The sequence below is a fragment of the Myxocyprinus asiaticus genome, chromosome 34 (genome assembly GCF_019703515.2).
Source record: "Myxocyprinus asiaticus isolate MX2 ecotype Aquarium Trade chromosome 34, UBuf_Myxa_2, whole genome shotgun sequence".
NCBI classification, from domain to species: domain Eukaryota; kingdom Metazoa; phylum Chordata; class Actinopteri; order Cypriniformes; family Catostomidae; genus Myxocyprinus; species Myxocyprinus asiaticus.
In genome coordinates, this window is record NC_059377.1 from 9530870 (window position 1) to 9675048 (window position 144179).

Genomic DNA, 144179 nt, shown 5'->3' on the forward strand with positions numbered 1-144179 from the left:
AACCACCTCACTGTACTAGTTTTGAAGAACTGTTGTGGAAGAAAGTGGTGCTGATTCATGGCCATGTTATCTTCACAGTCAGTGGTATTTGGAGAGTGTCAGATGTGTCAACTTGACATTAAACCCATTTTTTTTTTTTTTTAAATAACAAACCCCAAACACACCTTGTTCCAGAAATACCTCACCTGGGAACATTTCAAACACAATAACAAGCAAGTCTGTTTGTTGGAATGCATTATAATATGTTTTATATTCATGTTTAATGCTTATGTTGGTTAATATTTGCCTATAAAAGAACTGCTCTCATAAACAGTTGAGATTACTTTGAGATTAGTTGGGTTTTTGGTTACAACAGGTTATTCTTTGTGTAATTAGAAAAGCCTCTATAAAAATTACAGGTCTATTCATCTGAAAGTTTTAAAGGGAAAGCATGATGTATACATTTAAAAAAGGGTTTCAATGTGACGCTTGGCACAAACAATTTTTTAGTTCAACTTTAAAACACTGTTCCGATTTGCTCGGATTTGCTGTAAGCTACACCCCTATTACTGGACATCACAATACATCTGAACAAAATGTTCATAAGGGAGGATTTGAATCAAATAATGAGAGTACCTCTGTGTCTCTATCAGGTTTCAGTGGTGTTTATACACGAGAGCCACAGATCTCAGTCCGACTAATGACACGCCCCCCTGGCAGAACACCACTGTTCATTGATTCGTTTTAGCGAATCGGTTCGTGTGACCGAACAAGTCGTATAAATGAACCGATTCGTTTGAGTCACTTTTTTTTTTCTTTTGCAACTGAAGTAATATTTGACATTACGAATGTCATCCTCCTGTATGTAGGCCTGTTAGTTGTATTTAGTACCAACTTGTTTATATAGGCCTATCACTCGAATTGAGACCCTTTGTATATTTTTGTCAGATACATTTTCTTACCTTTCTATCTGCTTGGAAAAAACAATCATGAAACGTGCAGAACAAATGTGTGTCTAAATGTATTCTTACGTGTCCCAACTAAAGGAGACAATTTACGCAAGAATAAATTTACTAACGATTACACACAAATTTGTTCCTCTCGTGTTTCATAAATGAGGCCCTTTTTGTCAGATTTTGTTTTTTATTTTATTTATTTATTTATGGTTCCAACATATCACCTACTTCACAGTTTCACTCTAAAAACAGTTCTTCTCCCTTGGAGGAGGCCATAATTCACAAAAGCTTTGCGAATCGACTCGACCGAACCGACTCAAAAGAACGATTCTCTAGCGATTCGGACAACACAACATTGAAACCGCACTAAAGTACACTTCAGTCCGTCTTGAAGCGGCGATGAAAGGGACTTATGTATAACAAATCTTTCAAAACCGATAAAACGCGGAGAAGTCTGGAAGAATTGACAGAAAGAATGGAGGTACAGCGATATTAACTGTGTCATAATATCTAGCGGGAGGTTGTCGATATAACAATAACTTAAACGTTGATAGATTAGTCTCGCGCCGGGCATCTGTGCCACGGGGATCTTTAACGCCCAGGTCTTGTGTAAACGCCCGAAACTAGCGGTCCGGACGGGTTTCGATTTCAGTTATTGGTCCGTGGACTGAATCAGACACATGGGTGGGAATCTCGGGTGCCACCGGTCCATTCCCAAGGACCCCACGGACATCTGCCAGGGCAAGCGCAAGTTCAGCGCGGCGTGCAACTTCAGCCACATCCTGGTGAACCAGGAGCGGCTGAACATCAACACGGCCACCGAGGAAGAGCTCATGACTCTACCGGGCGTGAACCGCGGGGTGGCTCAAAACATCGTGGAGTACCGGGAATGCATCGGGGGATTCAAGAAAGTTGAAGACCTGGCGTTGGTTAGCGGGGTCGGTGCCACTAAATTAGAGGCTATTAAATTAGAAATTTGCGTTTCGAGCAAAAACGGCTCGTCTAATCACTCGCCATCGTCTTTGCGCAAAGAGCACGAGCACCTGCCGTGCACCGGCGTGAACATAAACACGGCCACGCCGCCGCAGCTCATGAGCGTCCGCGGCATCACCCAGAAAATCGCCAAGAACATCGTGGAATTCCGTTCCGTCCACGGCACCTTCAAGAGCATCGAAGATCTGGTCAAAGTGCCGAGCATCAATTCATCCTTGTTGGACAGGATCCGTTTCCAGGTGTTCGTGGAGAGCTCCAGAACACCGTCATCGAACACGAACGGAGGATTCACGCACCCGAGCCCCACGTCCTTCAGTGTCCGCAGTGATGAGCTGGATCTTCCTCCAGGAGGACCGGCGCTCATCGCCTCTGACCGGCCATGCGTGGAGCCTCCTGCGGGCACGCGTGACGGGAAGCCCGTGGTGCGAGTGGGCACCTGGAACCTGCAGCGCTGCTCCAGTGAGAAAGCCAACAACCCCGGGGTCAAAGAGGTCGTCTGTATGACCTTACTAGAAAACGAGTAAGTAAAGTCTGTTACTAACAAAACAGTACCAAAGTACTGCTACGTTTTTCTGGAAATGGTAACATGGTAATACCATGCTTTTTGAACTTGTAGCATGTTAATACCATGTTTTTGGACATGTATCATGGTAGCACCAGGTTATTCTTTGAAGTACCTTATAAATACCATGGTACATGAATATGGTAACCATTTATCATCTGATAGCTTCACTGTACGATTTTTGTAAGGAAATGCTTTCCTGGATGTGTTTGTCCAGCAGTGCAGCTTTAAAGGGCTAGTTCACCAAAAAATACAAATTCTCTCATGATTTACTCACCCTCATGCCATCCCAGATGTGTATGATTTTCTTTCTTCTGCTGAACACAAATGAAGATTTTTAGAAGAATATTTCAGCTCTGTAGGTCCGCACAGTGCAAGTGAATGGTGACCAAAACTTTGAAGCTCCAAAAATGAGAGAGAGTAATTCAATAGACTCCAGTGGTTTAATAAATGTCTTCTGAAGTGATCCAGTTAGTTTTGGTTGAGAACAGACCAAAATGTAACTCCTTTTTCACTGTACATCTTACCATTGCAGTCTCTTGGCACGATCATGATTTCAAGCTTGATTACACTTACTAGTGCTTGACGCATCCACATAAGAAGGGAATCTACCGAGAATTAAATATATATTTATATTTTTTCAGAATTTGTTTATCCAGTAAGAATTTATTTTATTCCTAGAGGATTCCTGTTGATCCAATTTGATCCCTGAATTAGGGACATAATCCTAATTTAGGACTTTATTTTCCAAGGATGTCATTGTAAGGGTGGTTGCCACACTTGAAGTGTTTATAGCAAATAATGTAGGGTTCCATCCTGAAAATCAGGGCATTTTAGAATTGTGATTTCCAGGCCTGGAAATTAACAAAATACTAAAAGTCATGGAAAGTACAGTGAAATGTAGATTTATCTTGTTATGCTCAACTCTAAAGTATTTCATTTCCTAGAAATCTTTGTGAATCCAGTCTCTGTTTTTTTATTTTTTATGTTCTCCCCTTTTCTCCCCAATTTGGAATGCCCAATTCCCAATGCACTCTAAGTCCTCGTGGTGGCATAGTGACTCGCCTCAATCGGGGTGGTGGAGGACGAATCTCAGTTGCCTCCGCGTCTGAGACCGTCAATCCATGCATCTTATCACGTGGCTTGTTGAGTGCGTTAATGTGGAGACATAGCGCGTGTGGAGGCTTCATGCTATTCTCAGCGGCATCCACGCACAACTCACCACGTGCCCCACTGAGAGCGAGAACCACATTATAGCGGCCACGAGGAGGTTACCCCATGTGACTCTACCCTCCCTAGCAGCCAGGCCAATTTGGTTGCTTAGGAGACCTGACTGGAGTCACTCAGCACACCCTGGATTCGAACTCACGACTCCAGGTGTGGTAGTCAGCATCTTTACTCGCTGAACTACCCAGGCCCCCTGTGAATCCAATCTCTTGAAAATTATAATTTTTTTGGAAATCCAATAGACTTGTGTTGAAGTGATGGATCATAGTTTTGAGGTGTGGTCAGCGGTTTTTATTGGAGGTTAAATTTTACAGCCCCATCTGACCCCCTGTTATTATCAGACTTTAGCAGAATCCCTGCTGTCATTTTACTGAGTGTGTGGATTGATTGAAGAAGATAATAAAAGATAATTGTTTGTACTGGTGGTGGTTTTATGGTCCCAAGGGCTCTCTCTCTCTCTCTCTCACACACACACACACACACACACACACACACACACACACACACACAGAGGTTTATATAACACACCTCCCTGAGTCATGACAGGAATGAGGGCACATAGTTAAGCAACACACTCTGTATGAATTACTGTGTGTGCATTAAAGGGTGCTGAAACATAAGTAATATGGATCTCCTTATTGACATTGACTGTAACCACCATTGGCAGGGGGATGTATTCCCTCTAATATTTAGATTAGTGGTTGATTAGTATGGGTTTTTCAATTACTGATTCTTCACCTTTTACCTTTGGCCCACCAATCTTGAATACCTACTAACATGTTTGGTAGATAATGTTGTGAATTGCTTGCATCAGAGTTGAAAGCTGCACGCATCTGTATGTAACAGCTATGTACTGCATATAACTGTCCCTATAAAATATCTGATCCTGCACAAGGTCATTTGCAAATATATAGCCACACTATTGCTGTGTTGATGTCACAAAAATAATTGAATGGTCCTGAAAATATTATATTTTCTTGATGCAAAATATATTTTGTCATTTTTTTTCTTCTTCTTTTGCTGTAAATATGACCTAGACTGGTGCATGACAAGCCTCGAGAAACTCAAGAGAACCAAGAAGACATCTCTTATGCTTTGACCTTTTGATTAGATAACCATTAAAAAACCCTACTTTAGTGATCGATTGCATTCAAAGCAGGGATTTCTAAAGAGGCAAGTGAGATCTTAAGGTCTACAGGGATCTCAGTGGTTTCCTTGCTGTTCATGCAAATTGGTGTTACAAATATTATCATTTTCTACAATGTGATCTACAATTGTCAAATGTTCTTGACATTGATATGCTAATACATCAGCATTGCGGTAATTATATAGTCCAAAGCAGTCCTTGTCATAACAAAGGTTATTTCGAAACAGGACACTAAGAAAAAACATGTTTTTTTGGACATGTACCATGGTTATATACCATGGCATTCTTTCAAGAACCTTGGAATACCATGTAAATTAGGGATGAGCATTTTGAATAATTTTGTACTTGAGTAGTCGAACACATAAAAGAAACGAGTTATCGATTACTTGAAACTTAGAATTTAAGTTTAATCTTCAACTTTTAAACCTGTTTTTCTTATAAAAAATTTAGCACTATGCTTAACATGATCTAGATTCTAAACTTAAAACAAACAATCATTTGCACTCTCACATAGAAAGTCTTCTGAAGCGATACAATCACTTTTAATAATGGCAGAATTTTCGTAAGAACAAAGTGCGAATAAAGCCGCATTTCCATCTCATGTGTTCAAAAGAACAAAACCGTCACATTCAGGAAAATTTTACTCTTTTTACTAAAATACTCACGTTTTATAGCACATAGACAAAACACTGTAAAGAGCTTTGTCTCATGTCTGGGAGCAACAGCACGTCACAGTTTTGGGAGCGCAATGTGCGTGCATTTCTCCTCGGCGTGGCTTATGTCTTTACCTTGTGAATCTATAATATATTTTTCAAAAGTGTCAATAAACCTGCTCTGTGGCACAGTTCAAGTTTGTATTCAGCTTATTTTTCTCTGGAAACTCTATACAGGCTTTGGATTTTCAAGACATTGTTATTTCAGGATGACCAGAGCAACATGCGATGATTGGTCCTCTGGTTAGTCGAGTTATGACGGAATATTCAGTCACATGACTTTTTTGATGCACATCTTGTAATCCTTATCAATTATATAGGAGTTTATTCGGTGTGTTTGCATCACAGTTTATGCACATTTTGTCTTATCGAATAAAATGTTTATCCACCTCAAGTGAGCATATGCGTTTTTGATGCGCATTTTGGAGATTTTATCCGCATCTTGGTGTTTCCATCCAGCAGTTTTTAATGCGATATCCCAAAATGCGCTTAAAAATACGTGGATGGAAACCCAGCTAAACAGTACAAGATTTATTATGAGGGCTTGTCTAAGGACGTGTCAATGTACACCTGCGCCAGACGGACACTTTTGGAGCATCTCACTTTGGTTGCGTCGTGTCATAAACCATTTTTAGGTCGCTGTGTCAAGTTAAATATAGTTAAAACATGTCTTTAGTTCACTACGTTCGGATTTGCACTCTATCAAGCTGTGTTTTTAACACAAGAACATGTCCTCGTGTTGTGCTGTCTGCTCTTGGTTAGTGTGGTTTGTTCTGTATAGCTTCCGTTGCCTATATAGCTGAAGTTTCGCTTACTGCCCCCTGGAGAAAACAGGTGGTACTTCAAGCTTGAATTGCTCAGTATTGCTTACTTCCTTATTATGGTCCGGGAACATGATTGATTGCTTTAATTTTTTTAACTCGTAATTTTTTATATAATTAATCACACTCAATTAACGTGTTAAATCGACAGCCCTATTTGGAAAATATCAATACATTAATTAAAAGGTAAAACACCTTAACTCTATTAAAATTACTGTAACACACAGCCTTGAATAGCCGGAGCAGTAATATAAGAGACACCAATGTTCTATAAACAGTTAAATATGTTAATATTGATAAGTGAAATACGAAGAAACAAATATTCTACCAACTAGTATTGGCTAGTTAATTATCTCATAGTTTATTAAATCTAATATCTATATCATGGTTCATTATCTTATTATTTCTTATTGCATCTTACAGTATATCTTAATATAGTTTATAATATTTTAAAGCTGACGAGTGTAATTTCTGCGCCACCGAATTGAATTGCATAAATAAACCGTTTTTAAACATCTTTCTGAATACGCCCCCTGTCTGCTGTTGATTGAACAAACAGATAGTCCCGCCTACTTGAGTCAGTGTTGTTGATTCGGGCTGGACGGGTCGCTCAAAACAAACACAGCAATTTCTATAGTGCCAAAGAGACACAGTGTTTACAGTTTTAACCTGATAGGAGAAAGTATTTTTACTTCAATAAAAGTTACACACTTCAGCTTTAACTATTGGCAAGGAACATAGTAATGTGGCACATTAATATAGAATGTGCTATTTTACAACAAGTCAGAAATATCTGTCTTTTAAATCAAAGTACTATAGTAGTACCAATTCACTTTCAGTTCTTATCTTCATATCTGTACCATGTTATGATCATATTACTTTTCAGTAAGATTACTAGTATAGTATACTCTCATGTATTCCAGCTCTCTGGCTTTCCTCCAGTCGTGCTGTCTGGGAGTCACTCTAGGTCATTCAAATCCTGTAGTATCCCGTCATCACAACTGAGTCAGCTGCCAGCATGGTTACCGCTGCTGCGTTACACAACACAGCCATTTAGCTACTGATTTCAACTCAGTCTTGGGGATTTCCTCAAAGTAAGCAATATCTGGGAGACCTCTGAACTGTTATCAGTGTAAAGTACACATGATAATCCACAGTGCACGAGATGATTGGTGAAAGTGGAAGTGAATCTCGTCTTATAAAAGTGCAAGGTGGAGGAAGTCGCCAAACGGCCTGATCAGAGGTTACTGTAGTTCACTCAGGAGAAAAGCAGAAACATACACACATATGACCTGTAGTTACCTCACTGAGCACTCACACACCAAGTCAAACAGTGGGAGTCATTTCTATATCTTTTAACTCCTGTGTACAACTGTTCGACTAAGACGACTCATGTCCAAAAAGACAAGTTTCAGATCTCTCATACTTGTGTCGTCCTTTTTTTGTTTTGTCTGTAATATCATTTCAGATTAAAGTGTATAATGTTTTGTTGTTAAAATACTCTTCTGACCCAGTTTAATATGCATAAGTAAACCATTCGAAGGTTGATTTCTCTAAAGGAGTGAACAGTGGCTCTGTGCTATCAAAACATTGCTGTATTTGTTTGAGCATCCCGACCAGCCCAACACAGCAACATTGACTCAGCCAATGGTGTGAGTTAAGGGTGGGACTATCTGTTTGCCCGACCAATGCAAGACAGCGGGTGTGTCTGGGAAACCTGTTTGAAAACAATAATTATTTTGCAATTTTATTTGGAGAGGCTAGATGGCCCAAAATTACACAACTCTCCTTTAAAATTTCAAAACAAAAAATGAGTAGTGTTTGCCCATGCAAAAGTCACCACTGATGCTAGAGTGTTGTGGGTGGGTGGTTGTCAAGCTGTTGCGATGCGATTGCAAAGGTGTTCTAAGTGTATTTTTAGCATGTTGTTACACGGTTGCGAGGGTGTTGTGTTGCTAGGGTGTTTTTAGTTGTTTTTAGGGGTGTTCTGGGTGGTTACTGTGGTGTTTTGTGTGGTAGAGAGATAATAGGGGTGTTGCAATGGCAAATGTTTACTACAGCAGTGTTTAAAGGCCATCCACTTTGTGCAAATTGCGTTTTTATTGTGGATCAAACTTTAAGTGCGTCATTGAACATGGAATAGAAATTAAACCTTTTGTAAAATATCACAAACTACCATAAGTACCATAATACAAAAAACGTAAATTTTTTTGCATTGGCTTTAAAATGTCTGTCTGTTATTGCACCAATAGCCTATCTTATACGACGACGGTAACATGTAAATGTCAATAGCTAATGATATTCCAGAATGTTAAAATCTGTTAATATAACTAAACTCAAATATTCAAGAAGATTTAAAATTAGTAAACAGATTTTTGCAATGTCTTATAAGTTTACGTGCACCTCACTGCCGATGGCACTTCACCACTGCAGTGGGGCAGTTGTCAAGGTGATCCTAGTAGTTAAGGTGTTCTGGGTGGTTACTAGGGCATTACTATGCAGTTGCTAGGGTGTTCTAGGTGGTTACTAGGGCATTGCTATGTGGTTACAAGAGTGTTCTAGGTGGTTACCTTGGGTGTTGCTATGTAGTTGCGAAAGATTTCTAGGTGATTGCTAGGGCTTTGCTATGTGGTTGCAAAGATGTTCTTGGTGGTTACTAGTAGGGATAGGTAAAAATATTGATTTTCCGATGCATCGTGATCTTTGGTTGAACAATCTCGAAATTGATTCTGAAATACCAAGATCGATCTTTTTCTCTATGCGCAGTCCTCCACTACAATGAGAGGAAATCACTTGCATTTGCAACCAAATTTCATGCTATGCGACAGATTTCACCAGCGATTCTGTAGTATAGTGGTGGAGTTTTCAGCAGCGAGATCCTTTCAAGGCATGTTGAGAGTAAAAGTTGTCCAAAGACGAGATCCACGCAACCCGTTTGTCACTGAATAATGTCTCTATTAATTCGCTTTCTGTTCTTTACAGTCAGTTGTTCATCAAAAATTTACATTTCATTCAAATCACACGTAGCACAGATGAAAAAGCCAGTTGAGTTTCTCTCGTTATCATGCGCTCAATTACAAATGCTGTTTACAGAACTGCCGATTTTCTTAAAGAAACAGTACCAGTTTTTAGCCAGTGTTCAACAAATTAATGTAAATACTTGTGAATAGGGGTCTAACGATTCACACATTATCTTGATGCATCGATTACTTATGCTACTGATCTATATGCATCAATCTTGAAATATGATTTTTGAATCGAGAATCGTTAGTGTTGGTCAATAATTGATTTAAAATGCTAAAACAATGTACAATATTTTAAAACATAAATATTTAATACATTTCTAATGTCTTTTAATGGAGACGTGCAGCGCCCTCATTGCTCTCCCCTCACAGGCACGTGCTGCACGCTTCCGTCCGTAACTCTCATTGAAACTTTTTCTGAGCAGCTTTCAAGCACCTTGTGTCTGATCTCTCCTCGGGATGGTCACTGACTAACACATGAGCAACTGACAGCTCGCGATCTTGTCTCAAGTGAAACAAGCTCAAAGCATTGTGTCTGAAAACTGGAAAATGCTGCCTACGTTGGCTGTATATGGAGGTAGATAGAAAATAAGGTGCTTTTCAAACTGTAATGAGACCAGTTTCATTCATTCAGAATGCTGTCGGTTAAGCGGTTTCTGATTAGCAGCAAGTCAGCTAAGTTTTAAAGTGCAGCCTTTGTGTGGCCACTATTGATATAAAATGCTGTCATTGCTGTGAAACATTTTTCTATAAGATAAAAGGTGCCACTTTACTGGTATTAGTGTTTAGTTGGGGACTTTGCGTGCAGAAAACATAAGTTGAAGTCATCGTCGATATTGCTTTTCTCTTTCCCTATTTGTATATGTGGCCTTGAGGATAACTGAATGTCGTCATATGATGTTACTTTAATGCTGTAATATTTGGATTGTTTTACTGATTCAGGGTTCCCACGGTCATGGAAAACTTGGAAATATCAGGGAATTTTAAAATTGTGTTTTCCAGGCCTGTGTAAGTCATGCAAATGAATAATCTTTTAAAAAATCATGGAATTTTTGTAGTAAAATATGGAATACTTTTGTAGTTATGCTTGGCTCTAAAATATTTAAGAGGCACATTGCACTCTGTTGTATTCCAAAAAGTCGGTATGTACTTGTATTTAATGTGTTTTCTTTCAAGCTGCTTTTGGTTCTGTAAACTATGTTATGTGTTTTGTCTTTCTTTTTCTTGCCTAAGACACATTAGGGGGATCATTTTAAGAATCCTGTAAATGCATTAAAAAATTGTTTTAATCGAATAAAAAAGTATGAACCATGAATCGAATCGATTTGCTTTCAACCCAAAGATTTGCACCCCTACTTTTAAATAGTACAAATTACACAATTTAACAACAAACATATAACAAATTCTAATATTTGTAATTTAATATCATATTTATCGATAGAATACATTGATTTGTTCATTTTAAAAGCTAAAATGTGAGCAAAATGATGAAAAAAATATATATATAATTAGTAAATGTGGCAGGGCGGAGGGCGGGGCCGGATCGTGATTCCGCACACCTGGCCCCTAATTAGGCTGATTAATCCCGAGAGGGATAAAGGTGACCGGAGACGGCAGTGCGACAGAGAGAGAGAGTTATGGGCAGCTGTCCGACACCTGTGTGTGTCTTGTTGGTTCAGTTCTTGATTAAAATATTATTTATATTGTCAAGCCTCCTCCTTTTCATTGAACTGTGTTACACTGGTGCCGCAACCCGGGAAGGAGGAGGGATGCGCCGTAGTAGAGTCCTCACCACTACAATCCACCCCAACAGAGCAGCCGCGGCCATCCGCCGGAGGACGGAGGAGCCTGGCCGCCTGAGAGCGGAGGAACAACTGCCAACCGCGAGGGGAGGAGGGGCTACTAACCAACTGCCTGGAGCGGTCAGGGCCACTGCCAGAGGTGGAGGAGACTCCTACCAGCTGCTGAAATGCGGCGGGGTCTGAGACCGCCGACCGCGAGTGGGGAGGGGCTCCTGGCTGACCGCCTGGAGCGGGAGGACCGCTGCCAGGGGCGGGGGGAGACCCCTTCCGTCCACCGGAATGCAGTGGGGCGTTCCGTCCGCCAGGGGCCAGAGGACTGCCTCTGATTCGCCCGGGGAGACACGGCTGTCGTCCGCTAGAGGGTGGAGGAGTGGCCGAGGACCAGGCTATGGCGTATTGGAGAACCGGCGAGTAAATAATTTTTTTCTCTCTCCTCTCTCTCTCTCTCCCACTGCTGCTCCGCGTTGGCCTTTGTTTTTTAATTGGTACGGTCACTGTTACAGTGTGTAGGTACCACATTTTTTGTTATTATTGTTTCCCTCCCCTTGTCCCCTCCCTGATCCTGGTAGATGGGGATGACCTGCCGGCAGACATGGCGGAAGGTACGCCCCCCCCCCAGGGAAAGGGGGGGGGTGCGGGGGCTCCCCGGCCTGAGAGAACGAGGGAGGAATGTGGCAGGGCGGAGGGCGGGACCAGGTCGTGATTCCGCACACCCGGCCCCTAATTAGGCTGATTAAGCCCGAGAGGGATAAAGGTGACTGGAGACGGCAGTGCGACAGAGAGAGAGTTATGGGCAGCTGCCCGACACCTGTGTGTGTCTTGTTGGTTCAGTTTTTGATTAAAATATTATTTATATTGTCAAGCCGGTTCTCGCCGCCTCCTTTTCATTGAACTGTGATACAGTAAAATATATATTTTCATAAAGTACCTAGTTAAAAGGTCCCCTGTATAGCATTAGCTGTGTCATCTGTAAGTGAAAAGGATATTATAACTAAAATATAACCATATAAATAGATTTCAATCAAAATCAGAATAGATTCGAGAGCTTATGATACAAGATGGTGCTGCGGATGGCAGCCTCGGTGTGGAGCTCTCCAATTCTTTTATTGTTTTTGTTTGTTTATCCTGAGTTTACCAGTTTTACCAGAGACAAACTGCTGAATGTTTGGCAGCACATACCAGACAATCTTTTCCCGGTTTTTAACTATTCAGACATTTTGCTGGACATTTTAGTCAGAGGCGAAGCTGTGTTGTTCAAGTGCGCTATGAGACGCAAGTGAGGGAAGCGTGCCAACGTGCTTATCAAGCTCCGGCAGCGTGGCTTTCGAACAGCGTTGCCGAGTATTCATCTAACGAATCTCTGCTCTCTTCCTAACAAAATGGACGAACTACATCTCACCCGTACAAACAAGGACTTTTCAAACTCTGCTGCCTTGTGCTTCACAGAAACCTGGCTGAGTGAAGCCATTCCGGACAGTGCGTTACATCTACCGGGCTTTTAGCTGTTTAGAGCGGATAGCATTGCGGAGTTAATAGGGAAAACGAGGTGGTGGAACGTGCTTTTACATTAATGCAAGTTGGTGTACAGATGTAACTACGTTAAATAAGATGTGCTATCCTTATATGGAAGTGCTCTTTATCAACTGTAAGCCTTTCTACTCACCACGGGAGTTTTCCTAGTTTATTCTGGTGAGTGTTGATATTCCTCCACAAGCGTGTGTGAGCGCAGTGCTGCAACAGCTGGCTGATCAGATCACTGACACGGAACAACAATACCCGGACTCACTTATTATTATTCTCTGCAATTTTAACAGAGCCAACCTCACTGTGAACTGCCAAAATACAGACAGCACATTACATGCCCCACCAGAGACCGAAATATACTGGATCACCGCTATACAACATTAAAGGATGCATATCGCTCTGTCCCTAGAGCAGCTTTGGGACTCTCTGATCACTGTCTGGTTCATCTTCTTCCGACCTACAAGCAGAAACTTAAATAAGCTAAACCTGTAGTAAAGACTGTAAAAAGATGGACCAATGAAGCAGAGCTGGAACTACAAGCCTGCTATGACTGCACTGATTGGAGTATTTTTGAAGCTACAGACACCAATCTGGACGAGCTCACAGATACAGTGACATCATACATCAGTTTCTGTGAGGATATGTGCATTCCTACTAGGACTTATTTAACGTTAAACAATGATAAACCATTGTTTACAGCAAAACTCAGGCAGCTTCATCAGGCCAAAGAGGATGCCTACAGAAGTGGGGATAAAATCTTGTACAATCAGGCCAGAAACACACTGAAAAAGAGATTAGAGTGGCTAAAAGAAGCTACTCTGAGAAGCTTAAAAGCAAGTTTTCAGCTAACGACCCTGCATCAGTTTGGAGAGGACTGAAAGACATTACTAACTACAAGACACAATCCCCCAACACTGTAGGGAATCAACAACTGGCTGACGACCTGAATGTGTTTTACTGTAGTTTTGAAAAGCCCAGTCTCACACAGTACACACCTGGTCTGACCTCCTCCCCCCTCCTGCTGCTCAACCTGCACTTAAGATCTCTGAAGAGGATGTGTTCCAGGTCTTCCGTAAAAAGAAGACAAGGAAAGCACAGGACCCAGATGGTGTTTCACCCACTTGTCTAAAATCCTGTGCTGACCAACTGGCCCCCATCCTCATACAAATCTACAACAGATCACTTGAGCAATGTGAAGTTCCCTGCTGCTTAAAATGCTCCACCATCATCCCTGTCCCAAATTAACCCAAAATCACAGGACTTAATGACTACAGACCTGTCGCTCTGACGTCTGTGGTCATGTAGTCATTTGAGAGACTGATGTTGGCCCACCTGAAGGACATCACTGGACCCTTTCTAGATCCCCTTCAATTTGCTTATCGAGCAAACAGGTCTGTGGATGATGCAGTCAACATGGGATTGCATCATATCCTGCAACATCTGGACAGACCAGGGACATATGCAAGGATCCTTTTTGTGGAATTCAGTTCGGCTTTCAACACCATCATCCCAGCTATTCTCTGAACTAAATTAAACCAATGCTCTGCTTCCACCTCTATCTGTCAGTGGATCACCAGCTTTCTGACAGATAGGCAGCAGTTAGTGACATTGGGGAAATTCACTTCCAGCACCTGTACGATCAGCACTGGTGCTCCCCAGGGATGTGTACTCTCCCCACTATTCTTCTCCCTGTACACAAATGACTGCACCGCTAAGGACCACTCTGTCAAGCTCTTGAAGTTTGCAGACGACACTACCATCATGTGCCTCATCCAGGATGACGATGAGTCTGCATATGGAAGGGAGGTTGAACAGCTGGCTGTCTGGTGCAGTCAAAACAACCTGGAACTGAACACAGTTAAAACAGTGGAGAGGATAGTGGACTTTAGGAGGAACACCCCAACATTGACCCCGCTCACCATTCTGAACCTCACTGTGGCAGAAGTGGAGTCATTCAGGTTCCTGGGCTCTACCATCTCACAGGACCTGAAGTGGGAGACCCATATTGACTCCATTGAGAAAAAGGCCCAGCAGAGGTTGTTCTTCCTTCGCTAGCTGAGGAAGTTCAACCTGCCACAGGCGCTGCTGATACAATTCTACTCCGCAGTCTTTGAGTCTGTCCTCTGCACTTCAGTAACTGTCTGGTTTGGTTCAGCTATGAAATTGGACATCAAAAGACTAAAAAGGACAGTTCGGACTGCTGAGCGGATTATTGGTTGCCTCCTGCCCTCCCTTTAAGAACTGTACACTTCCAGAGTGAGGAAATGGGCTGGAAAAATCACTTTGGACCCCACTCACCCTGCCCACTACCTTTTTGAACTGTTGCCTTCTGGCTGGCACTACAGAGCACTGAGCACCAGAACCGTCAGGCACAAGAGAATTTTTTCCCCCTCAGGCTGTCTATCACATGAACAGTTAAAACTGCCCCATTGAGCAATAATTATGTGCAATACACAGCTTAGTCTATTTATATTTACCCAACATATCCTATCTCTTCTGCCATTACATTCCCTTGCACTCTTTGTATATAACAGATTTGTATTTGTACATACGTTGTGTGTGTGTGTGTGTGTGTGTGTGTATACATACACACACACATATATATATATATATATATATATATATATATATATATATATATATATATATATATATATATATGTGTCTTATTGTGTATTTCTATATATACGTATATTTTCTATTTGCTTTTTATTTTTATTCTATTTTTTATTATCTCTGTCTTGTTTGTAACAGATAAAGGATGGCAAGGAGGCGGCAGGAACCGGCTGAACAGACAACATAAACTTTATTGATATAAATGAGCTTAAAACAAACAAACACAGACATGCATGCAACGCTGCCGTGTGCGTCTCTCTCTCTCGAACCGGCTTCTCCAGCTGCCCCTTATCTCACTCTCCTGCTGATCAGCTGATTCAGCGCCAGCCGTGCTCCATCATGGCCCAGCCATGCCCTCCTCCTAGTAACACTGTTGTATTTTTTGTGTACTGGAAGCATCTGTCACCAAGACAAATTCCTAGTGTGTGTAAGCATACTTGGCAATAAAGCTCATTCTGATTCTGATTGTGAATTGGAATCTAAACTAATCAGGAAATCTGTATTAGTACCCAGCCCTAGTTTCTAGGGCGCTGCTATGTGGTTGCAAGGGTGTTCTATGTGGTTACTAAGGCATTGCTATGTGGTCACAAATGTTTTCTAGGTGGTTAATAGGGTGTTGCTATCTGGTCACAAATGTTTTCTTGGTGGTTACCAGGGCTTTGCTATGAGGTTGCTAAGGTTTTATAAGTGATTGCTAGGGCATTGATTTGTGGTTGTATAGGTGTTCTGTGTGGTTGCTAGGGTATTCTGTGTGATTGAGCATTGCTTTGTAGTTGCAAAGGTGCTCTAGGTGGTTAATAGGGCATTCCGGGTGGATGCTTATTCAATGCTTAGGGTTAGGGGGATGCTTGACTTTGCAAACACTCTTTTAAAAAAGCCAAAATCAATGTTACAGTGAGACATTACAATGGAAGTGAGCTTGGCCAATTTTTGGAGGGTTTAAACAGAAAGGTGAATTTTATAAAAGCACTTACATAAATTTTTCTGTTAAAACTTGTGAATTATTTGAGCTGTAAAGTTGTTTAAATCGTCATTTTTACAGCCATTTTAGGGTTTTAGGGTTTGTTGACATTACATCGTCATGGCAACGAAGTTGTAAAATTGGCTATAACTTTACTCAGAAAAGGTTTGTAAGTGATTTTATCATTCTAAAATCATGTTAACACACATTCCCTTATGTCTTGTGTTATACCTTTGAAAAAGTGAGTATTTAAATGTAAAACAATTGGCCCCATTCACTTCCATTGTAAGTGCCTCACTGGAACCTCGATTTTTGCTTTTTTAAAAGAAAAGGAGGAACCATTTGAAATAAATGTTTGTGGTAATTAACATTATGCCACAAATGCTGTCGATTGAGCTTAACTTGTATTGAACATGGAACATTCCTTTAAAGAAACAAGTACTGAAGGTGACAGAATGTGTGTTTTGTTGTTGTTTGTTTGTGTCTGTATAGGAATTGCTTGACAGTTTTCCATCCTTTTGTGGTGTAATGAACTCTCAAACACAATAAGGACTGCAGACTCACTGGTTACATTTTAACAGAGACAGACCACAGCTGTGCGATTAGAATACTAGTCTGTTGCTTACTGGTTACATTAATACTAATAAAAAAAGTTATTTTGCATTTTAATCCAATTTGTGTTAAAATATCTTAACTTTTGGTAGCCCAAGTAAACAATAAGCCAAGAAAGGGATGTTAAAAATCATGTTTGATATTTCCAGTTGATCCATTGCACTTGAAATTGAAAGACAACTGGAGTGCATAGGATTGTAGGATACAGTAAAACAAATTATGCATACAGAAAATTTGCATACTGTGCACAGTATACATTGTGCATGCTGCAGAAATAGATTGAGTAGTATGGTAGTAGCTATCCTTATATGATATTCCGAACACAGCTTGTTTGCCTTCTTCGTGAGTCTTGCTCTTATTGATTGAACTGTCAGCACAACTGTATTAGAACTGCGCTGGTTTTTGCTTGCTGTCTTTTTCAGCATTTGACCATATTTGCAAACGTTTGTATTTGAAAATTAGGTGTCAGCTCAAGACTTTTCATCTCAGCAACTCTGACTTTCCATCTAGGTAGTTCGCAAAAACACAACACATAATGATGACAATGACGTCTTGCAAGGTTGCCTTTGAAAAAAAGAAAAATGTAAATTACATTAGCACTCTTGTTTGTGTAGACATAACCCTCCAAATCTGAAAAATTCAGGCTTGAAGTCTTAAACATGCACACAAGTTTAGATGTAAGATGATTTTTTGTTCTTTGAGTTTTGGTTTGTGATTAGCTCTTGCATTCAAGGGTTACTGTATGTTCTACAGCGTTTGCATATGTACATAAAGATATCATTGTCTATTTTAATTAGGACATGTTTGTTGGCTGACAACACATGGTCATTTTTGCTGTATACTGCACAACTGTGGTTAACCTTTGACCCTGTCTGTGACATGGCAAACATTTGAGGAACATAGCTGTTGCATTATCTCCAAAAGGAGAATAATGCAATAGTACGTGCATGCAGTGGTTTAAAATGCTACTTTGATACAGCTATCTACCATGAATGTTGCATATGCTCTACATATGTCTGTTCAAATGTATTTATTCCAAATAGCATAACAGAGTCTGAGAGTAAGGGAGCAGAGTCTTTTCATTTTTATTTAAATAATGAAATACTTTAGTCAAAGATAAAATCAGTCATTCACATTTGAGTAGTTTTATTTTATAGACACAATAAGCTAGATTGAAGGACAATGTGCTTGATTGCAAAGACACTTGAGATGATAATGCAAAATTGTAAGAATGATTTTGAGTGAATTTGACTAATTACATCAGTGTAATCTCTTCACATCACTCTGTAATCTCATTCAATTTAATGAAATTTTTGTGAGTGAAGTGAAGGGAATGCAACCAGATATTGGAGTATATGGGGTTGCTGAGCATTTGACATATGTCAAACAAATAGTTAGCTCTGCCCCAAAGTCACGCCATTGGTTGTGCCAATGTTGCTCTGTCAGGCTGGTCAGGATGCTCAAACAGAGCCACAGTGTTACACTTTCCCTACAAATGGCTTACTTATAGTTTTCTGTGCTCATTCTTTGGGCATCCGTGTTGTAGTGTGGTGGAAAAATCCACTGGCACAGCAGAACGGGGGCGGACAGAGACAGTGTGAACGGAATACCCAGATGACCTCTCTTCAGCTACAAGACTAGGTCATGTGACCTCTACAGCTAATGTTTTCTTTAAAGGGGTCATACCATGAAAAGTCGACTTTTCTTGTTTTTACTGTCTAAACATGGAAAGCTAAGAACTGATAACACCACCCCCCCATTCCCCCCCCAAACCCCCCCGTCCAAATAGTTGTACATTTATGGAAAGGCCCCATTTACACCTTGCATTAACATGCATTTTTGCACTTGACCACATTAAATGCCCCCAAATGCAGTTGTGAGCAGATCTTGATCGGTTAATGTTTATTTATAAATGTACAGTTGTTCATTGTTAGTTCATGTTAACTAATGTTAACAAGTACAGCCTTATTGTGAAGTGTTACCAATGTGGCCTTACTCAATAAACGAATGCAGGTTAATTTTCAGAATTTGGGCAGAAATTAAAGTTGTTAATTTCTAAATAAACCAGTAAAACCAGTAACAAGCAGTTGATTGATGTGTTCCCTTGCTCAGCCTGTTAGAGTTTGTTTTTGCCTGGTCACATGAGGAGTCATTGCCATCCAGTCCTTTTTTGGCTTGTTTTTTATATTCAGAGTAACCATATTTTGTATTGATGAGGTCAAATATATTGATCTGAGATCAGTGTTCAGGTTGGCTGTTCAAATTGTATTGAAGAATTGGGTCTCACTTTAAAAAGGTTTGTATTGCATGAGTCAACATATTGGTTATGGGCTATCAAGTATAGTCAAGTCTTCTGAGTTGGGCCAATACCACAAAACAACCCATTAAAAACACTCAGAATACCTTACCAACTGCATAGATAAAAATCTAGTTTATAATACTGTTTACCTTGTAGATTGCACACATTTTCGGAGAGTCATGCACAGTGTTATTATTTTTAGTTATTAATTTCCTGCATGCAATGTTGACCATTGGTTGTGCAATCGTTTTAGTGTGTGCTTAATATTTACTGTGTAATGTTTATCTTGATTTTTAATGCCTTGTGAGCGAGCTGTTTTCATTGTTAAAGTTTATTGATCCGTTGAGTTCTGATAACTGCTCAAGGTTTGAAAAGATCAGAGAGTTTCTGTCTCTGTTAATCACATATAAATACATCCATTAAAACACACACACACACACACACACACACAAACAGTGTGTTCACCTGGAGGGAACGGTGTAGTCTTGGACTGTGTTGGTCTGACTGACTGCCTGTTTGTTCTCAAAACAGGATTTGTGTAATCGGCAACAGCACTGGATGGAAAAGTGAAGAGACAGAGGGATTCTTCTCATCCTGCACATTGCTTTCTGTCTTCCTTCATTTCTCTTGAAACAACAATCACACTGAACTGTACTAGTGAGCCCAGACCTGCATATTCATTAGCAGTGGGTAGAGCTGTTAGAGTGAAGGTTGTGGGTCTCACTGCTGGGAATGGTAGTTCAGCAGATCTTTCTTTTATAATTTTATTTCTCAGCTTTTCGCCTTTATTTATAGGATAGTATAGTGCAGACAGGAAAGTAGGGGTGAGAGAGAAGTAATGGGATCTAGATATTTCACAGGCTTTACCTGTGTGCATGTGGTACAACAGCTCTGACATCCCTGTGCTTTGAGCATTCAAACACCCAACTCTTGAAAGCCACTTTCTGATTCTGATTAGTGCAGAGAGAGTCTCTTTGTCCTGACCTCCAGAGTGAATGTAGATTTCCTTTGTTGATAGATTGGCTCCATCTTGGTTTCTCTCTGTACCTCGGTTTATTGTATTGATCTCCTCTGGATCTCATCCCAGCACCACATGACTACCAGCCTGTGTGTAGTGCCGGTGGGGCAAAATGGGTGGCGGATGCCACAAATGTACCAAAATGTATGATGGCCATGTGGTGTTGGCATCCTAAAATGAGCATAATCTGCATAATCACCCATCAGCACCAGTAAGGAATGTTGGTCTTCCACTCCACCTCCCGAGGCCTCCACGTTCATTGCATGACCAGCCCAACTCACCGTGGCCCACCTCTAAGCCTCCAAACATCCTTCCAGATTGTCACTGCTGATCAGGTGGGGTGGGGTAACATAGTAGTCAGCGCTCTAGAGGTTGTATGTTTGATACCCTCAATATTGTCAAAACTAAATGATACTCTTGGCACCATTTGGGGTTCCTCCATTAGCCTACCTCAGCAGGAACCCTCTTGTGATCCTCTGAACACCCTTTAAAGGAGCCTCAAATATCCTATTTTTGTACTCGGAGGTACATTTCACATGCCTCAAAGCCTTGTGATGGGGTTACTAAAGAAACCATTGATAATCCTTAAAGTTCTTTTAGAGTTCTATAGAGTTCTTGCAGGAACTACAGATAAGTTCCTCAGAGAACTGAAAGAGTGTCTGGAGGATCTCCAGAGAGTTTTGCCGGTGTGGCAGCTGAGGAACCCCAAATGGTGCCAAGAATATCTTTCAGTTTTGACAGTGTTGAGTGTATCAAACCTACAACCTTTTAGAGCTTTGACTACTATGCTATACCCCACCTGATCAACAGTGACAATTTGAGAGGATGGTTGGAGGCTTAGAGATGGGCTACGGTGAGGTGGACTGATCATGCAATCGAGGTGGAAGCCACGGGAGGTGGAGCGGAAGACCAGAGGTCCTTACAGGTACTGATGGGTGATTATGCTGATTATGCTCATCTAAGTATCCCAGCACCACATGGCTACCAGCCTGTGTGTTGTTAGTGATGGTTCTCACCCACTTCACAAATTGGTTATCTGTGTGTTACTAAAGATTACACTGCAGCTTATCCCAGTAGCATTTGATCAGGTTCCAGAGATCCCTTATAGTGTACCTCTACTTCTCCGGTAGTTCTTCATGTCTTCTTATTACCTGAAGGTGCTTTTTGTTTCTCGGCAGGTCTTTCATGTTTTTTTGTTATCATAGTTTGTTGTAAGCAGTATAGAGCAGCGGCAGCCAACCTTGTTCCCAGAGGGCTACCTTCCTGCAGAGTTTAGTTCCAACCCTAACCAAACACACCTGCCTGTAATTTCTATTGGTATTCCTGAACACCTTGATGAGCTGTAGTGTTTGACTGATATATATTGCAAGGTTGATAAATTGGATGAAGTTTGGACTTTCTAAATTATTGGCATCAGCCGATACATTTTCCTATTTGGCCGATCGGTTTCTCAAGCCGTGAAGGCACCGAGAATTGACTGCTTACGTGTAAAGCAGCTATCTGAGACATGTAAACGTCCAGTCACGGTTCATTTTGTTGTTACGTGCCATTACAACTGTCTTCCTCTGACTCGTGAAAGTTGCATGATGGTCAGACCCTGACACTCAAAGCATTATTGGCATTATATTGGCCACTTTGTTCTCTGGATATCGGCCATTAAAAAAACCCATATTGGTCAATCACTAATAAGCTGCTTCAAGTAGATCTCCAGGAGTTGATTTGGTTACCCCTGGTAAAGAGAGAGAACTGTGCTAAAAAGACCAGCTTAGCCAGCATGCAATTCCCATGGTGGTCTATGCTGGTTAGTGCTGGTCTAGCTGGTGGACCAGCATAGCCATGCTTTTCATCAGCAAAAAATAGCATGTAAACCTTGGTAACCAGCATGGTCTTTATAATGAGGCTGGTTAAGCTAGAGGCTGGTAAAGCCTGGTGGAGACACCAACACACCAGCATCCCATGAAACACCCAAAACACAACATTAGCTGGTGACCAGCAATGCTGGTCTTTTCAGCAGGGGAAGAAAAAAAATGACAGAAAAGAACACAGTATTAAAATTTTTTCTTCTGTTTTATGTTTGAGTAATTTCTTGAATTGTAAGGCTAATACTCACTGAACTATCTGCAGTTTGCTATATTATAATATGCAATACTAACCTGGAAAATTACTTCCCAAAACAAACAGCTAAGTGGTTATTAAGGCTGTAAACATCAGCTCCCTCCTGTCACTGTTTGCTTGCAGTGTTGTCATTACCATCGTTGTCATCACCTTTATGCTTTGTTTGCAAGTTATATAATTTATAATAAGGGCACCACAGTGCTGTAGGTTGTAAATAGCAGGCTGTCGAATTTAAAGGCATCAGTGAATGTGTTATTGATCTGTTTGTAGAGTACGCACCAAACCTTGAATATCTCCCATATTTTCACAATGTTATTTTTACTTATTTTATGTCCAATTACAGCTGAACCCCAAACAAAAAGTAGTGTGATCATGTGATGAATTAAAAGTAATATCACTTATCGCTCTCTCTCTCTCTCTCTCTCTCTCTCTCTCTCTCTCTCTCTCTCTCCAGCATTAAGCTGCTAGCGGTTCAAGACTTGGCTGATCGGGACGCTCTAGACAAGGTAGGGTTTCAGTTCTACAGATCACATCTTATGGCTATACACCGTCTCTTTCTCTTTCTATTTCTTTACAAGACTTTTCACACCATACTTAACCCTGGATTAACAACAGCGTTTTTAACCATTAATTTTGTGGCACTAACAACTCTCACTGTGTTTAGCTTTAGCTAATGATAGCCCGATATCTCGACCAGGCCGATAACCGTGTTCACTTGGCCGATTAACAGAAGTGTTAACTTTCCATTGTGTCAGTTCCAAAATCTACCAATAGATTTGTCAATGGATGGTCAAAACTTCATGTTTTAAAGGTTTTTTATTTTCTAGATTATGCAAATTTGAGTAAATGTTGCAGAAAATAAGTGTTTGTTTCACTTTAGAAATTTTGTGTACGTCTGATTTGCTGTTGTTAAATGTTTATCGCATTTATGTCGCCCATTTCCAATCCTGCTCTTTAGATATCGGTATCGGCCATTGAAAAACCCATATCGGTCGACAGGTAAAATTGTTGAACAGTGATATCCAACACATTACCTGTAGGCTTGGGATCAATGCCGTTTTCACGTATCGATAATAGGAAGATTTTCCAGATAATTATCGATATACAGTATATCAGGATTTTTTCCCCAGATATAAATAGGGCTACTTGTTACACAATAGTCTTTGTCTTTCAACTATCTTTCTTAACACAACTTAAAGTGTAGGGTTCCTGTGGATCCTTAAAAAGTCTTAATGTCTTTAATTCAGTTTGACAAAATTGAAGGTCATAAAAAGTCATAAATATCTTAAAAGTCTTAATAATCATTTAAAGAGGTCTTAAATTTGGAGGTGGAAAGACATGAATCGTGATATGACCTAATGTGATTATCAAACTTCAAAAGAACACAATTATTATATAAGTGCATGTGCTGCGTCCTTCAGAGTGAAAACGCAGCACTGGTGTATTTTCTCCAAGCATGCGAGGGCTTGTGAGTGTTTTCAGCTGTTGCAGAGCAGTTCGAAATCATTAAGCTATATCAGAAATTTATGACGAGCGATCACTAAAGATCAACTGTTGATGATGATATATAACAATGTTTACATTTAATTGTTTATATTGTAATACATTGTACATTATTGTAGGAGTGCTCATTTTATTTCCTTTATCTGTTTGAATGAGCAGCTGGAAACAGTGAATCACAAATATTGCAAAATAAAGAGTCCCCAGTGTATTTCAGCCTTTAAAGTTAAAAGTTCTGGGCTATGAATCAAATGTTTTTTTTCCTTTTTTTTTCCTGGTTATTGGAATATATTAATTCAGTTTGGACTCTTGTAGCCTCTGTCTGCCCCATATCACAGGAAGGAAAGATGAATAACATTTAATATAGGCTACCAATTGTAAAAACTATTGGCAGATTAATTTTCTTTCTTTTAACTCATTATCTTATCAGCAAAATCCAGTATCGGTTGACCTCTTATTTGTATTTACTTATATAGTGCATATTACATAAACTAATTTTAATGTGATATATATGGAAATCATGTCTTAAGTATTTTAAACGTGAATATATCCTACCCTGTTTTACTGATAAGCGATGTTAAGGCCATGTTGAATGTGTGCCCCTGCCTGTTTAAGTAAGATAATATCTGTGATATATGATTTATTTTGAGATTGTGTGGGTTTGTTTTGGTATGGGGATACGGTGTGAATGTTATTTGTTGAAGTCTTGAAAAAGGTCTTAAAAAGTCTGAAATTTGATTTTAAAAACTCTGCAGCAAACCTGAAGTGTGAGCGGCAAGGTTAATTAAAGTGGGTCGCACACCAGACGCATCTGCCAGACAATAGGCGGTTTCTAAAATTCAAAACAGTTATTTTCTATGAAGGTACGTACACACACACTCTCCATCTCCATAGGCTGTTAAAAATTCTGGCGCGCCACGGAGCTCAACTCCATAGTTGAGTAAAGCATAGTTTTCCATTCAATTCTACCCAAATCATTATCAAAGGACATAGATTATTTACTCTAGTCATTATTGGATGAAATATGATATGTGTATAAGTATCTTTCATATAGCTTACACAATGTATTTTTAGTTACAAGTATGTCTTTTTGTGTTTTGACAGCTTAAATGAAAGACCTCTTCAAGGCTACATACAGAGAAATTGCATAATAAACGTCGTCATTTCTAATCGTTCAGTTTGCGCAGTTACACCAGTTTCATACACTAACCTGCAAACTCATCAGCTCGTAATGTGTGTGTGATGCCTTGTTCATGTCGCGACCAGCTTTAGTAAACGTTATGTCGCACCCTTGTGGTCTCCCAAAGCTATTACGTCAGATTACATTGAAAGGAATGCAACTCAAAAATAATATGACGATCAATAATCAATATATCTGTATTTTATGACATCCCTAATTACCTGGAGTGATGACATTTCACATGCTGTATTTGTCCAAGGGATCCCCCCCCCCGGCACTCCATGTTGTTACATCACTGATAAGAATGTTATCCCAGGTTTATGGTTGCACATGTGGGAAATCACGATTTCAGGATCACTCACAATGCCAATTTAAAGTATTAACAGTGTGAAACATAGAACAAGATAACACAGGACTAAAAATTTAAGATTCTGTCATTCTAAAGCCAATATACGGATCGACAACTATTCTGAATATTGTGGAGGATGTGTCCCCCTCAATGTCTGTGGTGGTTAAGGCCTTGATTTCAAGTACGAAAAGCCCGTATCTCTCTATCTCTCTCTTTCTTTAAATTTTCCTCTACCTCTTTCCCTCCCTTTTTCCCTTTTTCTGATCTAACCCCACCAAAGTGTGATTCTCTGCTATTTTAAGATGTTATTTGTGTCTGACGTTTGCTCCTCATGACCATGTATTGTACCGTGTTTCTATGTGTGTTTGAGGTCTCCCTCGGTGCATTCTGATTCTTGGAATAGACAAGTAAAGTAGGTTAACGGAGCAGCAGTATGTCAATGAGCGGACTAGAGCAGAACCAACCCATATTTCTCCCTTCTCCTCTTCCACTCTCGCTCTTTAGACGCACACAGTAGGTTCTGAAAAAACATATTATTTACAAATATAAAATATGTGAATGGATTGCTTTGAATTTTATTTGTTATAGGCTATATTTAATAGCTTCTCCAGTATCATCTGAGATTGAAGATGTTATTGACATGATGTGTGATGTTATTGATGTGGTTAAAGCTCAGGGATGAAAATCGGAAGGTTTCTCGTTTAAAATCACCTGCCTAATATTGTGTAGGTACCCCTCATGCCACCAACCCACAAAACAGCGCCTACCCGCATCTCAGAATAGCATTCTGAGATGATATTCTTCTCACCACAATTGTACAGAGCGGTTATCTGAGTTACCGTAGACTTTGTCATTTCAAACCAGTCTGGCCATTCTCTGTTGATCTCTCTCATCAACAAGGCATTTCCGTTCACAGAACTGCCTCTCACTGGATGTTTTTTGTTTTTGGCACCATTCTGAGGAAATTCTAGAGACTGTTGTGTGTGAAAATCCCAGAAGATCAGCAGTTACAGAAATACTCAAACCAGCCCATCTGGCACCAACAATCATGCCACAGTCAAAATCACTGAGATCACATTTTTTCCCTATTCTGATGGTTGATGTGAACATTTAGTGAAGCTCCTGACCCGTATCTGAATGATTTTATGCGCTGCTGTCACACGATTGACTGATTAGATAATCGCAAGGATGATTGTTGCCGCTGTTTTTTGCAGCACGAGAGGGACCTACACAATATTAGGCAGGTGGTTTTAATGCTGTGGCTGATTGGTATATGAGCAATGAACCTGATCACCACTGAGCCCTTGACCTCCATGGATATTGTCCCTTTAATTAGTGTGCTTTAATCTGCTTTGGTTAAAAATGTCTGCTTATTGATACTTTCTGTTCTCTATTTGCATTCTGTCGTGCATCCCTGTGCTCTTTCACTGTTTCTTCTTGACTCCATATGGGGCATGAAGGAGTGATTTTAACACTGCTGTCCACTCTCAATGTTCTGCCGCTGTGAACCCGTAATGCCATTCTTTCCTCTAGACTGCTTTCACAAGTGCTGACTGGACAGACGGAGATGGAATGGCAAGCTGCTTTGACTTTTGGCCCAGAATTAAAGAGCATGTCTCTCTGGACTCTTGCTAAAGTCTGTCAGTGGGGCAGTTTAGACATTTCAGGCCAATCATTCTCCATTGTCCAGCATTTCATGGAAATATGGCACCAGTTGATGCTATGAGATCAATTACAGGAAATAAACTTGAATTCCATAGTTGTAAATGATTTGAGTCAGTCCTTTAAGACATCTGAGCTGAAAGATGCAAGTTAAAACCATCAAAGGAATAGTACACCATGTCATTATTTACTCACCCTTATGCTTTACAAACCCGTATGCTGTTATTTTGTCTGTGGAACATGGCAGAATTTTTGAGAAATCTTCACGCAACTCTTTTCCTAACAATGACAGTTCTTTGTGACCAAATGTGTCAAGCTCCAAAAAAGAAGAAAAAAACACCATGAAAGCACCATAAACATAGTCCTTATGGCTTGTGTGCTATATTATAAATCTTCAAAGCATTGTTTTGGTGTCATATTGATGCCATCAATATGTGGAAAAAATGTGAATTTTAAATATGCTATCAGTTGATTGTCACCTTTTAGAAGTGCACTAGCATACTGCCCTGCAAAGGCAAAACACAGTAACTACACATTTTGCCAAAAGTGAGTTATGATAATCTGTCCTGTGACAGATGGGTTTGGATTAGCTATGCTCAAAAGCAGAGAAAACAAAGTGAGACTCTTTTATTATCCTCAGTTGCCTGGACAATCAAAAAACATTAAAGCCATTTATTATTTATTTATTGGTCAGTTTGTGTTTGCGTAGTTACAATGACGTTACATTTAGAATTTTATAATATTTTTTTACTTTTTTTTTTATTGTGGTGTAATGTGGTGTAAATGTATTAAAATCATTTTTCTTTGGACTTTGGATACATGAGTGTACACAAAATAATCATTCATTTCAAAATATTTTCAAACATTTTGCAAGAAAAAAAAGAAAAAATGAATAATTTTATATATATGTATGTATGTGTGTGTGTGTATATACGTATATATGTATGTATGTGTGTATATATATATATATGTGTGTGTGTGTGTGTGTGTGTATGTGTATATATATATATATATATATATATATATATATATATATATATATATATGCACTGGCAGCCAAAAGTTTGAAATAATGTATAGATTTTGCTGTTTCAGAAGGAAATTGGTACTTTAATTCACCAAAGTGGCGTTCAACTGATCACAGTATAGTCAGGACATTACTGATGTAAATAACAGCTCCATCACTATTTGAAAAAAAAAGTCATTTTTGATCAAATCTAGACAGGCCCCATTTCCAGCAGCCATCACTCCAACACCTTATCCTTGAGTAATCATGCTAAATTGATAATTTGGTACTAGAAAATCACTTGCCATTATATCAAACACAGCTGAAAGCTATTTGGTTCGTTAAATGAAGCTTCACATTGTATTTGTGTTTGTTTTTGAGTTGCCACAGTATGCAATAGACTGGCATGTCTTAAGGTCAATATTAGGTCAAAAATGGCAAAAAAGAAAAGTCTTTCTCTAGAAACTTGTCAGTCAATCATTGTTTTGAGGAATGAAGGCTATACAATGCTTGAAATTGCCAAAAAACTGGAGATTTCATACAAAGGTGTACACTACAGTCTTCAAAGACAAAGGACAACTGGCTCTAACAAGGACAGAAAGAGATGTGGAAGGCCAGATGTACAACTAAACAAGAGGATAAGTACATCAGAGTCTCTAGTTTGAGAAATAGACACCTCACATGTCCTCAGCTGACAGCTTCATTGAATTCTACCCGCTCAACACCAGTTTCATGTACAACAGTAAAGAGAAGACTCAGGGGTGCAGGCCTTATGGGAAGAATTGCAAAGAAAAAGCCACTTTTGAAACAAAAACAAAAAGAAAAGGTCAGAGTGGGCAAAGAAACAGACATTGGACAACAGATAACTGGAAAAGAGTGTTATGGATCTTAACCCCATTGAGATTTTGTGGGATCAGCTAGACTGTAAGGTGCGTGAGAAGTGCCCGACAAGACAGCCACATCTATGGCAAGTGCTACAGGAAGTGTGGGGTGAAATGTCACCTGAGTATCTGGACAAACTGACAGCTAGAATGCCAAGGATCTGCAAAGCTGTCATTGCTGCACGTGGAGGATTTTTTGACTCTTTGAAGTAGTTTAAGAAGTTCTGAACATCTTTTTCAAATTGTAATAGTAATTTTTCATGTTATTAATGTCCTGACTATACATTGTGATCAGTTGAATGCCAATATGGTGAATAAAAGTACCAATTTCCATAAGAGCAAAATCTGTACATTATTCCAAACTTTTGGCCACCAGTGCATATATATATATATATTTATAACTATTCAAATATTATGAATTTTTGAGTCAAGAATATAATTTTTTTTTATCATGCTTTAAAGAAATGATAATAAAATATTATTTTGTACTACTCATGCCAACATTTCTTTTTTTTTTTGCAGTTATTTTTTCAGACTGTTTTACTTTTTCGGGACAGTTACACCACATGACATTTTTATTTAAGCCCCAGAAAAAATATCAACATTTTTTTGAACTCAGTAATTGAAAACATGTTCATTATGGAAGAGGTTTATTCGAGTCATTGTTGTGTATTGTGTGAATTGCATTTTTTATGTATTTTTGAATAACTTGATTGATCCGGACAAAAAAATAAAAGAGCATCACGTCATTGACCCTACTGCATTTTGACTTTGTAGAGCAGTATACATGTAGGGCACAGACATGGAAAGAGCCGCAAAACTCTTGATTTCATGGGCTCTTTAAGAACGCAGAGTCATTGTTAGCTTATTTTGTTTATAGTTTTTGTCTTGGTTTCCATGGACTCCAGTTGTGGTGAAACTCTCGCTCTACTATAATGAATATTTCCGCTGCTCCTCATGACCAAAGCGACTTCCCTCAAACATTAGAGCTGTGCGTCATCTTTGAGTTTATTAGTGGGTAAAATGGTCCTCATCAAATATGCTATGATGTTTCCTTTAAAGGCATGAACAGATGCCTTTAAAAAGCACTTCTTTTTCTCCTTTCTGTATGTCTTTTCCTCAATCTTTCAATTTATATCTCTCAGTTTGACCACAATTTTGCATCACATGCTCTTCTGCAAACTGTCCTTCACTCGATTCTGCGTATTTGACGTGTTTAAGTTTAGCTGCATATTTTTGGGTGCAAACTTTTCTCAGTATCTAAACCACAAAAACATCATTCTTACAGGAAACACTTCCTTGGAACCATCATTGTTGTTTTGGGTGAAAGGGTTTGATTCGCAAAACTCTTATGGGTGTTGTGGGTGGTTGCCATGACATTGCAATGCTGTTATGGATGTGTATGGATGCAAACATTACTAATAAATGTGAATGAATAGCTGAAGATCTGTATATCAGTGATGGTCAGGCCTGTCATGATTATTAAGTAATTGTTTGATAGCCATTATTTGATCTAACTGCAATTTATTTGAGATAAATGCAATTTATATTGCACTTAGAAAACAGGAATTTTAAATTAATATAATGCCTTGATCGGGTATATGTCTTAATTTTTTTGGTGTTATTGCATTATGCGAGCACTTTTCAATTAACTCAGGTCATGTTACTGACTGCATTTACATGCACTTAAACGGTTTATTCCAGGATTTTTGCAGAAAGGGGCATTCTGAAACGTCATGTAAACACACCCATGTTCCCCCCAGAGAACACGGCTAATGTGGTCATGTAAACACACAAGAGCCGTTATATCAAGATTTTTGAAGAGTGTGCATGTGCGTAAACAGACTGGATGACAAATGTCATAGGATGGAGCCCAACAACAAGTCAACACAGTGGAAAGAATTCAACATTTCAGAGTAAAGTGGGAAAAGCACATACACGATAAACTATACCCATTTATACACACCGATGTAAAATATTGACTACAGTGCCTCATGTTTGCATGTTTGTGCTCGTACATTGGGGGAATCCAGAAGTTTTACGTAAGAGGGAATCCCCACTATTACAGTGCAGTTCCGCTGCATATCGCGATGGAAAGTTAAGGAAACAAACACAGCAACAACACGGGAATATCTGGAAATAAAGCAAAGCAACAGAGAATAAAATAATGAAGTCTTCCTCGGATGCCATGTTTGTTATTTACACAAGCGTTGCTGTGGTAAAAGCTGCTAACTGACCGAGCCGCATGTATATGGGAGTAAAGAGTATGCCGCTTATACAGTGCATGTAAATGTGAACGTCACTTTCTCGCAATAAACCGCTTTCTTGCACTAAGCCTCTTTCTGTTGTCCATGTAAACATAGTCAATGTGCATGTTTACATGGTCAGGTACTGCAGGTTGCGGTACAGCATCGGAGAGTGGGCTTGTCCAGTCGGACGCAGAAGCCTCAGCTGGGCTCCCCCCCTCGGGGACGATTGCCCAGTCACAGGCTGATGCCGAAATGACCATGGCTCTCCTGCAGGTCCACCAAGCCAAGGCATTGAAAGAACTGCACAAGGGTAGTGCCGCCCCAGATTTGATGCAGGAACTGCGCTCGGTGACTGACCTCGCTCTCTGAGTGACGAAGGTCATGGTGCGGTCTCTCGGGCGGACGATGGCCACACTAGTGGTCCAGGAGCGCCACCTTTGGCTCAACCTGGTCGAGATGGGTGAGGCCAACAAGACACTGTTTCTTGCTGCCCCCATTTCCCAGGCTGGCCTGTTCGGCGACACCATCGAGGACTTTGCCCAGCAATTCTTGGCGGTGAAGCAGCAGACGGAGGTGATCCGGCACATCCTGCCCCGGTGCGGCTCGAAATTCCGCACCCCGTCTGCTCAACGCCAAGGGTTTCTCCCTGCGGTGACTGCACCGGCTCCACCGCAGCCCGCCCCTTCGGCACGGCGTGGAGCCCACCGCATGAAGCAGACGCCACTCGTCTCACAGTCGGCGCCTAGGAACCCATGGAGGTCGTCAAAGCGCCCCTGAGACGGATGACCCAGGGACGAAGGAACCCACTCACCTGGAGCTGGTAAGAGGACCACTCCATCCCCCAGTGGATGGCCGGGCGGAAAACAGTTCAGCAAAAGAGCGGTTTCCTTCCTCCCTGGGTCACATACCCGGTGTGCACGGTCGTCATCACGACTACCATCCACGGGTTTTTTCTTGCAGGATTGGTGCTCCAGCGGTGGTCTTTCCGCCCCTGAGCGCCCAGCTGTGGCACTCAGCCGCCCCCGATGTGACAGTCTCCACGGGTTACGAGGACAGGCCTCTTCCTCCCCCATCTCAGGCTGTTCCAGGGGTGGTCACAAGGAGCCAGGTAAGTGCTTCGATGTCCCTAGACTCAGCACGGCCACGACGTGGTGTGGCACCTTGAACTCCGCCCCGCCGTGAGGCCCCACCTGCTGGTACGTCCGAAGTTGTCCCCTTGGAACTTGGACGCGTGGCTTGCGCTTTCCAATCCGTCGCGATGGCTGATCCGGACTGTCCGACTCGTCTACGCGATTCAGTTTGCCAGGCGCCCGCCCAGGTTTAGCAGTATTCACTTCACCTTGGTCAAGAGCGAAAACGCTGCTATCTTTGCGCGCGGAGATCGCAAAAACGCATTCTGGCGAGCGTCCGGCATCAAGATTGGTTCGCGGCGGTAGACCTGAAGGATGCATACTTCGATGTCTCGATCCTTCCTCGACACAGACCCTTCCTGCAGTTTGCATTCGAGGGTCAGGTGTATCAGTACAAAGTCCTCCCTTTCGGCCTGTCCCCTCGCTTCTTCACGAAGGTCGCAGAGGCTGCCCTTGCCCCGTTAAGGGAGGTGTGCATTCGCATTCTCAACTATCTCGACGACTGGCTAATCCTAGCTCACTCTCGAGACATGTTGTGCGCACACAGGGACTTGGTGCTCTCACACCTCAGCCGATTAGGACTTTGGGTTAACTGGGAAAAGAGCAAGCTCTTCCCGGTTCAGAGCATCTCTGAAACGTTTTCAGAGGCTCCTGGGGCATATGGCATCCTCGGCGGTGGCCACCCCGCTCGGGTTGATGCATATGAGGCCGCTTCAGCACTGGCTCCAGACTCGAGCCCCGAGATGGGCATGCCTGGAGTTCGGTCCGGGTTACTCTCACGTGATCCTGTGACCCCGACCAGGCTATGTGCCCAAGGTTCCCACCACCCCTTTTAGGGACCAGGTGGTGAACCTGCAAGCGCTGCCCCAGGAGGAGGCAGACCCAGCCCTGTCGTTTCTGTGTCTGGTGCGTGCTTTACGCATCTATTTGGATCGCACGCAGAGCTTTAGGATCTGTGAGCAGCTCTTTGTCTGTTTGGTGCACAGCGGAAAGGAAGCGCTGTCTCCAAGCAGAGGATCGCCCACTGGCTCATTGACGCCATAACTATGGCATATCACGCCCAGGACATGCCACCCCCGGTAGGGCTACGAGCCCATTCTACCAGGGGTGTAGCGGCCTCCTGGGCCCTGGCCAGGGGTGCCTCCTATAACAGACATTTGCAGAGCAGCAGGCTGGGCAACACCCAACACCTTTGCAAGGTTCTACAACCTCCGGGTGGAACTGGTTTCATCCCAGGTAGTGGCATGCAATACAAGCGGATAAGCCCAGGATAGCCGGCCGGGTGTATCACTTGCACATAGCGCCTTCCACCTCCCTTGGAGCTGAAGACATGTGCCATTAATTCCCAGTAGTGTTCACAAACTTTGTTCCCTGGTTGACTTCCTCCGAGCCCTGTGTCAGTCGAGTTTTCGGAGAGACTCGCTGCCGGTCCAGTACACGTGCTAACTAAGAGTCCTGTTCTGGGGTAGGTGCTCCGCATGTGGCGGTTCCCTGTAAGGCTAACCCCATGCGATATATATCTTCCGCTAATTCGTTTCCCTGTTGGCAAACTGTGTCTTCCTTGGGCAGAGCCCCTCTGCCCCAGTCTCCATGTTTGTTGTAACTCCTCCCCCATTAGGTAGGATCTACCTTGAAGACTCTCCACATGGTTGGAAAGACCATGTGACGTATTCTTCACTTAAATATCCTCCCTCCCCTCTCTTTGGGCGAAGTGTGGTCTCCGCGGTGTCTTCCCCTTGGGAGGGACACCCCCCGACTAGACCTAGTGGCCCAGTCGGATAATCCCCCTTCTTTTTTAGGGAGTGGAAAAAAGAGAAGGGGAAAAGAGGCAACGACTGGGTTAAGTCTGTCTCTATCTCTTGGGTAGTCGACTTGTCCCCAAAGGGCCGTTTGACACTCATAACTATGTTGGGGGAGGTTACATGTCGACCTGGTGTGCTGGCTATGAGGCACACAGTAGTCTGCCTACCACACACAGCCAGTTCATGTAACGCAGTTCAGCCAATTGTGGCGTTTCGTATAGGGACCCCTAGTGTCACTACATCGGCACAACGTCAAGTGAGTGACAGATAGGGAACGTCATGGTTACTTGTGTGACCTCCATTCCCTGATGGAGGGAACGAGACGTTGTGTCCCTCCTGCCACAACGCTGAACTACCCGCAGAAATGGCTGGACCTTATATCGGCTCCTCAGCATAAAACCTGAATGAGTGGTTGCATACCAGCTCCTTTTATACCCGTATGTCCGGGGGAGTGGCATGCAAATACCACTCGCCAATTTTCATTTGGCCTTTTATCAAAGACCAGAGGTGTCTCGGGCTCCCAAGAGTGACCCCTAGTGTCACTACATCGACACAACATCTCGTTCCCTCCATCAGGGAACGGAGGTTACACAAGTAACCATGACGTTTTCAGACCTGTTTTGAGTGCTTAATACGGTTGCGTTCACACACAAGGCGGTTATTTACGAGTGTGATAACCGCATTCTATAACCGAACTGACACCTGTAAATTTTCAAGCCTCACAACAGCATTCTCGGCAAACCTGTGCTGTGTGAACGGCACCGTACTGGACAACTAGCTGTCTGTCACGTCATATAATGTGAAAGCCACGATGCACTGTACATGAGCATGTCTCGTGTTAATCATAAGGGGTTTCGTTAACTCACTGAGATGGCTATATGAGCTGCATGTCATCCAAAGATCCAGCCGCTCTTTCACCGAAGCTGCTCGTCACTACGAGCCGCGCGACAATTGCTTCGCTCTTAACTCAGATAAAAAGCATTCAAATCCGCAGTCGGTTAATTATAATCTGATGAATAAACTCACACCTAATTTGGACTTTTTTTTTAATAACGCGGCATCAGTTGCGATAAGACATGCCGGTGTTATAGACGTCGCCATCTTTGATATTTACACTAGTCACTGTCACTATGGTTACAGGGGTTAGAATACAGGCTCAACTTCAGTTGTTCGTTCATACAGACAATTTTCAAGCCGCTACTGTAAACTGCTGTTTGAACAGCATATTTAAAGACTCACACCTTTAAGTAAATGTGGTTGTCAATCCCAAACACTGACTGTGTGAATGTAGCCAGAGTTTGCAGTGCATAGACCTACTATTGTAGAATGATGGTTTACTTGCATTGTCCACTGAGGCTGTAGATTGTAATATAAAAATAGTGTGTCTTCAGTTGGACTCATATCAGCCATTTTTCACCTCTTAATATGATATTTGTAGTACAATACAAACATTGTGTATTCTGTAGTGGATAAAACGCTTTAATAATTATATTAATATATAATTAAGAATGTTGTTTCTCTTCCTCAAAGTAAGCAATATATTGGTTATATATTAAGCAAATAACATAATATCAACATATAAATAGCTCGTCATGACTCCGCTCTGCAGGTAATCTCCGAGTCCTGAACCATGAGATTCATCTGCCAGAAGAGCAGTGGTGAATCACAACAGACGTGAAGTGTTCCTCCGCAAGTAACTTGCAGTTTTATGCTTTAACCGCTAAAGGACCAAAAGTTACATAGTGTAGCTTTAACAAAGAAAAAGTGAGAGTTGTGTTTCTCAGTAGAGTTGCAACAATTTTCTTAAGTATTAGTTTGCACTATTATCAATCTTCAGGTATTTTCTGGCCCAATCTTGGTGCCTTAGCTTGCGATTCTTATTAATTTGAGGATGTCTTTCAGCCTTCCTATTATTAAAAAAGTATTTAATTGTCTTGTGGTCACACCCCAATAGGATGAAAATTTTAGAAGTTTTGCATCCTTCTCATCATTTTTGACTTTTTTGTGTCAGATCTATTTTTGTCCCATTTTACCTGTAGTAAGAAAGCTGCCAAGTAACTATGTACATCTGCATACAGGGTGTTAGTCACTTTAAGCCACACCCTCCTTCATCAAGAATTAAGTAGCAGTTGAAAATAATTCTGCTTGGTAACTATTCAAGTTAAAATGGTTTGGAATTGTAAAAACATGCTTAAAAACAATCTATTAGAAAACTGACTTGCCTAATTATTATGCACACACTGTACATTCAGGTATGATATGAGTGTTACTATGGCAGACAGATAATAGAATTAGTCAATGGGCAAAATAATAATAATTAGTGTGAATGGCTTACAGACTGCTAATCAGTCCAAAAAATGTTTAGTGTTTGCCATGTGTCCCTGCATTTCAAGTGGCATAAATCAGCCTCAAAGGGCACTTCTAATGGAGAACAATTACAATAGCCATGCTGTAAGATCACTTCAAACTGAATTTCCCCAAAAAAAATTAATTAAAAGATGAGTTCCAAATATTTTTGAGCCCCCCACCTTTCAGCCTTCCAAAGCTCTCACAGTGGATGGTAAAGCCTTCGAAGGGAATAGAGCATAGAAATGATCTCTTCTGAATGAAACGCACACATGTTGATGTTGTTGTTTTTGCTGCTCTTCTTCTCTGGTAATTAAATACAAGTTGTGTGGCACCTCTGTTTTTCGGAGCATGCACACAACACAGAGGCCTATTGTGGACCGATTGTCATGTTTACATACTGGACAGAACCGACCTACAATCACATCATCTAAGTCTGTTAGCTCAATTTTGAAAAATCCGGACTGGTGCGATTAATTATTGCTTTAGTCCGACTGAAATCAGACTTTTAAAGTGCATGTAAACACGCTTATTGACTCGCACCGCAGACCGCACTCAGAACAACTCCTGAAGAGCATGTGAAAATTAACTGCTTCTGACACGTGTCCTAACCAGTTGCGAGACGCAATAAAAGGTGTCTTGTCCAGGTTAATCAGAGTTTAGCCAAACCAAATATTTTAATATTGCATATTATATTATATTATATTATATTTAGGGCTGTTGATTTAACGTGTTAATTCGGTGCAATTAATTATATAAAAATAACGCATTAAAAAAATTAAGGAATATTCCTTATATCTGTGCAATTCAAGCGTGGAGTACCACCTGTTTTCTCTAGGGGGCAGTAAGCGAAACTTCAGTTGTATAGGCAACGTGCAGCTTATGCAGAGAACAAACCACACTTACCGACAGCAGACAACACAAGATGAGAACACGATCTTGCGTACAAACACAGTTTGATGGTGAACAAATCAGTATTTGGAAATATTTAAAAAATGGAAAATATTATTTTCATTTCATTCAAGTTTTTCAAGGCTTAAAGAAAATCATCTATACCACTTTTATTATACGGTTCCAAGTTAAATACAAATAAATGACTTCTTAATATGTATGAAGCACACATTCACCTTAAGAAGCATGACAATTTGTATGACAATTAAACCTTTTATTCCCAATTTTTTCCCAGCTAAGTGGACACATGTATTTTACTTTTTGGATAGCCCAATGAAATCAACTGTATGCCTTTTCTATTTTGTGTTTATTTATTACAGTTAGTAAAAGTATGCAACACTCTCTGCATAGATTTGTGTCCAGATCACCCATTTAAGGTTTATTTTGCAATAATTAAAAGCTCTTCACTGCCTTTATGTGTGTGGGAATCCATTATGGTCAGCTCTGGTTATAAATTAGATTGTGTTTGTCAGTTGATTCTCTTAGGCAAGTACAATGGCAAAACTCCCTTGGCATCATCACTTGTATTTAATTGCAGTAAAATACTCTGCCTGCGTCATGGAAACTACTGGCCGACTGTCCATTTTCAGATTTACTAGAAGAAATGTTTCCAGAAGTATCCGGTAATAGTTCATCCGAAAATGAAAATCCTGTCATCATTTACTCACACTCATATTCTTCCAAACCTGTATGACTTACTCTTTTCTGTGGAGCAAAAATTGAGAAATTTTGAAGAATGTCCTGGTGCAACATTTCAATACAGTGACAGTGGATACTTACTCCACTTTCAAGCTTCAAAAAGGATGCAAAAGTATCAAAAAAAGTAGTCCATTCTACTCATGCAACATATTCCAAATCTTCTCAAGGCATACAATAGGTTTTGGTAAGATTGTTCAGTTGTTGTTCAGTGAAAATCATTACATCAGTTGCACGTACATGAGTGCATGAGAGAATTTTGTTCACAGTGGCTCGCACTTATACCTCACGTTTACATGTACTTATAATTCTATATGACTAATTTTATATATGACTCTATATGACGTTATATTTCATTGTGATTTTAATTCATAACAACATAAATTCCACATGGTGGATGAAAGTTGTGATGCACCAAGTACCTCTGGAATATTTTTCCATTATCTTTTAATACAGTGGACAGATGTGTGACTCCCTCAAAATGCAGCGTTTTGAGACGATATACAGTAGATTATGATTTAATGTTTTAAAAAAGAAAAAGAAACATTAAGATTTAATCTAAAGTAATTTGGTAACACTTTAACGCTCCCTTTGTTAAGGGTTTATAAAAGGGTTAATTATTGACTAAAGTCATTTAGAAATGTATAATAAATCATTTACATGCAGTTATAGCAACAAGCATAAAAATGGTTTCCATCCAATACTTGCAAAAAAAAAAAAAGAGCATTTTAACTTACATGTTATAAATGCTTTATAAATGCACTTATTCATACTTATTTTAAGAATATGCATTTCAAAAATATTGATTTATGTCGTGATGCAGGAAAATAGGCTATTATATACATCATTTTGCTACAGTCTGCTTTGTGTTTATATTCATTACTGTAATGTGTTGACTCACTTGTGTTGTCACTTTCCTTGTCAAAAGAATAGTTTTACCTAGTCCTTGTCACCTAAAGTCCTCTGCAAAAACACTTCACAGGTCATAATGCTCATTCACATCATATATTATCTCCTTTGGAAACTCACTAGGTTTTGGAGCAGAGCATTTAAATGTCTGTGTTGATCGCAGAAACGGAGCCCTGCCCACATTCTTCAAGCGCTCTTTAAAGATCAGCTGATTATAGCGATCGGTCTGTTGAACTCAGTGTAGGGGTGGCTTCTGCCTCTGACTCCTGGTTCCACTGCAGGAAACTCTCCCCCTCTTGTTGTCGGTTAATTTTAGAAGCTAACTGGGGGGGGGTGTCTCTGAGGTAATGGGAATGTCAGATGTAGTTATCAGATTTCCCAGCTCCTGTGAGCATGCTCAGCACGTAATGTGTTGCTGGAACATTCAGGGATCTATATACAAACAGAATTCTGGTTTCTCTGATGATCTAGTTGATGGTATTATATCATGTATTTACAGGTCACATAAAATAATCACCTACGACTCTATTTTGATTAATGGTTAGGGTTAGGGATTTGAACAACCCTGAGTATTTGTCCTACACCGTTTGTGCTATGGACATGAATCAAATTGTGTGGCTTGTTGAGCAGAGGTGTGCTATAAGTGATCTGATTCTAAAAATCCTATAGACTTACATTAAAGGAGGGACACGAGGCATATTTATGTATCAGAATATCATAGAGACTAGGGGCTGGGCTCTTTTGACTTGGGCAAGCAAACAACCACCTACAGTAGAACACCCTAGCAACCACTTTGCAATGCACTGGTAACCACTCAGATCACCCTAGTTACCTCAGAGCAATGGGCTAACAACCACTCAGAAGATCTAAGCAACCACATTACAGCACCCTGGCAACCATCCAGAACACCCTAACATTGTGGTGGCAAGTTGTACACCACTCAAATTTCTTTTTTTTTTTTTTTTTTTTTTCCAGAAAAAGTTAAAATATACTTCATGTATACAGTCTGTGCATGGCAATGTGAAATCAGGAGATAAACAAGTACATTTTAAAGCACAATACTGAACTTGGTGTCAGGACAGTGACCTGAAATGCTTCAAAAAACACCAGGAATGGTTGGAAACAAAACAATGGACTGTTCTAAAGTGGCCATCAATGAGTCTAGTTCTACCGTATATCTTATTGAATATCCATAGTAGAATGGGCGATGCTACTTATTTTCTTTTCAGTCTAATACCAGGTACTATCAAGGCCTATGTCACAGATACCAATACTCTATTAAATGAAATTTTGAGATAAAATTGGTCATTTTAAATCTATATTTTTTGTTTGTTTTTTTAGCTTCTGCTGTAGCCCATCCACCTCAATGTTCAACGAGTTGTGTTTTCAGAAATGTTTTTCTGCATAGCACTGTTTTAACGTGTTTATTTGGGTTACTGTCACCTTCCTGTCAGCTCGAACCAGTCTGGCCATTTTTTTTTTTTACCCATTCTGGTGGTTGATGTGAACATTAACTGAAGCTCCTGACCCATATCTACATGATTTTATACATTACACTGCTGCCACACTATAGGCTGATTAGATAATCACATGAATAAGTAGATGTACAGGTGTAGATGTAATAAAGTAGCTGGTGAGTGTATAGGCACATTGTACAGTATGTTTCACAGCAGGGGCATTTGGAGGCTTTCATCATTACTGGGGAGTCTGGGACCCATCAAGTACACAATCTGTTGTACCATGATGTTGTAGGGAGGTCTGGGGGCATGCTCCCCTGGGAGGTTTTTATTTATTTATTTGCAAAAACAGCACCAAAGCATTCATTTCTGGTGATTTTAGGTCGTGTTTGACCAATATATCGCCGTGGCCGATACATCAGCCGATATTCCTGTTTGGCTGATTTTTTTTCTTAAGAGTGCCGAAAATCGCCTGCTTGCATGTGAAGCGACTGAGACATGTAAATGACCAGTCACGGTTCGTTTTGTTGTTACATGCATCATATTACTACAGTAATAGACCGGTGTGCAACACGGTGTCATTTAAACGGTCCGCATGTCAGACGCGTTTGAGCTCATAAAGTTAAAGTGCTCGCCTGTTTCATTCTCCCTCTCTCTCCTCAGCAGTTCCCTTTAACTTTTAACTCTCTTTTCTAATGACAAAAAGGCAAATATCAATAAAACTAATATCATATACCGTCTGCTAATATGTGCATATCTTGTTTAAACAGATGTAATAAACAAACCTCACAAAACTTAAGCAGATCCAGCATCCTGTGGAACACTCATTTATTTACCCCTGAAGCACATATTCTAACAGTCTATCCTCAATAGTTCCCTGTAACTTTTAACTTTCTTTTCTAATGATAAAAGGCAAATATAAATAAAACTTCTGTTATGTACCGTTTGCAAATATGCAGATATCTCATTTAAACAGATTCACAAACCTCACGAAAATCCAGCGTTTTCTTCCCGTCACACGCTCATCTAATATCTTCCTCTGAAGCATGTATTCATGATGGTCAGTGGTCACAATCCAAGCAGGTGATCTAGGCTGTTTAAACTGTCAGGAGATTGCTGCTGCTCGCTGGATCCGCACGAGTGCGTGAGTGCATCCAAAGTCTTTCTAGCAAGTCAGTCTACTGTTGGCCATGTTTGGAACGCTCTCGGGAGGCTATTTCCAGTCATGACAGTGCAGCTCCTATCTACTTGAATGGGGAAAGACTGAAATCTCCAAAATGGTTTTACTCCAAGATTACATTCAAAGAACATATTTCAAATCAGCAGTAAAATATGACAATAATTGTATCATAAATGGTTCTTCTTTACCTCAGATTATGTAAAAAAAAAAAAAAAAGCATTTTTCCCAGCTTTTATAGCTAATGCGCAGGCGGGACTTCCTATCTACTTCCGTTGACTGCAGTTGGGCGTTCTAATTTCTCCCATTCGTTTTAATAGAAGTGGCCCATCTCTGGTGCAACTTCAAAGTAAAAGCACTTCACGTGTGCTATAAGTAAATGTCTTATTCCGTATGCTCTATATGTACAATTGGTTTGATTCTGTATTTTTTGAGTGAATGCAATTACTAACGTGGACATGCCATCCATGGTCTTCAATCCATGGAAGAGTGCCAGGGGCTTGTGGAAATGTGCTGTTTCAGAGAAACCCACTGGACAGTGTGTACTGTTATTTCCTTCTTCCTAATATAATAACAATTTTTTCATGTGCAAATAAATTACTAAAATTTGATGACTAAACAGAAATCAGAAGAAACTGCTATCTACCATCTAAAATACAATATAATTTTTTAGATTGTTTTTACAAAGTTAAAATTTTGTGTGAAATTGAGTAAATATAGTGCTAAATAAGAGTTTATTATTATTATTTTATTGTATCAGCCTATCGTCCAACCTGCTCTCTGGATATTGGCATCGGCCATTAAAATACCCATATTGGTCGACCACTAAATTTAGGAGCATCATTTGAACATTTTCTTTAGTAGCCTACATAAAGTATCAGCTAAATTTGACCCTTAATATGGTCAACATGCATCCCTATTATGAATATCAGTGATGGCTATAAGAAGCACTTAATTACCGTGATCTTGTCCAAAAGCTGTGCTAACAATTATTAGATCCAAAGTGCCAATAATGTTGTCTAGGTCTTTGAAGGTTTTCTGTTTGTAACATGATTCAGTATTTGGTCCACTGCAAACCAAAGAAATACATAGATGGATAGCAAAAGATGCTTTAATTTCAAAAAGTCCAGGAAAACATGTTGCATTATGTGCAAAATGGAAGAAATGTTGCATTATATGAAAAAACAAAGGTGCCACTTATTCACTGCTGATTAGCTTTACTTTGTGTTTGTGTCAGTTCTGTGCAGAGCTGAATCAGCCCACCCTCTCCAGTGTACGCAAATGGAAGAGTGCCAGAGGCTTGTGGAAATGTGCTGTTTCAGAGAAACCCACTGGACAGTCCAGTAATGTGAGTTTGATTTATATTTTATATTTTAGATCTAGTAACACACACACACACACACACAGTAGTCATTCTCTTATGCATTCATAGATATTTGGGGGCCAGCATTGGAGGATGCTGCCAACAGATTGGGTTATTCAATGGCCAATTCCTAAACTATTACCCCCGATTCTAAATATGTGGTTCCAGCTTTGCAAAGTATCATTAGTTATCATTACTAACCATAAGTCTGAAGCACTACCTTATTTAAACCCTGTCACAGTAAGTTTGAAATTCAGATCATTTGAATGGGTAACTGAGTGAATTCTAGAATTATAACTCCTTCTTGATGTGCCATGTAACAAATCACACATTAGAACTGAAATAACTCATGATGACATTTCTCAAAACATGTTTTGTATCAACCATGTTAAATTCTAAATGTTTTAGGGTTGAATGTTACAGTGTTAAAGGTCAGCCCAAAAATGGCTAATAATGTCCTTAGCTAACAAATATGTGAGAACGGAGCATATGTTCTGTCCAAACCAGTCTTTAAAGGGTCAGAAAAACATGTACACAATGGTCAAAGATGTTTTACCGTGTCTAGAGGTAAATAAGATCTCTGGATCCACAGTGACTGTGCTGTCATGTAAGATAAAGGCATGAGATTATAAAGGAAAACATACATTTTCGACTTACACTCATAATTGCAGAGGTCTACTCTTCATCATGGAGCATTACTGTTAATTCTGTACACTGAAAAAAACAGGTACACAAACAGCATGCTGTTTACTCAAGGAACAATTACTACTTAGCATTAAGCATGCTAATGTATGATATTTCTAGCTAAAAGTTAGCTAACCAGCATAACCTTACAGCATAAATCAGTGACACAAATATATTACGTAAAACTGATTAAATGAATCATGTTAGGGAAATATAAAAACATTTTGAGGCTACTTAATTGGGTCATTAAAAACAACTTTATTCCATTATTTTGAAATTATGTGAACAAATTGTTAACTGACAAAGAATTAATGAGCTAAACCAAGAGGAAAAAATATGTTGATGTAACTTAATTGACCCCTTAAACTCTGGTGCATTTTTAGGCTGCTGCCAGCAATTTTTCACTCTCAAATTTAAAAGCACACCATTCACACATTTTTTCAGAACTCCCCCCAAATAAAAAAATAAAAAAAACTCCAATTATTCATACAAAATATTGTATGTTTACAATCTTATGATGAACAGAAATAAAAAATTAAAATTTAAAATTAAAAAAAAACTTTTTTTGTTGTTGTTGTCCTAACTTTGCAAGCATGTAATTCTGGTTCTGTTCACTTAATCTCCCTTTATTCCACTAGACGGCAGCAAACAGTAGAAATTTTTTTTTTCCCTCTATCACATTGTCACAAAATGCCGATCTGAAATGTAGGTGGCACTTTAACGCATTTTAGCCCTCACAGATGTGCTCGTCCATAGACATTCAGTCTAATTTTCAGTTCACGCACCACTTATTTCCATCATTTCATCGAATATCTCGGCCTCTGAGTGGACTAGAAGCTCAATCTAGGTATCATTAGAAATCTGAGATACTCCACGTTATGGTTGCATAAAACATTTTATCATTAATAGTCGAAAACATATTTTTCCAATTATTTGTTTAGCATGCTTTTCCTGCTGGACTGCATATTTTGTTTTGGACATCTAAGATATAACATTGGATTATTCAGCCAAGCAAGCTCACAAGTAAAAAACTGCCTCATCTTGTAGAAAAATGCCTAAGTGCAGATATAAAGTTTTTGGCTACTTGGTGCTTACAGTTGCATTGATCGGTGCATAAAGACATTTGTATATGATGTCTTACAGAAATCATATTACACTTTGTGATTCTTTTGAAAATCTTTCAAACTGTGGTATTAGTGCAACAAAATAAACTATATAATCACATTCTTGAGATTGAGAGCTTTCATTTGATTTAATACTTGTCCATTTAGGTGCTATGTGAAAGACTTTTATATTCATATTAATATTTCTATCCCATTACCTTTAGGTGTCGCTAATTTGCGACTTGAATATTTTCAGCCTTTATTTTGTTATTTTATGTAATATAAATGCAAAATTGATGGTATTCTATAAAAAGTTCAGATTCCTAAACTTATGTATCTGGTGACTTTAACGTCTTAAGCATAAACTTATTTTGTGATATAGCGCCCCCCTGTGGACCCGCCAGTGCATCATTTAAGGGTTGATTCATGTGGAACCGATGTTCATGATTAAATAAGATATTTTTCTGTATTCAAGCTATGAATGAAAAAAAGTATGCATGTTTTTCCTGAGAAACAGATATTGGTGAATCTCACGAAACCCTGCCAAGAACACATCCAGGTCTCATTGCAAGCCTAATCAAATAAAATAAATAAGAAATTGTATTTTGGATTAAGAAAATTCTATTGGGTATTTTAAGATTTTTTTGTGTTATTATTTTCATTACATTATTTTCAGGGCAATTAAGCAACATTTTTCCCCTCTAATTTTTTATCATCCTTAATGTAACATACAACCTGAATAATATTATTTAATGTATTATGTATAAATACTTAATTTATGTAGTATTTACACTTTTATGCATTAGTTGTATTTATTGTATTGTCGATGAAAATAATGTTGTCACAATGCAAAAATGCTCCTAAAGTATTCTATATTTCCTTTCTTTAGATTATAATTTCTTATTTTTTATCTTTTTTATTTTAGGGTGGAATGTGACCTGAACATTTCACCCATATGTGCCCATGTGCTTATGTTGTGTATTAATATGTGTGAACATTGTTTAGTATGTAGTATTGTGTGCATTTACTGTCAGCCTTACTCATCACTATATTTACTGTATTCATTTTTTAGGCTTGTACTGTATGTAGACTGAATCCCCATTGACACCTCAGTAAATGCAGTCATCCTATATTTTCAATACAAATGCTGCAGTGCATCCGGAAAGTATTCACAGCGCTTCACTTTTTCCACATTTTGTTATGTTACAGCCTTATTCCAAAATGGATTAAATTAATTATTTAATTCTACAAACAATACCCCATAATGACAACGTGAAAGAAGTTTGTTTGAAATCTTTGCAAATGTATTAAAAAAAATAAAATAAAATAAAAATCACATGTACATAAGTATTCACAGCCTTTGCCATGACACTCAAAATTGAGCTCAGGTGCATCCTGTTTCCACTGATCATCCTTGAGATGTTTCTACAACTTGATTGGAGTCCACCTGTGGTAAATTCAGTTGATTGGACATGATTTGGAAAGGCACACACCTGTCTATATAAGGTCCCACAGTTAACAGTGCATGTCAGAACACAAACCAAGCCATGAAGTCCAAGAAATTGCCTGTAGACCTCCGAGACAGGATTGTATCGAGGCACAGATCTGGGGAAGGGTACAGAAAAATTTCTGCAGCATTGAAGGTCCCAATGAGCACAGTGGCCTCCATCTGTAAATGGAAGAAGTTTGGAACCACCAGGACTCTTCCTAGAGCTGGCCGCCCGGCCAAACTGAGCAATCGGGGAGAAGGGCCTTAGTCAGGGAGGTGACCAAGAACCCGATGGTCACTCTGACAGAGCTCCAGTGTTTCTCTGTGGAGAGAGGAGAACCTTCCAGAAGAACAACCATCTCTGCAGCACTCCACCAATCAGGCCTGTATGGTAGAGTGGCCAGACGGAAGCCACTCCTCAGTAAAAGGCACATGACAGCCCACCTGGAGTTTGCCAAAAGGCACCTGAAGGACTCTCAGACCATGAGAAACAAAGATTGAACTCTTTGGCCTGAATGGCAAGCGTCATGTCTGGAGGAAACCAGGCACCACTCATCACCTGGCCAATACCATCCCTACAGTGAAACATGGTGGTGGCAGCATCATGCTGTGGGGATGTTTTTCAGCAGCAGGAACTGGGAGACTAGTCAGGATCGAGGGAAAGATGAATGCAGCAATGTACAGAGACATCCTTGATGAAAACCTGCCCCAGAGCGCTCTGGACCTCAGACTGGGGTGAAGGTTCATCTTCCAACAGGACAGCGACCCTAAGCACACAGCCAAGATAACAAAGGAGTGGCTCCGGGACAACTCTGTGAATGTCCTTGAGTGGCCCGGCCAGAGCCCAGACTTGAACCCGATTGAACATCTCTGGAGAGATCTGAAAATGGCTGTGTACCGACGCTCCCCATCCAACCTGATGGAGCTTGAGAGGTCCTGCAAAGAAGAATGGGAGAAACTGCCCAAAAATAGGTGTGCCAAGCTTGTAGCATCGTACTCAAAAAGACTTGAGGCTGTAATTGGTGCCAAATGTTCTTCAACAAAGTATTGAGCAAAGGCTGTGAATACTTATGTACATGTGATGATTTTGTTTTGTTTTTTTCGTTTTTTATTTTTAATAAATTTGCAAAGATTTCAAACAAACTTCTTTCACGTTGTCATTATGGGGTATTGTTTGTAGAATTTTGAGGAAAATAATGAATTTAATCCATTTTGGAATAAGGCTGTAACATAACAAAATGTGGAAAAAGTGAAGCGCTGTGAATACTTTCCGGATGCACTGTGTTTACATCACACATGATGATGACACTTTCAATAGATAAGGGATTTGATACAGATTATCAGTGTGTACTTTTCCCCTCTAGCCTCTCTTATCTGTGCTTTCATTGTGCATCTAAATGGGGTATCATCAGGCACAAATGCTTTTCATGCAACATGTGAAACTCTCACCCACACTACACGTAGTACACGCAAACAGTCCACAGTTAATGCACTCTCTATCTATGTAAATATGGACTTAGTGTTGTTGTGCTGCAGTCCCTGGAACACACTTATCCTATGATATCTGGCTGCCACTTTTATGATGGGTATTATAAGCAGGCAGTCCAAATAATTAAAAGGATAGGTCACCCAAAATGAAAATTGTCATTATTTACCAAACATTATTATGTTCAAAACCTGTATGATTTTATTTATTCTGTACAACACAAAAGGAGATATTTAGCTGAATGTTCTGGTTGTGCTTTTCCATACAATGAATGTAAAAGGGGACAGACACTCTCAAGCTCCAAAAATGACTGAAAAGCACCATAAAAGTCAAATAAAAGTGGTCCATAACATTTCTGAAGCCATACAATACTTTATGTGAGAACAGACTGAAATGTAGGTAATTATTTGCTGAAAATTCACTCAGACTTCAACAGTGTATATATTTAGAGAGAGAAGAGATCCAAATATATAATTGTAAATCTGAATACTTATTAATCATTAATATATTGTTATAAGTCTGAATATATAGTTGTAAAACTGAATATGTAGTTATAAATCCTAAATAACAATTTATAACTATATATTCTGAATTATAACTATATTTTCCCCATTTACAATAATATATTCAGATTTATTGCTTTATATTCTGATTTACAAATATATATTTGAATGTACAACTATATATTCATATTTACAGTTTACTGTTTTCAGCCATCTTGGTACTGGCAGTATTCTTCCCATTCTGTTTAATATAGGGATTTTATCAAATCCTTCATGAAATCGTTCTAAGCCATGATCCAAAACAACCAGCTCAGAGGTGAAACACAATATTGCGAACCGATTTGAAGCAAGAAATTATTTGAAAATCTGACAAAACATAGAGATAAAAAATTGTGTACTTAACGTCTTTCATGAGGGAATGCGGTAATGATATAATGATGAAATTATCTAATTTAATTGAAAAATATAAAACTAATTACTTCAAGTTATTGATTATAAGTATATAATCGCCACAGAGCTTCTTCTCTGCACTTTGTTTTCTGCAGTTCTCTGATTGGTGGTTCTCTTAGGATTATGGATAGTGTAGTTCTTCATCAGGAATTCTGCTATTTAACACAATTTTTTTTTTTTTTATTAAATTGAAATAACAGACTGATGGCTTCAGCAGAAGCATATACCACCGATTAACATCCTCAGAGCTCACAGTAGGTGTGTCTTTAAATGTTTATAATTTATTGTTAAAAATCAGTTAGCCTAAGGAGAAAGTGAATGGGATTTTTACTTCTGGAACCCGACTGTTGCACTCTATTCAGAGGATTCAAACACATTGTTCAGTCACATGACACCAGTAATGTTTGTCAAAGCTGGCACAACATGTCTTGGCCCAGCAAATTTGAATATACACAACAAATGCATATCCAGAGTTGCAGAGGAGGGTCAGATTTTCAGTAAATAATGATATAACGAAAGTAATTATAATATAATAAAGAATAACGTAAAATTTCGGGCTGTTTTTCACATTTAAAATATAACACATGAGTTGTATGTAAGTGCTTTTATGGTGCTTTTTGTGTAAAAACAGAAGGTTTGATTTATTGGGTTAGGAATATGTTATTCTGGTCATTATTGTAATTTGACTTTAATTCTGCAGGAGTACTCAGGCTTCATGTGGGACAGCTCTTCAGGAATTGAAATGAAGGATGCAACCATCTTGAAAAATTCTGTTACAAATGGTAACAGTAAACATCCCCATCCTCAGCCATACCTGGGCCGTTTTTATGTAAGTATGCCTAGAATGAATAGTTAACAACTCAGTTTACAGCCATCAAAACTTAACCTAATTGAATAACAGATAATAGAGTTATCTAGGTTCATATTCAATATTTTGCATGGAAAGATGACTAAATCTCACCCATGGGTTTTTATAACTAGATTGGATCATCAGATCTCACACTGGTGAATTTGCACCTGACAGCAGCACCATCACCTGGAGAACAAAAAGGGACAAATAGCTTGTCTAATGAGCTCAAAGCCCACAGACTGAGCACTGGTATCCAGGAGACTCTCAAAGGTCTGTTCCAACATCATACTTTGTGCATTATTGCAGAAGTTTATCTTACAGGTTACGGAGAAGCATCTTATCAGTTCAGTGTCAGTCTCGGCAAGTACCTTGGTGCTATCATTGTGAAACGTTCTCTTTATGGTGATGTGTTTGTGCTGTATATTAGCTGATATTTTGTACACAATGCAGTAGGGCTGAAATGATTAGCCAACGTTATCGACAACGTCGACAATAAAAAATTGTAGACAATTTTCATTGTCAAATAGTTGTTTGATCTCATTTAACATAACATGAGATCACATTAAACTCTAATGATGATGCGTGAGAGCAGCACTGCAGTTCGCAGCTGACGCCGGGTTCACACATCCTCCGTGAGCGGGGCGTGAGCGTTGGACATTCACATTGCCCACGTCTCTTCCGCAAGAGAGAGCAGTGCCTCTGCGCAGGAAATAAAGTTATCTTTGGGGTCCTTCACCAAATGTTTTCTTTAATAAGGTCATAATAAGCTGAGGTTATTGCTGCTTCAAGGACAACAGCGGGCAGTACGTGCACTTCATCTTTATCAGCACACTTGGTTGTGATTGGTTAATGTTGTGTCTAAACTGTACACCTATATACACAGAATGGCAAAAGGTCCAGCAGTTTATTAATTCTTTATTTATTTTATTGAGTTTACTTGATTGAGTTATAGCTTTATTAAAGTTCAAATAATACGGAAGCAGATCATGTAAATAAATACAAACTCTGAAACTGGCATTTCTCTGTGCGGTCAGCGCCTCTTCTATGAGTTGTGTGAATGTCCCAATCTAAGGGGGAGATTGAAACTGCACCCGGCTGATACACACACTGTCACGGGGACGCTCATCCCTCGAGTGCACGTGCTTGCTGCAGCCAGATTATAACGTGATGACTCGAGACTTCTTGAATCATAATATATGTGTCACTGTGTGTTTCTTATCATGAAGAAAATTGGCAATACGCAGCTTTATTAATAAGAGAGAGTTTGTTTTTTGTGAGTTACAGATGGATTGAAGTGAACAGAAAGGTGAGAGAGGGTAGTCTTCACCCCATTATACATGTCAGCAAAATACGTTTTTGATTTGTTTTTGTTTTGGCTTTTTTTCCAATATACATATCTAAAACTCCTTTAAAACAACGTACGTTTACTTTAGCAGCTATACTGCAGAAGAAAAAATTGTTACCTGAGAATGTGGAATATAATATTAAAAATACAAATATTTAAAAATATCAACAACAAAAAAAAAAACAAAAAAAAAGATGCATTCACCTGAGCAGCAGCATATAAGATATTTAGAATTGCTTTTAGAGGATAGACCTTGAATAAGTATATTTTATCTTTACTGCACTCGCAGAAGTATAACCAAGTGAAAAAATACACTTATACAAGATACACTATAAGATACATTCTCTTAAAGCAAGTCTAAATATCTTATGTTGCTTGTTTTAAGAATTTTTAGACTATTTTAAATGGAAAACAAGACAAAAACACTTGATAACAATAGGATTTTTTGCAGAGAATTTCTTTACTGAATTAAACAAACTATTTTTATTCCATTAATTCAGTGAATGTCATTTAGAGGTATTTTTAAAAGATGATTTTGTTCTCTATTGTTAGTAAGCATGTTTAATACAACCTTTTAAGTTGGGGCACAAGTTGAATAATCGTTTAAGAGCTAATGATTAATCGCTGCAATAATCGCAGAATAGTCGAATAATCGTTAGATTGATCGATCATAAAAATAATTGTTAGTTGCAGCTCTAAAGTGCAGGATCAGAAAGTGACAAAAATACTGCAGATATGTAATGTGGGGTATAGCTACTTGTTATCTAGTTTTATATTACATAATATTCAAATCTAACCTAGATATGGGATTAGTGTCTCTGCAGATACTTTACTGACATCAAGCTGTCAGATATCTGTATATATGATATCTCTGTCACAGAGGCAAGTGTTGTTCACCTGTAGCTAATATATGAATGATTTTTCAAATTAAAAGAAAAGTTAACTCTAAAAACTGTTGCAACAGATCCATAACTTATAACATCAATTTCATCCAAATCTACTGTGACAGTAGCAGTGTTGGGTAAATTACTTAAAGTAATCCACTACAAATTACCAGTTATTTCTCAGATTACTTCAAAAAGTTATCACATTACTAATGACTTTACTGATAAGTTACTTTTTAAAACAATTTTAACAGAAACATTTGTCTAACTGCTCAACGAATTCAAAATAATGTATTTTTTCTCATTGCTCATTGTCACACCCTTCAGCTGTCACAGAAACCCAAACAAATGTACATATGAACATATGAATTCATATTTTACATTTATTATACATAAATAATATCATTTTAGAAATATGTGTAACCCAAGTAATGTACTAAACACAGTTAATCACAAGAATTTAAAACGCAATGTCACACTGCTTTTGACTTTAAAAAAGTAATTAGATTACACTAATTAATTACTTTTTAATCAGATTACACTCCACACTAGACAGGAGAGAGTTTTATAGTCTAACATGGGGATCGGCCAATTTTTTAAATGTATCTTAGCAGTGTTTACTGCATTATTATGATATCTTGTGTATTTACAGCTAATTTTGTATTTGATGTTGACTTGATTTTATATATAACAGCCATAATTGTTCAGATGAAAAATGTATTTAAATGAATTGTTTCAACCGAAGGGGTGAATCCCACAAAACTGAAATGTCCAGATCACATTTCACCCCCAAATCAAAAGGAATACAGTGTGTGTGTGTGTGTGTGTGTGTGTGTGTGTGTATATATATATATATATATATATAATAAAAACATATTTTAAACATATATTTTCCCTAAAGAATACAAAGCCTGTGTTTTGCCTTGCAACATTATTTCCATGACAGTTAAATAAATTTAGTACATATTCCACCCAAACTATCTTTACCATAATGCATCCAGACATTTTATGCTTGAGATATTTTATTCTCATTATTCTCAGCTGTGATTTTCATTAGATTCATTGCTGCAATATAGTCATTTTTCAATGTTTTAGAGTAAAAATTACTGTAAAATGTTCATTTTTATTTTCAATCTGTGTTTTTACTGAAAGGGATAGTTCATCCAAAAATGACAATTCTCTCATCATTTACTCACCCTCATGCCTTCCCAGATGTGTATGACTTTCTTTCTTCTGCTGAACACAAATGAAGATTTTTAGAAGAATATTTCAGCTCTGTAGGTTCATACAATGCAAGTGAATGGTGCCAAAACTTTGAAGGTCCAAAAAGCACATGAAGGCAGCATAAAAGTAATCCATAAGACTCTAGTGGTTAAATCTGTTTCTTTAGAAGCGATATATTAAGTGTGGGTGAGAAACAGATCAAAATGTAAGTCCTTTTTACTATTTTACTTGTGGTTGACAGGAATCCCCTGTTCCCCTGTGTATAGCACTTTGATTGTAGTGTCAGAAATGTGCTATATAAATTAGGGGTGTAACGGTTCACTCATCTCACGGTTCGGTTCGTTTCACAATTCTTTAAACTATGCCTGAATAAAGTAAAGTTAAGATTTAGATAAGATTAAAGTTTTTATTATTATTATTATTATTATTATTATTATTATTATTATTATCTTAGACATATGCAAAACAGTTTGTTTCCTTAAAAATGTAGCTAAAAGTACTGTTCTTGAAAGTGTTAAATGATCCATAAGAGACATTTACATTTATGCATTTGGCAGACACTTTTATCCAAAGCAACTTCAGTGCACTTATTACAGGGACAATCCCCCTGGAGCAACCTGGAGTTAAGTGCCTTGCTCAAGGACACAATGGTGGTGGCTGTGGGGATCGAACCAGCAACCTTCTGATTACCAGTTATGTGCTTTAGCCCACTCCACCACCACCATTGTGTACTGGGACCATAAACAGCCCAGAACAGGGCAATGGTGACACCAAATGGAAATATTAGCTAATAATTCTGCTTACTGAAAATACAGAATTATGTTAGATACATATGCTGCTGTCACACTGTCATGGATTACAAACATTTAAAATATTTTAAATTAAAATTTTATTTTTCTAAATAATATCTAAATATTCTTTCCAAAAATACATACTTAATGGAAGTGCATGCATATCCAGTTAAATAATAATTTACTAATGAAATCAAATTAGACATGACATTTGACATTAGGATAGCATTATTATACATAATATTCAGCATTATATATAGAAGATTAATATGGCACTCTCATTAAACCTGTGTAAACTTAAATTTTCTCTCACACTGTCAGCAGATCCGTCTTGTGCTTCAAACAGACATTCAATCCCTTGCGCTGAAAAGGCTCATCTCTCTCTCCCACTCCTGGTTTCACTTTCAGCCGAACTCATCGTACAACACCTGTGGCTGCTAGCGTGCAATCGTATTTTAGAGCTCCTTGTGCCAATGAAGCGATTTCCATATGTATGCCTGCGTTACGTAGGCGTAGGATGTCACGTGTATCAGATAGAACAGATGCTAAAATAATATACACATTTTTTTTTAAAACCATCCCATCTCCACGATGCGCATCATCACATTTTTGAACCGAGATGCATTGTGCCACGATAAACCGTTACACCCCTAATATAAATGTATCATTCATACATTCATTCATAAATCTACACTTTCACAAGCCCTTCCTATGCACGTTCACAAGAGGACAGAGTTCTTCTGTTTTTTGCAGATTCACATTCTTCTTGCATATTGCCATCTACTTGGGATGGGAGGAGAAAGAAAAAAACAGAAGAACTCTCTTGAAAGTGCATAGGAGGGTGGTTTGAAAGTATATTTATAGTTAAAAAGGACTTAAATATTGATCTGTTTCTCACCCACATCTATCATATCACTTCTGAAGACATGGATTTAACCACTGAAGTCTTATGGATTACGTTTATGCTGATTTATGTACTTTCTGGACCTTCAAAATTTTGGCCACCATTCACTTGCATTGTATGGACCAACAGAGCTGAAATATTCTTCTAAAAATCTTCATTTGAGTTCAGCAGAAGAAAGACACATCTGAAATGGCATGAGGGTGAGTAAATGATGAGAGAATTTCCATTTTTGGGTGAACTATCCCTGGAAGTACTGCTGTAGAACATATGTATAAATATTTTATAATTTAAATAATCTCATTTTTGCAAGGTAATTAGAATTGGGAGGAAAATGTGCTTGTCATGAAAATGTCAAATTGCAAAAAAACAAACAAACATAAAAATATACTGGTCCTAAAATACGGTTTTCTTTAAGCAAAATATAATTTCTTATTTCTTTCTTTTGATTTTCAAGTTAAATGCGACCTGGACATGTTCTTGACCGGTTTCGTGAGATTCACCCTTCTGTTTCTCTTCTTGATTTTAGGGACATGTGATTGCATGTGGTTGCCTCCTAAACTTTCATTTTGAATGTGTGCAATCATAATTTTTTTAGATGCATTTAATGAGATCAGCTCTTGGTTCTCTGTTGGTGGTGTTGATGTAGGTGAGAGAGAGTTGCTGGTGCTCGGGCACTTTGGCATGGCTCCTGACAGCCCTGAGATGGAGTGCCTCAGGAAAGAAAAACTGACTGCCCTCCTCTCACCATCTGTCTTTACAAACATCAGCACCCGAACCCCGCAAGGTTCCTGCTGTCTGGACAACATCTGGGCCAGCCGCTCCCTCAAAAAGATCTACACGGGTGGGTTTGTGTGGGACTTAAGGGAATAGTTCACTCAAGAATTTAAATTCTGTCATTATTTACTCACCCTCATGTTGTTCCAAACCTGTATGCTGTTAGAAAGGACAAAAAAACCCCACTATAGACGTATAATTAAAGTAGTACCAATGACTCATGCACTATATTCCAAGTCTTCTAAAACCATACAATAGCTCTGTGCGAGGAACAGCCTTAAATTTATGTTGTTATTCACTAAAAATATTCCCTTCCTTTATAGCTCTCAAAGTTCGCCGTAGATGTATCATGCCAGGTTTGACATTTGATCACAAGACATGTGAAAAACATGAGTAAATAATGGCACGACTTTTCCTTTAATATTCCTTTAATATAGGGCTTTTTAGACAGGACAGATTAGGTTATAGCTTCTAAACATAGTATTTGTGTTTGTGCTGCCCCCTTCAGGTCATTGCTCAGTGGTGCGGGAGGGATTAACTAATCCCTGGATTCCTGATAACTGGTCGTGGGGTGGCGTGGCATCCGAGCACTGCCCTATAGTGGCTGAATTCTTCGTAGACATCATCCTGAAGAAGTGTCTGTACAATGGGAATGGAGTGGCGGTGGTGGAGAGAGAAGACATCATGCCCAAACATGAGCGGTGACCATTTGCATGGTCATTATAGAGCGGGTCAATATGAATGAATAATGGCTGGACTAATATAATGACTGACTGAACGTATGGAAGTGCACCATGATTGCCTTTTATTTTGTCTTTTATTTTGTTAAATGTACAGTAGAGTTTCTATAGCAACAAAAATTGGATTTTAATGTAGAGTGATGAAAAAGAGAGATATTTAATCAGATTTATTAAAGATGAACATAAAACAAAAAGAAAGAAATGAAAAGGTGTGCCAAAGCTCTTTAAGTGCATACAATAAATTAAAATTTACAACCTGAGTTTGCATTACATGAATTTACATGCTGTTCTTTAAGCAAAGTACCATTACAGTATACAAGTTTTCCTTATGCATGGTATATACCTGGATAACCATGTATTTTTACTACATTATGACATTATCAGTCACACCCTACCCGTCTTTAGACCGTATCTCAATACTTAATATAGATTAAATTATAGGGGAGACTGTTGATAGTTGTCCCATGGGCAAGTTGTCATGAGAGCTGTTGTATTATTATTATTATTATAAGGTTTTTATTACAAGGCATATGCTTGTTTTCTCTAGTAGTGGTTTTATATGTTGCTTTCAAGCACAAAGCTCAAAACACCTTTTTTCATTATTAATTTTATCTTCTAAACTAATATTTCTATGTCATCATAAAGAGAAACGAGTCAACACAGTAAAACCACTCTGACATACATTTACGGCAAGGGTCATTTAGAAATTGAAAGTATATCTTTCCATTTATGTCATTTCGGGGCAAGTTGATGCTTTTGGAGCATCTTGGTTTGGTTGCGTCGCATCTCACTAGTTTTCAGCATCTCTAGTCATAAGCGCTGTAGTACATTGTGACTGCCCCCTACTGCTGCAGATTTGCAAAAACATTAAGGTAGTACATCTAGGCCAGGGCTGGGCAACTATAATGGTAAAGGGTCCACATTGTACTCCATTTGAGATACAATGTTCCGCATTGATTTGGTTCTCGTATCTTTTAAGCCCAGAAATAGTTGTGTACTCAGCTTTCTGAAGAATATCGCACTAGAGATCACTTATTAGTTTGTTCAAAGGAGAAAGCAAGAGATAGAGAGTGTGCACTCCCATGCATGGTTGCCAGATTGCACAAAATAAGTATAATATTAGGAGGAATATTTCCAATTTGCGGGGGTTTGCATCTCTTATCGGGCAACCCTGAACATGTTAAACGCCTGTGGAGGCACGTTAGGTCCCAGTGCAAGATAACTGAAATATCCAATGAAAAAAAAAAAAAAAACACTTTTAAGATAAATGAGCCCCGGGCCAGATTGAACCATGTGGAGGGCCGGATCCGGCCCATGCGCCACGAGTTGCCCATGTCTGATCTAGGCTAAATAAAGCGCAACAGCGCCCGGCCACTTTTTTAGCCTTCTGGGTTCCTGAAGTGTTTTTCCAATTCATTTTTTCATAGGCTATTTATAAAATCCTTCATAAAAAAAAGTTCTAAGCCATGAACCAAACCAACCAGCTCTGAGGTAAATTACTACATTACAAACTTTGATTTGAGGCAACAACAAAAAATTGTTTTATTGAAAATCGGACAAAAAGGCAAATGTATAAGTCTGTGTACTTACCGTCTTTAACCAGGGCACAAACTGCAGTCCCATTAAGCGCTGCGAATTATGTCATTGAATAAAAAACAATGCCAATATATAAAACTATTGATTTTAGGTTGTTGATTATGAGTATAGAGATGATATATTTCAAGTTTTCTACAAAATTTTCCAATATATAGAAAAAGAGTAATAGTTTAAAACAACTCGGTTGCGTCACTTCTGGGCTTGTTTTGCTGGTGTTGTTGGCTGCGGTTCTCTGATTGGTGGATCTTTCTCTGATGGACCATGGGTAATGTAGTTGTTTACCATGAATCCCACTATGACAATTATGGCTTTAAGTGTTTGTATTTGAAACCAACATATAAAACCATTGCTAGAGGAAACAACCATTTGTCCAATTGTACTTTTGACTCAAAACATTATTAATTGAGATATAGCCCTTGTGTTTACCTCCCTGTGTGACTAGCCCTGGTCTCCCCATATCTTTTTGTTGACTCTTTTAGGTCTCTCCAAATAGTTCAAATGGATTTTATGTTTCTAATAATATCAGTTCTTAAAGTAAAATAGAGGTGATTCTATCTCCATTATTCCTGGCCTTTAATGAAAGTGATTATCACAGTGGCTTTTGGGGAAGTGCATTTCCTCTTACATCCACATGAGGGTGGCAGACATCTTTTAATATCTGTTCGATTTACCACGTTATAATTATTATATAAAATTGTTTATTCATTCTGGAGTCTTCTATAGAGATTTTGCCTGTTCCACCATGAATAGCAGCATGTCAGACCATAAGTGCCAGTCAGCAGGTGAGCACCAGCAGCATTAGTTACAAAGACATGTGAGGATGTACCTGCAGCTCCCGTGTATCTGTGTAAAGAAAGAGTATGACAAGAGATCACTTACAGTGTGTTTGAGAGTGTATTGTGGGGATGTACATTGATCATTGCTCACATGTAAGGTGTGTTCATACTTTGTTTGAAGCCAGGGCAAATTAGAGCATGTAATTAAAGATCTAGTGTCTCGTGGTTACATGTGTACGGTGTCACATTCTGAGAGATGATTCATAAGTAATGACTGAGTGAAAACAAAGTAGCAAGAAAACAATAAAGCCACTTCCTTGGAACAATGCCCAACACACTTTAGGAGATGTAGGCAAAGTGCAAGAAAATTACTAAATATATATTTTAAATATATTTAATTGGAGTTTCACATGCTTTCCATGGGCATTCAAACAAGACACCTCAATATATGACAAAACAATTTTTTAAATAAAAATTATATCACTTGACAAATAGTAAAGTCAGATGAAAAGGAAGTTGTCAAAAGGGAAGAGTGGCCAATGGGCCATCTAGAATAGCTTATACATTTTATATAGAGACTGCCATATTCAGCTTCTAAGAGAGAGAAAAAAAATTCTTCTCTGTTGTTACATGCTTACATTACTAGAGTATTATGTAGGCAAAATTAGAGTTACAGGAATAAAGTTTCATTTTTGTGTTCCATATATATATAAATCCAAGAAAAACAAAACAAACAAACAATAAAAAAAAAACTTATTAAACAGCTTAAGGAACTTGCAGTATGTAAGAACATTTAGCAATAAGTGATGATTAATTTGGCCCCTCAGTTTCATATGCCCTCAAAGGAAAAGCCACAAGTTATATTTTATCTTCGGTTTAAGGTGAAGACAGTGATCAGAGACACTTGTCCGATCATGGGGCCTGAGAAGGGACTTTGTACTCATGAAAATGACTGTGGCGATATTTTTGCAAAATGACATTAACCTATGTAGTTCAATTCATGTATCGCGGCAGTTCCGAGGTGAAATGTCCACTGTGTGGCGCAAAAAGCGAGTTACATTTTCTCCCAAAGAGATGATGTTTTTAAGGTGAATGCTTTATCGAGTTTAAAATCAACAAAACCTACTTTCCAACCCTTAACATTAAACCTAAACCTAACTGATAGTGTCATTAGAGCAAATGCGAGATGAAAAACACAATTGCTGAAGCAACCACGTCATTTTTTGGTGCTTCTATGACACTTTCAGCTCACGTGTCGACTTGCGTGCTCTTCAGGACTCATACCACGGCCCTTTGCATCACACAAGTGTAGTGCTCCATCAGTTTGTAAATGTAGTTGGTTATAAAATGCAAACGCCTTACAAGTTATGCGTAATAGTAAAAGTGTTTAGATGTCATAAGATAGCATTGTAATTCCCATTATTCTCATCTTATTTAAATCAGCATTAAAGGAATAGTTCACCCAAAACAATTCTCTCATCATTTACTCTCCCTCATGTCATCCCAGATGTGTGATTTTCTTTCTTCTGCAGAACACAAATGAAGATTTTTAGAAGAATATTTCAGCTCTGTAGGTCCATACAATGCAATTGAATGTCGGCAAAACTTTGAAGCTTCAAAATGCACATAAACACAGCTTAAAAACAATCCATAAGACTCCAGTGGTTAAATCCATGTTTTCAGAAGAGATATAATAGGTGCAGGTGAGAAATAGATAAATATTTAAGTCCTTTTTAACTATAAATTCTCCTTCATGCCCAGCAGGTGGCGATATACACATAGAATGTGAATCGGTAATTACAAATGAAGAAGAATGTGAAAGTGAAAGTGGAGATTTATGGTAAAAAAGGACTTAAATATTGATCTATTTCTTACCCACACCTTATCATATCGCTTCTGAAGACATGGATTTAACCACTGGAGTCTTATGGATTACTTTTATGCTGCCTTTATGTGCTTTTCTGGCCACCATTCACTTGCATTGTATGGACCTACAGAGCTGAAATATTCTTCTAAAAATCTTTGTTTGTGTTCTGCTGAAGAAATAAAGTCATACACATTTGGGATGGCATGAGGAAAGAATTGTCATTTTTGGGTGAACTATCCCTTTATGTCAATGCAATTAAACTAACATGATGTCTAAATACAGTGCAATGTAAATAACATATATACTGTATAATTAAATAATAATATACTGTTTTGTATTTCAGTAATGGGAATTTTGGGGGAAGGGGGTTCTTAATTGTCATGGAAATAACGTCACAATGCAACAACAACAACAGAAATAAATATGTGGTCCCAAAAATATGACCTGGAAATATTTTTGACAGGTTTCAAGAGATTCACCCCAACTTTTTATATCTAACACAACATAAACTGTACACAAGTTACTGAAGGCTTTTGTTTTTGGGCAGGTAACTAGTAGAAAGAAATACACTTAGGTTTTTACACTTTAACGTGCAATTTGGTTTAAAACATGGAAGTGCACATATATATGATTGAGACTCAGTGGAGGGAAAGAATGAATGCAGGGTTATTGATGAGATATGGAGGGCTTTTGTCACAGTATGTTAGTGAGGTCAGTAACATCACTCAAAGTCATGCTGGAGGTCAGATAAGCATGCACAGCTCCTCATCGGTTAGCTGGTTGACCTCCATGATTTTCTGCAGCTGCTCTGTGTAGTGCGCTCGGTCCTGCAGGAAGTGAGGAATGCGCACACGCTCCATCAGAGCCAGACCTTTCAGACGCTCCACATCCTCAAATGACACCTACACAACACACACACAGTTAAGCATACATCACCATGGCAACCCCAATGCTGTGTTCAAAAGGTATGAGGCAAACTGAAATAAATGTAAGCAAACAATGTCATTTACGTTTCTTAATTTAGCAGACACTTTTATCCAGAGTAACTTACAAATGAAAATTGTACATATAGGCTTTGTTCACAATGCAGGGGAAATCATTTTTTTCTTAAATCTGGAATTTATCTTTTATAGACTGACTGTTCAAACTGCAAGTTGAATTGGCTGGATCAAATTCATTTTTGTTCAGACTGCAGTTGCTTTTGCTAGATGTCCACATTAGTTGTCATAGTAATGATGCAAACTTGTGTAGGTTCACCATGCATGAAAGTTTAGCAATGGATGTTTTGCCATTGATTATGTTTTTCATGATCACATTTGTCATAGACAACTGCATAAAAAAACAGGAAAGGAGGCATACGCAATGTTTGTTGCTGCTGTTATGGTGCAGCAGTTAAGCAAGATACATTCACTACCTTATAGCGCTGTGATAGCTCACAACCAGTTTTTGTTACCGCACCTTAGCACATCATTTTAGGTGAATAAAACCAATGTTTGTATTACTGTAAGAGGTTTGCACTGCTTAGGCTGCCTTGTGGCATCTATATGAAATACGGGTGCATTCCATTCAGAAGTGATCATCTCTACACTGTGACAGTTTCAGAGGGCTGAAAGGTATAGGGCCCAAAAATAACTGTCATTATGTATTCACTTTTTAATTAATTTTTATTAAACCTTTAAGCTCTGAGGGTGTTCTTAAAGATTTTCTGTTTCAGTGGCATACCCAAAATTAAAGGCTTAAAAAAAAACAAAACAAAACAGGGGGTCAAGTGTTTGGTATCATTTTAAAGAAAACTTTTAATTTTTTTTAATTATATAGATTATGACAAATTCTGAAACTCTCATCTTAAGAAACTGCTGAAAAATCACAAAAAAACTTGAGCCAAAAATGTACTTTTTTTTCTTACTTTTCTGATTTGACATTATATATCTCAGGATGTAAATAAGGTGGCTCCGAAAAACTGCTCTTGTTTTGTTCCCAATCATGTCAGCTGTACCGGAGTAAAATTTTGTGTCGATACTACAAGCAACCAAATCAGTTATTGCATTAAAAAAATAATTTATCCTAGTGTCCAAAAACATCTCCAAACAAATAAAACATAAAAATTGTACATAACTAATTACACATGCAAACACAACAATGACTTAAGGTTTGCATAGCATACAGACATGATTTTAATAATGAGATTTCACAGAATGAGTTTCATTCTGTGCCATTTGAGTCATCGAGTCTGTGTCATGTACTTAGTGCCATCTTCTGGTGGCCATATGTAATTACAGTGATTGACCTCATGACTCTCTGCCCAAATATGGATGACTTTCACCACTGGTTGGAGCAATCTGAACCCAATCTGATTGGTTTAGCGTTCCAAGACGCTACATCATTTCTGATGACTTCATCTGATCCAGGAAAGCTAACATGTTTTCAGCCAGATTGCAAGATGCCAGATAGCCAGACGCTGTGTGCACATTTTGCACATTGTGCTTTGTGTGGATTATCTAATGATCTATGCATCTGATTTCTATGTGTGTGGGCTCGTTTAAAAAATAATCGCCTAATTTAAGTAATGGTATGTGATATTTTATGTTCCGTTTATTTGTCGTGAAGGTATAAGGGACAACGCGGCATATGAGTAACACCTGTTCACATGAAACATAATTGTCAAATACATATACTTAGCTATTACTTGCTATAAAATTGTCTGTCTTTCCAACAACATATGACACATGGCTATGAGATTAATGGCTATGAGTTTGATGTTTTTACCGATTACAATATGTACAGAGCAAACTTTTCATGAATTATCAAAACGGAACACTTCTGATTTTTTCTGCAAATTTCAAAGCACTAGTTCAGTTTTGGTCATAATGCCTGCATGAATTGGAAAGTAGAGCTAAGCTTTCAAACAATACCTATTTTGTATTGGTCAAGACTGTAGTTATTAACATTTTTATCTTTTTTTTTTCTAGGGCACACAGTGTGGGCATCATTAGGATTTTCCTTTCAATGTGCCCCGTGAAGACATAATTTATTCTGTTTGGAACGCAGTATATGTCTTCTTGTTGCAACTACTGACATAACAACCTGTTGCACAATGAATGATGAAATAAATAATATGACTGTCCAGACAGAGACTCATTAACAGAAATCTGATTTTAAATGGATTTCAAACCACCTACGTATGTGGTTTGGATTGGGCTTGTAAAAATCGTATTTCATATGTGTTTCTCCTGTTCAAACTACAAACGGATTTGAGTCGGATAGGCCAAAAAAAATCAGGGGTTTTTTCTGCCTGTATGAACATAGCCATAGAAGAACTAATAAGGAATAGTTCACCCAAAAAATTTACATACTGTCATCATTTACTCACCTCTACGTCGTTCCAAACCTGTATACATTTCTTTATTCTGCAAAGCACAAAATTAGGCATTTTGAAGGATATTCCATTAGCTGATTTCAATGCAAATGCAGTTGGCTTACTTTAAAGCTAAAAAATGACCCAAAAGTGTTAAGGTATTCCATGCAACTTGTGCATCATATTCCAAGTCTTCTGAAGGCATACGATTTTTTTCCCCACTGATATTTAAGTTATTTTACATTGAAAATCTTGACTTCATCCATACTGTAGCTCTTCTTTGTATGCTGATGAGGGCATAAGAGAAGCTTGTTCGCAACGGCTCGTGCTTAAATCTCATGAACGAGTTTGTCTCATACACTCATGAGCACACAAAGGAGATGCGGCTGTGTTCTGTAGAACAAAGAAATTCATACAGGTTTGGAACAACATTAGTGTGAGTAAATGATGACAATTTAAATTTTTTGGTAAACTATTCCTTTAAGCATGAAGTAATTGTGGAAGTAATTTCTAACACTTACATTTGACTATTTCAAAAAACTGGTTTGAAAAAATTATTTACACTAACTGACCTTTCCCAGAGCCATGAGCAGCTGGAAATCAATCTTGTCTCTGTGTCTGAGGATCTTCAGGATGCCATCAAGATACACCTGATCCTTACTGAAACAACCTGAATAACAAATATCACTTATGATTCACACTTATCAATACAATGCCAGTTCTGTGTGACACTATTAAGTTCCACATTTACACATGAAGCAGTGTTACCTGGCTGTGTTGTGTCGGTCTGTCCACGTTTGGCTCTGACGCAGTAGTCCCATCGTGTGTTGGGGTCGTGGACAAATCGGCCCAGGTTGTGAAAAAGCTGTGAGAAGGACATGCGGCTGGCCTGGTAGACGGTGTAGTAGAGCATGGCAGCACGCCACAGTGTGGGATCCTTGCGGAAGAGCACGCTGTGAATGCTGGCCAGCCCCTCTTCAGTGGGGTTCATGGGCCGCAGGCCGTGTTTCTTCCTTCTCCCACTATTGCTCCAGGGCTGGTGACTGTTGTTGATGCCGCGGAAGTAGTGTGTACCTGAGAGAGGGATGCAGAGGGGTTGCATTGCATCTAGTAGGCATAACTAAATGGATTTAAGTTTGTTCAACAAGACTCAAACAAATACGTTATTTATTTATTTATTTGAAAAATCGTAATTTTATTGGGATAACTGATTTTTATGGGCAAGTAACTCCAAGATGCTACAGGTGGATTGTCCAACATCAGGTGAAAGTCCCTCAACAAATCCTCACAAAGCCCTCATTGTTTGGCAACAAACAGACAATTTCCTTCAAATTAAAGGAATATTCCGGGTTCAATACAAGTTAAGCTCAATCAACAGCATTTGCATCATAATGTTGATTACAACACAAAAAGTAATTTCGACTCGTCCCTCCTTTTCTTAAAAAAAAAAAAAAAAGAAAGGCAAAAATCTGGGTTCCAGTGTGGCACTTACAATGGAAGTGAATGGGGCCAATCTGTAAATGTTAAAGGAATATTCCGGGTTCAATACAAGTTAAGCTCAATTGACAGCATTTGTGGTATAATGTTGATTACCACAAAAATGTATTTTCTTTAAAAAAAAAGCAAAAATCGAGGTTACAGTGAGGCACTTATAATGGAAGTGAATGGGGCCAATTTTTGGAGGTTTAAAGGCAGAAATGTGAAGCTTATAATTTTATAAAAGCACTTACATTAATTCTTCTGTTAAAACTCATGTGTTATTTGAACTGTAAAGTTGTTTAAAATGTCATTTTAAAAGTCGTTTTAGGGTTTGTTGACATTACATCGTCATGGTAACAAAGTTGTAAAATTGGTTATAACTTTACACAGAAAAGTGATTTTATCTCACTAAAATCATGTTTACACACATATCCTTTATGTCTTGTGGTTATACTTTTGAAAAAGTGAGTATTTTAACGTTCCCCATTCACTTCCATTGAAAGTGCCTCACTGGAACCTCGATTTTTGCTTTTTTTAAAGAAAAGGAGGGGCGAAATTAATTAATTTTTGTGGTAATCAATATTGTGCCACAAATGCTGCCGACTGAGCTTAACTTGCATTGAACCCGAAATATTCCTTTAAAGTAATCACTGTTTCAAAAGTATAGCCACAATGTAAACAATGTGCCTGTAAACATTAAAATGTGACATACAGTTGACATATAGTAAAAGTAAAATTTATGTAAAATTAAAATAAAAAATGCAATAAATTTAACATGGATACAGCATGGATAAAATCTAGTCCTGATAATTTATTCATTAGAAGTGTGCACACTTAAGAAATGTTTATATTGAAATCACTGACTTTTCAAAGGAGTTTTCAAATTTGAGCAGAGTTTGAGACATTGTTGAAATCTCTTCTGAAACTATAGAAGAGACGTGTGAGATTACTAAAGAAGCCAGAGACTGTCTATTTGATCTCCATTTCATTTCATTGCTGTTTAGGAGAAATCATTGGAAATATTAAAAAGATTTGACTTGTTATTATTCTTTCGATCAGAGTCTTGCTAAATATCATTTGATAACACATACTGGCCATCTCATCCCTTTAGAAGAGCATTGTATTATCGTGTAGCCAGCCTCTGTTTGTTATGTTGGCCGGACAACAAAATATAAGGTGAAGGTGAATGACAGGAAGAGAGAGAGGAAGTGTGGGAGGAAAATTGCAATGTTTCAGAGTACAGAACACAAGTGCCTGGAGTTGTTGGACCCACAAGACTTCATGACCTAAGTCCTTATGGACAGACTCAACTCTACTATTAGACAACAAACACATACCGATTTCATGCCTTAGCATCCCCTCCAGCCACTGTTCTCTAGCAGTAGAGATGTTAATGGTGAGTGTAGGTCTGCTGTTCACCACAGTCATTGAAGCTCTGGACAGGAGGTCATCAGTAAGTTGAACAACAATCTGTGGAGAAAGACTAATTTTACAGTATGCTGGCTATGTTGAGTGACAGCATCGCAGAAGCTTGTGATCATGTGTTAACATGCAATAAATTAAACTCTTCATTGATGTCTATTGATTCTGTGGCTCCAAAAAATATTTAGACACATGAAGCACACTTAAATGTATAAATGTCACTACATTAGATAACAAAATGTCAAACAAACTGGCATCTGCAAATCAAGAAACTTTTCAGAACTAACTTTTCTGAGCCATTTCTGTAGTTACTTTTTACCAGCTGTGTCTATTTACATTGGCGGCCAAACGTTTGGAATAATGTACAGATTTTGCTTTTTCAGAAGGAAACTGGTACTTTTATTCAACAAAGTGGCATTCAGCTGATCACAATGTGTAGTCAGGACATTACTGATGTAAAAAACAGCACCATCACTATTTGAAAAAATCTAGACAGGCACCATTTCCAGCAGCCATCACTCCAACACCTTATCCTTGAGTAATCATGCTAAATTGCTAATTTGGTACTAGAAAATCACTTGCCATTATATCAAACACAGCTGAAAGCTATTTGATTCATTAAATGAAGCTTAACATTGTCTTTGTGTTAAGTACATCAGAGAGGATAAGTACATCAGAGTCTCTAGTTTGACAAATAGACACCTCACATGTCCTCAGCTGACAGCTTCATTGAATTCTACCCGCTCAACACCAGTTTCATGTACAACAGTAAAGAGAAGACTCAGGGGTGCAGGCCTTATGGGAAGAATTGCAAAGAAAAAGACACTTCTGAAACAAAAACAAAAAGAAAAGGTTAGAGTGGGCAAAGAAACAGATATTGGACAACAGATAATTGGAAAAGAGTGTTATGGATCAGCGATGGGTGATACCACTTATTTTCTTTTCGATCCGATACCAATTACTTTTAGGCCAGTATTGCCGATATTGATACCAATACCTCTAATAAATTACGTTTTTATGAATTCTTTGGATAAAATTAGTAACTTAAATTATTACTTAATTTTTTTATATATTTATAGGCCTAAGCAGAAAATTATTAGGCTGCTTTGTTTAACCTTTTTAAATTAGTAAGTATAAGCAACATATAAAACCACAAGATTAACCACAGATATTATTATATGGCTACTATTACTAAAACCAAGTTACAATATGGTATTACAGTAATGCTGTAGCAAAACCATGGTTAATTTTATCAAAACCTTGGTTACTGCCCAAAAAAAACAAAAAAACATGGTTACTACAGTCGTGGTTACTAGTCATGGTTAATAAAATATTACTACAGTAAATCCATGGGTAGTTTTCATAAGGGTATCATTTATTAATGAGGATTAAAGATCATTATCAATGTTTTAACAACAATGAATTTAAATAAGTCCGTACAAATGGTCACAAATGCCCATTATAATACATGTCACGTCTAAGTTTGTCATTACTTGGTGTGAATAACTCCAGATGCTCATTACCTCAGGAAACACTGCTCCCTCTTTGAACGAGCACTATGACTGAAAGGGTGAGCATTGTCTGCTGGTGTATTTTAGCATTTCTACACGTCAAGATGAGCGGAAGTTAAAATTGTTCTGGTGCCATGCAACAATTCGCTAATATAATTATTTTTTTCCACTTCGAAGCTTATGAGATGCATTACTATTCATGTTATCTAAATAATAAGATCATTAGTTAAAAAAACTTCAGAATCAATATTTTTATGTGAGGATCGATATTCTTGATACCACATCAGTATCGGAAGTATCAATAATTTAGTATCGATCCGCCCATCCCTATTACGGATCTCAACCCCACTGAGCTTTTGTGGGATCAGCTAGACTGTAAGGTGTGTGAGAAGTGCCCGACAAGACAGCCACATCTATGGCAAGTGCTACAGGAAGTGTGGGGTGAAATGTCACCTGAGAATCTGGACAAACTGACAGCTAGAATGCCAAGGATCTGCAAAGCTGTCATTGCTGCACGTGGAGGATTATATGATGAGAACTCTTTGAAGTAGTTTAAGAAGTACTAAACATTTTCTTCAAATTGTAGTAATTTTTCATGTTATTAATGTCCTGACAATACATTGTGATCAGCTGAATGCTACTTTGCTGAATAAAAGTACCATCTGTACATTATTCCAAACTTTTGGCCACTAGTGTAAGTGGATGTCTGAAGTCAGTTCCCCTCAAATTCACACAGGTGTCCTAACAGAATAACCACAGGTATAGTTCAGCACATTATCTATGGACATGTTCCACAAATGCTTGCCATCCAGAATGTGTAAAAATAGTTTTTGTCTTAATTATAAACAGTATAACCATTGTTTTATCATTTCACCAAACCTGAAAATGTCTTGCTTGAAGTGTGTGCTTGTGCTATATTTCCTTTAAACAAATGCTACTTGGTTTGATATTTTGCTGTCTAATGCAATGACTTTTTTAATCGTATTTATGCCTGATTATGTGTTTTTTTTTTTTTTTTTTTTTGGTGAAATAACTCCCAGATGAAAAACTCTCAAAAGTCTAAAATATAAAAAAAACCTCAACTGCCGTGTTTCCACTACCCTGTAAGCCAGGGCTATCGACTGGTCAGCCAGGGCCAATAGCCTCGGACCTCGAGCCGTGAGACCAAAATCTATATGCATTCCCTCCATCGGGCCAGTAGCCTCGCAGCGTTGCCCTAAAATCCACCCTTAATATGCTGCCCTGGTGCCAAAGTCACACACCCCACCCATTTCACAAGCAAGAGGGAAGCTCAAGCTGAGGTATTAGACTCTGGAGACTAGCTAGCCCTCGTAATGAATATGGTGAAGACTGAAGCTGCTGTTTGTTTGCTTATTTTGGTCTTCGCTTGGTGGAAAGCAAAACCTGACTCAGTGAAACTCTGCCTTTGACATTGACCCCACATCAATACTTAGTTGGCCTTCTTTGGCCCAAAGGTAATCGGTGGGCCAAAGGCACTTGACAGTTGGCCACGAGGAAGACCCAAGGAGGCACGACGAAGCCCCAGAAGTGAAAGTGGGAACGCAAATGGCCCTGGCACGCACTAGCACGCCCTCATTTGGCCCGATAGTGGAATTGTGACTAATGATTTTTATTCCTTTTTGGCAGTACCTCAAGTTTCTGAGATATTCAAAGGGCAGTTAGATAACAGGATCTGGTACACACTGTGAATATGGAGGTACTTGTTTCTTTCTATCTGCATCTCTCTCCCGCTCTCACCTCTCCCGTGCATCCCTCCTTTTCCATGTACTTTTTGACATTGTACCAGATGCAGCTCTTGGTGAGGAGGTTTCCTCCTGTAGCCTGTTCAAACTTCTCATAGGAGCCGTATTTTTGCAGGGCCAACTCCATGATCCGTACAGCCTGAGACGAAAACAAACACACAAACATAAGCTTCAGTTGTTTTGATGCAACTTATAGAATAATTTAGTCAATATAAATTAACCCACCCTCAATGTTTAAATGTTTCTCTTTCTGTCCCAGAGGTCCTTCTATGAAACCTGTGCCATTTCCATTTAGAAAAGGTGATTTTACAGCAAAGTTTGTATACATTTTTACTGTTACATCAGACAGTGTAACAATTATCCAATTTTTTATAATCACTTGTCTGCTATAGAAAATCATGGTAAAAAACATAACATAAAGTGATCAAATAAGAGGAGAGATTTAAATGTCCTGGGTTGAATTTCTGAAAGGATGATTATGTCATTTTGACAGATTGATTTATAGAATAGTGCATTATTTTAATGCATCAAGTTAGTATTTGCACTAGGTGTAAATAGCACCTGCCACACAGCGCTGCTATTTGCGCTCCAATAGTCTGGTAGAAACACAGAAATTGTAGACAAATTGCACCACCCGATGTTGCTGCAGTGGTGTTGGGCGTAATGATGGTACTATTATTTTTCTACAAAATACTGTGGTGATACTATGGTTACTGTAGTAAAACCATGGTTAATTTTTGAACGGGAAGGTTAGGGTTAGGTTTAGGGGTTGGTGTAGGGTGTCTGTGGGACTCTAAATAAACACAATAATCACACTGCAGTGATGCCACTAGACTGTATATTAGTATTTAATTAGGGGTACAAATAGTATCTGCCACTATTTGCACTTAGTGCAAAGAAGATGCTTTTTGTTGCCATTTGCACATAGTAAAAACAGTATTTATCGCTATTTGCACTTATTGCTCTTTACACTATTAGTGCATATATCATCTATGGCTAGTGCTAATAGCCTGCCATATTTTAATAAGGGGGATTATGTTAGTTAAAGGTTTGATGCAGAATCTGGTGAAAAACTCAATAATAGGTGAAACTCAATGATATTCAGACCCTCAATTGTTATGTGATGAATGCATAGACGTCAGTGAGTCATTAGGACAGGGGCTCCATGCAGAGTCTTGATTCATGAGGCTTGGTTTGTGGTGCATTAGAAAAAGCCTTAAGGCAATCCACAGCGCGGTCAGTCTGAAATAATCAATTTAATGGTCTGCAATCATTGTATTCTTCCTCTACTTCAAAACACACAACCCTAACACAGCCAATATCAGAGGTGTATAGTAATAAAGTACAATTAATTGAGCTGTTTAAGTAGTTTGAGCAGCTTTTGAAAACAATTATCTTTTCTTCATCACTTTGAAAAAGCACCAGCCGCTACTGATCTCAAGGTGATTTTAAGTAGATTAAAATAGAGTATGAAGTCAGTTCCCCTATCAGAGTAACCACAGATGTAGTTCATCAATTGGCAATGCATTGGCCAAGCTTTCATTTGTGCTTGTTTCTGGCCTAAGAATACAAATTGAGATGGAGCCTGGGTTTCCAACTTTGGCAGCAGAGTAGATGTCATATATGGTTGAATATGCTTGTGTCTAAGTAACAACGGATGCTGTATTTGTGGGTTACAGAAAACAAAAAAGTCCTCATCAATAGAAGAAGGGCCCTTTAAATTATGTGAGAGTATGGGCACCTACCTGCGTGAGGAAGCGATCTGAAGCTTTGCTGTGCTTTGCCAGCACTTGTGGAGGGACAGGATTGCTGTACTCAAACTGAGGGTTGTAGTTAAAGTACGATTTGAAAAATCTGTCCCTCTCCTTCTCCACATTAGACGGCTTTATGGCAGTGAGGATGCACAACTTTTTGATTGAGTTCTCACCATCACGACCAGCGAGACATGCTCTGGACAGCTGGGGCAGTTTTGTGCCTGGGGAACCAGCTGGGAAGCTGTTTTTGGGTCTGGGGCAGGGGGAAAGACGAATGCTGCCCAGCACACTGATGCTGTTCATTTGCCTGGAACTGCTGGTGGAGAAGCAGGAAAAGACTGATTGATCGTGCCTGGTGTCTCTGCAACTAACGGTCAGCTCACTCAACGTGAGAGGTGCAAGGGTTGGCTGGGGTCTGGTGCGATGTGTTGCTGTCGAGACTCTTTGCGCTCTTTTGGTGCACCTGTGAAGGGAGTACTTAGGGTTCTTCTGTTCATCTGCTTCTTTCTGAAGCAGAATGTTATAGCTTCTGATGCCCGTGTTAAACAGATCCTTCAGAACGCCAGAGGACACGCGCTCCAGCCGCACCTGACTGAGGCTCACAGGTTTCTCCATTGGGCTTAATACACACCTCTTAGATGTTTCCAGTTCCGGCCAATAGAGCTGTTCTGAAAAAAATTACACATACGAAGGGATGCTTCAATGGTCTACTCAGGTCTTTCGATGAATCTCTGGTATTTTTCATTGCATAAAGGAGATGAAGCCTATTCTTAGGACTATTGATATTTTAAAGCATTGTTTTCAAGACAATGTGTCCAGATGTTTTACTTTTGAGTTTGTTTTTAATTCTCATTGATCTCAATTATTCTATTTAAAGGCATGTTCCAGGTTCAACAGAAGTTAAAGGTGGTGTAAGCGATTTTAGCCATTCTGGAACTTCCACGAGACAGAGTTGTTGATTTTCTAAAACACCGCACTCCAAAGATAGCGTTGAGACCGTCACCTTCTCATTGTTTTCAAACACAACTGTAGCAAAATAGTGCTCTCAGCTGACAACTGTTATGAATCTGAAGATGGCATTAAACCTGAATGATCAGCTTCAACTACTACACTAAGAACATGCAAAATGATTGACAGGCAGAAAGTACATCAAAGTCTTCAGATTCGCTTATCAAAGAATGTGTCTGTGGCCCACAACCACATTTTAGTTTGCTAGTTTACACAGTCTAGTTCTGTCACAGTGACCAGTGAGATATCTCAGGACACTTATTTCATTAACATTTTCTGCACTATTTCATAAAAAATAAAAATAAAATAGCTTATAGCACCTTTAATCTCAATCGTACAGAGACCCTTCGAGAGTTAGAGGACAGGGCGGCATCAGAATTTTTTCTGAAATAATTTTGCTTGCCCTGACAATAAGTTTGGTGTTCCTTCGTAATAAATGTACTATTGTTTTACTACAGTAACCATATTTTAATCATGATAATCGTAATGAAACCATAGTGATAATACAGGAAAATGAAAACTATTGCAAAAAATTTAAATAAAATTTTTTTAAAAAATCATAATGTTGTGGTTATTATGGTTTTACTTTACAAATACCATAGTTTAACTATGTTTTAGTAATATTGTAGAATGTAGTAACCATAGTTCAGGAAATCATGATTTTACTACAGATTAAGCATAATTAATCTTGTGGTTACTATGGTTTTACTACATATTTGTAGTAAAACCATAACAGCCTCAAAATCATGATTATTACTATGGTTTCACTACAAATATCAATGTTAAAATATGGTTACTGTAATACCATGGTAAATTTATTGTGAGGAAATGCAAAACTATTCAAGAAAAGAAATTCCTGCCCTGTCCTCTGAGACACTCGAAAGCATTTGCGGTATAATGTTGATTACAGCAAAAAAATAATTTCTACTTATTTTTACTTAATAAAAAAATAAAAAAAAATAAATAAAATCTTGGTTACAGTGAGGCACTTACAATGGAAGTGAATGGGGCCAATCTGAAATGTGTAAAATACTCACTTTGAGTACAATTTTATCCAGTATTACAACTTTGTTGCTATGATGACTTAACACCATTAAAGCCTGTGATTCTGTGGTCATCAACATTATGCCACAAATACTGTTGACTGAGCTTAACTTGTACTGAACCTGAAACTTTCCTTTAAATCAGCATAAATTAAAGGCAGTACAACAACAACTTAAACACATCTTTACTTTTTTGCATTAAAGTAATGGGAATTGGGGGGAAATGTGCTTAATTTTCATGAAAATAACGTCACAATGACAAAAAATGATAATAATAAAAAATAAATATATATATATATATATATATATATATATATATATATATATATATATATATATATAAGACAGTGCTTGTCCTTAAAATAGCTTTAATTTTCTTAAATAATTTGTAAGAAATGTTTTTCTTAATTTTATTGTATTTTTATTTATTTTTGTATTATATAAAATAAATATGGCATGTTTTTAAAGACTTCACAAGATTCCCATGTAGTGTTTTGTGCTGTTTGCCAATGAGGTACTATAGAACTATAGCTGGAATGGGTTAACATATGTCCAAATTTCTTGTGATGAAAAAATGAAATTAGCTACAATTACAAGTAGTGTCTGAAAGCTAAGTACAGTGATTCCAACCCTTGACAAAACAGGTATTCCTCAAATTTAGAACAGCTTATAATTATGCTTATTGCACCACTAATGGAATATATTATGGAAGGTATGGCAAATATCTCCCTTTTTTAGGTAAAATATATTAGGATGGGTTATGATAGCGCAGGTACACCAGGTGGTATTTCAAGACAAGGAAATACAGCTTGTCTTAAACTTGAGACTCAGCCCTGATGTTGTCAGTTGTTGTGTCCTCATTTCCCAGGAAACAAAATCTCCTTAGCCCATTTAACCCAGACTCCTGCAAAAGACAAGAAATAGATCTGGACAGCAGTGAAATGAAGCTTGTTTTAAGCTTGTAGCTCTTTCACTGTCTAGTGAGCTGACTTCACAGGCCAGGATATTCCTATTAGAAAGCAAAACAAAACGACTCAGAACAAAGCATGACACCTCAGACTCATTGCTTGTAATTAGCATTCATCCTGCTGGCTTTTGTAATTGCTATTTATTTGTTCCTACATCATTTCAGGAGGATGGACCAAGGACGCATGTAAGTATTAATGTTAGGTCATGCAGCTCTCCAGTTCTCCATCACGTGGCACACAACAGCAGTATCAGTCCATGTGCCTCTGCTAAATGAGTCCATGCCTCATAGCAGAACAGCTCTGACAGGTGCAGTGAACTAGAAGGACCTCAGCATCAGAGAGCTGAACTATAGTCTAGAAGCACATAAAACTGTCTGTGCATGTTTAGATCTTTAAGAGTGCACTGACAGTAATGCATTATAATGTAAAATACAGCGGGCTCAAATGTATTTGGAAGATTAAGCTGCACTCAAAATGTATCAGAGTGCCATCGGCAAACAAATGATGCATTTACTTGTACCTAATAGGTGGATGTTCTAGCTGAGTAACTGCTAATGTTTGACAACCACAAAGTGTCCAAATACTTTTGTCATAATTTTTAACAGTTCATCTATTGTTTTAGCCTTTATTGTATACATTAAAACCTAACAAACGTCTTCATGTGAAATATTTAGGTTGAAAAGTGTGCTTGTGCTATTTTCCTTTAAAATAAATGGCACGAGTTGATTTTGTTATATTATGCAAAAACATTAAGACATTTTTAAGTGTGACTTAAGTGTCTGTATACTTTGTGAGGGACACTGTATTGTTTTAATGCATTCACAAGCAGGCTTTCACAAAAAAGTATTACCATGTTCTTTGGTATTCATGTGAATACCATAGTGCATAAATATGGTGATCTTTCAGTACCATGGTATCACCATCTGATGCCATCACATATACTGCCACAGTATTGTTTGTAATAGTATTAATAATGACAGATCAATTTAATGAACTGTGCACTTTCTTATAGCTCCCTAAAACTGTTTGGCATTATTTTTCGCAATCCAAGATACAGATAACATCAGGATAGGTTGACACAGACTCACCTGTAACTTGAATAGATTCAAGCATCGTCTCCCTCGCGCTGTGGAGCCTCAACTTTTCACCCGAAACCAATAAAGCGAACAAACAAAACACAGCAAATATCTAGTCATGCAGTTATAATATCTGGCACACAGGACGAGCAGTGCAGATCAATGCTGTTATTTGCAAATCTCCTCATGTGTGAGTCTACCGCGCGCTGTCTCTGAACGAGCCGCTGCTTCGGTCTGGAAGCTGGAGCAAGCGCTCAGCGCGTTGCCATGGTGCAATGTTAACGTCAACGTCACCTCGAAAAATACGTCAGTTCCGTTTCACATACAAGCCGAACTGTTTCCCTCCTGGACGAACAAGAGAACCCAATTCGAAGGAAGCGACGTCGTTTTAAAATGAGTGCGTTGAGGGTGACGTCACGGAAGGCTGTCAATCTCTGGCGGACGTCACATCTTGTTAGCTGTCTCTGTTGTAATATGTTTATAATATGGAAACCACACCCACGATTCGTTTTAACCAATCATCAACGTTCTTCGCCCAGCCGAGTTCTCATCGGTTAAGAATTTCAGAGATGTGCGCGAGAAGGAGAAATGTCACCAAACGAACACCTTGGCAGAACAAAAACATTACTTTAGGCGAACTAAAAGAATAAATGAGCCTTTACTTGTCTTATTTTATAAAAATGTAAATAATCTTTTGATTGATATACACCTTTTGTATTTATGTAATAATTATATTCGATATATTTAATATATTATAAATAGTATTATTGTTATTTATTGTAACTATACAACAAAAATATTATTTTTAATTGTAAATGTATAAGAACACATTTCTATTTTTTTCTTTATTAAAATTCTTCTCTTATTTTGATATTAGGCTTTTTAATAACGTGTACAGTCTCTTAAACAAGCAGTAATGCAAATAATAACAAACTTTAAAGGCATTATGGCCTATTTATCTTCTGACCAAGAATTAATTTATTTTTTTCTGTAACACCTGAAATGTTCGTAATTCGTCATTTTGTTGTAGTTGATGTCATATGTTATTACAAGGTATATCCACCTGTGTATTTTCTCTCTCTCTCTCTCTGTGTCTCTCTGTCTCTCTCTCTCTCTCTCTGTCTCTCTCTGTCTCTCTCTCTCTGTGTCTCTCTGTCTCTCTCTCTGTCTCTCTCTCTCTCTCTCTCTCTCTGTCTCTCTCTCTCTCTGTCTCTCTCTCTCTGTCTCTCTCTGTCTGTCTCTCTCTCTCTCTCGCTCTCTCTCTCTCTGTCTCTCTCTGTGTATTTCTGGATGCACGTACTGTTTCTTAACGTAATAATAAAAGGAGTACTGCAGTGGAATCTTCCATACTGATTATGACAATGGCATAGCTCCATATTATCCAAAGGACAAGGTCAAGGAATTGTGTATGCCTGTGTCTGTGGCAAGTACAACAGATTTCTGGTCATTTTACTTTTCTTAAAGGTGCACTCAATAATTTTTTCCTCATTAAAAAAGTTTGACTGCTACAGGCATGAATTGTAATTTTGCAATATATGTCCTGTTATTTGACACTTTCACTCATTGAATAAAGTAATCATGACGGACTGTGAATACTAAATGTCTACAATTACATCTGAAACTGAAAACTAATTATTTTAAATGATGCTGCAACCAAGCCGCTAGGTGTCAGTGTAAGTCCAAGATGACACAAAGACAAAAGTTACTGACTGCACCTTTCAAATTAACCAAATAATCTACATTGATTATATAAATAGCGTATCTTCCGTGATAGAAGATGACTGCTGAGAAACAGGAATAGGCTGCTAATAGACCATCTGCTCATCATCATATCTGTTAAATAGCACATCTTCAAACAGACCTCACACCACAATAATTATTCCAGCTCAAACACACTATATACTCTCATGAAGCATGCATTTACCACTATGCTCTGATTTCCATTAAAACCTCACACAGGTCTCTCAGCACTTTACACCCCTCTAGTGGAGATATTGGACAGAGCATTTAAAGAGATAGTCCACCCAAAAATAAAAATTCTCTCACCCTCTCATTCTACTCTCCCTCATCCCATCCCAGATACGACTTTCTTCTGCAAACACAAAAGAAGATTTTTTATCCATACGACTCCATCGGTTTAATGTCTTCAGAAGTGATAAAATAGGAGTGGATGACAAACAGATCAATATTTAAGTCCTTTTCTTACAATAAATCTCCACTTTTACTTTCCACACCTATTTTATCTAAGTGTTACTGGAGTCTTATGGATTACTTTTATGCTGCCTTTGTGCTTTTTGAAGATTCAAAGGCCTGGTCACCGTTCACTTGCACTGAATGGACCTACAGAGCTGAAATATTCTTCTAAAAATCTTCATTTGTGTTAAGTAGAAGAAAGTCATACACATCTGGGATGGCATGAGGGTGAGTAAATGATATCAGGATTTTCATTTTTTAACTATCCCTTTAAAGCTTGGTAAGACACACCAATGAAGGGTTGAATTATGTTCACCTTTTGCTGCAAACAATTCTTGTGCATGTTAATTGTCTTGTAATGTTAGATTTGAGATGACCCATTTACATTTATTCACTTGGCAGATGCTTTAATCCAAAGTGACATACTGTGCATTAGAGGTAGATATGTTGTGTTTTCCCCAAGAATATGCTAAATGCATTGCATATGCAAGGGGAAAAGTCATTATCAAATATTATTAATCCTTTTGTTAGAATGCCGACTGTAGACAGAGCTCTGTTGATACAGGTGTGTGAACCTTGAGTGATTAGTAGAAACACTGACTTTAACATGTTTTAAGCATACATTCACACTATACCACCAGAGATAGCGTCGAAATGACATTTATCTGTTAGGGTTGTTCATGCAAAAAAAGGAACATATTAGTGGAACTAGACAAGAGTAAATATGATTTTTGGAAGGTCATGTATATGGTGTTTTTCTTTTCCAAATTCAAGTACTACTTCTGGTAGTCCACAAAAAAAGCTTTAGCTTTTACATAGTTTACACCAGGAAAGCACTGTAAACACGTGGTCTTAAGGCCAAAATTGTATTTTAATATTAATAGAAAAAGAAGTTATTACAATATTTTTTCAAATATCTTTCAAGACATTCATGTGACCACCCCCCCCCCCCCAAAAAAAAACAATTACATGGTGCGAAGTAACGTCAGTTTGCTCAATAAAAATTCTAAAACATAATAAAAATACAATTAAAAGTAATGACATTTATCGAACATTAAAGTCAGGAACAAGTTGTCAACATAAAACATTTTAACACCATCTGATCAAATGTCCTTGGGTTACAGTTCACGGTTCTTTGAGTTCAGCTAGATGTTGGATCAATTTCAGTCTCTTTTTTTTTTCCTCCCAAAGATTAACAGCAAGTACTAGGTTTGTCATTAAAAATACGAGCCAAAAAAACAAAACAAAAAACAGTACATAATGTACAATCTCTTCAGCAGAACATAAACACATTATGATAGTTTACAATGGTCTATTCACTTCCACTGATCAAAACTGTTGCATGTTCGAAGTGAACCAGGCTATTTTTGTCATAAATTCTAGCGAGGCTTTATTTTGGTATGATATCAAGGTTTTTCAGATGCAAACATACATGGGATGGATATACGAATTTGAAGTGTAAATGCCTTGAGGGGTTGATGTCTGAATGTTCAAGAGAAAACCGGGTACATTGTATTGTATTGTCTGTGTAACTTGTCAATCAATCTATGATCTGCAGATCTTTGGGGATCCTGTTCTCCTCATTAGCTCAGCTGTGGTTACTCCATACTCTCAGGGTCTGCTTGGGCCATATATGCATCCAGCTCAGCATCCAGATGGCCTTTTGTCTTGGACATGTAAGCATCAAGCTGGTTGTCCAACTGTTCACGTGTGACAACAGGACGACCTGCTCCTCTGCCTCTACCGCGTCCCCGACCCCTTCCAGCAAACCCTCCACGACCTCTCAGACCTCCACGACCTAGGAGAGATAATATATTTTCAGTCATTTTAGAGACGAACAAAGCAAGAAAATTTGTATTCAGATTTGATTATTTCAATGTAAATGCAGATCAGCAGTAGTAAGTTGTAGTGCTGGGCGATTAATAAAATGTTATTTTCAATTACGATTTTGGCTTCCAACAATTATGAAAACAAGATAATCGAGATGAAACGATTATTGTGCCGCATTCCGTTTCGCAATGAAAACACCCCGGCATTATATCTTTAAAGCATCCTTTATTAAAGTTCAAATAATAAGGAAAAAGATGAGTTAAAGATGGATCGAAGTGAAACTACTCTAAAGAGAGAGTAGTTTTAACCCATTATACACTGCAACAAAATACATTTTTGATTAGTCTTTTTTGGCTTGTTTTCTAAAATAATATCTAAAACTCTTTTAAAACAACGTACATTTACTTTAGGAGCTATACTGCAGAAGAAAACGGCTGGGTAGCTCAGTGGTAAAGACGCTGGCTACCACCCCTGGAGTTCACTAGTTCGAATCCCAGGGTGTGCTGAGTGACTCCAGCCAGGTCTCCTAAGCAACCAAATTGGCCCGGTTGCTAGGGAGAGGTGCGTGGGGAGTTGAGCGTGGTTGCCGCGGTGGATGGCGTGAATCCTCCACACGCGCTATGTCTCCGTGGCAATGTGCTCAACAAGCCACGTGATAAGATGCGCGGGTTGATGGTCTCAGGAGGCAACTGGGATTCATCCTCCGCCAACCGGATTGAGGCGAATCACCACGCTACCAAGAGGACTTAAAAGCGCACTGGGAATTGGGCATTCCAAATTGGGTGAAAAAAATTAAAATAAAAAATGGTACGTGTTCAGAGTTAAAACTTTCAAATTTTCATAATGGGACTGTACTGGTCAGGCTGTGGTTTATAATTGTTTTTTTTTACCTCTACCTCTTCCTCCAAGTGCTGCGCGTGCTGCTCCCCGGCCAATCATAGCAGCTCCTCGTCCTGGGCCTCCTCCGCGCTGACGCATACCTCGACGGAGTCCTACACGCCCAGGACCACCCCTACCCCGCATCTGACCAGCACCTAACAAAAAAATAAATACTTGTTTTCACAAACATCTCTGTTGAATGATGTAATCTAGTACTGTCCAGTGTTTCCTCTATATGCATTTTGCAGCGGCGCTGCGCCACTGCTGAATTATGAGCGCAGCTGTTGGGATTTCACATGGTTGATATAATATTCTTGATGCAACATAATGCTTGCCAGCCTTAGTCAGTTGTGTGCTTTGTACAATGTGAAAGAGACCCAACCACACACACACGCACTCACAGTGATGTCACCGCATAACACACGTGTCAAACTTGCTTCATTTCAAGTGGATGCTAGCTAATTTCTGAAGCGTAGGATGGCAGGGGATAGCACTTTCCTTGTGAATACAAATGAGCCTTCCCCTGTCATCTGTATGTTTTGGAGCATATTTTGCTCGCTTCAAAAGCAGAATGAAACAGCGCTACACGGGTCAATTATCAACACGGATTAATCATAGCAGCACGAAGGCAGAGCAAGTGTGGGAATTCACGGACTAGTCTCAACCGAACAGACTACTTTAAATGTGCTTGTGAACCAGTGAGATTTGCAGTGGAGATTGTGAAACCCATTTGAATGTGGTACAGGATTGTCTGTTGCAAATCTCCAAATCTCTCGGTGAAGAAACTAGCTTAAAACAAACAGCCCCCACATTCTAAACGGCACTGACAAAGAAAACAGGAGAAAACAAATTAGAAGGCTGTTCAATTCACAGATCACAACGCTTACAAAAATGTACCATAGATTTACTGTAGTAACACTAACTGTACTGTATTACCTATAGTAGTTGTGCCAGAAAAACCTTCTAAATGTATTTAGACTGCTGTTTTTTCATTACAAAAATGCCATAGTTCTTTATATAGAAGCCATAGTTACTAATCATGTTAGTGAGGAGCCATGCATGGTTTTACCTATAGTTACCATGAACTATTACAAATATCATTGTTAAAACTAGGAATTCTATGGAAGGACTATGGTGCATTTTCATAATTATGGACCAAGCTATCAGTTTCCCATCTGTGTAAAATCTGTTATCTTGTAATGCCTCTGATTGTAGGAAAATGTAAGTTGTTTTGTTTGCCTTCATAAATTCCAAGAGTTGACTGTAGTTTAATTAGTAGGAGCCTGATGAAAGGAATCGTTAAAGAAGACCCAACTTAGTCACACTCTCAGAATATTTCAATTTTAGCCATATAAAAATTAGGTGTTAATTTTTTTCCACAGATGTTAATTTCATAATTTTCATCTGCATCCCAACCTCAAAAGCAGTGCTGTACTGTCAAATGTGCATTTCAATGCACATTACATGTTATATTATTTGCATGGGTGCTACCAAAAACAGGTGCTGGTGCCACATTTTCAAAGGGCCCTTTGAGGGCACAAATAAACCCTGATGTGGCCCAGGCTGAAATTGAGTTTGACACCCCTATTTTAAACTATTCTTTGACCAACATTCTTTGGTCCAGCGTTGCGGTCTTGTGGATGCGCACATAACAGCACCACTGCTGAAAAAAATCCTAGGGGAAACACTGCTGTCTACTTTCTATTGAAATAAAATTCTAGGTTCAAACCAAGTTAAGCTCGATCAAAAACCTCGGTAGAATATATAGCAGATTTTTATATATCAAATGTAGAAATGTACTAATATAGAACAGCCTGGGCTTTGTGTGTGACTCAGGAGAGGGCATATGAGGTTACTAGAAGTGTGGACTTTATGTGACCCAGAAGAAGGCATCTGAGGACACTGAATGTGCTGATGCTGCAAGAATCGCTCCGTGTCCTTGGCTGAAGCAGAGAATAATGGTACCAAGACATGAGAAAACTCTGGGAGAGCACAGCAATGCATACTTTCATGATAAAATAATTTAACTAAAAACCAGGTTCCCACCATTGAAAAGAGGTCAAAGGTTCTGTGAAATAATGGTGGGAAACAGAATCCATTTAATAAAAATATAAATGCTAGATATCAAACTGCATAAAACAGGAGGGTTTTGACCGAGACAGTCAGATCTCAGCTGACATCTCGGGTTTGCTGGTATGTTCAATAAACTCTAACATTTGACACCTGGAACTCCTGACTTCGAGAGTTCTCTTATAGAGAGGGGAGAAAAATCTTCCACGCTCCACAAGACATGCTGTCAATCACAACAGAAAATTGACTCATACCAGATTTAAAAAATAAAATAAAAATGGTAGAAACAAGAATGCACTTACAAAGGAATTAGTTAGCAAGAGAGCATAGGGCAGCAGTGGAGTTTTCTGATGGGGAAAAAATAAATAAAAAAATAAAACAATTCCCTGACCACTTTGAGTACATTATTTGCAATGTTTCACAGGGAGGAGTAATTCATTCAATACCACAGTCTTACATCTTAGTCTCTCCTTTTGATTCTCAAATATGTTTTTGCGTTTAATCAAATGCTTTGATTTATCTCAGAGCTCGTTGGTTGGGTTCAATGCTTCAAATGTAAAAAACAAAAATACTTCCAGAATCCAGGGCGCTGAAAAGGGGGTGGTCACGGAGTGATAACTATTAAGGTAGGGGAGCATCAATCGAAATCGTCCGATTTTCGTCTTAAATCCGTGATCGGCGATCGTGCCTAGATTTAGGGCCAATCTTTTTTGCAGCACATAGGAATCACACATACAATGCTACTCTAATGAATGAGCGCTTGCTCAGCCCTTGAAATATGGCCTTTGGAGGGTGAATTGTTGGCAATTCTAAGTATTAACGAATTTAAACTTTCAGACATTATATAATTCACATGAATATGCCGTTTTGTTTTTTTATGTGTAAGAATTACACATGTATGAATATTAAATTACCCATTTTCTAGAGTTAATACGGTAGTAAATCTGACTTGCTGCACAGTGAGCAGGAAGAGGATAAAGAGACTGCAAATGGGTATAAAAACAAATTAAACAAACATGCATATACAAATCTGAGTATATGTGATGTAATGGGAGTCGTGACAATCAGACATTGTGTGGAGCGATAGACTGTTTGTGTGATCATGAGCACTTTCAGCTTCACTCCCTTTAAATGCTCACTCATGGTATCAATCAAACATGCTTGCTCTCAATATCTCATCAGTCACTCATCTGAGTGCTATTCTGTGAGGATCCCAATTTAAATCAGATTAATGTCGGTCATATTACCACTAATCACAGCAATTATATTTTAACCATAACGGCACCGTGTCTTCACGCATTTGCTTAATTAGTGATTTGTGTGGCAGCAAAACACCAAAAACAGTAAACAAATCATAGATATGATTTCTCACTGGAGCAGTTTTAGAGCTTGTAGTGGATATATTTTTCTTATTTTTGAATGCATTTCTGCTTTGTGTGATGCTCTCATGGTTTTTGGTTGCCAGTATGTCACAATGACCTTTTGATATTGACAACAGAACTATACATAACTGTTTTCAATACAAATAAATTTTAGCAATTCACAATTAATGTAATTTTGGTAACAATTAAAAGGTTTCATTTTTTATAACATTAATTAATGCATTAGGTATCATGAACAAACAATGAACAATTTTTTTACAGCATTTATTAATCATAATGTTAGTTAATAAAAATACAGTTGTTCATTGTTAGTTCATAGTTTATTAACTAATACAACTTTTGATTTTAAAAATGTATTAGTTTATGTTGTAACTAACAGCAAGTTCATTAGTTCATGTTATCTACAGTAATGTTGTTAAATAATGTTAACAAATGAAACCTTTTTGTAAAGTGTTACCGTAATTTTACTGTGTGGAGCATAAACATAACTTGCAAAAGTGTGGCATAAGGCACTTTAAGAAAAAAAATCGGTATCGGCTGATCTTAGTGTTAAAAAAAAAAAAAAAGAGATCGGTATCAACCTCAAATTTCCTGATCAGTGCACCACTAACTATTAAGATAACTTAATGCCACGACTTTAAATTTACAGCATAAAAGTCAAGAATAAAAGATTTATACCTTCATCTTACTAAATAGAATGATGAAACTTCTACTACTGAAAATAAAGTGTATATCATTACGTTTTTAATAGAGCTGTCAGAATTAACGTGTTAATGCATGCGATTAATTAAAAAAGTTTAACGCGTTACATTTTCTTAATCGCGATTAACACACTTATCATTATGACAGCATGAACACTGGTGTGAAGGTCATTACAGCGGCCATGAGGAGGATACCCCCGTGACTCTACCCTCCCTAGCAACTGGGCCAATTTGGTTGCTTAGGAGGCCTAGCTGGAGTCACTCAGCACGCCCTGGATTCGATCTCGCGAATCCAGGGGTGGTTGTCAGCGTCGATACTCGCTGAGCTACCCAGGCCCCCATTGCTACATATTGTTTTGTTTTCTTCCTAAGATGGGAATAAAAAAAAAAAGTATATAGTGTCAAATTTCAGCACTTTCAAAATCTGCTAAATCTTTTAATCATGATTGAAAAATTTAATTAACTGGCAGCACTAGTTTAAGCATTAAGTTCTGAAACGGCAGGACTGAAAGGACAAAAAAACAAAAACAAGTACAAGCCTCAATGCTCAATTTCATTTCAGCTCTAAAAATACTATCCCCTAATCATCTCAGCCCTTTTGGGGAAACAGTAAGAGCTCAGCTGTCTCTCTCCGTTGCCACCCAGAGGCTGCAAAACAGGTGCAGCAATTGAAAGTCTAGTAGCACACGACATGGCTACCAAAAGTCTCACTCTAATGCCATACACTGCTGATTTTGTAAAATGTTAGAAGGTGCTAAACTGAAGGACATTAACACTGTAAAGCATCAGTTGTACTGTAATGACTGACAACTCCACCTGAAGCTGAGATTCCTTTAAACATATGCTAATGAAATTTAAAGGTAGTTCACAAAAAAATTATAAAAGCATCCTAATTTACTCACCCTCATATTGTTCCAAACCCATATATAGGTTTGGAATAATGTGAAGGTTAAGGCCCAGATATACTTCGTATGAAATCGAAGAACGAACGGTATGACGTCATTTAGAACAAAATATGGCCAAATTTTGCATTCGAAACGTTAGTTCGTAACAGCTTGGGCGAACTTTTAGGAAAACTTCTAACCGGCTGCTAAACACTTTCTTACTGCCATTGGTCCATGTCATCAGTAGGTGTAACCTGAAGCTCCACCTACAACTCTGTTTACGTTTTCCAGACAGCATTCAAGATGCACAACTGCGTGCAGAGTTATTAGCGAGCTTGTGCAAATTTACCTACATCTGTATGATCGTTCACATAGAGACATTTTCCAAGACTATGTCATGCAATTTTCTTGTTTGTTTTCACTTTCACACTGCATCTGTTTCAGGTGACTCCTTTGATACAAGTCATTGGGAATTTATTTTTATTTTTTTGCCCAATGCATGTTTTGTGGTATTTGAGATGTCCTTGGCACAAACATTGTGGGACAAGTCACACACCAAAGTCTAAATTTAGGGGTTGGTTCAGAATACAAGTAATAGTATAAGCTATAGTAATACTGACGCTTGAAGAACCATTAGCAAGCAACAAAAGTAGTACTGTTGTAAAAAGACTATTAAGTCACCTCTAAGAGAAAGTCCTCCTCTCATAGCTCCACCTCTTGCTCTACCCCGGAATCCTCGTCCAGCTCCTCGCATTCCTCCGACAAAACCCCGCCCTCCGGCGCCACCACGCATCAACGAGCCGATGGGCCGACCCAATCTGGCCTGGATGTTGCTTTTCCCAAGTCGCTGCTTCAGGCTCTAGAGATGGATGATATATCAAGTCAGCTTACAGGAACAATCCTTTATTAAAGATATATCAAGAGTAACCAATTAAATTTTAGCTAACAAAATTTAGTTTCAGTAAATTGCAGAGCTGAACAGTGCACCCAAAATGAAACATTGTCAATTTGCACTTCTGCATATTCAAACTTTGTGTCACGATCAGTCGCAAAAACAAATAGTGTCTGGTGTCACCGATATCAAACCTGCCGTGTCTAAATGGAATGCTGTAATTGACATTTTTTATGATTATATAATTGCGACAGCTGTAATTGTAATCTCAGCCCTACCGCAGTACATTTTAAAAGTATCCCAAAAAAACTCAACCTGCAACTGTCATTTCAACTCGTGTCTGCATTTTCACACTAGCCCATCTGGGCATGAAAACCGCAAACCTGACAACATTGTATCTGGTTTGTGTACAGTGCTCTGTGCATGCCTCAAGCACGAGGAAGTATGCGAGCGAGCTTCTCTCATGAACGCACAAATGAGACTGCAGATGTGAAGCTTTATAGTGAATAAGAACCAAAATTTTGGTCTGTTTCTCACCCAAAGTGATCTTATCACTTTAGAAGAAATGGATTAAACCAGTGGTTCTCAACCAGGGGGTCGGGACCCACTGGGGGCCTCAGCAAAATTCTGGGGGGGCCTCATGATCTCTTAATATTATTTTAAATATGATAAATTATAATATTTTCTAATTATTATAATTCAATTTTCTGAAAATGCTAAAAACTTAACTCCCTTCAACAACTTGCTTTTTATGAAGAATATACAGTTCTAGACATTTCTGGAATCACAAGTTTTAAAGAAATATCTTATATAACAGCCTACATGGGGGGCCTTTGAATATTTTCTACATGGGGGGGGTATTGGAGTCAAAAAGGTTGAGAACCACAGGATTAAACCACTCGAGTCGTATAGATTACCTTTATTCTGCCTTCAAGGAGCTTGAAAGTTTTTTTATCCCATTGATTTACACTGAATGGACAAAATACACTTCAAAAAACATCCTTCAAAAAAATCGTTGCATTCCACAGAAGAAAGTCATACGAGTTGAGACAGCATTACACATCATCACAAGCGGTTCACTTCACTTCGCGTTCATATCAGCAGCGAATTGTAGTAGAGTTCACATGACCCGTACCCCAGACCACCTTTTCAAGTGGACTGCGGTTCGTGGGTGCACACCAGAGTTCAGAAAACAGTGTTCACATCATCTAAACTAACTGAACTTTGATGTCATTCAAACCCGGGTGCACACCAAAAGTGCTAGTGTTCTTAGTGGGCACCCTTCCTGGCAGGGCCCAGTACAACTTTCCTTTCTCACTGGGTTCCAGGGAAGTGCAAAGCAGGTAAACACACTGTCATTGTTACATTACCCAACACTTTAAGGAGCAGATTCTTGAGTCCTATCAAACTCCCTACCTGGCACAAATGTTTTAATCTTCAGTCCTAAACCCATCATTGCATATTTTATAACATAGGCTATACACCCATTTACTTGGTGTTTGGATATTCTGCAAATCATACATGCCATTTTTCATTTTGGGTTGAAACACCAAACATCTCATTATCTATTGTGATGTAGCCCTCAGTTGTTGTGCAATTTAACCATATACCTCACCTGAATGAGGTATCACCTCTGTGCACTTCCTTCTCTCTCTTACCTGTTTGTGTTGCAGGGCAGCCTGCACAGAGGGCCTGTTCTCCATCTGTTGAGCGAGGCGGCGGTTCCGTGCGCTGGCCATGTGCTGCTGCTGCATGCTAGCCCGGATGCTAGTCACAGTCGGCTGCTTGTTCTTCAGCATATTTGTGAAGCTTTTGGGACAGAACAGGAGGAGGAGGGAAGAAAGAAAGAGAGAGCAAAAGGGAGAGAGAGGGAGACAGAAGGAAAGGGGATACGAGGAAAGGAGGGTTCCAAATCAAATCATTTCACACAGCATGGACGCAGCTACAGCAGAACCTGTAGCAATTCAGTGAAAGCCCTTTTTTAGACCTCACATTCTTTTATATACTCTCTCTCGCTGTCCAGAGATATCCCAGCATATCAGCAGTTTTGTTTTAACTGAACCGAAGCCTTTAATGTGGGTTCAAGAATAGAGTGAGGAGAAAGACAGAGTGAAGAATTCAGAAGAAAGAAAATGACCAAGACTGAAGAGATAGGAAGACTTCTTTCAGAGTGATTGCCACTTACAGGCCACCATCAACCAGATGTGATGTCATCAGCCCGAGACAACACAAGGTGAGTTGGCCCTGGGCTAGAGGGGTATCCGGCTACCCAGCCACTTACAACCAAGACCGTGACCTGGTGTGTTGCTTCTGACAAGAAGGGAAGGGGGTTAGGGGACAGGTCACGTCTAGGTACAGACTGGGCACCTTATTTCATAGACAGCCAGAGAGAAATTCAGAAATGCAGAGGAGGAACAGAAAAAAGGTCTTCTAAGAGAGAGAGTGTGTTTGTGTGAGAGAGGGCAAGAAATATGGATGGCATTGTTGGTATACACACACACCATCCTGTATATGTCTACTCATTCCCATGACTGAGGAGGCTCTTCTGCAGCAAATTCAAGTGCAGTCAGCTTACCTCACCATCATTACCCTCTCACATTTTGGGTGTGCACTGCTTACACAAGATGTCTGCCACAACTTGCCAAAACTTGGCATACACGATTCTTATACTATAAGATCTTTCATGTAGACTCAGCAGTAAGATCAAGTAACCGCCACCATGTTGGGTAAGCGGAGCACACCAAGTGGGCAGTCTAGCGTCCATGTCAGGTCTGGTGTCTCCCCCTCATTGACCTTCATAGTACACGTGTCTTGAGGCTTGCCGCCTTAGTTATCTCTGTATGCTTTCTCCCCCCATTGGCCTTGAGATAATGCTGTCAGGATGCGTAGCGCCTCACCGCTCATTCAGGGACACCTTGGTGGTGCTTTTTAGCACGACTTTTTGAGAAGAAGGGGCACTCATGTTTCTTCAGACTTGTCGGGATCTCTCCTGTCGAGATAATAAAAAGGAGAAAATAAAATGGAAACAGACAATAGATAGAGAATGGCTTTATACAGAAGATATGACGTCACTAAAATTCGAACACCACAATGACTGTGTTTCAAAAGCTAGCAAGCTAGACAGCATTTTTGGGTAGGATCTCACTAGGTGTTGAAACACAACCATGTTGACACCTACATCAGGGTCAGACATGTACTTTTTATTTATTATAGGGCATTTATCTCACCCAGGATCAGGTTTTTGGGGCTTTTTTACCTTTGAGGGCATTTAAAAAAAAAAAAACTGTGTCTTCTGTTTATTTAAAAACTATAAATTTGGGGGGTCTGGGTAGCTCAGCCAGAAAAGACGCTGGCTACCACACCTGGAGTTGCAAGATCGAATCCAGGGTATGCTGAATGACTCCAGCCAGGTCTCCCAAGCAACCAAATTGGCCCGGTTGCTAGGGAGGGTAGAGTCACATGGGGTAACCTCCTCGTTGTCGCTATAATGTGGTTCGCTCTCAGTGGAGTGCATGGTGAGTTGTGCGTGGATGCCGCGGAGATTAGCATGAAGCCTCCACACGCGCTATGTCTCCGCAGCAACGCGCTCAAGCCACGTGATAAGATGTGCGGATTGATGGTCTCAGATGCAGAGGCAACTGAGGTTCGTCCTTCACCCCCTGGATTGAGGTGAGTCACTACGCCACCAGGAGGACTTATAGCACATTGTGAATTGGGCATGTCAAATCGGAAAAAAAAATTAATAATAATTATATATATATATATAAAATCAAGTTATTAAAATACATATCTAATCAACTGAGTAAGGCTGTTACCCATGAATTTAAATCAGCACCAACTCATATTTTGTGATATGTATTAGACCTAGAATAAAGTACTAGTAAATATATCAAAGTAAACAAGGTAATTCATTACAGAGGTTTTTTGTTTTGTTTTTGCCCCTACATTTTGAATTTCAGTGGCATTTTTGTCCCAAGCCCCCATTCATTTCTGAACATGGCCTACATTGTATTTGCTATAAACAGCATGTTTGTCCGGTTTTAATTTAACAAATATATTTAAGCAACAAGAAACCCCACATTAAACAACGACTAGGCTTTCGTATAACTCTTCACCACCTTTAATAAATCGGTAAGCTTTTATTTCACAGCAATTTACCGAAAAATATACTTCCAGTTTATATATTTACATGTATTACTTTTATTCAAAGCCACTATTTAACGACTATAGCATCATATTAATGTAAAAATAATCAAATATGAGTAATTCTTACCTGTATTTTCTCTGAATGACTGAGTCAGGGCAGATCTGTTTTCTGTGTAGCTATTACCAACTCAAAACTTCTCTATCTGACGCTCGGAAAATGTTACAACTATCACCCCTCTTCTATATATTTTCTGAAGTACTAAAACAAGACAAGATCCCCAATCTACTTAAATCCGCAGCTCCCTACCGTCCCATTCATCACAAAATGGTGCTAAGAGTTGTGCGAACTGGGAAAATGGAGCGCTGAAGTCCTGACGTCAAGTATCGCGAGATTTACGCGTGAACGGCTGTGAGTCAGTATCTACTCCCATTCTACTTGTAATTCGGTATTTATATACAACATTTCCATAGGGTTTTAATGAACTACTGCCAGGCCATTAACCAAACCAACCAGCTTCTAGGTGAATTACAAACTTTGAAATCATTAGTTGCATCAGTTTTCACGTGTTTACGTTATGTGATTAATCTGGCAGAGTGCACACTCTTTTAAAGTACTTTTTTACACTCTTGCTCTCACGCTTTCCAGCCTGGTCACTCAGGGCTGTTTCTGAGGCTCCTGTTGGTAACCCCACCCCCATCCCCAGATTTAATTTCTCCTATTGCGTTCAGAATCTGCATACACCTTTTGCATTCATGCACTGTAAAACATTTCAAGTTGGGTAAACTTAGAAACAAAAGTTCACCTGCTGCCTTAAAAACGTGAGTAAACTCAACTTGAAGATAACCTTTGTTTCAACTCAAATAGTTACGTTTTACAAGTTGTTTAGTTAATGATCATTTGTTGTTTCAACATGATACTCTGAGTTATAACAACTTACTGTTACATTATCAATTCAAGAAAACTCACTTTATCTTGTCAAATAAACATACAATTCCTCACTATTTCAACTCACACTTTCAAGTTAAGATAACTTAAACTATATTCATATCAACTGCCATTTTAAGTTAAGAGCACTAATGTTTTTAAATGGTTTCTTATATTTATTTCTCATCTTGACTAATAACAGCAAGTTTACCAGTTTCCTTGTTTGCACTGAGTGAACTTACAACTTATCTGCTCAAATATATATATATATATATATATATATATATATATATATATATATATATATATATATATATATATTTAACAAGAACAATGTTACACAAGCTTTAACACTGGCTTGCAATTCATTAGTAGGATGACAGGTTCTAATAAAGAATGGTTGTAAAAACATCCATTTCATCAAAATAATATCCAGGTTTCTCCAATGTTTAACAGAATTGGTGCAGTCACATTCACAGAGCACAGTTAATGTGCTGAAATTTTCAACACGCAAGAAAGTGGCAACTTTATTACATTTTATCAACACAAATTAGAAAACACAAACTCACCTCCTACCTTTGTGTTACTCAGCAGAAATTCAGCTACTCCAGCTCACTCAAAAAGGCGACAACTTCTCTGTATTTTCCACTCAGTATCACCCCTCCTCCTCCCCCATCCCCTTTTTCAACGTATAACTTACAGACATGAGTTAAATGAACATTGAAAACCCAGAAAAAACTCACAAGTAAACTTGAGTTAATTTTCTAAAATCATGACCATTGGAGTTCAAGATAAGAAACAAGTTAATAACTTAATGGGGCTATCATGTTTTACAGTGTGGGTCAGTTTTGACCTGGTGGAGTTTTAAGATTATAAAGCATTCATAATCCAATTGTTTTCATCAAAAACCATATTGTAGCTCATTGTTAACTTCTTATCTGTCCATACTTGTAAAAGGATCTATATTTTTGGCATGTTTACTGAAAAATATAAATGTTATTATGTAAGATGCCAGTTTTTTTTTTTTTTTTTTTTACAAATTCTTTAACATTTCAAAATATTCATTAACTACAGCTAAACCAGAGTGATGCTTGTGAAGATATATTTTTTTATCAAGGTGTGTATGAAATTTAATTTAAATATAACATTGCATTAAATTGATATCAATATTTCAAATGAGAATTTCAAGTAATTCTCCATTTAACCTCCATATTAATTAATTACTAATTACTGCTGAAAAACAACTCAGTAGTCAAACCTACGCAAACAAATATTTTTTTTCCAACCAAACAACATCAAAACAACTATACAACACAACTTCACAGCAATGTTTTCAAAATGTATTCTTTTTATTGCATTGATTGCTGAATGTGTGATTATGCTGCCAGCTGGTTCATTATCAGATCAGTCTGTAGAGGGTGGCAGAGTAAAATGTGGACTTTTCTTCCTTCAACCCTTATTCAGACTACACCTCTCTTTACGCAGTTTTCCCTTTGATGTAGTTTATTTGTTATGTTTATTATATCTGTTTTGTCATTTCTGTGTGTGAGTGTGCGTGAGACTGTATGTGTATGTGTGTCCATGTCTGTAAACAAGATGCAGTCCCATTTTGAGACAAAAATAGTTTGTGTGAGTGTATGGGAAAGAGGATTAATGTAAGTAAAGTATTTTTAGGAAAAATCTAATTCATAAATGTGTGAAAATATCTACATAATGTCATCCACAGTTATTGCGAACGTAAAATATTTTTATAAAATTGGTTATATCTCTTAAATAATATAATCTAAAAAAAGAAAAAAAAAAAAAGAAAAAAAAAAGATTGTTAATTTTGGTAGTCTTGACAATGTCACAAAGTTTGGTTCCTGTACAAATAACAATGTGGTATTTAAAAATTATGATTTAACGCAATAGGAGGGTTAAGATTAGGAGGGTTTTCGCTCCTGTCCGTTACATATATATATATATATATATATATATATATATATATATATATATATATATATATATATATATATATATATATATAATGTCAGAGAATCTGTAATGTGCGCAGTGAGTGAGTTGCGCTAGTCAAATAAAAGCTCAAACTAAGCAAAGATGGCAGCGCTGGCAGTTGCGGAAACCCCATCAGGAAAAGATGCTCTCGCCGAGGGTTTGCTGGACCTCTTGAGACCAGCTGTACAGCAGATTGATTTACATGTGCATTCAGTCAGGTAGCATATTTTGGGAATAGTAACCTATGTGTATAACCCGTAAATGTTTAATTAGAAATAAGCGGTTCTGTGTGTTTGCTAGCATGCTACTGAATGTCAACATGACAGCAGTCTCGTGACTCCTCAATGCTTTGACTTACTAACAAATACCACGACAGTTGTCGCAATTCGTTTATTTGTATTCTTTTGCAGTTGCACGATTTATACTTTTGAGATATGAATCACAGTCGTGGCTTTAAAGACAACAACATCGTTTATTATATAATGTTATCATTTTTTCACAGAGAAAGCCAAGTGGAACTGAGAGAACACATAGACAATTTAGCATCTGGTAAGTTGGCAATGAATGTAGGCTAGAAGTGTAGAAGTAGAAGCTTAGTGTCATTTGTATTTACCATAACAGACAAAGAGATTAAGTTTTTAAAAATACTTTATAAAGATCATCTGTTCATTATAATGCGTTCAGATCCCATAAACTGTTATCTTAATTTCCACATTTAATTAAATGCTGTACTGCTCTAATGTCTGTCATTGTTGTCTATCCATAACCTCTTTGCAACTTTAATGAAAAATAATGAAATATATGTTAATGAAAAATATAATCTAAGAATAACCACTAGAGAACGTTCGGATAAGTTGTCACACTAAAACCTCCCTGCAATCTTCTGGAAACTTTAGTTTATGGTTATAAAAAATTAACCATAAAAATAACCATTAAAGAACGTTCTGTATAAGTTCATATTAGTTTGTTGTCACACTAAAGCCTCGCTGCAATGTTCTGGAAACATTAGTTCCCTTACGACTCAGTACACTCGACATTGCGTAGTAGAAACGCATATGGGGAGTGCCTTCTTACATGACCTATTTGAAACCTGGTGTGGTGTTTGAGCCCCGCCTGTTTTGGCGCCAAACTGTCCGCTATAAAAACATGTGCACAAACACCATTTCCTTTAAGACAGTGATCATCTATTGTCTAGAAGCCCTCTACCTTTGCCGTCGATATACACAAGTCAGCGGGCAGAATCTTTGCAGGAAGACTTTCCGCTCCCCTGCAGTACTCCGGCGAACATCACACCACCTCGCCGATTGACGCTTCGCTGGTGAACGGGCCTCAGCATCCTGATTCCCCAGAGTGCTTCGGCAGGGATTGTGTATCCTTACAAAGCAACTGTATATTGTGTGATATATTTATATTAATTTATATATTTATATATCTAAGAGTCACTTGCATGTTCGCATCTTTTTAAAGATGTCGTTCCATAAGTGTTCCTTGTGCGAGAGGCACATCCCTCCGTCAGATCAACATTAGAGGTGCATTTACTATCTGGGCCGCACCCATGCAGAGACAGCTTACTGCTTCAGCCATTCTAAAGTGTCTGTCTCAGTTCAAACTGGGGAGAACACTTCCACTGAAGCTGTTTCAGAAAGCATTGGGATTTATGGCTGCGGCATCCTCTTCAGTGCTGTCTGAAGCGCCGTGTGCCACGACGTGCTTGGCGCCAAGGGTGCATGTGCATCACTATATCCCACTGCTGTATAGCTGCTTTAGCACCATGGACAGCTCCTGCGTTTTACCAGCGACGTGTCGTGCTGGGGCAAGTTGTCATGCGGCGCCTAGAGCCTATCGGCCGTATTTCTAGCCTTAAAGGCTTTTCAGTCAAAAATAGCAAACTGGCATGTCCTGGTTCGCTCAGACAATAGACAGTTGTGGCATATATAAACCACCAAGGCGGAATTCAGGACAAGTTGTCAGGCGGAAAGTGGTGACCACGGATGCTTCCAACACAGGTTGGGGGCAGTGTGCAATGGACGCCCAACTTTTGGCACCTGTACAGGTGCGAGGAGGGCGTGGCACATCAGTCGCCTAGAGCTATCAGCTGTATTTCTAGCCTTAAAGGCTTTTCAGTCAGAAATAGCAAGCTGTCATGTCTGAGAAAACCAGGACAACATGACAGTTGTGGCATATATAAACTGCCAAGGCAGAATTCTCCTCTCCCTGAGAGCGACATATGTCCTAGGCCACCTGATTTACGGCGCGGACCTACTGTCATGCCAAGGGGTGATGCCAGGCGAATGGAGAATTCATCCTCAAACTGTACTGAGGATTTGAAAAATATTCGGCAAAGCCGTTTGCCTCAGTGGAGAATGCCCACTGTCCCCTCTGGTTCTCGAAGTCCCTTGCCATGCTGGGAACGGACGCATTGGCATGCAAATGGCAAGCAAAATGCAAATATGCATTTCCCCCGGTATGCCTGATTCACTCTGTCATATGCAAAGTCAGAGAGGACAAGGAAACTGTTCTATAAGTTGCGCCGAAATGGCCAAACCAGCCATGGTTTCCGGAAATGATGGAGATGCTGTGCAACTCGCATGGGAAATACAGCTGAGGAGGGATCTCCTCTCTCAGGCGCAAGGCACAATCTGGCATCCTCAGCCCCAGCTGTGGAACCTGCACACACCAGAACTGACGCGTTCAGTCATGAACTTCATTTTACAGGCCAGAGCACCGTCCACGAGACGCCTCTACTCGCTAAAATGGAAGGTGTTCACTGATTGGTGATCTTACATGGTAAGGACCCAGTAAACTGCCCCATACATAAAAATTATAATATTTCTTCAAGAGCGATTAGACGCAGGACTCACCCCTTCAGCGCTCAAAGTGTGTGTGGCAACTATATCAGCGTATCACGCACATGAAGCCAGCGCCTCTATAGGCAAGCATGATTTAATCATAAAGTTCCTTAAGGGAGCAAGGCGATTAAACCCACCTCGGCTGGCTACAGTCCCGACTTGGGACATAACTTTAGTCCTAAAAGCTCTCGCAGGGCCCCACTTCGAGCCTTTGGACTCTGTTGATTTGCGCATGCTCTCCATTAAGACCGCACTATTTCTGGCTCTGACCTCAGTAAAACAGGTAGGTGACCTGCATGCACAATTCATGTCTGGAGTTTGGCCACGTTCTTTCAAGAGCCACTGACAAACCCAGGAAAGGCTATGTACCCAAGGTCCTAACCACGTCCTTCAAAGCGCTGGTGGTTCACCTTCAGGCCTTCTTCCCTGCATTTAATTCAGATGAGGAACAATCATTGCATATGTTATGACCTGTGCGGGCACTACACACATACGTTGAGCATACACGCCAGTTCAGACTGTCTGATCAGCTCTTTATATGCTATGGAGGACACACAAAAGGAATGTCCATCTTCAAGCAAAGGCTTTCTCACTAGATTGTTGATGCAATTGCCCCGGCTAATGAGTCGCAGGGTAAGACTTGCCCAATTGGTGTTAAAGCACACTCAACTAGAGGCATGGCCTCCTCATGGTCATGGACAAATGGTGTGTCCTTACAAGACATGTTTTGCAGCAGGATGGTCCTCTCAAAACACATTTGCAAGGTTTTACAACCTAGACATAATGTCTCTTTCTTCACAAGTCCTCTCTGTTAGAGCACTTACTATTCATTGCCAAATATATATATAATATATATATATATACTTTATGCCCTTCCTTTTAAGTACGGGCTGCCCATCATTTACACAACCGCCTACATTCAGGCCGTTATAATTTACCATAAAGTCACAAGCACTTTCATGATAAATAAACTCCCTTCCCGACTGGGTTCATAAGGAGTTAATTCATACTATATGACTTTAGCTCATATATTCTTTATGAGTGCTCTCCTCCTGACCAACACGAGGATCACTCACTGCGGCATACTCGTGTCGGTCGCTGTCCCACAAGACGGTGGCGCCATGTTCCCTCTCTGGGAAGTTATGTCATGTAGTGCGGCGTGATGGGATTCTGTTCCCCATATGCGTTACTACGCAATGTCGAGTGTACTGAGTCGTAAGGGAACGTCTCGGTTACGCATGTAACCTTGGTTCCCTGAGACAAAGGGAACGAGACATTGCGAATGCTAGCCGCACTACAAGACTCAGAGTTCTTGAGGCATGAGCGATGTGCTCCTTGTTCTCAGTCAGAAATTCTGAGGAAATGGTGTTTGTGCACCTGTTTTTATAGTGGACAGTTTCACGCCAAAACAGGTGGGGCTCAAACACCATAGCCAATATTAGAATATTGGCGTTATTGTAGAGAAGTTTCAACTAGGTCGTGTAAGAAGGCACTCCCCATATGCGTTACTACGCAATGTCTCGTTCCCTTCGTCTCAGGGAACTGAGGTTACGTACGTAACTGATACGTTTATGGTTATAAAAATAAACCATAGAAATAACCATTAAAGAATGTTCTGTATAAGTTCATATTAGTTTGTTGTCACACTAAAACCTCCCTGCAATGTTCTGGGAACATTAGTTTATGGTTATAAAAAATAAACCATAGAAATAACCATTAAAGAACGTATTTTTTTAAATTCAGGGATACTGTATCATCATCATCTCTACCTTTTGCACATTTCTTTTTCAGAGTTGTGTAGGATTAATGAGCACCAGAAGGTGGCACTAGATTTAGACCCATATGTTAAAAAACTTCTTAATGCAAGGCGAAGAGTGGTGCTTGTCAACAACATACTCCAGAATGCACAGGTAAAGAATCTCAGTTGCACATAAACCAATGCTTGGATAAAAAAAATTTTTTTGCTCACTGACCTTTTTCCTTTTTGTGACGTCTTTTCCTTAAGGAACGTTTGCGAAGGTTAAACCATAATGTTGCTAAGGAGACGGCACGCAGGAAGACCATGCTTGAGGCATCTGGAGCATTTCCCCCGCGATCTCCCAGCAAACCGTGATGTTCTGAATCTCAGATAATGGGAATGCTCAATGCTATGGACCAATGCTGTAAATTAGCAGAATCTTCCAAGATTATTAAAGGGCACTAGGCTATGCAAAGCACTGGCTACAGCAGCACACTGCAACATTGTTAGCCTGTTCATTTAAGAGTATTCGGGGGACAGCAGTGTAAATATGCACTCATTTATTCGCGGCATACAGACATTTTTATAAAGAAACGATTGACCTAACCAAATGAATTTAACTGAAATGTGCACTGTTATAGCAGTGCTGTGGACTTGGAAATTGAAGGTTACATTTTTGGTTAATTATAAGTACTGTCAGGTATAATATTCAGACCTAACACATATGTAATTCTCCTACTGGCATCCTTGATCTAATAAGAAACAAAATGTTGCTGACAGTTTGAAAATATTCACAGTTAGCAGTACAGTTTATTATTTTCCTTTACATATCTATCTGTACCATCTTCTAATCAATTTCTGTTGCAAATGTGCTTTGTTTTTCAGTATTGTTTTCCATTGTTTACATGGAATATTAATAAAGCTTAACAAGTTTTTTTTTTTTACTTGTATTATTTGTTTTTAAACGATGCCCCAAAGAATGCATACTATTTTTATATACTTTTTTTTTATTTTTATTTTTTTTTATTTCTTAAATATGAGTTTCATTTATTCATAGATTATGGTTGCAAGTGATAGATCAGGCCAATAGAAGTATGTAAATCTGTAATTTGATGGGGAAATGAACTTCCCCAGGCATCCACAGCATTGCATTGCATTATAATCAAATCAGCAGCAAAATCTTAGGTATGCACATCTCTTATGTAAATAGGGAATGCCTTGTAACTGGAGAGGATAAGGGCAGTTGCTTTAGCTGAAAGTGAAAAGATTTTAGGACAGGTCAAGGGAGGGAATCTATCAAGGAGGAAGTTGGAATCATGTGAGGGGCCTCCTAAAAGTCACACTGCTGGTAAGAGATTAAAAACAGATTGCTGAAAATCAAACTGAAACTCACTTGACATAGAAGTTTAATGAAAGAGTTAAAGCTTTGGCTTTGTTTATGTTTGTACCACATATGAAGTGTGGATGGTACAATTGTGCTAATAGTAAACTTTTTTTTTGACCCCATTTGAAATACAGAAAAGATCATAAGCCTCTTTTGATTATAAATATGCATGCTATATGGTTCCTCTATTAGATTTCTTGCGATGTAAGGAAGGAATTCCATCTGAAAATCGGATGCATTTCATTTTGATGGGTGTGTAACTCTCAAAATACCGCTATATTTTAAAATTAACATTAAGATATTTTCATTTGTCTTTTAATAATTCATGCATCAGTGTAAATGAAACAAAGAAGAAATATGCATTTTCTTTTCATCCACAATTTCCGATTACTTTACAGTAAGGTTCCATTCATTAACATCAGTTAATGCATCAGGTATCATGAACAAACAATTAACAATATATTGTTTACAGCATTTATTTTGTTCATGTTAGTTAATAAAAATTAAAAAAAAAAAAACAGTTGTTCAACGTTAGTTCATAGTGCATTAACTAATGTTAACAAACAACTTTTAATGTTTTTTTGTTTTGTTTTTTTACTATGTTGAAATTAACTAAGATCAAGGCTGTAAAAGTATTGTTCAATGTTAGTTCATGCACTCAGAAATAGTTCTTTGGCTGAACTTGATTCAGTTGTGGACAGTGGTTCCATGTGTTTGAAATGGATTTTCCTTACTTAAATATACTATATAATCTCAACACAAACACTTTGTGAAGAAAAAACCTAGTTGAAACCCAAGAAAATTACATCTGTCAGTGTAACTCTAATAAATCTTTTTGGTTTCTTTATGTACTAACTAGTGAATGTTAGCATGCTAAATACATGCTGGTTGGAAGCGCTACAGAGTGTAGTTTAGTAACTATGTTACAGTTAGCACAGCAATTGCTCAACGAAGCAAACCACTTATTCCATAAGCAACATTTACCTGTCCTCATCATTAGCTTAAGCTCCACTCTTCAACATAATGGAAACCCCCAAAACTCCAACATAACAGAAACTCTTCTAAATCTCAACATAACAAAACATTACACACTAACACATATGTGTTATATCCTTTATATTCATCTTGCACAAAAACACATAAAATTACACTTAATTTTAACATTTACTCTCTATCGAGTCCCATGCAAAGCATGCTGTGAAATGGAAATCCCCTACACAGTTTCATCAATGCTGCATTGCCACCACAAAAACTATTCATGTTGTCCCAACTCAAATGGATTGAGTAAACTTCCATTTTAACAATTTTTCAAGTTGTGGCAAAATGTTCAAGAATTGTGTTACTTTAGTTCATTGTAATTAAGTACATTGAACAAGCAGCAAAAATCCCTTTCTTGATTGTGTTAACTAATGTTGTTAATGAATGTTAACAAATGGAACCTTGTTGTAAAGTGTTAGCATAAAAAAGTTCAGTTTCCCACCAGGGCCATAGCTAGTGGGGTGAAAGGTGGAAATGATTCTAGGGGCCCACAGGTCCATAAGGGCCCCACAACAAATTCTAAACTGTATTTTTTAATAGGAAAGGGGCCCAGAGCAGTATACAGTCAGGGGGCCCAGAATACCTAGCTAAGGCCCTGTTTCCCACTAAGAATAAAGCACATACTTTTTCACGTGGTCTCATTGTTTTGTTGGCCTATCCAATGGAATGGGTTTAGACTGGTGATAATTTCTCAAATACTTGATGAGAATAATATAAATATAAAATACTTTAGAAAATGATTTTTCTAAAGCCCAAGACATGCGGCACTAGTGTACTAGTCTAAAAGTAGCCGTCACTGGCTGTTGTAAATTTCAATCATCGCTAGAAACTGAGCAGAGATGAACGGGGCGGGGTGAGCGAGTTGAGTGGGCTGATTTGGGGCGGAGTCATCTCGGCGGCGCCACCTTAAAAAAACAGTCGCGCCGATATGTCAATCCAGACGCGACCCAGACAGACCTCGGCCCGGGGGCCCAGCCGTGAGAGCTGCATCCTCATTGGCTGAGCGCCGCAGTTCTTTTGAGACTCGAGCCCTGATTGGTTGGAGCCCGACGAGACGCTCACGCGCACAATGTCTACCCGCTTTTGTTGTTGTGCCGAGCGCGAGGAGAGAGGCTTCGGGGAGCGGGCAGGATGCGCGGACGGAGACAGCGAGCCTGATAGTCCCGTATCGACTCCGATAGGCTCATATTAGATGCTGGAGGGGGAAGGGGACACGGATTTCTACCACTCCGTCCTTGTCCAGAAGCCCGTCTTTTGATATTGTCTAATAATCCGACAGATGTGTGAGTATTTTACATTTTTAATGACATTTTTAACGCATGGTGCACTATTCGAGACCACACGAGACACTGAGCAGGATTCAGCTTCAGGTCTGGCAGATATGGATTATTATCTCGCAAATTAAGTCAAAAGGTGTGTCTGTCTGTGTCGTAATAACACTCATCTTTGCCCTTGTCCGAGCTTATTTCGTAAATGTCTAGCATGTGAATACTGTCTCGAGACACTGGCATGTTGCAGCCCCAACACACCAAGCTTAATATGTTATTCACTGAACCGTTTACCTTGATGTTATTGAACGCAAACATGTTTTGCATGTCATCTCAACTATGCTCAAATTATCCAGCGGGAGCTCGTGCAATGTTTAGACGGCGGACACGATGACGTCATGTGACCAAATATGGCATCGTCACCGTTGCGTTTGTTTCCCCGCAGAGCTCTAACTTTGTATGACATTATACCATTTTATATATACCGACGGGAGTATATGTGATATGTCTTGGATAGGCTTCAGTTTAGGCCTCTGTTTCTTTATTTAGGCCCAGTCCTGTTGAATCGGGCCTGTACTTCCATTAATTGTTATTACATGAAACATGTATTCAGTGATGGTTCAAACAAATCAGCATTACAGTCATGGCTGGGCCTAAGGGGGGTAGGGCATTGGCCCCCTAAATGTTCCTTGTGCCCCCCCTGTTGGAGTGCAAGATGACTAAAGCAAGACCCCCCCAGCCAGGTCATATGAAGAGAGAACCTACTGCCCACCCTAAAGGTCAAAATGCCTCCCCTAAAGATCACATATCCTAGTACCGGCCAGATTATAGTCATTCTAACATGTTAAATCTGCTCTCTGTCAATATATGATGGTTGATTACACCATAGACTCTACAGTTTAGTCATAATTGGATATTTTTAGCTGATTTTGGGTCTGTATGTTCTCTTGGCTTAGACAGCCGTGCTTTACTCCAGTGCACCATACTAAATGATGTAATAAGAGAGTAATACACCCAGTCTGCTTCTGTATCTTAGCAGGGGGAAAAAATGCTAAATGCAAAAAATAAGATGCAACAAAAGGTATAACCATGTATAGTTAGGATAGCAAAATAAATAGGCACGCCAACTTTTAAAAGGGACGATAAAACATTTCCCATATCGTTTGTTGGCTCTATCTGCCCATATCTTTATTAAAGGCCATGCGTCCAAGCAAAATTTACAGTATTAGGCCGCAAATTCATCTGTCACTTGACACAAGCTAGTCAAATTAGGCAGATCCTGACATGGACAGATTGTGTGACCCAGCCTCATCTTGGAAAACTGTAATATTAATAGACTCTAGTGTTTGATATTTTTGTTTACTTTTGTGCAATAAGCAATTCTGGTACTGTGTTGTGTCGCCACATAATGTCCAGTATAAAATCTGAGAAACAAAACCAGTTGAGAATCATCGAAACCATGTTTTTGGATGTAAGCCTTCTATACTTTTCAAATATTACAGTATAGAAAAATCAACATAAAGGATTGTTTTTCTGCTGGCTCCATTGGGCCAACATTTTCACTGGGCTCACCACAAAAAAAAAAAAAAAAAAATAATAATAATAAAAAAATATATATATAGTGTATATATTGCCTATTTTTTTCGCAGTGTATATGTGCCAGGATTAATATTTATTTTTCATTACACGTTACATTTTCTTTACAATAAACTTTACCATAAAACGATGGTATACGAGGCAAAACATTACTGATTGATTGATTGATTTTTAATTGTCAACCCAATCTTACTGATGCCTCCAAGACTATCACAAATCATTCTTACAATTTTGCCAAAACCTAATCTGTGTTAGCCAGCTGGATATTGTTACCTTGGTCATAAATTCAGCAGAATGTGCAACAACAATGTTCAATACATCAAAGAAATCCAAATGTTTAATTAAAGGGACAGTTCACCTAAAAATGTAGATTCTCTCATAATTTACTCACCCTCATGTCATACCATATGTGTATGATTTTCTTCTGCTGAACACAAATGAAGATTTTTAGAAGAATATCTGAATATCTATTTGGTTCATACAATGCAAGTGAATGGTGACCAGAACTTTCAAGCTCCAAAAAGCACAGAAAAGCACCATAAAAATCTTCTTGTGTTCTGCAGAAGAAAGAAAGTCATACACATCTGTAATGGCATGATGGTGAGTAAATGATGAGAATTTTCATTTTTGGGTGAACTATCCATTTAAGTTTGCAAGGCATAACAAAACATTTACAAGATCAACAAATGTAACATTTAGCGACAACACGGCTCTGACCCAATAGGGCAAGTGGCAGTTCTGTCAGCTGGCCCGAAACTCTCTCATACTAGCCCCGGGCCAGCGGGCCATCCTTAATGTTGAGCCCTGATCGGTCCTGGCCTGCAATAGTTTTTTTTACTTCATCTAATACTAATAGCTTTGTATTTTTCATCATCTTAATGTAAAGTTGTTCCTTTGGTGCTCTGCGTACTGAAGGTGGATGAAAGGCAGAGGGACACATGCGCAGACATGGAGAGCGTCTCTGAGTCTGATAATAAGGCTCTGAAAGAGGTTCCCCCATATTAGAGCTGATGATGCTCAGAGATCTGAAGTGTCAGGGTCCGTCAGTGCTCCACCAGCTCTCAATTGCCGCTGAACTCCAGAATGTGCAACATCTCATACTCTCACAGTGGCTCTTGCATCACATGCACTGTGAAGTTTGTCCATCTTATCTGCAAATTCTTACATGTATGTAGCTGCTATGTCACCATAAGTGTGTTCTTTTTTCTGTTAAATATGTTATCCTATCTGAATTTAATGTGCAGCAGAGACAACTATACATAATCCATTCGGAGGTTGATTTCCCCGAAAAGTGTAAACACTACGGCTCTGTGGCACTATCAACATTGTTTAGTTTGTTGATTATCACAAAAAAACATTTTGACGATCCCTTGTTTAAAAAAAAAAAAAGAAAAGCAAAAAACATAGTAATGGTGAGGCACTTTCAATGGAAGTAGATTGGGCAAATTCATAAATATTAAAAAATACACTCTGTTTCAAAAGTATAGCTACAAGACGTAAACATTATACATGTTAACATGATTTTAGTGTGATTAAATCAGGGATTTACCTGTGTTATGTCAGTTACCAGATTACAGGGTTACCAGCATTACGTTGTCATGACAACAAAGTTGTAATATTGGACATAACTTTTACACAGATAGGGTTAGTAAGTGATTTTATCAAAAAAAAATGATAACACATTTAGGGCCCTATATTAAGAGTGTTATGCCTTAAGTGCAGTTCAATGCATATGTGCAAAGTCAGTAGGCTTGGCAATGAGGTTTTGATATTTTCATGCAAGCATGCACTAACTCTAGGTGCAATTGGGTTGGCAAAATCATGTGCGCAAAGCGCTAATGGGCTGGGTCAAGTGCAATGTAATTCCGCGTCCTATTATATATGTCAAGCAAGATTGATGTTAATGAAGACAGCCCATTTATAAGAATTTGGTAGTGTAAATGGGCTGTATGCACTGCATCCCCTGCTCTGTGACTGTATTGTCACCTGTGCTGCTCCGGACCGCAATGTATGTGTTGTATGTATTGGCCTCTCTGGGATTGTTAGCTTTCGTCCTGCTCGCCCGTGTCTCACCTGCTTAAAATATGCTTTGCTTCTCTCTCCCATTGTTCATTGTTTTGTAATGTACAAGTATATTTGTTATGTGTTTCTTTGTTTAATGTTTTATGTTTAATTTCTGTGCATTTTTGTGCTTTGGAAAGGCATTATACAAAATCAACTTCTTATTATTAACAATCATATTGATCTACTGACACACAAATCATGGCTAGTATTAAAAGTGATCAATAGCTCTTTGATATCATCTGTTGGTGGAATCCCTAAACTGCAAATGCAGGAACCAAATGTAGACTTTGAGCTTCTCAGGCGTCTTATTGTAATGACCTTTTTCTCAGGAAAATAGTAAATTGCAAGTGCAATCTCATTTGCACTTTGCGCTGGAATGAAAATTGCGTTTAGAATTACTGCTCTCACGAAAATGTGATAAGACTTAGTGCATGTTCATTGCGCTGCACCTAGCGCTGTCACGAAAAGAGAGCCTTGAGTGTCTTGTGGCTATACTTTTGAAATGATGTGTATTTTCGTGTTTATGAACTGGCCCTATTCACTTCCATTGCAAGGGACTCACTGTAACCAGAACTTAGCTTTTTTTTTTTATTAAACGAGGGATGAAATTATTATTATTTTTTTTTTTTTTTTTGTGGTTATCAACATTATTCCACAAATGCTGTAAATTGAGCATAACTTGTATTAAACCTGGAACATTCCTCTAAGGTTCACTAGATAGGAAGCTGAGCTTAATTAAAAGATTGTATCAATGTTCAACTATGATTTGGAAAGGGATTCTGCCACAAATTTACATGAAGCATTAGTATAGTACCGTACTGTGTGTTAGCATACAAGATACAGTGTGAAAGCAGCGTGACTAAGATGTGTGTTGATGCTGCTTTTGTGTTTTCCCATCTGTCATAGCAGCAGGATGTCGGTGAATCCTCCCAACAGTAATGACGCCTGCCTCAGTATCGTGCACAGTCTCATGTGCCACAGGCAGGGTGGCGAGAACGAGGGCTTCGCAAAGCGTGCCATTGAGAGCCTGGTGAAGAAACTCAAGGAGAAGAAGGACGAGCTGGACTCTCTCATCACTGCCATCACCACCAATGGAGTGCACCCTAGCAAGTGCGTGACCATCCAGAGGACACTGGACGGACGCCTACAGGTGAACCAAGCAGTGATTGAAACTGAGGGATTAAAGGAATAGTTCACCCAAGAATGTAAATTCTGTCATTATTTACTCACCCTTATGTCGTCTCAAACATGTATGCTGTTATTTTTTTGTGTGGAACATAAAAGGAGAATTTCTTCATTGCTCTATTACACACAGTGACAGACCATGTGTGTCAGTTAGGGCTGGGCGATAAAACGTTATATATATTTATCAGGAAAAAACATTCCTCGATATTGATGATAAACTTTTGAGTAATTTTCTATATTTAGCCTTTATTCTACATCAAAGATGGGACGATATGGTTATCTCACAATTTGGTTCGATATACGGTATGAAGTTCAGGATTCAGTATAATCTCGATTCGATATAATAACACTTAAATCACAAAATATTACAGAAATTTTTGTATTTTCTGAAAAATGTTTTGAGCAAAAAAGCATATTATAATTTCTCATCAAAATAAAGTTCTTTAATACACAATATAAATGCTCAAAGTTTAAATAATAAGAGTTGATCATATACCATATACAAGCAAATAAGCTTTCAAAAATAGTGGGCTACATTCAGGCTGATCATGTGCAGAACAAGCAACTGAACTAAACAGAACCTGCCCTGAAAAAATTGTGTGAAAATGTATATTTATATTTTAATAATTTGTTTGTCATCATCATTATTATAATCAAAATTGAACTTTGTAAAAATAAAAACATTCTTCATTGTATTAATTAATATTATGTTATGAAATTGTATATTTAATAATGATATGAGCTATCACTGTTTGAAATAATGTGTACAATGTACAAGTAATAACATTAAGTTTACGATCATTTGTATAAGAAACGCTAAAAAGGTTACTGTCACTTTAAGGGTTCATCGAGCGGCTCACAGAACGAGAATCTCTCTGTTTCTTTAGTGCATCTATGCTGCGTGAGATTAAAATGTATATTTCTTTTTACTTTTATCTGACTGTAAAGGAACAGAAAGGATATTAAGACACATTATTCAATAAAAGCGGAGTGCACCTCATCTTTGATGGACACACATTACACGGAGGAAACGATCTGTTTTAATCTCAAGCACTTTTCATCAAAACAAGGCAATTTTCCAGGAATTCCAGTTCTTAAAGTTCTAAAAGCTAAATTAGAGCATTTTAAGCACTTCATGGGCCTTGTGTGAACCTTGTAAACTGTGTAGAAAAAAGTGATATCAAGTGATAGAGAGATTGTGATGTTTGACGGGTTATTTAATTTATGATCACACTGACAGAAAACAGTGTTGCAAATTTCAAAATATCGAGTTTTGCCATGATATGGATTGTATAATTTTGGTTAGCGTTATATCAAAATTCGATATATCGTCCCATCCCCATTCTACATAGATGATCAGATCAGGTGTGTGTTGCTAAAAACGCAAGCAGTTCGTCAACTAACTGAATCGCAGTCATTAAATCAGCCGGTTAAGAAGTATACTCTTACTTGCTGCAAATTCGCCACTCATTCTTTTCACATGTAAATGAGCTTTGCGGCAAACTCTTCATTGTTGCCAAAAGTTTGCAGCAGGTTCACCACTACCGATGAAGAGCTGCGAATTTCTGGCAAACATTTGTGAAAAATCGCAAGCTCATTTGCCTGTGAAAATAATGAGTGGGAAACTTGCATCAAGTTTGTCAAAACTCTAGATTTTTTGAAAGGGTTAGCAGGCTAGCGGCTGCATAGCCCTGCTGTCAAATAAACCAGTAATGAGGCTAGTAGTGATGGGTCGTTCATGAACGAGTCGTTCATTTTGAATGAATCTTTTATGTGACCCAGAAGAACGAGTAGTCTCAGAGAGTGATCAGTTCATTTTGTGTTGGCCGCGCATGTGCATTGCGCAACCTCCGTTCATTTGTTATGTGAAAACCACACACAGGTACAGGAAACAGAAATTATTAGTTCACCTTTCAACTCTTTTGGTCCGAGTCGTTCGTTCTTTTGTCATGTGACAGCCGTATACGCTATGCATTGCTCACACAGGAAACAGAAATGATTAGTTCACCTCTCGAGTCTTCTGGTCCTTCTGTGACAGCCGTATGTGCATAGCGTATACGGCTGTCACGTGACAAAAGAACGAACGACTCGGACAAGAAGATACCAAAGGTGAACTAATTTCTGTTTCTCATAATTTGTCCTTGGCTGCATTACAAATTTTTCCTTATTGGGACTATAATCAAAGTTTGCGTAAGTAGACGTGTTTGGGGGCATTTGGCTATTGAAAATGTAACATTTTCATTAATTCTGCTCAAATGAACGAAATGACTTGGATAAAGATTCGTTCATTTTGCTGAACGAGATTCAAAGATTCAAGTCAGTAAAATTATCTGATTTTCCCATCACTAGAGGCTAGGTAGCTGGTAACTACTTTTGCTATTTTTGCTGTTTATTGGTGTTTGGCAATTCAGCTTATGGCGCATTGCCGCCACCTACTGAGCTTGAGTGTGGAGCGTCACAAGAAAGTCTTTCAGTGGAGTCAATCCTATGCTGAAGAGGATGAAATTGGCGAAATTTCATTGAAATGAGGTCACACACCTTATTTAGGATTAAATCCTAAACTGAGTATTCTTGAACTTCAAATTAAAAGGTAGCTTTCCTGTGGAGTTTACTTGTAAACAATCAAGTCATATGTTTACATTTATTCTTGAGGTCTAACAAACACGTGGAATGCATTTCCTTCCCCATTAATGGTGTAAAATGTATATTGTGATAAATAGCGATATTGAACGATATGAAAATAAAATTTTTATAATATGTTTGGCCATAGAACCCAGCCCTATAAGCATCAATAAAATATCATAAAACGTTGTCCATATGACTCATACATAATATTTCAAGTCTTCTGAAGCTATTCGATAGCTTTGTGTGAGGAACAAACTGAAATATATGTGATAATTGATGACAGAATTTGTATTTTTGGATGAACTATTTCTTTAACATTTGTTTTTATGTTTATAGCAGTGAATTGCAAGAGAAAATGTTGCGTACAGATTCACTCTTCCAAATGTTAGTGCTGAATGGATGACTCATTTCTTCGATTAAATCTAGACTTATTTAGACTAAATCTTAAATAGTTTGTTTTTGTAGACAGGGACTGAATAGCTAGAGCAAGTATTTTCAGTTCTCATTCTGTCAGGTTTGATTGGACATGACACAGGGGTGGGTAGATTTGAAGGTAGTGGGTTGACCCCTGATGTTCACAAGAAACCTATACCCAGTGCTTGAAGTGAGCCTGTACGCACTGGTACACCGAACTGGCAATGCTGCAAAAATGATGTCACCGTACTGTTTCCCCATATTTTGTGACAACATGCCACACTGTTGGTTCAATCTGTGTTCAATAAACTGTATGAACTGTATCTTTTTATCCTGGGCACTAACGGCAAAAATGTTCAATAGCGTTTTTATAACCAAAAGTTAAGGGTATGTGGCTATACATAAATCGACTACCCTAATAAATATTCACTGGAGTAAAAGTTTGACAACTAGCCCCGGTCTCCCCTATATATATTTATCTGTTTTATATTGGCCATTGGACACCCTGCTGTCTAGCGGTATTAGCAATGGGTATTTAAAAACCCATATACATGTAGATCAACACCTAAAAAAACTCCCTTTCCCCTCTCAAGACAAACGTCCTTTAGAAAGTGTATTTTCCTACATTGTTCACACAATTGTCTTCCCTAAATCTATTTTTGAATTCTGCGATAAATCAAGTCGGGCAATGTAAATAAATCCAGGCATTGTCCATTGAATAGCAGCATAAACTGAACATTGGGTGGATGTTGCTAATCATATCAACACTGCACACATCTGAACATACAGATTTTATGTGGCAGAACGGGATGCAGTTGCAGCTTCAGCCCATATAAATAACTTCCTGCCCTTAGCATTGGTTCCCATGGAGACTAGATGATTGACAGCCGCTACAAAGAGAGACATTCATAACAAGGCTCAATAACCTCAAAGTAAAAGTCATGGTTTATATGGAGTAGGAGGGTGTCTGCACCATTTCTCCACCCTTTCGTATGGGTAGATTGTGAGGGAGGGAGAGGCTGTGAAGTTTGTTTTGTCTAAAACACAGGAAAGGGGCCGGGTTAACTTAAGGCCGTGTGTTTTTTCCTCTGTGTGTAGAATGGCTGCTAGATTGTACACTCTATTCTTTACACATAAGATCTAATGATATTCTGGCTCAAATGAAAGAAAAGCTATCTGTGGGCAGAAATAGAGAATGTGTTTTAATAGAACTGAACTGTTGTGTGAATACATACTGTCTCACCTATTTTAACCTTATCAAAGACAGTGAGAGCATGTAAAGAAACGAGTTTTCTAGATTTTTACATTTTCTGTAGAATATGTGTATGCAAGTGGTGCTTGAAAACTCAACACTCTTACGCTAGGGTAATGTGTGAGGGTGGTTGTCGAGGCATTGCTATGTGGTTGCTAAGGTGATTGCTAGGTAGTTGTTAGGGTGTTCTGGGTGGTTCCTAGGTGATTGCTTACTGGCCCAACAAGTCAAAAGAGGCCACACCCAAGTCTCTATGATAATCTGGCCTCTAGATATGGCTCTGGTCCCTCCTTTGATGTAAGTCTATACATGACTTATTATTATTTTGTAACATCACTGTTCTCTTAAAATTTTGTCAAAACCTTTCAACGGATTGTCTCTTTTTTCAAATATTGTAAATAAAACGGGTTGTTATGACTAGATGAACCACATCCAAAGTCGTTGTAAAATAGCCAATATGCTCACCTATAACTGCACATCCACTGAATTCTATTTTAATGTATAAATTCTATATATCTACAATCAAAGTCCCTTTCAAGGCAAGTCGGACATCTTGGGAATGCTTCCAGGGAGCTATTTTCTACAAATACAAGCTGCATAAAAGTACAGCTTCTGTCTACATGAATGGTAAAGACCAAAATCTCCAAAATGGTTGGTCAAGATTGTGATCAAAGAACATATTTCAAATCTGATAACAGTTAAATCTGATAACAATGAGATCATAAACTGTGCTTCTTTAGCTCAGATGAAGGAAAAAAATGCTATTTTCCCAGCCGGTCCAGTTAATGCGCATGCGCGTTCTCGAATTCACTAACACTAGGAAACTGAGGAATAGGGAACCTGGGTGATATGTGGTGAGGGCTTGTGCTGAGGTAGTATGCCATACACTACCGGTGGCACTGAGTGACCGAGAGATATGGTGCCAGTGCCAGTAAGGCACTGAGTACGCATCTCGGTGCCAGTTGGCCAACGGGCTGGTGCGTATGGTCGTGTTGAGGTATTATGACATATAGAACCCTGGTTGCAAGTAATTCATGAAGGAAGGATGTCTGGATGGGAAGGCATGGATGAGAGGCGTTGGAGGGGATCCGGTGTCCAGCTGCGCGGGGTGGCAGGGAGAAGTCCCTGACCGCTGTCCCACCACCAGGAGATGTTCTGGGATTAATGGGGTGAAACATTGAAAATAGGTGGCTCCTGGCTGATGACCCTGCAGCTGGGCTGAAGGGACTGGTGGAGGTGCTGCAGGCAATAATGCCTGGCAGGTTATTACAGCTACCTGTGCATCTGTTCAATATATCAATATTAAGGAACTGGTTTTGAAACAATATTATAAATGAAGCATTTATCACTTTGACACTGTTGACTTTGTCAACAAAAATAAGTACACAGCACAGCCTCAAGTGGCTTATTGCTTTATTAGATGTTTGGTAATATTTATTTGCCAAAAACATTTGTCAGTCATAATCATAACCCTTAATTGTGGTTTGTCAAATAAGTTTCAACAGGTAGGTTGTTAAATATCTAAGTAAAGTACAGTACGTTGTTTTTAAGTTGTCTTATCTTTACTTTCCAAATGAAAAGCTCAAGAATAAAATTTTAATAAGCTTAGTTTATTTTTTTAATGCTTAAAATGCCTCGCAGAGGTCTATCAGAGCATTGACCAGGACATGTTTATGTTGTTAGGGTTTTTATTAGGGTTGTCAGTCATTTAAAAATCATTCAATATTTGTAATAAAATTAATTACATGATGTGCCGACTAGAGGTAGACCGATATATCAGTTTTACTGATTAATCTGTGCTGATAGTTGTTTTTTGGAACTATTGTTATCGGCAAAATACTATGGCGAAAGTTGTCAACAGTTTTTATTTTTTTATTCCTCTGTGGCCGACTCTGGAGAATTCTACCGTTACAACGGCTTGGTTGTACCGTATTGTAACAGAGCTAACTCTCAGCATTTCAAAATAAGAGCCCCTTGTGTATTTTTGGCTTGTTTATAGTTAAAAGTCCTGCATTATGCACCAAATCTTCATATTTTCTTGTTATTATTGGGACTTTAGTTGAACAATAAACTGCATCTGGGATTGTATTCATTTTGGACTCTTTTAGTAAGGTAAGACTAAGGACATTTTTTAACAGTCTTTAAATCGGTTTTAAAAACTATCAGCAAATTAATCGGTTATCTGCCTTTTCCACCACTTTAGTTATCGGTATAGGCAAATCCATCATCGGTCGACCTCTAGTGCAGACTAATTAATCTTATTAATCGAATATCAATATTTTACTGAGAAAGGTACTGAAATAAAGATAATTTAATATATAATATTTATAATTTGATAAAAATAAAATAAATATTATAATTCAGATAATTCAAATACACTATATTGCCAAAAGTATTCGCTCATCTGCCTTTAGACGCATATGAACTTAAGTGACATCCCATTCTTAATCCATAGGGTTTAATATAACGTCGGCCCACCCTTTGCAGCTATAACAGCTTCAACTCTTCTGGGAAGGCTTTCCACAAGGTTTAGGAGTGTGTTTATGGGAATTTTTGACCATTCCTCCAGAAGCACATTTGTGAGGTCAGACACTGATGTTGGACGAGAAGGCCTGGCTCGCAGTCTTCGCTCTAATTCATCCCAAAGGTGCTCTATCAGGTTGAGGTCAGGACTCTGTGCAGGCCAGTCAAGTTCTTCCACACCAAACTCGCTCATCCATGTCTTTATGGACCTTGCTTTGTGCACTGGTGCGCAGTCATGTTGGAACAGGAAGGGGCCATCCCCAAACTGTTCCCACAATGTTGGGAGCATGGAATTGTCCAAAATCTCTTGGAATGCTGAAGCATTCAGAGTTCCTTTCACTGGAACTAAGGGGCCAAGCCCAGCTCCTGAAAAACAACCCCACACCATAATCCCCCCTCCACCAAACTTCACAGTTGGCACAATGCAGTCAGACAAGTACCGTTCTCCTGGCAACCGCCAAACCCAGACTCGTCCATCAGATTGCCAGATGGAGAAGCGTGATTCGTCACTCCAGAGAACGCGTCTCCACTGCTCTAGAGTCCAGTGGCGGCGTGCTTTACACCGCTGCATCCGACGCTCTGCATTGCACTTGGTGATGTATGGCTTGGATACAGCTGCTCGGCCATGGAAACCCATTCCATGAAGCTGTCTACGCACTGTTCTTGAGCTAATCTGAAGGCCACATGAATTTTGGAGGTCTGTAGCGATTGACTCTGCAGAAAGTTGGCGACCTCTGCGCACCATGCGCCTCAGCATCCGCTGACCCCGCTCTGTCATTTTAAGTTGCTGTCATTCCCAATCGCTTCCACTTTGTTATAATACCACTGACAGTTGACTGTGGAATATTTAGTAGCGAGGAAATTTCATGACTGGACTTGCTGCACAGGTGGTATCCTATCACAGTACCACGCTGGAATTCACTGAGCTCCTGAGAGTGGCCCATTCTTTCACAAATGTTTGTAGAAGCAGTCTGCATGCCTAGGTGCTTCATTTTATACACCTGTGGCCATGGAAGTGATTGGAACACCTGAATTCAATTATTTGGATGGGTGAGCGAATACTTTTGGCAATATAGTGTATGTTACATCAGATAAATTTATTGTGACAACAGACATGCATTTAAACTAGAGGTCAACCGATAGTGGATTTTGCCAATACTGATAAATTTACATTTTTGCATTTGGCAGACACTTTTATCCAAAATGACTTACAGTGCCCTTATTACAGGGACAATCCCCCTGGAGCAACCTGGAGTTAAGTGCCTTGCTCAAGGACACAATGGTGGGAATTGAACCAACAACCTTTTGCTTATTAGTCCACTACGCCACCACCACTTGATAACTAAGGTGGTGGGAAAGGCCGATAACGGCCGATAGTTTTAAAATTGATTTATAGAATGTCAAAAAAAATTCTTATTCTTTCTTTACTATTGTGGGCAAAGACAAAGAGTCCAAAATGAATAAAATCCCAGATGCAGTTTATTGTTCAACCAAAATCCCAATAATAACCAGAAAAAATAAATATTTGGTGCATAACATGGGACTTTTAAGTATAAACAAGCTTAAAACACACGTTGGGGTCTCTTATTTTGTAATATAAAATGATAAAAAAAAAACTCTGCAACTATCTCCATAGAATTTTGCCGAAAAAGTTGTCCAAAAAACAACTATCGCCAATGATTGATCGGTAAAACCGATATATCAGTTTACCTCTAATTTAAACAACACAAAAAGTGTCTTTTAAAAGTTTTATTTCTGTATCATTGAACATAATCCTTTTATTGGCCTACTCCCCTTGCTATTTTAAATTAATGGTCTATGTACTCATGCGTCAGACGGATGCTTTTGGTTGTGTCGCGTCTTACTAGTTTTCAGCGTCTCTAGTCATAAGCGCTGTGTTTTTAGGACAATATGTCAAGTTAAACAAAGTTTGGAACTTTGAAAAACATGTCTTGAGATTCCTGCTTTCTGTTTTGCTCGGTCAAGCTGTTTTAAATCGCAAAACGCATCTGTGGTGGTTATGCTGCCTGCTCTCGTTGGTTTGACGAGGCGCGTTGCCTATACAGCTGGAGTTGTGCTGACTGCCCCCTACATAAAAACAAGTGGTACATCAAGCTTGAATTGCTCCGATGGTAGGAACATTTGTTTCTACGAATTTTGCGTACATGGTCAGGGGCATGGTTAATTGTTTATTAATTAAAAATAATATTAAAATATATTATTTAAAAATGTGTAAATAATTTTCTGTATAATTATTTGCACTAAATTAACACGTTAAGTCGACAGCCCTACTTTTTATAGTAGGGCTACAGGTACAGTCAACTGGTGTAACTTGGGTTCAGTGTCTTTGTTCAAGGGCACAAGCAGTTCTCTGGACTGTCCGTTTAAACCTTCACCCTTTGTTTCAGTCTTGCTGTTGAAATGGCAATGACAGCTGGATTTATCCTTTTCCTCAGCTGTAGTATCCTGCTGCAGTGCTCAACTGTAGTGTCACGCCTCATAGTGTTAATCTATAAAGGATTATCATATCACACACACGTCTTGCTGTCCTACTATGCTCAACAAGCATGAGCAGCTGTGGTGTGGACCTCTTGTTCTGTGCTCAGGGTCATGGGATGCTCTCTTGTTATGCTACTGCATTCCTGTCACATTGCGGGCCAGAAATAACATTAGTAACAATGCTTATGCTGAGGAGAATTAATTGTGAAAGCAAAGATTAATTCTATTAGGTGACACTGCAATTTCAAAATTACGATCTATACAATCAATAGTATTTTCACACAGTTTGAATATGTTAGTTCACCCGAAAATGAAAATTCTGTCTTTATTTACTCGCCCTCATGCTGTTCCAAATGCATGACTTTCTTTCATCCATGGAACACAGTAAAAAGAAATAGTGCAGACTGAAGAATGTACTCGTTATTTTTTTCTATACAATTAAAATGAATGGGAGCTTTCAAGTGTCAGAAGGGATGCAAAAACACCATAAAACTGTTATGTTGGCAGAACATTTTATACCATTTTCAACACAAATTTTCTCATTGGTTAAAACTTTTTTGCCAATACTTATTGATTTATAACTGTCTTATTCACTTGTCTCTTCTCCTCTGTTCTTTCTCGTCTCTTCTCTTTCTGTAGGTTGCGGGTCGTAAAGGTTTTCCTCATGTAATCTACGCCCGGTTGTGGCGCTGGCCAGATCTTCACAAGAATGAGCTAAAACATGTGAAATTCTGCCAGTACGCATTTGACCTCAAATATGATAACGTTTGTGTCAACCCGTACCATTACGAGAGAGTGGTGTCACAGGGCATCGGTGAGTCTGCTGTCCTTGAATATGAATAGCAAGATATTACTGAGCATTTATTTGTCTTTGAACACAAACCAGTATCATGGCTTGGCTTACTTAACCATCTTAACTTTTTATTTTAAGTTTTTATTTATTTATTTTATTTGTAATATGTTTTTCTCTCCATTGTTCTCACCCCTCTAGTTGGTCTCAGTCTTCAAAACACAGGTGAGTTCTGCATGCAACATAATCTTTGCATAAAAGTGTTCAGATCTGAAGACACTATTTTGAAAATGTACTTGCTACTTATAATTTAAAATAGTGAAACTACAGTCAGTCTACCTTTTTTAAAAGGTAGTTAGCTACACTACACACTACTAGCTACTAAGTTAGTAGCTGCATTGAAGCTATTTAGAAGGGCGGTGTTTAACCAAATATTTAACCGATAAAATTCCGTACAGGGACTGTGATTTGTGAATCGTTTTTTGAAGAGTGTGTTTTATTTTATAAGTCGCACAGCTGTAAAGCTCTGTTGTACAAACAGTGTGACTTCTAACGGTATGAATTTAAAATAATATTATTAAAATATAGGATTAACAGTTGATATATCCAGTCGATTCATTACTGTAATTGTTTAAAAAAAACAAAAAAAAAACTTTTTTTACAAAAACAATTGTATATTATTATAGTCCTACTGTTAAACTGGGAGTGCATATGAATATATGGGAGTGCATTTGAATGGAAGAGGAGGAAGTCGTAATTTAGAGATTTATTTTATCACGTCAAGTTAATGAAGCTTTAAATGTAGCCAGTTCTCTCTTAATTGAACTGAAATTTACAATGTAAACATTATAAAAAGTTTTACTCCAAAAGAAATTAATTGTCATTTTAAAACGTATGTATAAAATCATGAGCACTCACATGAGATGAAGACACTAGTCATATCCTAGTAGCCTTATAAAACCTGTTTTGTTTTACATGGAGAGGGTCTCTTCATGGGGGCTGCCACGTTTGAATCACATGACCAGCCGAATGCTACTACCTTAATCTCAGTAACTGCCCTATTGTTGGACACTTTCACTCATTGAATAAAGTAAACATGACTGACTGTGAATAGTGAATTTCTACAATTACATCTGAAATGGAAAACGTTTGATTTTAAATGATGCTGCATCCAAGCTGCTAGGTGTCAGTGTATGTCCAAGATGACACAAACAAAAGAGTCATGGAGTGCATCTTTTTTTTTTTTTTTTGGGGGGGGGGGGGGGGGAATTTTTCCCCTTTTTCTCCCAATTTGGAATGCCCAAGTCCTCGTGGTCGCGTAGTGATTCGCCTCAGTCCGGGTGGCGGAGGACGAATCCCAGTTGCCTCCGCGTCTGAGACCGTCAACCCACGCATCTTATCACGTGGCTTGTTGAGCTCGTTGCCACAGAGACATAGCACGTGTGGAGGCTTCACCCCATCCACCGCGGCAACCACGCTCAACTCACCATGTGCCCCACCGAGAACGAACAACATTATAGCGACCACGAGGAGTTTACCCCATGTGACTCTACCCTCCCTAGCAACCGGGCCAATTTGGTTCCTTAGGAGACCTGGCTGGAGTCACTCAGCACGCCCTGGGATTCGAACTAGCGAGCTAGCGAACTCCAGGGGTGGTAGCCAGCGCATTTTACCACTGGTTACTGTATTTTATAAGAGGTTACTGTACTATAAAAACACTCAAAGTTTTAGAACTCAAAACGTCCTCCTAACTGCAAATAGAGCATTTGTTGAAACCAAGCTGCCAAAATGACAAATTCTCTACTTCCTCCACATTGTGATGTCACACTGTGGTAGACATTTGCATCTGACATCTGGCCTCCACAACAACACATCAATGCATAGTAGCAGTGAGTAGTTAGATGGCAAGTAGAGAGAGCAGTTTAGTCAAGAGGAGAAAGCCAATCATAACAGTGGGCATGTACTGTCAAGTCTTAAAGGTGAAGCAGCACCAAAACCGAGCATTTCTAAAATGATCATATTTTACAAATAAATGACTTTTCTTTTGTGCAAAAAAAACTTTACTAATATTATAAGTGAAACTTAAGGAACATATTAAAATAATACAAAAGGCATGTCATGACCCCTTTAATTCCTCTTACTTGGGTCTTAGAAAAATACATTAAAAAATTCAGACTTTATATTCATGCAATTCTGTGAATGAGAAAATGTCAATGGTATGAAAACCGTCTATAGCGTGAAAACCTGTGAAAGAGTTACATCTCTAGGCACACTACACCACTACTTGTTGGAAAAGCGATTGTGTAACTGAAAAGCGACACTATTTTGAAAATAGCTGAGCTACAGTCACATCTACGTTCACATTAATCTGGATAAATCTGAAAAAGGTGTTTTAGTTTTCAAAACACTCTCCATCCACACTGCCATTTTCAAACGTTTTCCAAAAGTTGCTCGTTCACACTAAAACATCTAAAAATGGTTAAATCCCCTTACTGCAGATGTGGGGGAAATTTTTTTAGAAGTGTGGCCTTGTGTCATTTCCATGTGCGGTCTGAAAAGCAGTTGTCCTCATGTTTCGCCGCTGGACAGCAATTCCAAGTAAACTTCCCGTTTCCTTTGAAGGAATGCAATGTGAAGGTTGTACAAAGTAACATTTATCTTTAACAATGCTATCAAAGTGAATAGCAGACACAATAATGCCGCTACAACACAGGCCACCATCTTGATTGTTTTGGGTTGAATGGATCACATGACTGCATCACATGACAACAAATAGGTCATCGTTTTTGAAATTCTCAGTTTTCCCAGTTCACACTACAACGCAAAGACAACATTTTCAAATTGATCCACTTTGGAGAGCATTCTCGAAAACGTCTCAGTAGCTAAATTAATGCATTTTTTAAACATAAATATATTAGAGTTAACATGGCCTAAATTAGTTTGAATTTTTGCTACTTTTAGTTAGTTACTTCCCGACTCTGAAGGTGATGCATTATTAGTGCTTATCATGTTCATGGCTTGCTCTTAATGGGGATCGATCAAGCAACCTTCCGATTCCCCACCCTGAGCTTTAGCCTCCATGCCACTTCAGAGACGTAAAAAATGTTTTTGCATTCATAGATTTGTCCTGTGGCTGGTGTCTAGGTCCCTCTGGCAGGCTGATAAAGGAAGAGTACAGCCATGACTGCATTCAGATGGATGTTCCGCCAGTCCTGCCTCCCCAGCAGGATCATCAGGGGGTGATGAAGCTCCCTCCACCAGACCACTACGGCCAACCACTGCCACCGATACAACTGCCTTCAGAACCCACCCGTGCACCCCCACCAGTCACCCTTTACTCCAATATGCCAATATCCCCCACCGGTAAGCATTGACCTGTGACCATAAAGGATATTCTGGGATGTTGGAATAGTTCACCTAGAAATGAAAATGTGGTTATTTACTCGCCCTCATGTTGTTCCAAACACAAATAATTTTCTAAGCCCTATTCTAAGTTTGGTTAAAGGCTTGCTAGACATCTGAGTCATCTTCTTTCAGCTTCAGGCTCTATGATGCCAATGCAGGGAGGTCATGTTGAAGGCCTTCTACAGATTGCATCTCCTCAGGTTCAGGTCATAACCCCTACCCCTCCACCCTCCACCCCCACACATGGACCCCCACAGACCCCTGTCCCACCCCAGCCTCCACCCAACCAGAATGGCTACAATAGCTCCAAACACTTGCAGACCTCCTCCTTTCACAGTGAGTGTTATATCATTGCTGTTGCTAATTTTTTTTTTTTTTAAAGAGCAGAATTTATATAGTTTATTACTGTTTAATACTGAATATATATCTCAAATCTGTATTGTTGCAGCAACGTGGACAGGCAGCAGTACAGCCTCCTACACTCCTTTAGGACCTCAGCAGAATGGCCGTGGCCACCAGCCCCCTCTTCATCACCCCCACTTTTGTATGTTACTTAATGTTTTTGAAACTTTAAACATTAGTATGTGACTTATAAATAGAAGTATGGCAAAATCTGTATAACTTAAGTGAGAATTATGTTCTTCCTCAATCAGGGTCTCAGCATCACAGTTCAGCGTCTTTCCCCCCTCCAGTCTCCAACCATCCAGGTTTCTGCTTAACATAAACTCTATTTCAAAACCTATTGAGCTGTCTACATAGACAGTTACCTTCTAAGGAAGCAAAAATTCTGACTCACTCTAATGTTGCTTCAAACCCATATGACTTCCTTTCTTCTGTGGAACACAAAAGAAAAAAATATATTTACACACCTTTTCACCATGTAATGGAAGTGAATAATGATTCTGGGCTGTCAAGTTTCAAAAAGGATAACAACAACAACAACAACAACAACAAAAAAACACTGTAAAAGTAATCAATTTGACAAGGTATCTTATAAGGAACCCTAATTTTGTTGCCTACTTTTTGGAACAGTCTTTGCACTGGGAGCACGCCTATGATGCCTTAAAAGGCTGTCTAGATTGGCAGCTCGGCAGTTTTTGGAACAGAGTTATTGTGTCCACTTAATGTAACTAAATATTAATGTATCTAACTTTCATTTATATTAATGCTGTTGGACTCACAGGTCAATATTCATGCGCTGTATCCACAGGTCCTGAATTCTGGTGTTCCATCTCATACTTTGAGATGGATGTGCAGGTGGGGGAGATGTTTAAAGTGCTGTCCAGCTGTCCGGTCGTGACGATTGACGGGTATGTGGACCCCTCAGGAGGTGACCGCTTCTGCCTGGGTCAGCTTAGTAATGTGCACCGCACAGACGCCAGTGAGCGGGCCAGGTATGTGAACCACAATCCAATAACTATTCCAGCCAGAGCTTTACAGTGCTAGTATGAACATGTACTGTATGTATGTGTGGTTGTTAGGGCTGGTGGATTTTTCATGTATTTATAATATATGCAATATTATTTTGTTGGGAAATGAAATAACATTGTGAATATCGTGATGATTTTAATAATTCTTTTATTTGGCTATGACGTGTCCTAAAAACCGTGCCACTAGTCTAGTTTGTGGTTTAAGAATGGTAGGACAGAAATGTTTAAATAGCATCTCTGGTTCAAAGTCAACATGAAATCAAAATGCTATTTACTTTTATAGTACATTTTCCTGGTCTTATTCTTCAAAATGTAATACCTTGCTCCACATCGGAAATGTCTTTTCTTTTTTGCTGACGTCACCAAGTCATATTTTTCAACTCAAGCCATCCAACCAGTTGTCATACAGATAATTTTTTTAGGGGTGCACGACATATTGGCGGCCGATATATAACTGAAAATGTAAATATTGTTATCGATGGTGGAATTATTGTAAAGATTGTACATTTTAAACGACACGTATTTTGTTTCATAACGCTAATAGTAAAATTATCGGTTATCGGTATCAGCTCAGAAATTCCATATTGGTGCATCCCTACTTTTTTTAACAGTCCACTCAATTCACAATGGATAAAAGTCAACCCTACATGTGTTATTCAGAAATACGACACTTTACAGAAGTAAAATTGGTTGCGAACATTGTTCCATGTTGATTTTAAACCTCAGTAGCAAAAATGCTGACAGAGTTGGGAAGTTTAATTTATTTCTGCAAATAAATTCGTTCGAAACAATGATTACATTTTTCATTTGCGTAATCAATCAAAAATGTTTAAGTACTAGTTTTAGCAAAAAAATATATTTAGTTAAATATTGCTGCCTGTTATCATGTATTATTACAATGGTGTGTATAGAAATTATTTAAAATTTGTAGTTTAAAAAAAAAATATTCCTTAATTGTTTCTTTAAATTGTATTCTTACATTATTCTTTATAAATCTACTTGGCAACAATGGCTTTTTGGTTGAAATGATGGTTTCTCTGTTTGAAAAACAAATACATCACACTTGTTTTGCCTTTTCAGATCATCACATACATAAATATTGTAAAAAGGCTGAAAACAAATGAGATTTTAGAGATTTAGAAGAAACTTTGTGATTTCTTTAGTTTATAACTACATTGCTCAGCCCTAGTGGTTGTATACTGTATGTGTATGTGAGTTCTTGTTGGGGTGTACATTTTCATAGGTTTTATGTTTGCCGTAAAACACATCACAAAACTTGCACACTGTGCCAACATGTTTCTTGACATGTGGAAAACAATAATAAGCAAACATTATGCAAGGCTTATACTCAGTGATATCTAGGAGATATAACTGGTTTCTACTAGGGTTTCAAATTTTAAGAAATGAATGAATGAATGAAAATCAATGAATCAACAACAACAATAATAAACTGTAAGTGGTAAACAGCTTTAAACAAAAAATAAAATACAAGATGTATATTTTTTTTCAATCACAGTTTTTATTTATACAAAGTTAGATTTTTGACTGACCAACCTTTCTAATGCAAACTAAAGTCAACTTTGCTTCAGAGAAAAGGAAACATGAAACCAAAGTTTGTGCATGTAGCCTGCTGTTTAAATATAATTTAAATGAATACACTTAAATAATGCGAGTATTGATATTTTCCTCTTAATATAGTATCAGTTCAATATATTTTTAATATACTCGGGCTGTATTTTACATTAATTAATTTACATTAATTTACTGTCAGTGTATTACTGTTAATAATAACTTGTATAGAAGAGACTGATTCAAGTTCATTAAACCTTCACGTTGTAGATCGTGGGATATTTGACACCATTTTTTATTTGAAATTAAAAAAGAAAAAGGATGCACATCTTAGTTTTTATTCTGTGTTGCTGACAGGATGTGACGTGCAAGTGGCAGTGCGACCTCTAGCGGTGGATGAGTGGTGGTGGTGTAGTGGGCTAAAGCACATAACTGGTAATCAGAAGGTTGCTGGTTCGATCCCCACAGCCACCACCATTGTGTCCTTGAGCAAGGCACTTAACTCCAGGTTGCTCCAGGGGGATTGTCCCTGTAATAAGTGCACTGAAGTCGCCAACTGCATAAATGTAAATGGATGACTGTATAGACAGTCTGCTGGCATGATTACTGAATGCATTTGTGCTGAAACTGATTAATTGGCAATCGATAAACTTTTTCCCCCCACAGTATTTTATTGAGTTTGCACAGTAGTAAAAAATACAGATTCAAACCATAAGAATATGGTATTTGAAGGAAATAATGTTCATGGCAAAAAAAACATCAACAACAAACAAATAAACAAAAAGACAAAAAAAAAAAGAGAGTGAGGGTAAACAGTCACACATATTGGAGAGTTTTTGCATTCATACTATCCCTAACATAGATTTCTAAGAACTAAGAGGCATAGTAAGCCATTCAACATAAGCCAGAAAAGGCTGCCATACTTTCAGGAACTTATCAGTAGATCCAGGCAATGTATACTCGATCGATAAACGTAATCAATGTAGTTATTAACGACAGTCGATCATTGGTTATTCATTAGCATCCCTAGTCTCTACCACTTTGTTTACTCACAACCTGATGTAATGCAACCATGTCTACAACAGCACATTTGATTTCAGTTGTGACACACAGTGGCAATGTTTATTTGTGTTACTGTCACGAAATGCTGAGGCAGGACCCAAAAGCAGAGTTAAAAGGGGATTTATTTATCAAAAAAACAAAAACCATCATAAAGCTCCCACAAGGGGGAAAACAAACATAAACTACCCCATAGGGGAAAAAGGTATTCCAGGGCTGGGGCAGAATGCAGTGGGGAACCGGACCGACTGGACTGGGTAGGGATGAACAGGAACGAACATACAAAAAAAAACAACCAACTTGACCAACTGGGAAACAAGAACACAAGACTGGAATGAGTACGAACTGGCACTGGACAGCAAACATGAGGAGACTAAAATAGGGAGAGAAATCAGACTGTTTAACAAGACAGGGCAGTGGTGAAAAATAAACGAATAATGGGCAAACAAGGAGGCGGGGTATGACGTAAGACAGATAGACACGCGGTGATACAGAAACAAAACAAAGCCACGTGCTTTCACAAGACAACAAACTACCCGAATGACATGAGCGCACATCGGCAAGACAATAAGGCAATATACACCCATACCAACCGACAAACAAGACGAGAGAATACATAGCAACGACAAACAAAGCGTTGCCACACATTCTCACACTGAACGAAACCTGAGCGTACATTGCGAGGCAAACACCACACGATGCATGCAACAGTCGACAAAAACAAGACAGGACACCTGTGCGAGAATTTGGCCGCACACACACACCCGACACCTTAGACCGAGGTGATCAAACCTTAGCACAACATGAAGACAGCTCACGACCCGGGCGCGCAACGCAACGCGAGAGTGACACGAGAGCCAGACAAACTATTGACACGAGTGCATGCTGTCAAGATGACATAAGTGCAATGCACCACGTCAATAACAGACAGATATGGAGCATGAGACTCCGGATCCCGACACGGACCGAAACAGAACCAGACAGGAAGTCAGGATCCAGACACCATGCTCCCGACATGAAACAAGATGGACCGAAGAGCACACGGCAGGGAATACAACCGAAACCGTGCGCTCACACAAAGACAGACAATGAAACACAAGACAGACATGAGATGATGATGCCACAGTCCTGTCAAACCAAAACCCAGACTGACAGAGTGACAAGACCATGACAGTTACATAACTATCTGATAAAACCAAAAGTATTGGAAGGGCAATGCTGTTCCAGTAACCATGTAAAGTCAACAATGTATTGTGTAGTCCTGAAATTGCAGCTAGATTCTGTCCCATTCTGCAGGTTGCACATAGGTAAAGGCGTGCAGCTGGAGTGTCGTGGAGAAGGAGACGTCTGGATGCGCTGCATGAGCGATCATGCCGTCTTTGTGCAGAGTTACTACCTGGACAGAGAGGCGGGCAGAGCGCCAGGAGACGCTGTACACAAAATCTACCCAGGAGCCTACATTAAGGTCAGAGATGTCATATCAGTGGCGGATTTAGACATGGGTGACATGGGCAGCCGCCCAGGGTGGCGTCTTGTGGTGGGGGGGGGGCACGGGGTGCCTTGAACTCCACCAGCCATCTCATTTACAATCACAAAATTACTGGTCTTCACTGTATGATTATAATACATTAATAATTTTTAAAGCTATTAAAAGTTGTACAGCCAAGTCAGAGCAGTAAGTGTTTTTTTTTTTTTTTTTTTTTTTTTTTTTCATTTTCTTGTTATTGTTGTTTGATTAATATTAACCACATACTAGACAGAAACAGGTCTGTTAGGCTACATTTAAACCTCAAATCCGCTATTTTGATGTTTTTTTTATCCAGCCCTAGTTCACGATGCTCTTTTCCATACAGTGAAAGCATGTAGTGACCAATATTCTGCTATATTCCAAGGTTTCTAAAGCCATACGACAGCTTTGTGGAATGAAGAAACCAAAATATAAGTCGTTACTGTATATCTTCCCCTCCGCAGAAGTTTTCAATTAGCCCGTGTTCATGTTCAGATTCAAAAATGAAGCGTCATTGACTTGCATGTGTAGTAAACGAATGCAACACCCAATTTTTAAGTCTGAACATGGAATGAAGCTTGGCATGTTATCAGTGAATAATGTCTAAATTTTGTTCTGCCATAAAATTTCATAAGACTTGGAATATAGCGCTTTTAATTGTTTGTCCTCAAGATTAACAGATGTAGTCATTAACCTAGTTTCTATCCACATTTTCGCGCTGTTTTGTTATCGACAAAGTGAAAATGCGAGAAGAAAATGTTTGCGAAATTTGCCGTCTTCTGCCTGTTTCCATTCAAGTGGCCTTTTATCGATACAAATGGTGTGCGTGATGACGTCATGCCTAACACTTTGTCGCATAAGTTTTGGTTTATTCCAAAATAAATCGGACCTTAAGCCATTTCCATACAGAAATGTGTGTATATCGCTAATTGTGTACCTTTCGCCTCCCAGATGTCCCTAATTTTTATCCCCCTGAAGTTTTGGTAAAATGGGGAGAGTATTGAGACAATTTATTGAAATTAGATACTATCATTTTAATTTCACAAATAAATGCAATCAGAAGAGGAGGAATTGCGATGAAAGGGAGCAGTTGCCCTTCTGATAGGACTGTATTACTGGTCCTGATGTTGCGCCTATCGCAGGTTACCATTGGTTCCGACCCGAAAGCGAATCGTCACGGCCTTGTTCAAGCTGGAATCCTGCACAAAGTAGTGGGGGAAACTTTCGGTCTTAGTTTAAGGACCATCCATCCATGTGTATATGCTGTGTGCACAACTATTAAAGAAAAACCGATGTGGTGTAATATCACGGTTTACATATATGATACATTCCTGAAATTCAATAGGCTGTTTTGAACAATCATCTAATCTAAAGCATCACAACTGCATTATGTCCCGTATATTTATCCAACAACATTTAATGACCAACTGAATTTGATTATCATCCAAAATTAATTTAAATGTCATAATGCAAATGACATTTTCTGAAGTAGCTCAGCAAATGTGATCTGAGGTAAAGAGGGTTAGATTTAAAATATTTAACAGTTTTAAAAGGTTCAAAAGCTCGTTTTCTGAAAGTGAACTCCGCATTGGACAAATAGTTCTGATAGTTTATAGTCTTGAAAAAAGTGTAGAACATTCTGAGAATGTCATTCAGACGACTTTTTTCATCTACAGAACAGGCTAAGGCTAATTAAAGTTTGTGTAAAGAAAAGGCATATATAGGTCTAAAAATATTATTTATTTGTTTGGTAATTTATTTAATTTAATACAGGGAATTTTGCCGGCATTTTTTCAAAAGTAAGCTAAACAATAATTTAATAGAATTGGGCTGTTAGTATTCCAAAAAAGCACACTGTTGCTTATTTTTAATTTAAAACATCTTTGTGCACAGAAATGATATGTTTTTTTTTGTATTGTGGGCTAATTCCATGACTGCCGTCTATTATTTTGAATGGTGTGGAAAAGCAACTTCAATAAATAAATGGATGTCTACCTTGATTAAATTAATTGCAAAGAGTGGCCATTCATTTGTTCTCCGTGCACTTGTTGGTGCATGTTACGAGATATTTGTGTTGCCACTCCTGGAAGTGTCATGACGCAGGTGTGTTTGCAGCATTGGATCAGGTATGCCATTAAGATCAATCCATAACAGTGCGATTAATGCTTCACATGCAATAAATTGACTTTCAAGGATGTATACCGTGTCATCATGATTATCACAGGTTAACGATTGGGGTAAATTCTGTCATGTGACACTACATTTTTACGTTAATGCCATTTTATCGACAGAAAGTGTTTCCAAACCAGTTTTTCGCAACATTTGAAACGGAAAATTATTATGTTGGCACTTGTGAAATTAGCAATAACGTTTCCATCAGCTATATCGGTAAACTTTTTGATGCGCTACACCTTTTGTTGCAAAAAAACCCTTGGATGGAAATGTAGTTATTGTAAACTTTGAATGAAAAGAGGAGTATAAAGATTCTTTAAAATTTCACCTTTTGTGTTCCACAAATTACATAACAGCACATGTGTTTGGAGCAACACGAGGGTGAGTAAATAATGACAGAATTTTCATTCTTTTCTTCTTTTTTTTTTTAAATTCTTTATTTATTTATTTATTTATTTTTTCAAATTGTTTCCTGTCAACAATTGTTTCAGGACATGGCACAGAGGATTGTTTGATTAATTTGCTCTGGAAGCAGTTAGAGTGAGTGTGTAGTTTTGTGTCTGCAGGTGTTTGACCTCAGGCAGTGTCACAGGCAGATGCAGCAGCAGGCGGCCACAGCGCAGGCAGCAGCAGCAGCGCAGGCGGCTGCAGTGGCAGGAAATATTCCAGGACCGGGAAGTGTTGGTGGAATCGCCCCTGCAGTCAGTGAGTATCTGACTTAACACAATAAAACTCTTATATCATACATCATTTTAATTTTTCCCCTCTTACTCTACAGTGGCAAGAAAAAGTATATGAACCCTTTGGAATTAGCTGTTTGTTGTTGTTGTTGTTTTGGGGTTTTTTTTGCATTAATTGGTGATAAAAATGTGATCTCATCTTCATCAAATTCACATGTATAGACAGACACAATGTTCTTAAGCTAACAAGACACAAACAATTATAATCTTTAATGTTTTTATTAAAAATCCTATTAAACATCCCACTAAACATTCAAAGTGATGTGGAAAAAGAAAGTGAACCTGGTCATCCAAGTGTTTCCAGTAGCTGCGGAATAGACTTGCACAATGTTCAGAAGGAATTTTGGACCATTCTTCCTTACAGAACTTCTTCAGCTCAGCCATATTCTTGGGATGTCTGGTGTGAACGGCTCTGTTGAGGTCATTCCACAGCACTCTATTGGGTTTTGGTCTGGGCTCTGACTGGGCCACTCCAAAAGGTGGAATTTCTTTTTTTAAGTCATTTTATAGTGGATTTACTTCAATGTTTAGGCTCATTTTCCTGCTGTATCACCCAACTTCTACTGAGCTTCAGCTGGCACACAGCCACCCTGACATTATCCTGTAGGATATCTTGATAAACTTTGGAATTCATTTTTCCCTCGATGATGACAAGCGTTCCAGGCCCCGAAGCAGCAAAGCAGCCTCAAATCAAGATGCTCCCTCCATCGTTCTTCACCGTTGGGATGATGTTTTCATGTTGGAATGCAGTGTCCTTTTTACACCATACGTAGTGCTGCACGTTCTTCACAAACAATTCAACCTTAGTTTCATCAGTCCACAAAACATTTTCCCAGTAGCGTTGTGTTCATGCACGAGCAATGTTTTTGTTGGAAAGCAGCGGCTTCCTTCATGGTGTCCTGCCATAGACACCATGCCTGTTTAATGTTTTCTGTATAGTAGACTCATGAACAGAGATGTTAACCCCTTCCAATGATTGCTTGAAGTCTTTAGCTGTCACTCTAGGGTTTTTACCTCATTAAGCATTCTGTGGTGTGCCCTTTGAGTTATCTTGGCTGGATGGCTACTTCTAGGGTGAGTAGATACAGTATTAAATCGTCTCCATTTATAGACAGTTTGTCTAACTGTGGACAGATGAATATCTGAGCTCTTCGAGATAACTTTGTAACCCTTTCCAGCTTCATGCAAAGCAACAATTCTTGATCGTAGGTCTTCTGAGATGCATGGTCCACGTCAGAAGATGCTTCTTGTGAATGACAAATTCAAAATGTCTGAGTGATTTTTATAAGTCAAAGTATGTCTAACCCACACCTCCAATCTCGTTTCATTAATTGGATGTCAGGTTTGCCTACTCCTCTAATTAGCTTTTGTTGGCATCATTAGCCAAAGGGTTCACATACTTTTTTCCAACCGACACTATGAATGTTTGAATGATCTATTCAATATGTACAACAACAATACAATAATTTGTGTGTTATTAGTTAAAACAGATTGTGTTTGTTCATTATTGTAACTTAGATGAATATCAAACCAGATTTTAAGACAAATTTATACATAAATGCAGGTGATTCCAAAGGGTTCACATACTTTTCTTGCCACTGTATTTGCTCAAAAAATGGTCATAAGTTAGTTTTTAATGACCATTTTACACCCTGTCTCTGACCCTTAGAGTAAACAGGCTGTTTTTTTTAACCATTGAAGTCAAAATAAAACTGTGTTTGCAACCCATTTTACTTCCATAATGTGATGTAATTTTGAGTAAAACAGGATATTAAAAAATTTAGTTTAAAATTCATTGGATCGAAAATTGGTCTCTATATGACCGCTGGTTAGAGCTGAAAAGGAAAGTAGTTTAAGAGGCAGAGTAGGCTATTACTTTAATGCAAGATTACGAAGACAAACATTTTCTGTCTTTGGATTAATCATGCAAAATAAGGCCAGGAAATAGGTTCTAGTTAAAAATATATGCACCAATATAACAATGCATATAAACAGCGATATTTACCTTCATATATTTTTACTAAAACATTTTAATGAATGCAAAATGACATGTGGAGACTTTAGTAAACATTATTGAAAGGGCTAGGAAATGTAACTTGTTAATTTCTGCAATTAATAGTTGACTATTTAATGCAGATGTTTTCCCCACTTCCTGTGGCTATATACATTTCCAAGAGGTACATGCTTGACTTTACTGCACATTGTTGCACAGAAATTGATTGTGTGGAGCAGTGCAAGCTTATTCATTACGCGTGACGCATGTCCCTGGCATAATAAACATGTGAATGAAAAAAATATATATATTTTCTGCATTTGAGTGAATTTCTAAATGTTTATTTCCCAGGTCTCTCAGCGGCAGCCGGTATTGGTGTGGATGACCTTAGGAGGCTGTGTATTCTGCGTCTGAGCTTTGTAAAGGGCTGGGGGCCTGACTACCCTCGCCAGAGTATCAAACACACGCCCTGCTGGGTGGAGGTCCATTTGCACCGTGCGCTGCAGCTGCTGGATGAGGTGCTGCACACTATGCCTCTAGCAGACCCTGGACCTGCTAACTGAACAATACACACTCAGTAAACACACACTGTACTCACTACAGTAAGCGTGCAAACCACATTATGCGCTAAAATCGGCATATTTGGGTTTGCACTTTTATCGGTCGTTAGAATCCCAGTGAAAACACCACAGAAACTCTACAATTCATGATTTTAAAAGATATTTCCTCGCATATTATTGTTATATAGTGATATGATGAATTTCTAGATTTCGGGTGAATCTCACAAAAACATGTCTGGGTCATAGTTCACCCTTAAATCAAAATAAATATGTTTTGCATTAAAATAATGTGACCCACGTTATATTAAGTGTCTTTTAACTACTATGTACTTTTGATACATTTGATACAATGTACTTATTATGAACATATGTGTTGTTGAATTGTACTTACATTTAAAGTACCTGCATTTAACTACATCAGTAGTAACACTATTAACCTTACCCCTAAACCTAACCCAACCCTAACCCTAAACCCTAAACTTAACCATAAACCTACCCATACCTCAACCTCAGTAGCAGCAAATGTGAATATTGTGAGAACATGTAGTTACACAATAAGTACACTATATTGTATGTATTTTAATGTTAGTACATAGTAGTTAAAGACACCTAATATAAAGTGGAACCAAAAAATGGAACATATTTTTAGGACCATGAAGATTTAGATCGTATTTTCTTGACGATTATGCAAATTTTTCTGCAAAATTGCCATTACTGTAATGAATCTGGATGTTTTACTTTTGAGTTTGTTTGTAATTCTCATTATTCTCAGTGGTGATTTTCATTAGATTCTCAATACAATGATACAGTAACTTTAGTGTTTTATGGTAAAAGAAATAAAATTTATTTAAATCAGCATTAATTGTAAGTACAAAAAAGTCTACAGTAATGTATAAATACCATGCAATTAAAAAATATATATATCGTACATTTTTCACATTACAGTAATGAGAATTGGGTGGAAAATGTGCTTAATTGTCACCTTAAAATTCGGCTTCATTTTCTTCATGCAAAATAAAAATTTTCATTTGATTTCTTATGATTTAAGGGGGGAATGTGATCTGAAAATTTTTTTTTTGTGAGATTCACTGTTTCTGATTAGATGTATATACAGTACCTTAGCACTACAGGTCAACTAATGAATGCAAGTTTACACAGGGTTGCAGATTAAGTTCAGGGAAATAGCTTTATTGTTCATATGCCTTTCTAGCTTTGCACATCATACAGTTATGCTAAGAGTATTAGAGCCTAATAGTTTGCAATATTAGTAGAAAATGCTTACAATTTGCCCTGTAAAAAAATTTCTTTATGGGATCAGTTTCTGGTCATATAATAAAGCGCAACAATGACCTCCCACTTTTTTTAGCGGTCTTGGTTCCGGTAGTATTTTTCCCATTCTTTTTTTCCATTGGGATATCATCAAATCCTTTATAAAAGAGTTCTAAGTCATGAAACAAACCAACCAGCTCCAAGGTAAATCACAGCATTATATTTGAAACAAAAGTATATGAAAATCTGGAAAAAAGACAAATGTACAAGATTTAAGAGCAATGTACAAGAGCAATGATCTACAATTAAGTCCCTGAACTACTGTAAGTAATTGATTTAAAGTATGCAATACCACACATTTGCAAAATATTCAAACCTTTACAACTTTTATTTGTTTGAGAGTTAAGTTATAATGTTATTCACAGTGCTTCATGAAAGGGGTGATTGGTGGATCTTTACTCAGCATTGTGTGTACTGTGAATACTCACTGGGAATTCTGTAACTGACACAATTTATTATAATTTTATTTTTTAATCCCCTTTTCTCCCCAATTTGGTATGCCCAATTCCCACTACTTAGTAGGTCCTCGTGGTGGTGCGGTTACTCACCTCAATCCGGGTGGCGGAGGACAAGTCTCAGTTGCCTCCGCTTCTGAGACAGTCAATCCACGCGTCTTATCACGTGGCTCATTGTGCATGACACCGCGGAGACTCTGCATGTGGAGGCTTCACGCTATTCTCCGTGATCCACGCACAATTTACCACGCACCCCATTGAGAGCAAGAACCACTAATAGTGACCACGAGGAGGTTACCCCATGTGACTCTACCCTCCCTAGCAACCGGGCCAATTTGGTTGCTTAGGAGACCTGGCTGGAGTCACTCAGCATACCTTGGCTTCAAACTCGTGACTCCAGGGGTGATAATTGACACTATTTTTAAAAGTTTAAGTTAAAAGCGCTCTGACTTGTGGCAGAATACTTTAAAAAGGTCTGTCTTGAATGGTTCTCTATGGAGAAAAAGAATGGCATTTTTACTTCTGGAACCCGACTGTTGCGCTTTATTACTCTCTGGAATTACATAAACAAACAAACACACACACACAACACGGTCAAAGACCACTCATGTTCAGGTGAGGAAGAGACTGTTCAACCTCCACCAAGTTATAAACGCAGAAATTTACTCAAAGTCTACGGGTTTGGTAGCACTAAATGCCTCAGAGCAAACATATGTGGCTATGTTGTCGCTGGTCACTTCAGGAAATATTTGAAAGGACCAGTTGATGTCGACATTAAACGTTAGTGTTGAAAACTTGCTTCTGATGGACAAAGCTGTACCGGACCTCTCCTTAAGCTGGTCAGATGGATAACAAAACAAACATTTCAAACAAAATCCTGATCTCTGTGCTTGTGCTGTGCTCCTCTAAATGTGTACCTGAACTCAGCTATCGTAAATGCGGCTTACTATCAAGGAATCTTATTAGTTGCAATAGCCTTCCAGCTCCTTTATTTTCATACCAAAAAAGAAAGAAAAGAAAAACAAGCCTGAATTGTTCAGCTTTAAAATGGTGGTATTAGTATTTTGTGATGATGCAATTCGGTGTTTGCAACCAAATCATTTGCCATGTGGTGTAACTTCACCAAAGCCAGAATACCTCATGATAACAAGCATGAACCCAGTGGATTTTTCTTTATGTGTCTGGAATCTTCTGTTTTCTGGACCGCATGTTCACCTCATACTTTAACCAAATCAAAAGGGGGCGTGTCTTGAAGATGACCGAATGTAGATGCACCAACTTGGCTGATTTCAAACAACGGGTTTTTTGCCAACACCAGTTACTCAGCTTTACTGTTTATTGATATCTTGCCCCGTAACTCATTTTCTAATAGTTTTGGACACATTTTTCGAGCTTTTACGAATCCGTGTCTGGATTGTGACCAAAATTCAGTCATCCAGCCCCATACTAATAAAAACTTTTGCAAACGGGTAAAACATTTAAACATTGTTTTGCTACTTTCCCAAGTTACAGAACATTATGCATTTACTGAAAGACCCTTGATATTAGTTTATGTCAAATGTACAGCCAATACAAAAGCAAATATATATATAATACAATAGTAACAGTGGAACCTCAATATAGTATGTTCAGCTTGGTCTCTTGAAAATTACGTGACTGGCAACATGTTTGCAAAACGAAATGATGTGCTTCATTACATGTTTTGCTGCAGTTTCCCAGTAAAATGTCCAGTGGGGGGCATCAAAAATGAGTTAAATGGTGTTGTAATCAGACAAGGTTTTTAAGGTGAATATTAATCAGGGGGTTTTAATGAGTAAAACGTACCTCCCTAACCTAGAACTTTAACCTAAACCTAACCAATCGTGTTCTTAAAGCAAATGAGAGGGAAACAAAACAGGCATCCTTAAACCAACACCTGCAACAATTCAACAAAATGAAGAGAAAAGCCATACATTAGGTGTGTAGTTAATGCTTTATCTACCTGTTGTATCATTCTAGTGCGGCCACATATAATTATGGGTAATGTTTTGTTGCAAATGCTTGTTGCTGCATTAACCAGCTAACTGAGTCTCATTATTTGGCAAGTTTTATCGTTATTCTTCATTAAGAGTACAAAAAATGCATACAAACTAAACCGCACAGTCAAAATCCTCAAGTAAAACTGAACTATTATCAATAACAATTTGTTTCCGCAATTATTCTTAAATTGACACAAAGACTCAAAGAAAATCCAGAGTTTCCCACTCGTAATTACAACTTTGTGGTGCTGTTCATGTGCGCTTCACTTGTAAATATGATCATTCTGACATGACTTGAACTCACCATATGACAGTTTCATCTCACGAGTCACCTTGCGTGCTTTACTGGTCTCGACCCGTGGTCTTCTGAGTCCAAAGTCCAACACTCATGAATCCGCATTTCCACTATTGGGCCAAATGAGGGCATGCTAGTGCGTGCCAAGGCCAGTTGTGTTCACACTGTCACTTCCAGGGCTTCATCATGCCGCCTCAGGCTTTCTCGAGGCCAATGGTGTCTGGCCCAACGATTACCCTTGGGCCAAACAAGGCCAACAGGGAAGTGAGGCGGGGTCAATGTCAAAGGTGGAGTTTCGCCGAACTTGTCAGGTTGTGTATCCAGCGCATAATGGAAGAGGTTCAGGAACAATGTAAAAACTGCAGGTACAGTACAAATCTGTTAAAATGCTCAATGGACAAAGCGGTGCCCAAAGAAAGAACTTTCCATGGTTCGAGATCATGGACAGTGTGCTGGGACACTGTTAGTGGAGAGACCACTCGGGACACCATGGCAGTTACAGCTGGTGAGTTGTCAACGCTAACTTGTCTTGCAAGCTAATGTTTACAAACGATATAAACTTGATATTCTAGATAAATAGATAACATGATACCTCAGCTTGAGCTTCCCACTTTCTTGTGAAATGGGTGGGGTGTGTGACGTTGGCACCAGGGCGGCGGGTTTTAGGGCGATGTTGGGAACGCAGATAGATTTTGGTCACACGGCTTGAAGTCTGAGGCTATTGGCCCCTGCTGACCAGTTTATAACCCTGGCTCGCACAGGCCCGATAGTAAAAAAAAAAAAAGAAAACGGCTAATCAGGTGGGAAAGCTAATCACATTGAAATACTCTGCGTATATGTTGATGGGTCAGTAATACAAGCGTTAAAATGTATCTTTTTTCAAATAATGCATTAGAGTAAAAGTGTTTCGATATGATAACATAGTGTGTGAGTGATAGAGCAAAAAAAAAAAAAAAAAAAAATATATATATATATATATATATATATATATATATATTTGTGTTTATAAAGTCATAATCAGCCATTGTACTCGTGATTTGTATGAAAGTAAATAAAATGCTTGTAGCCCCTCTAGTGTTAATTTCACTAGGAAACTGCGGCAAAACGTAGAAAGTGGCACGTAAAAGTCAGTTTGCAAAAAAGTTCTTATAGTAACGTTCATTCTATGAGACTAGGTTTTGTATGTTAATGTCAACATGAAATCAAAATGGACCCTATTTACTTTCTAAATGGATTTTATTTTCCTGGTCTTATTGTGTGCTATTTATCAGTGCAAACTAGTGCTGCACAATGAATCGAATAAATAATCACAGACAAGTCTGTTGCTCTCTTCTGTGTTAAATATTCAAAATTTGAAAAACAGCTTTGTATTTATGCTTCTAAGAGGACTAATGTGAAGTCTTGATTTATTGATGTTCAAAACAGCACTAAAGTGGATGTGAAGCCGACATTTAAAAAATGGCATGTAGTTGATTCACCCAAAATAGTATTTTTATGTAATGTACGTTCTATTATTCAAAAAATATTGCAATTACAATATAAAGGGAAATAATCAATAATAATTTTTTTTTTTTTTTTTTTTTTTTTTTTTGTCATAATCGTGCAGCCCTAGTGCAAATTACTTCAAAAAGTTTATTTTCGTAATCTTTCATTAAAATGTAATTACTTGCTTTGCTTCTCCAACAACTTTCCTTTTCGAATGTTCCTAAAGTTTCACGAAGCCCGTATGGGCAGGAAAAATAATGTTAACAATAGCCAAATAGATATTTTGGCTTGCCAATAGAAATTGAATGGCAGTTAACATGAAAAACATTAAAGAGTTTCAGCAATAATAGCAAATAACGATACATTTATGGATATCCATCGATCACAGTGGATAAAATCAAGTCCTGTTCTACATGTTTTTCTTGTTGAATATCCTGTTTCACTCAGAAATGTAATCAGGTTTTGAAAGTAAAATGGGTTGCAAATGCTGTTTCATGTTGACTTCAATTACACATCCTCACTAATTTTAGTGTTGGCGAGTATTAGCTTTGATAATTCACAACTTTAATAGAAGGTTGTATGATGTTCTGTGTTTCCAGTATTGTTGCCACAGTAATAATCTTTGTGCCTTTCCCTTTGTGCTCATTTGTTTATAGATAAATCTCTTAATTATAAAATGCCTTCTCAATTATTTTCTCATTTTGATTATAAACATTACATACCATCTATAGGTTTGAAAGGATTAACTACAGTTTTAAGCAATGCAGCATGTCAGGGATGTTTTAGTCTTCTTGCAGGCATGGAGTGTTTTCAGGTTTAATTTTGACTCTATATGACCATTTGTGAATTGGGCGATTAAAAGGATGCAAACTTCTGCAGGGTAGTTCACATTGGCTCAGGTCACGTTAAAGTTTATGACCCCTTAGGTAAATTTATTATAAAGCATAATGCCTTGTTTTTTTGTCTAACATTAAAAACACTTTGAATTTCGATGTCAGGCACAGTATACTCATTGTTTTGATGAGTGCCTTTGTGCTGTATTTCATTAGAAATGTGATACATACAGTTGACAAACTGCAGTTTAAATGCAAATTACAATAAACAGCTGATTTTAAAAACAGATTGCAAAGGCACTTTGCAATGTAAGCTTAAATTGATCAAAGGATACATCCTTGAGGTAATTTTGGGTGAAATATATTGACCAAGCTCTGGTGTTACACATCTAATACACACCTTGATGGTGTAAAAACGTATTTGTTGTAATAAAATCTGAAAAACCTTTATTCTAAAATAATAAAAAGCAACTTCAAAGCATTGCTTGCTTAGCATTACAGGTATGATTCTAGACATTGTGTTGGTTTAAACCGTATGCCAGTGATATAACATGATCCTCAGTCATTGTAAAGTTTATTTTGCCTTAAATGCTGAAAAATTATGATTGACCCCAATTGTCACAAGTACATTCACTATTACCATTGTAAAGTACTTTAACTTTACTTACCTCTCAACCTACTCTGTTCTTCACTGTAATTTAGTTTTTCTTTCACTGTATCTAAGTTATTATTATTATTTTTATATATGACTGGACCCCTTGCAACACTTTAACTTATAGAACGTGTGTGTTTTCACTGATGGACATACTGTATTGTGTAAAGTTACAATGAAAGCCAACATTTCTGTCAGTAACACAATCACCCAACTGGAAGTCAAATCAACAGCATTCCATATACTAAGCCTATTTCTTACAAGTAATTATCAGTACGTTATCCAGTGTGAATATATTTGAATTGACTATTTTATTGATATTGTCATTTCAATTCTTGTTGTTATTATAATTATTCTATTGTTAAAGGACGTTCTGCTCCTGTATGTTGACTGTACACCAAAGTAAAAAAAAATAATAATAATTTTGATAGAGAAATGTTTCATGATGTGGTTTTTTTTGTTGTTGTTGTTTTTGTTTTTTTTGTCAAATTAAAGAATATAGATTTTTATGAGGTTATAGAAGTTAAGCATGACCTTGAAAGCAATGAAAAGAAAATAGGAATGAATTCATTTAAAGTACTAAACAAGGATGGAATCAAATATTTAAGACTAGGGAGGACCAAGTGCAAAATGTATGATTCGTCCATTGAAAAGCCCATATTAATTGACCACTTGTATAAATATTAATTAATTACAATATAATTAATATGTAATAGACTGATTATTACTATAACATATCTAATTATGACTAATAATTAATTAATAATATTCTAGATATTAAGTACAAAATTGAGGATGGTGTAATTATTTCAGAATTTACTTATTGCTGCAAGTCAACAATAGCTCCAGTACTATGGAGAAATGCATTAATTTTTATTCAATTATTAATGTATTGAAGATTTGTGAAAATATATATTTAGTGTTATATAAATCTTTTCTAAACATTCCTAAGTACATTTGTTCATTTATTTGTTCAATTAGATCTCCCCCCCCCCCCCCGAAATATATTATATTATATATTTTTTCATTTTTGTTCATTTATTTAGTTTTTTCTTTAATAATATAATATTTTTAAAATACAATCCAAAAGAATAGCTAATGAAGACTTGTGTCTTTCAAAGTATTATTTAAATATATTCTAAAATATATATATATTTTTGTTTATTTCTACTTTAAAAATATATATATATATATATATATATATATATATATATATATATATATAATATAATGCAATATAATATAATCCATAAGAATAGCTAGTGAAGAAGACAGTTCAAAGTTTTATCTCAATCTTACTGCTAAACATTCTTAAGTATTTTTGTTAATTATTAATTTGTTCAATTTAGATTTTTTTTCCTCAAATGTATTATATCATATTTTTATGTTTTGTTCATTTATTTATTGTTTTTTTATAATATAATATAATATTTTAAAAATACAATCCATAAGAAAATTGTGAAGAAGACATTTCAAAACTTCTGTATTTCAAAGTATTATTTAAATCTATTTATTCTAAAAATTCTTGTGTTTTGTTTATTTTTTTATATAATATAATATAATATAATCCATAAGAATAGCTAGTGGAGGTTCAAGACCTCAAGTTCATAGATTGATCTAAATGTAATGTCCTTTTACACATGGTCTGTAGGGGGCGCTGATGGGCTTGTATATAAATAATAGCTGACGCCGCGCTGCATCATCACTCGCTTCTGGAGAAGAGGAGGTGGGAGCGCGGGCGCGTCCCCGAGCGCATCCTTGAGGAGTACGCAGGCACCCATTCAACTGGAGGAACGAGCTGTAAAAATTCATGGACATTAAATAGATATATCAATTTCTTTGCTTTTTATTTTTTGTTTTCTGGCCGCTGCCAAGCCACTGAACCTTCAGAATGGCTGAGATTACAAATTTAAAACCAGCCTATGGTAAGTGAATGATATATGTATATTTACGTAATGATCCGGGCTTTCTGAGAGGCTGTATGAGGCTGTATCTAAATGTGTTGAAAATCACTAGGTTACTTGACAACAGTATTATTGTTTATGAGACCTTCAGTCGTGAATTGATTTGTAACGAACTGAGATTATAGATTGATGAGACCATATTTTGTTTACACTAAATCTTAGGCGTATTATTATTATTTATTTATTTTTTTAAATGTAATTTTATATAATATTATAGTGAATTAAGTTACCGGGGCAAGTTATTTTTATAAAGAATGGTTTATAAAATAGATATAAAATAGAAAATCATTTATCAGTGGGTTTATCAGTCAAGTGGACTGTAACAAGTGCAGCACCGGAAATATGCACATGAAGTCAAACTGTGTAACCTGTTTATCTATAGACACACATTCTGTATATGATGTTACGGTATGACACATAATTTGAGTCGGCCTAAATGTAGAAATGAATGTTATTCTAAAATAAAGGGCTTGTCTTCTTCAACATGTTTGCCGGGATTATCTATTTTGAAGCCGTTTAAACTTTTTTTTGTTTTTTGTCCAGAGGATAGTCTAAATAAAACCGTTTTAGTTGTAAGTACGGACACATGAGATTTTAAGCTGTATTTCTGAACAGCACAGATGGGAGATGAACACTCGCATCCCTGACGACTCTGCGTGTATGACGTCATGTCTGTTCACTGCGAGGCATCAGCTGTAGCAGTTCATGTTCTACTACTTTATTATAACATCTCCACCAATCATAATAATATTAAATATACAGTTGCTTATAGCAGATAGTAAATGGCTAAAACTTGAAGCCTGTTTATAAAATGCATTAAAGCTATTATTAATGCATTCTAACGCTATTCATCATAACAACTTACACTGCAATGCATTGTAATGTCTACATCTTTTCATTCGTAATCGTGACTAGAGTTATGTTATAATACATTACAATGCATATCTATTCATGATTATACCTTTAAAGAGATAGTTCACCCAAAATGTTTTTAATTCTCTCATCATTTACTCACCCTCATCCTATCTCAGATGTGTATAACTTTCTTTCTTCTGCTGAATAAATATTTAGAAGAATATTTCATCTCTTTTGGTCTCTTGTATGAACCAAAAGAGATGAAATATTCTTCTAAAAATGAAGTGAATGGTGGCCAAAACTTTGAAGGTCCGAGAATCACATTAAGAAAACATAAAAGTAATCCATTAGACTCCAGTGGTTTAATCCATGTCTTCAGAAGTGATATGAAAGGAGTGGGTGAGAAACAGATCAATATTTAGGTCCTTTTTTATTATAAATTCTCCTCCATGCCCAGTAGGTGGCAATATACACAAAGAATGTGAATCACCAAAAACAAAAGAAGAAGAAAGTGAAAGTGGAGATTTAGAGTAAAAAAAAAGACTTAAATATTGATTGTTTCTCACCCACACCTATCATATCACTTCTGAACACATGGATTAAACCACTGGAGTTGTATGCATTGCTTTTATGCTGCCTTTATGTGATTCTTGTACCTTCAAAGTTTTAGCCACCATTTACTTGCATTGTATGGACCAAAAGAGATGAAATATTCTTCTAAAAATCTTAGTTTGTGTTCTGCAGAAGAAAGTCATACAAATCTGTGATGGCATGAGGGTGAGTTAATGATGAGAGAATTTTTATTTTTGGGTGAACTATCCTTTAAGAGTAGTATAATGCATTATAACACATGCAATTGGATGTTAATCTTGTATTACTATTTAAATACAGCATTTTAGCTACTATTTAAAGTATGAATAAATAGGTATTTTATGCTATGTATTATAACTGTAGTTACAATTATTCTCAAAAACATGAAACTGGTAATGTTTATTATAAGGCATTATAAATACAGTATGTTACATTAAAAATACTGGTAACATTTTACAATAAGGTTGTATTCATTAACATCAGTTAACAACATTAGTTAACATGAACAAACAATGAACAATACTTTTACAGCATTTATTAATGTTTGTTAACTGCAACATATACTAATACATTTTTAAAATAAAAAAGTTGTATATGTTAAAATTATTTCATACATTATAAACTAACATGAACTAACAACGAACAATTTTATTTTCATAAATTAACATGAACAAAGGTTAATTAAGGCTGTAAAAAATATATTGTTCATGGTTAGTTCTTGATACCTAATGCATTAACTGATGTAAATGAATGGAACCTTATTGTTAGTCAAGTCATTTTTATTTGTACAGCACTTTTCACAACACACATCGTTTCAAAGCAGCTTTACAGAAAATCATGCTTTAACAGAAAATAAACCTGTAATATCTATAAAGTCTTAGAGTGATCATTGTGTAGTTTGATTAAACATGATTGTAAATTGTCTATAAAAATACATTTCTAAATGATAATTGTATTTACAACCCCAGTGAGCAAGCCGAAGGCGACTGTGGCAAGGAACTCAAAACTCCATAAGATGTTGGTTAATGGAGAAAAATAACCTTTGGAGAAACCAGGCTCACTGTGGGGGCCAGTTCTCCTCTGGCTAACATCATGAATATAATGCCAATATTAGTTAATGTGCAGTGGAAGTCATGGTTTAAAATTGTTAAACTAAGTGAGTGTTAAGGGTCAGTGTTTAAACAAAGATTTTGTATGAACTGTAAGATTAATGACTTGTGACGAAGCAGGAACGGAGCTGGATCTGGCCAGCTCTGGTAACCTCGGGATATGAATCCCGGGATTGAGACAGAGATACAAATAGAATAATATTAGCGTAGATGCCATTCAATTTATTGCAGAGTTATAGATTATGGGAAATGTTTCTGAGAAATGTTTCTGGTTCTGGCAGCCTAATTGTGAGCTGATGGATAAATTAGGTGTATACCTGGCTAAATAGATGAGTCTTTAGTCTAGATTTAAACTGAGTGAGTGTGTCTGCATCCCGAACAGTGTTAGGGAGACTATTCCATAGTTTAGGAGCCAAATAGGTAAAGGATCTACCTCTTTTTGTGGATTTTGATATTCTAGGAACTATTACCTGGCCAGAATTTTGTGATCGTAATAAACGTGACGGAATGTAGCATGGTAAAAGGTCAATTAAGTACTGCGGTGACAGACCATTCAAAGCTTTGTACGTAGTAAGCACAATTGTAAAATTAATACAAAATTTAACAGGTAGCCAATGTAACGACGATAAAATTGGGCTTGGTTTTTTCTTGGTTCTAGTCAGCACTCTAGCTGCTGCATTTTGAACCAATTGAAGTTTATTTATCGATCTATTTGTTTTAAAGTGTTTCCAATACATTTATAGCCTTCGTACAAGTGTTACCAGACATGCAATGCTTTTTATTTTAAATATCCAATTGTTTATATGCCACTAAGACTCTGTTATAATCATGGCACAAGTTATTTGTCATCATCATAGCATTATTGTTACTCTTTTTTACAACTCATAGTATGCATAATCTTACCAGGATTGACTGGGTATTGATATGTGTCTGTAACCCTCTAGAAAAAGCAACTAATTTTTGAATAGCAACCTATTATCATCAGTTTTTTTTTTTTCAATGGTATACAACCATCAAAAGTCAGATTTTTAGCAGAATTCTGTAGGCTTTAGGAGGATGATATCATATGCTGGGGCGATGCAGACCGTTTTGATGTGTTTCCTGGTGAATTCGTGTGATGTAGTCTGGGTCAAGTATTTTAAGAACACATCTGAGGCATCTTGGA

General features: G+C 38.2%; 6 protein-coding genes across 12 annotated transcripts in view; 4 read left to right on the plus strand and 2 right to left on the minus strand.

Annotated features, from left to right (window-relative positions):
• Positions 1-1307: 1307 nt before the first annotated feature.
• Positions 1308-56513, plus strand: LOC127424841 (endonuclease/exonuclease/phosphatase family domain-containing protein 1-like). Its single transcript, XM_051670317.1, has 7 exons — positions 1308-2448; positions 22823-22874; positions 42901-43011; positions 49442-49570; positions 49723-49861; positions 55386-55580; positions 56022-56513. Exons 1-7 carry the CDS (start codon positions 1616-1618, stop codon positions 56216-56218), a joined length of 1656 nt encoding a protein of 551 aa, XP_051526277.1. The 5' UTR covers positions 1308-1615; the 3' UTR covers positions 56219-56513.
• A 4134-nt stretch (positions 56514-60647) lies between these two features.
• Positions 60648-76208, minus strand: LOC127424843 (putative tyrosine carboxypeptidase MATCAP2). Of its 3 annotated transcripts, XM_051670319.1 has the most exons (7): positions 75884-76208; positions 71768-72444; positions 70018-70161; positions 66664-66796; positions 64616-64921; positions 64420-64517; positions 60648-61394 (listed from the first exon to the last, which is right to left on the minus strand). In XM_051670319.1, the coding sequence occupies exons 1-7, from the start codon at positions 75906-75908 to the stop codon at positions 61236-61238; spliced, it is 1542 nt and encodes a 513-aa protein (XP_051526279.1). In that variant the 5' UTR covers positions 75909-76208; the 3' UTR covers positions 60648-61235. The 3 variants fall into 3 exon arrangements, with proteins under 3 accessions (XP_051526279.1, XP_051526280.1, XP_051526282.1); XM_051670320.1 differs by lacking the exon at positions 71768-72444; XM_051670322.1 differs by lacking the exons at positions 71768-72444; positions 75884-76208 and adding an exon at positions 70248-70293.
• Positions 76209-78916: 2708 nt separating this feature from the next.
• On the minus strand, positions 78917-91208 carry LOC127424857 (chromatin target of PRMT1 protein-like). 2 transcript variants are annotated; one of them, XM_051670356.1, is made up of 6 exons: positions 90976-91208; positions 89600-89691; positions 88361-88511; positions 86492-86669; positions 80791-80928; positions 78917-79862 (listed from the first exon to the last, which is right to left on the minus strand). In XM_051670356.1, exons 2-6 carry the CDS (start codon positions 89662-89664, stop codon positions 79663-79665), a joined length of 732 nt encoding a protein of 243 aa, XP_051526316.1. In that variant the 5' UTR covers positions 89665-89691; positions 90976-91208; the 3' UTR covers positions 78917-79662. The 2 variants fall into 2 exon arrangements, with proteins under 2 accessions (XP_051526316.1, XP_051526315.1); XM_051670355.1 differs by having other exon boundaries at positions 80785-80928; positions 90976-91206.
• A 2611-nt stretch (positions 91209-93819) lies between these two features.
• LOC127424864 (SNARE-associated protein Snapin-like) lies at positions 93820-99288 on the plus strand. Its single transcript, XM_051670365.1, has 4 exons — positions 93820-93986; positions 94271-94317; positions 98409-98527; positions 98623-99288. Exons 1-4 carry the CDS (start codon positions 93871-93873, stop codon positions 98728-98730), a joined length of 390 nt encoding a protein of 129 aa, XP_051526325.1. The 5' UTR covers positions 93820-93870; the 3' UTR covers positions 98731-99288.
• Positions 99289-101709: 2421 nt separating this feature from the next.
• On the plus strand, positions 101710-138931 carry LOC127424840 (mothers against decapentaplegic homolog 4-like). Of its 4 annotated transcripts, none has more exons than XM_051670312.1 (12): positions 101710-102060; positions 106612-106855; positions 116843-117017; positions 117195-117218; positions 120114-120356; positions 120531-120734; positions 120847-120942; positions 121052-121105; positions 121609-121792; positions 125753-125921; positions 128702-128840; positions 131220-138931. In XM_051670312.1, exons 2-12 carry the CDS (start codon positions 106619-106621, stop codon positions 131429-131431), a joined length of 1737 nt encoding a protein of 578 aa, XP_051526272.1. In that variant the 5' UTR covers positions 101710-102060; positions 106612-106618; the 3' UTR covers positions 131432-138931. The 4 variants fall into 4 exon arrangements, with proteins under 4 accessions (XP_051526272.1, XP_051526274.1, XP_051526273.1 ...); XM_051670314.1 differs by having other exon boundaries at positions 120138-120356; XM_051670313.1 differs by having other exon boundaries at positions 106615-106855.
• A 1035-nt stretch (positions 138932-139966) lies between these two features.
• LOC127424844 (synaptotagmin-11-like) overlaps positions 139967-144179 on the plus strand; it is a 47413-nt gene continuing 43200 nt past the window's right edge. Inside the window, exon 1 of the mRNA XM_051670323.1 lies at positions 139967-140420. Within this exon, the coding sequence (XP_051526283.1) occupies positions 140387-140420 (34 nt within the window). The 5' untranslated portion in view covers positions 139967-140386. The remainder of the gene's footprint in view (positions 140421-144179) is intronic.

Bases quoted from the DNA above. Each gene is read 5' to 3' on its own strand.
- LOC127424841 (XM_051670317.1), top strand. From the start codon at position 1,616: ATGGGTGGGAATCTCGGGTGCCACCGGTCCATTCCCAAGGACCCCACG. The intron at 2,449-22,822 runs GTAAGTAAAGTC...CTCTCTCTCCAG, and splicing joins ATGACCTTACTAGAAAACGA to CATTAAGCTGCTAGCGGTTC. The intron at 22,875-42,900 runs GTAGGGTTTCAG...TGTTTGTGTCAG, and splicing joins ATCGGGACGCTCTAGACAAG to TTCTGTGCAGAGCTGAATCA.
- LOC127424843 (XM_051670319.1), bottom strand. From the start codon at position 75,908: ATGCTTGAATCTATTCAAGTTACAG. The intron at 64,922-66,663 runs GTATGTGTTTGT...TCCCTCTCTCAG, and splicing joins GATGCTAAGGCATGAAATCG to GTACACACTACTTCCGCGGC. The intron at 64,518-64,615 runs GTAACACTGCTT...TTTGTTATTCAG, and splicing joins GACCGACACAACACAGCCAG to GTTGTTTCAGTAAGGATCAG.
- LOC127424857 (XM_051670355.1), bottom strand. From the start codon at position 89,664: ATGAGTGCCCCTTCTTCTCAAAAAGTCGTGCTAAAAAGCACCACCAAG. The intron at 86,670-88,360 runs GTAAGAGAGAGA...ATCCATCTCTAG, and splicing joins CTGCCCTGCAACACAAACAG to AGCCTGAAGCAGCGACTTGG. The intron at 80,929-86,491 runs GTGACTTAATAG...TTTTTTTGTTAG, and splicing joins AGGAGGACTTTCTCTTAGAG to GTGCTGGTCAGATGCGGGGT.
- LOC127424864 (XM_051670365.1), top strand. From the start codon at position 93,871: ATGGCAGCGCTGGCAGTTGCGGAAACCCCATCAGGAAAAGATGCTCTC. The intron at 93,987-94,270 runs GTAGCATATTTT...ATTTTTTCACAG, and splicing joins TTACATGTGCATTCAGTCAG to AGAAAGCCAAGTGGAACTGA. The intron at 98,528-98,622 runs GTAAAGAATCTC...CTTTTCCTTAAG, and splicing joins ACATACTCCAGAATGCACAG to GAACGTTTGCGAAGGTTAAA.
- LOC127424840 (XM_051670312.1), top strand. From the start codon at position 106,619: ATGTCGGTGAATCCTCCCAACAGTAATGACGCCTGCCTCAGTATCGTG. The intron at 120,943-121,051 runs GTATGTTACTTA...TTCCTCAATCAG, and splicing joins TCTTCATCACCCCCACTTTT to GGTCTCAGCATCACAGTTCA. The intron at 121,106-121,608 runs GTTTCTGCTTAA...CTGTATCCACAG, and splicing joins TCCAGTCTCCAACCATCCAG to GTCCTGAATTCTGGTGTTCC.